General features: G+C 40.5%; 1 protein-coding gene across 2 annotated transcripts; it reads right to left on the reverse strand.

The window, feature by feature from the left end:
• Window positions 1-300: 300 nt before the first annotated feature.
• On the reverse strand, window positions 301-78,193 carry slco4a1 (solute carrier organic anion transporter family, member 4A1). 2 transcript variants are annotated; one of them, XM_070968267.1, is made up of 13 exons: window positions 78,128-78,193; window positions 41,353-42,509; window positions 39,910-39,963; window positions 38,133-38,223; window positions 37,632-37,753; window positions 36,464-36,575; window positions 34,991-35,145; window positions 32,137-32,407; window positions 17,696-17,858; window positions 16,108-16,283; window positions 4,236-4,300; window positions 3,178-3,326; window positions 301-2,798 (listed from the first exon to the last, which is right to left on the reverse strand). In XM_070968267.1, exons 2-13 carry the CDS (start codon window positions 42,197-42,199, stop codon window positions 2,628-2,630), a joined length of 2,376 nt encoding a protein of 791 aa, XP_070824368.1. In that variant the 5' UTR covers window positions 42,200-42,509; window positions 78,128-78,193; the 3' UTR covers window positions 301-2,627. The 2 variants fall into 2 exon arrangements, with proteins under 2 accessions (XP_070824368.1, XP_070824367.1); XM_070968266.1 differs by lacking the exons at window positions 39,910-39,963; window positions 78,128-78,193 and adding an exon at window positions 43,638-43,948 and having other exon boundaries at window positions 41,353-42,227; window positions 42,447-42,509.
• Between the last annotated feature and the right edge of the window lie 65,986 nt (window positions 78,194-144,179).

Genomic DNA, 144,179 nt, shown 5'->3' on the forward strand with positions numbered 1-144,179 from the left:
TTAACGATTTTTTTTTTTTTTTTTAGCATTCAAAAAGCTACAGCTCCCACAATATACCAGTGCAGGCATTCGCATCATCGTAAGTTGGTTTCATTCATATCCATAAAAGGCATTTTTTTCAACATTTTAACTCTAATATCTGCAACAAAATGTTTTGTCCACTCTGTCCTATCGTTATTACAGACATATTTAACAACAGATGGCCGAGGGCTTTTGAGAATGAAAAGAACAATATTATACTGTTCTTTGTCTTATAAAATTAAAGCCTTTATCTAAATATAAGGAGTAAACCACACAACATACTCTTGAGAAAGGCTTTATTCCAAGGTTGGAGTTCTTGTTATTTGTGTTATTACAAATGTCAGTGTGATTTTGAATGAGGTTCTCTTACTTGTGGGACAGGATGTTCGGTTGTCTGCTTTTACTTTACTCTATAGAAGTGATGGTGCAATACAACTAAAAAGCTACGATAGCTTCCTCCATTTTGGACTTTTCTGTGTTCCATCAAAGGTCAGCATTGTAGACACAGTTTATTCAACTTCACCAAAGTTGAACTGGAAACAAAACATTTGTGCAGCTGTACTTCTCCCCTGTGAGGCAATTCTATGAGAAATAACTGATTATGTTCCAAACATTTGCAATTTTCAGTGTTGTTGTGACCAGGCCTTTATTGTGTCAACACATACTTTCAAAACTTGTTTTGGTGGAACAAAAGCACTAAGCTCTTTCTACTGAACTCTGGCATACAGAGCAATCAAACCAATGTATACATATATATGGATCTATATCACGTAGATCCAAAACCCATTGTGTCTTCTCTGTCTTACCACTTTTAAATACAAGCCAATGACTGGTCATAAATCTCTTGTACATGTGTCCAAGGTGCTATCAAAAATACATATGTGCTTTTCTAATTGAAAATATATTTGTGCTGCTGTTGTGACCCATTAATATAAGTGCCTTTAGATACTCTTGCCTTAAAATATGACCTACCATATGAAAATAATTTGGCTTCATTACTACTGGCCTGGAGATCTTGTACAGTAAAAGACCATGGCTTTGTCAGTGGGTAAAACATAAAGCAGTGTACCACTAGCCATCTTCCAGTAATGGGGAAAGAACATAAGTAGTGGATGGATATAAATGTCTTTTTCCACATCATAACAGCTTCATTCACATGGCATGTAATATAAACCGTACAGGTCTCAGCTGTTTCACTGTCTTTTCCAAAGAAAACTACGTAAAATATAAAACAGAAATGCCATCAGACTTCCACAGATACTTGTAGAAATGTTTCCTAGTAAAAACTTGTGTGGCACTGCCCTCTCATACATTCAGATACACACAAATGCAATCACAGGAGGATTTTCTTCCAAGAGAGCAGCACATTAGAAGTTATCATGTACTACAGAAAGTGCTGTGTGTGTGTGTGTGTGTGTGTGTGTGTGTGTGTGTGTGTGTGTTTGTGTGTGTGTGTGTGTGTGTGTGTGTGTGTGTGTCTGTCTGTCTGTCTGTCTGTCTGTCTGTCTGTGTGTAGTGTGCATGTGTGGAGATTTCTTTAAACCTTTAAAAAAAAGTAACAAAGAACAAATCTCATTGACATTAAAAATTTCTTTTTCTACACTGTCCTGACCAAGACAGGCAGCAGAACAGCATGCATGAGACATGAAGGTATCCTGGAGCTGTTTGAGTTAGAGCATCTGTATTCATTTTGTGTGATTGCATGTGAATGTTTGTACGCTTGTGTATGTATGCATATATGTGTATGTTGGTGGGTGATGTCATTATGGCTGAGAGAAGGCTATTGGTATAGAGGAGACACCCCCATCACCATCAAAACATGCATTCAGACAAAAGGTCTTCACAGGTCCAAAATTTTGTGCACGAACCCCAAAAAACCCAGAAATGTACTACCCAGAATCCTAACAGACACTTTTCTTATTTGAAAGTTGGGATGTGTCTGGGAGACAGAGACCCGATCTGCACTGACATCACAGCTGATAATTATTAACAAGCTAATGCTAATTTACAAATTTTTTCAAAACAAAAGTCTGTGTCTTTCCTAAAGTTAGCAGTCTTCTCTCATGTCTGGCTGTGATAATCCATCCTCCTTGCCAGAAAAGTAGTCCAAGTTATCTGTTATCTGTCTTGCTGATTGAAATAGCATGGCCAATCCACTCGTTATTTCATCTTAAAGGTGCTATTGATTCCTTTTCATCAAGCATAAAAAAACATAATTTCTACTGTTTTCACTTTTTAACTATAATAGCCACTGCTCATTTGTTGCCATGGCTGCTAACATTAGCACTTGCTTGTGCAGGTTATCTGGTACCACCTTGTTGCCACAGATGCACTTTGCAGTTTGCTTGCAGTTGCTCTTGCCTACACAAACATGCACGTACGCACGCACGCAATTAGACAGAATTTTAGACAGACTGTGGTAAAGGATAGGACCAGAATCGTACCCAACTGACCATGCAAAACATGGACCCATCCCAGCAGGATGGTCTCGGGTCTTAGGGTTCGAATGGCTCCATGAAGACCTCAAATTCAGACATTCTGCACTCAGCAGCACCAACACATACAAACACACAGTCGGACACTCAGCTATCAGTGGGTCTCTGACATCATAACCTGGCATGCAGGTTGACAATGACGCCATCTTCAGGCAGGTCTTTGACAGGCAGGTCACTAATGTCTCCTACTCCATGGTCAGTGCTTTCACAGCTGCTTTGAGGTGACTCAGGAGGAGGCTGGTAGAGGATGCTGGCTAACAGGAAAAAGATTGTTCCCAAAACCTGAAAAAGAGGAGGTTGGGTGATATTGAGGAGGGAAAGTCAACAATTCGGCTAATGTGCACAAGTGTTTTTATTATTAGTGATTCCTATTATGATATACTGTATACTTTATATATGCTGCCATGTATTTATTATTAGTAATATTTCTATTATTATTACATCTGTTACTATAATTGTTGGTGTTATTGCTGTGCCTGTCTCTCTGTCTTTCTTTCAGTCTAAATCCAAACTTTGAATGGCTGCACACCCAGAGCCTGATTCTGCTCAAGGTTTTAAAAGTAAGTTTTTCCCTATCCCTCACAAGCAGAATTTTTCAAGTACAATAAATTAGATCTTAAGATTGAATGTAAGACTACAGTAAATTGCCTGTTAGCATTACCTTATAAATGATGCCAGCTACCAGTGTGTACTGGCTCATGGCTGAGTTCTGATAGAGGTAGCAGGAGCCCTGCTCACCACACTGATCCTGCCACAGTAAGCAGGAAATGTCAATCACAGAGCCAAATGCTATGGGTCCTGGAATACCACCTGTGGTGAAACAACAACACAGATTGGTCAAAATCATGGCATTTCATAGAAAGCAGAATGGGAGCCAGAGCCTTTAGCTATCAAGCTCCTCTCCTGTGGAACCATCTTTCAGTCTTTGTCTGGGAGGCAGACACCTTCTCTGCATTTAAGAGTAAGCTTAAAACATTACTTTTCTATAAAGCTTGTAGTTAGGGCCGGCTCAGGCTTGCCTTGGACCAGCCCTTAGTTATGCTGCCATAGGATTAGACTGTCTGGGGCATTCCAAAGATACACCGAGCTCCTCTGTTATTTTCTCCCTCTCTCTCTCTCTCTCTCTCTCTCTCTCTCTCTCTCTCAACCTGCATGCTTTTATGACCTACCAAGGCATGTCACTAATTTAGCTCCTTCCCTAGAGTCTTTGTGCTTTGTCGTCTTGCAGGTTTCCATCAATAGTGGTTGAACGTGTATCGTGGATCATAGTTACATCTCTTGACATGGCCCTGCCTAACATCCACTGCAACTGTTGCACCTATTAGTGCTGTCTTATATACATATACTATCTGTTACTAATACGTATATATATCGCATACATACACACATGTCCCTGTCCCAGTCTCTCTCTCACTAACCCAACCAGTCGAGGCAGATTGCCGCCCACCCAGAGCCTGGCTCTGTCTGAGTATTCTGCCTGTTAAAAGGAAGTTTTTCCTCACCACTGTCACCAAGTCAGTATATAGTTTGGTCTGTACCAGCTCTATATGGAAAGTGTTCTGAGACAACTTCTGTTGTGATTTGATGCTATATACTGCTATATATATTAAGTGAGCTTAATTGAATTTGCGTGGAGACATTTAAGTGCATTGGTAGTGATTACGAGGTTAAAAGTGAAAAAGTAAACTTAAATAAAGTAAAAGAATACAATGTACCTACCAAATGTGCGCACCACAATCCACTGGATACCAAGTCCAAAGGACCTCTGGCTGTCTGGCACACACCTACACAACATAGAGCTGGTCAGACATGCAGGCATACTGGATCTCAAACATCATTGTGATATAGGCTAACACTTGCTCCTTTTGCTTCATATGTTTTGTCTATTCCTCTCTGACCAACAACATTGGGATTTGAAACTCAGGGGACTTATGTGGTAAAATCCAAAGGCATGTGGCCTCTAACACTCAGGGGCACAAGCTTGTCCGTTGATTGGACTTTTCTGAATTTCCTTAGCAACGTTTCCATATAAAAGGCTATAACTTGAACATAAGGATGGATTTCCTTGATTACCAATGCAAGGGTCTGACGTTGCCTTCTGGTCAGCTTTGAATGGCCACTAACATTACTATTTCTATGGTTCATTCATCTATTGCATGCTTCCCTGCCAAACTCCAGTTCTGCAATCATTTATTTGCTTAATATCTCATCTTTGTGTGTTTAGCTAACATTTTATTGTTTTTAAATATTTCTACATTCTTTGTAAAAAGTGACAGTAATAAATGTTTAATATATAAAGTCATTGCCCTTGCTTCCTGTGACGTACTTTCAGTCACTTAACATATCCAATTACTTTTTCTTCTTTCTACCTAAAGAGTGTGCACCAGCTCTATGTACAAGTGTCCTGATGCAACTTGTGTTGTGACATGGTGCAAGAAAAATAAAAATTAATTGAATTGAAGTACCTCAGTTCAAGTGAATTCTTTAGCAAAATTTATTTAAGGGTTAGAAAATCTTGAATGAGAAATGGTTCTGAACATACGGTCTACTGTTTACATTTATTTAGCATTTGAAACTAAACAATTTTTTTTGCTGTAAATACTTGTTTATGTACTTAGTTATATTGTATTTTTCTTATATTATTCTAATATTATATACTATATTTCCGGACTATAAGTCACTTTTTTTTTTTCGAAGTTTGGCTGTTCCTGCAACTTATAGTCAGGTGAGACTTATCAAAATATCAAAATATATGTATCTTCCTCTGGAGTTGGAGTTGTTCAGAAGCAACACCGAGGATGAAGAATTCAATGGATTCAGTGATGTGGAATGAGATTGGAAGCTTGGTAAACTTGCTTACTGGTAACGTGCTTGTTGAACTCTCTGGCTTGTTATGTTTATTTAGCCTATTCAGCCTCCCAGGTATGTTCTTTATGCCATTGTGTAGCTGAATAACTGTTAATGGGTTATGTTAACATACTGGACACCTATTCAGCCTGTTGTTCTGTGTGCTATTGTGTAGTTGAATATGTGAATATGAGTTTGTCCCTTCTGTGTGTTGGCTTTGTCTTCAGGGGATATCTTATAGTCAGCTATTACATTATCAATGCGTTATGGGGCAATTCAACATGTATGCCACAGGAGAGTTGTCTGTTTATCAATTCATCCATCCATTATCTATACCGCCTATCCCTTTCGGGGTTGCGGGGGGGCTGGAGCCTATCCCAGCTACAATGGGCGAGAGGCGGGGTACACCCTGAACCGGTCGCCAGCCGACTGCAGGGCCACATGCAAGGACAAACAAACATTCACACACACACTCACACCTACGGACAATTTAGAGTCATCAATTAACCTAATGAGCATGTTTTTGGTCTGTGGGAGGAAGCCGGAGTACCCGGAGAGAACCCACGCATGCACGGGAAGAACATGCAAACTTCACACAGAAAGGCCCTGCCTGACCCGGGGATCGAACCGGCAACCTTCTTGCTGTGAGGCACGCGCACTACCTGCTGCGCCTCCATGTTCCTTTATTCGTCCCTCGAGGGGAAATTCCGAATTTCACAGCAGCATCAATAACAGAATAGAATATTAAAAGAATATTAAAAGACAAAGTGCATGCAGTTTGTCACTATGTCACTATGCCTGGGATTATCATCTCCTGTTGTTGTATATGTTTTCCAGTTTCCCTGCTTTCTTATGAGATCCGGTCAATACGATAATGGATGATCTATCTATTTTAGTATGGAATACTGGCGATTTAAATGTACCACATAAACATGCTAGTGTGTCACTGCTTATTTGTAGGAAAGTCAATGTCGCCCTTTTACAGGAAACACATTTGTTAAGTTATGATTCTAAGCACCTGGCAAATCAATTTTATCGTGTCATTGCGTCTTCATCAGTCAATACGAAAACTAGGGGAATGGCAGTTGTAGCTAGATGTCATCTTCCTATCAAAGTGCTGGACATCACAGAGGACACTGTAGGCAGATTGGTTATTGTGAAAGCAGAGCTATATGGACAGAAAATTGCTCTTGCTTCAGTTTATGCTCCCTATAAATTTGAGAAAGATTTTTAGGACTGTTCAACGCAATATATATGACTGAGTATTCAATAGTAGTTGGGGCTGACATGAACGCTGTGTGGGATGTTGCTCTGGATCATTCCCATCCAGGAGCCTCAAGGGAACTAGAGTTGGCTACTGCTGCTCTGCGATCTTGGGTCCAAAGCCTAGGTCTTGTAGATGTTTGGCAATCAGTGAATCCAGCCCTAAAGGACTATTCATTCTTTTCTCACAGGCACAAAACATTTTCTGGAATAGATTTTCTTTTTTCATCCCCCCACCCTTTTCAAAGGATTGATGCTGCTTCCCATTGTTCTGTCAGACCATAAAGCTGCTTATCCAAACGTGCCACTAGATGGCACTTCAATTCTACATTATTAAAGAATGAGGATTTTAAAGTGCAATTCCTTTCTCAGTTGGGAAAGTTCCTCTCTTTTAATGTGGGTTCAGTAGATGATGCTAGGATATTATGGGATGCAGTGAAGGGTTTTATCAGAAGTAATGCTACACTATTTAGTTCTAGTTTGCGTGAAGTGAGATCTGCCAGATTACAAACTCTCGAAGTGGAATTTTCTAGATTTGATTTTCTTTGGCAAAATAATTACTCCTCAGACACAGAGACCAAACGTGATCTTGTGAAAAAGAAATTAACAACATTTTGAAACAGCAATCGGAATTGTTAATACACAGAACTAGACAACGATACTATTTTCATGGGTCCAGACCCAGTCATTTACTGGCCATGAAAATTAGATCTAATGAACACTTTGCAGACATCCCCTCCATTAGATCAGCTGATGGCCTCATTACAATAGAACCCAAACAGATTAATAAAACTTAGAACTTGCATGTTCTTCCCGAGCATGCGTGGGTTCTCTCCAGGTTCTCTCCCACAGACCAAAAACATGCTCATTAGGTTAATTGGTGACTCTAAATTGCCCCTAGGTATGAGTGTGTATGTGCCCTGCGATCGGCTGGCGACCGGTCCAGGGTGTATCCCGCCTCCCACCCGTTGACAGCCGAGCCGTTGACAGCCCGGCCCCCCCACAACCCCGAAAGGGATAAGCGGCATAGAAAATGCAGTCAAATAAATCCCCTGGGTTAGATGGAATACCTCTAGAGTTTTATCATTTATTTTGAGAGAAATTAGGTCCTTTACTTTTAGGCTATGTTCCCACCAAACGCGATAAAACAAGATCGCGCTGCAAGATTACATACAAAGTCAATGCAAAGACGCGATTTGAAGCGTCATTTTGACTGGCGACGCGATGGACGCGATTGCGCGGCGCGATGGACGCGTTGGCCGCGAAAATCGCTCTCATCGCGTCGCCCCATCGCGTGATCGCTTCATCGCTCGAGTTGAAATAATTGAACTTTTGCGGCGGATTCACGTGAAGACGCGCCGCGACAGCCTATCAGTGTTGAGATCGTCATCGACGTGCTGACGTACGGACGTCCTGGTGTTCCCTCGCAAAGTGAAACTGCCAGAAACAATGGAGGAGCTGCTCATCGTTGCCGTCACCGCTCACCCAGGGCTTTATGACAGTTCAGCGTAGCATAGCCCCAGTTAGCATAGCTTGCTTTACTAGCGTACTTGTCTGGCTCATTCAACAATAGCTGCACTACTTTGTGCAGTACAGGTACAGTGCAGCGATGGTGGTTATTTCAGCCATGAGCCGTTTCTCAATACCAAGTACGCCAAGTTCGGACTTACGAACTTTGCAGTTCGGACAGAGCAAGTTCGACTTGGGAGTACAGTCTCTCCAGGACGGGAGAGCGCAGGACTGTCATTGCATGCAATTGGGACGGCAGCGTGCGTCACCATCTCAGCTCGTCCGATAGCAGGACGACACATCTCCGAAAACTTTGGAGCAAATTTTAAACTACGCGCTATCGTGATGAATCGACCACAGATTTTAAATTTTAACATCCACTTTCTCTCATAGAATAATCTTAAAACCACATTCCGGTCGATGAGAGAATGAAATGGTGGAAGAAATGTTGCTGTTGGACGGGTTCGACGCGTGACGCGATGCCAGGTCAAGGGGTTTTTGTACCAGCGTCAAAACTGGAGCGTCTGGCACGACGCGATTTCATTTGAGGCGCGATTAAATAATTTTCATCGCGTTTGGTGGGAATGCAGGGTTAGACATGATAACAGCATCAATTAAGGAAGGCACTTTTTCAAGAGATGTCATTACAGCTCTTATATCACTGCTCTTGAAAGAAAAAGACCCCACGGACTGCGCTAGTTACAGACCCCTGAGTCTGTTAAATGCAGACCTGAAAATCTATGCTAAGCTAATTGCACGGTGTATTGAAAAGTTTATGCCATTTTTTGGTTCATTGTGATCAGGCTGGATTCATAAAGACCAGACTTGCCTCTGACAACATTAGGAGACTTCTTCACGTTATTGATAGTCCCACTGGCTGTGCTGTCCCTTGATGCTATGACGGCCTTTGAGAGGCTGAAGTGGTCCTTTTTGTGGTCTGTATTGGAAACTATGAGGTTTGGCAAAGGCTTGGTCCAGCACTTTCAGCATCTTGGAACTTCTCTGCATTGTATTACAACTCATAATTTTTAGAAATGTATAAAACCATAAAAAATGATATGGAGAGGTGGGCTATTCTGCCTGCTTCACCACAGGCCCAGATTGCTATTGTTAAGATGAATATTTTACCAAGAATTAATATTATTAGCTCAATGATCCCACTCTTCCCTCCCACAGATTATTGGAAGAAACTACACTTTGACATTCCCCAATTTATCTGGAACAAAAAATGTCCCAGACTTAAATTATCCATTTTACAGAGAAGTAGAGGAGGTGGTGGCCTAGCAGCACCTAATTTTAAATATTACTTTTGGTCATTTGTGCTCTGCCCTGTAGTTACATGGTGTGATACTGACACGCCAGTGTCCTGGTGCAGGTTGGAGGAAAAAATATTACAACCATGGAATTTAGAGGGAAGGCACGTGACCTGCAGACAAGATGGCTGCTTAGCGCGATTGCTCTCGCCAACTGTGCCCCAACTTTAACCTATTATCTATCTTCCACTCACTCATAACTCAGCAACCAGTCATTCTGAACGGTTAAACCACTTTTCTATCATGGCGGAAGGTTTAAGAAGCAAAACAACTCAGGAACCCACGAGAGACGAGGAGAAGTTGGAGTCACTTAAGTTAGCTCTGTTTCAACTGTTTCAGACTCGAAGCAAGCATAGCGGAGCTAGAGGACAGATCCCGCAGAGATAATGTTCGCATCATTAACCTGCCTGAAAAAACTGAGGGAGGCAACACTTTGGGCTTTGTCTCATCCTCGCTCCCTAAATGGTTCCCTGCTCTTGCCGGTGAAAAGTTGGAGGTGATGAGAGCTCACCGCATAGGAGCGGAGCGCAACACCGGGGGACCCTGCACGTTGATCTGCAAGATGCTATGGTACACTGACCGCGACCGCATCCTGAAGGCGGCTAGAGGCTCTCGGATCAAGGTCGACGGCAGAGAAATCCGCTTCGCAGCTGACTACAGTAACCACACCATGAAACGGCGCCGCTCATTTTCCCAAGCGATGGAGTCAGCAAGGAAACTCGGGTTCACTCCTTTCTTGATCTACCCGGCCAGGCTGAAGCTGTCCCGCGGATCAGAAGTGCACCTCTTTGAGACCCAACCGGAGGCTGAGGTTTTTCTCAACACACAGACCCAGTGGATTGAAGGACATGATGTGACCTAATTTTGCTGTATGGGCAACCCGCCTCAATAAGGTTTGCTGTTTACTTTATGAAAATGTCACATTTCTATCTGATTAATATTTTCAACTTGTTATAAACTGGATGGATGATGGTTATTTCATAGTGTAACCTATAACGTTAAAGCAATTGCTTGTTGAATTGTTTGTTACACTGAATATTACAACGGAGCAATGGCTAGTGTAGTAGTGTGATAGCCAGCTTTCTCAGTTCAGGTGCCCAGTTAGTGGGTGTTTGTTTAGTGGCAGTTGCCACCCTGTGGGATATATATTTATTGTGTTTTCATTTCGTTATTTTACTTTTTATGTTTGTAACTGTGTGGCAAAATGGGGTTGGGAAAATATGGGTCTCAGTAGTTCTAAAGTTTGTACAACTACAGGAACGTATCCACTTGCCCAGTCTTGTTGGTAAATATGTCTACATTACACGTTGCTAGCTGGAATATAAATGGCCTAAATGGTCCCATTAAACGTTCAATGTGTCTAGATTGGCTTAAGAGACATAAAATAGATGTGGCCTTTATTCAAGAGTCTCACCTTAAACCTGCTGATAAATACAGATTAGTAAATCGACACTACTATACAGCGGCTGCTGCTGCACTCAACTCCAAGAGCCGGGGTGCCTTGGTGTTGTTGAGACGTAGTCTATCCCTAACAATTATTGAAAGCTATGGAAGTGAAGATGGCAGAATTGCATATATTAAAACAAATATTAATGGCTTGAAAGTTGCACTTCTTTGTATATATGTCCCAAACCAGTTTAGTTCAGATTTCTTTGAAGTTATTAGTAAGACTCTGTGTAACCTGCAGGGATATTCAGTAGTTATCGGTGCTGACATGAATGCCATCCTTGATCCACTGCTGGACAGATCTAATATACCCCCACAGAATACTCACCCCTCTACAGTATCATTCCGAGGGCTGATAAACGATTTCAGTCTTACAGATCTATTCAGAGTCATTAATCCTTCTGCTAGACAATATAGTTTCTACTCAGATAGACATAAAAGCTACTCAAGAATTGATTACTTATTGGTTACTGTGACTTCATTTTCTGAAATTCACTCAGCTGTAATTCACCCTAACTCTCTTTCTGACCATTGTGTTGTCACTTCACTGTTGACACTGGCAGGCACTGTTACGAGAGCCACAAGATGGCGCTTTAACACAATGTTACTTAAAAACAATGATTATCGTAGACACTTCAGAAACACTTTCTGAGAATTCAAAATCAGTAGCAGAGCCTCGGGTTCTATGAGGTGCAATTAAAGGTTTTATAAGAAATACAACAATCTCTTTTGCTTCTCACCTTAATCGAACAAGACTGGGCAAAATTAACACACTTGAGCACGTTCTGCAAAAGCTAGAACTTGAACAACAAGGAGATGGTTTTGCTGAAGATCGGAAGAGGGAAATTGATTCAACCAGAGTGAACCTCAACAAGTTATTGAAAGTAGAGCAGAATTCCAAATTCATAGAGTAAGGAAGAATTACTATTTTCACGGATCCAGACCAAGCCGTCTCCTTGCTCTGAGTTTACAGAAATGTGAAAAGTATGCAAATATTATGGCTATTAGCTCAGTGCAGGGGTTACTCACTTCTCCTAAAGAAATAAATGCAGAGTTCTCTTCATTTTATTCTGATCTCTATAGATCCGAAATAACTTTAGATAAAGATAAATGTAGGTCCTTTCTGGAAGGTCTCCTTCTTCCATCTCTCACTCAGGAAGATAATGATTGTCTTGGTGAATCAATCACTCTGGCTGAATTAAAGAATGCTGTTGCAGGGATGAAAAAAGGTAGATCGCCAGGATGGGATGGGATCCCCTCTGAAGTTTATCTTGCTTTTTGGGAGAAGCTAGGACAATACCTTTTATCCATGATTCATAAAGCTATTGATGTAGGTGCCTTTTTCAATGACATGAATTCCGCATTAATTGCTATACTTCCCAAACCCAACAAAGACACAACTAAATGTAGTAATTACAGGCCATTATCTATTCTAAATGCTGAAATTAAAATCTTTGCGCAGGTTCTGCCTCCCGCTTAGAACCCCACATGACAAAATTAATTCATTGCGATCAGACAGGCTTCATGTAAACACGGCTCGCCTCTGATAATGTTCGGCAGCTACTCCACGTAATTCATAATGCTAAAGACATTGCTTCCCCCTGTGCAGTGCTGAGTCTTGATGTGGAAAAAGCCTTTGATAGGCTAGAGTGGGAATACTTATAGGAGGTTCTGCAACATTTTCAATTGGGCTCTAATTTCATTAAATTAATTAAATTACTATACAGTAACCCGTCTGCAATGATAAACACAAATGGCATAATATCAACCAAAATTACCTTATCACAGTCCTGCAGACAGGGTTGCCCTTTGAGCCCTTTCTTATTTGCTCTGTCATTAGAGCCCCTTGCTCAGAAAATTCGGCTACACCCATCTATTACTCCCATCACTTTCAAAAACACCACGCATTCTATATCATTGTATGCTGATGATATACTCCTGTATTTCGATAGAGCAGCCACGTCAGTACCTCATATTTTGGACATTTTTGAGGATTTTGGATCCCTGTCTGGGTACAAAATCAATTGGACAAAATCAGCACTTTTTCCACTAAACTCGAAATTGGACCCCAGGACATTACCCCAGCATATTCCCATTGTTAATCAATTTAAGTACTTGGGGATAGATATTTTCCCTTCATTGGTTAGTACTGCTAATAAAAACTATCAAGGTATCTATAACAAGACTGAATCAGATCTTACTAGATGGTCTTACCTACCAAAATCATTGCAAGCTCGTATAGCAATAGTCAAGATGGATGTATTACCACGGATACATTTTTTCTCCTCCATGTTACCTTTGCCACCTCCAACGGATTACTGGGACAAAATTCACTCTTTAGTATCCAAATTTATCTGGAGTGGGAAACGACCACGCATTAAGCTGACAACTCTCCAGCGTCACAAATCAGAAGGTGGCCTTTCAGTTCCTAATTTCAAGCATTATTTCTGGTCATTTGCCTTAAGACCATTATCAGTTTGGCTTAATTCTGACTCAGTCACCTGTTGGAAAGCCATAGAAATTAATCTAGCATTCCCACATAGATTGGAAGACCTGATTTACTTAGCTGTCCCCTTGAAATGGGCTAAGTTGCGGCTCGGCCCCAAAATGAGTTTCTTTTTATCAGTATGGCGGCTTGCAGAGAAGCGATCTAATACAACTTGTAAATGGCACCTTAAGAGCCCAATCTTTAAAAACTATTCTCTCCTCACTGGGGGGATTCCATTCTCATGTCCATCCTGGAGCACTAAAGGGGTACATACATTTGCAGATGTTTATAATGAAAATGGGCTCCGCAATTTTAATGATTTAAGACTGTTCTACAATTTACCTGGCTCTTCCTTTTTCCTGTATCTCCAATTGCGGTCATCCATGAAAGCCTATGGAGTACCATGGAATGTTCCATTAACTACCCATCCCTTGCACTCCATCTTGGTCAACAACGGACATAAAAGAGGTGTGGTCTCTCTACTTATATTCACTCTTTCGGAACACCTCCTACAAAGCTCTTCCTATCACACAAGTATGGATTGAGGACCTGAAGCAATACACTGAAGAGGTTTTGCTTGACTGGAAGAGGATATGGTCCTCAACTGTTATTGCCTCCAAAAACCCAGATCACCAACAGATTCACTTTAACTTTATTCATAGGACTTACCTCACACCAAGAAAGGCTTATCTCATGAAATGGTTATCATCCCCAAACTGCACCTTGTGCTCAGATGGACTCATAGGTTCCTACATGCATATGTACTGGGAATGCAGGGATGTGAAATTGTTTTGGGATGAGGTTTGTGCCACTTTGTCTGATGTTCTGGGTTTAACTGTGCCATGCTCGCCCACCTTGCTACTCTTGAATGACACTGCCTCACTGAATTTAACATGCATCAGCAGACGTATTCTCTTAACGGGCATCACTGCTGCCAAAAAGATGTTAGCGTTACGCTGGAAACCTCCACACACAGTCACAAAAAATCAATGGATCAATACATATATTGATATTATCAATATGGAGCTTTCAGTGGCAAGGATGCATGGTGCTCAAGCTGGTACTATTGCAGCATGGCAAGAGATGGCAGATAGAATTAAAGAGTTACTGTAATTGTTACTTCATAACTTAAATTCTAGTGTCCTACATCCTGCACATATTTCTGAACACGGTGACCCATGGGGAGGGGAAGGGTGGGGAGGGAGGGATTGCCACAGTTTTTGTTTCCGTTTTGTTTGGGTTTTTAATTATTCGTGATTTTGGTACTATTTCATGTACTTTTTGGTTGTTGTTTGGCGTTTTTGAAGCAAAACACAATAAAAAATTGATCACAAAAAAAAACATGGAATTTAGAAGATGTCCTCTTTTCTAATGTCTCTGACAAACAAACCATGTTATGTTTTGGTCTCTTAGTTTCATTGTTGATTTGAACATGGCACTTTGTACAAAAAGAATGTAAGATACATTGTAAATGGCACACACTTTCCCTTCTGTTTAACAACAAAGGGTTACTGATTATTGGAGGGAGACTTATTTCTCCATCACACTGGAGCAATAGAGGTTACCTCGACATACATTGACATCACTCTAGGTTCCTTCCAGGATATTAGAATTTCATTCAATCTACCAGGTTCCTCTCTCCTTTGTTACTTACAGATCACATCAGCCATGAAAGCATATGGAGTGCCTTGGCAGCAACCATTGCCATTGTGTGTGTGTGTGTGTGTGTGTGTGTGTGTGTGTGTGTGTGTGTGTGTGTGTGTGTGTGTGTGTATGTTTGTCTGTGTCTTTGTCCTTCTTTATGTACGTGTGTCTAACCTGTCCCTGCCGCCCCCTCCTCCTTTTTTTTTTTCTTCTTTTGTGTTTTGATTGCATCCCTTTGCATACAGGCAGGCGTGCATGGGGCTGCTCTTTCATTTTTCATTTTTATGTTTATTTTATTCCCTATTACATGTTATTGTCGTGTAATTTTTTGTTGGATTGAGGTTTGGCTAGGTTGGGTGGGTAGGGGTCATTGTTTGGTTTAAGTTTTCAAGTTGTGCTGTATTTTACTTTGAATCTGGATGTTTGCTTTTGTGATAAATGGACGAGTTCACACTTTTTTTACCCGTTCACTTTTGTATTTTTGTAATTTGATGTGCAATTGCTCAATAAAAATTTGATCACAAAAAAGTTTTTTTCCTCTTCATGTCACATTTTTTGACTGATGCGACTTTTATATTTAGTTAATTTAGTTTTAGTTAGTTTAGTTGTGATATTTGGTTACACTTAGTTATATTTTTATTTTAACAAATGGCTGTTATTCCTGCTTATATTTTTTTGTTACTTTTTCAAATAATTGTTGTATACACTCTGTTTGTCTGTATGTTTAATTGCTACTGCAACAAAATATTTCCCCAAATTGGGATCAATAAAGAAGCAGTCTAAAGTCTAAAAGTCTAAAGTCTCAGTCTTTATTACAATGACTATGAAATTATATCCAGGAAGAATAATTAAAGGTTTTACACAATATTTCTGATTTATGCTACATTTTCCCAAATCGAATTACTTTTACTTTTGAACTGAAATCCCTGAATATGCAAAATTTCCACAATACACTTGAATATAGTTCCATATTGGACCAATGATTGTATTCAGCAGATAAATTCAACAGCCTTTTAGTGTCTGCACAGACATTACTTTACACCTCACAGTAAAGTGAGGGTCAAAGTGAGTGGAGGGATACCTGAGTGTGGCAGTGAGTGCTGGGATACTACAGAGGAAGGTGAAGGAAATGATGATGAAGAGGAAGAAGAGAAAGGCTGGCATGTGGTGGCAGGAGCTGCCACACTTCCCTGCCAGAGCAAAGCCCTGGTCACCCCAGGACACATTACCCACCACACAGCTACATCCAGAGTACACCTAAAAATACACATATACACAGACACATAATATAATAAATAACATACTTAACCAGTTATGAAATCAACCATTCTTATAATGAAAATATTAAGTCAGTATGCTTGTATGTTTCTCATAACTTCAAAGGTCAATGTGTTGCTGATATCAATTCTCTATATATCTTAAAGAACTGAGCAGCTTAAGTTGATGGGAGAAAATAAAATCCTCATCAATGTATATTTTATATGTATTATAACTGAAAAGTGTGGCATAAGTTTCAATTACATATGTCTGTGTCAGGCCCTAGTCTGTGTTCTGTTCTATCATTTCCTGTTTTATGTTGAAGGGTATTTTCAGTTCCTGTTTTGTGTGTCCTTGTCAGGTGTCTTCACTCCCCTTGTGTGTGATTGTTCATTGTCTTCACCTGTGTCTCATTGTGTCCGCCCCTCGTGTGTATATATACCTGCTCTTCCCAGTGTGTCTTTGTCAGATTGTCTGCGTCCCTCTTTAGTAACTTTCCGGTGTTTTTCCTCGTGTATGACTTCCTTGTGTTTCGACCTGTTTTGTTTTTTGTCTGCCTTTTTGCCCCGCATCTCTGTACCTTTGCCTGATTCACAGTTTCTGGTTTTTGGACTCTCACTTGTGTGTGTGTTTTGACTGCTGATCTGCCTAGCAATTTTTGTACTGTTGCCTGTCCTGACTGCCTCCCATGTACTGACCTTGGACTGTTAATAAACTGCCTTTTTCCACTCGTGAGTCTCTGGTCTGCTCTGTGGGTCCCCAGTTTGTCTGTCTGAACCTGGTGTTGGTCTGTCTCCAGTCACTGCTGATGTTTCTGCTTTTCCTCCTTGTTACCATCTTTCAGTCTTGCTCTGGCGGTGTTGTATGCTTCCTTGTCACCATACTGAGAGGCAGGTATGACGCCTCTGGATAGAGACCTCACCTATCCATTTATTGTTTTCTTTGTGATTGTCAGATCATGATGTATGATGTCACAGTTGGTGTATATTCCTCAAGGTTGATGCGGTTCTCCTGGGGGGAGTCATCTCTGAACATGTGCCAGTCTGTGCACTCAAAACAGTCCTGAAGAGCTGCTGTAGCTTCAGCTGTCCACATTTTAATTTTGACTACACAATGGCTTACTATCATCTTATGCTGGGAAGGTCGTGACACAGAGAAATATGTATCTTTTCTGCTACCAATCTTGACATAATGGTTGAAGAAGCCAGTACACATATTTAAGAAAAACCATATTGCCCCATGCCAGCAAGCTTCAGCTGTCACCTGTATTTACACTTACCGCTTTTTGCTTTTTTCCTTCAATGCTCTTACTCTGATGTACTTGTAAGCACCCAGACTGCCCCAAATCCTAATAAATCAAGGCTAACACTGCTCTAGTCAAAGTAAAATTATCTATCGTGTGTGTACTGTACCTGTTTGCCCGTGGAGTGTTTTGTGTGGTTGATGGAGCTGCAGCCAGCATGGCAGGGGGAGTAATACATCACACCGTCTGCTCCACACACTGGGTTGTACAGCTCTCTGACACAACTACAGTCTGCATTACAGCCCACTGTCAGGTTCTCCCCCAAAGAGAAGCTGCAGATATGAGAAGGAAAGGGAGGGAGAAAAAAAGAGAGAATATAATGGGCACAGAGGGCAAAGAAGGATTATATATCTTTCTGTAAAAATTAAGATACCACTGCAATTTTTTCTGAAATCAGCATCTCTCCATGTATGACACCCATTCCATTGCAGTGTCTGTTGAATTACAAAACAAGCACACCTTATTCTACTTCATGAGGTACACTGCATGAAAAGTCACATTTCCGTCACTGTAAATTGCCGTGGAAGTTCTCCCTCAGCCACTGTGACCATGAGGTGTTAAAATGCAAATGTAAATGCTGCAAAGCTATACAAATGCAAATTGGGATTTTGTGTTTGTGTGTGTGTGTGTGTGTGTGTGTGTGTGTGTGTGTGTGTGTGTGTGTGTGTGTGTGTGTGTGTGTGTGTGTGTTCTGTGCCTACAGAATACAAAGATTTTTTTTTTTTTCATGAGGATTTAAAAGTGTGTTTAAAAAATTTTATAGATTACATACAGGATAAGTGTCCTGACTCTCAAAGGTCTTTAATTTTCCACTTAAATTGCTAAATCAAAATTGTGAAAATTAAAGCATCTACAGTTCTTGGACACTGGTCACATTTTGCCACCACAACACCAGATGAACAATGCTTGTGTGATTAGCTTGCAAAATTCCAGCAGAGTAAGTCCACTGATGATTCTTTAAGTAGGAATAAAAAGGGAATACACCAAAGTAACTTTTCTTTTTTTTATTTTCAATGATGTCAATTTAGAAAATCAAAGTACCGAACAAAATCACAGCATGTTTTTCATTTACGCAACAAAAATGGTCTCGCGAGAAATTCCGAGAGCGCGACCTCGCATATGATTGGACGCCTCCTCTGACGCAAAGACGTCGGCAGAAAATGACCTCGGCGCGTCTGTGAACGCGAATCGAGCTTGGATTACAACAGTTACGTTTCGGGTCCTGCTAAACTTTAACTGTGTTCATACAATGGCCGGACGTCGTCTTCAGTTCATCCCAGAAGGCACTCCTCTGCGACGAGTGGACGGCCTGGCTGCGGTGCGACCATATCCAGAAAGTCCAAACAATTTAGAGAAGAAACTGCTGAGCGTCTTCAGTGGATTGTCTTGGCTGCTAACGCAGCTGATCGCACAGTTGGGGAGGAGAATGACCATGATAAAAGCCAGACTGCTCGCTCTGGAGGAGCAGCCCCGACCGAACTGCAGCTGCAGAGACGAAGAGACGGGTGCGTAAGTTACGTAAGTAACGTTAGCATTTAGTACCACATTGTGCAGTTTTTAGGGCGCCAAACCTTTATTATTCTTATTGCACTACGTTCCGAACGTTTGGTAATCGTTCACGTTACATTTAACATTACAATGTATTTTGTATTTTAAAGGAAAAGGTGCGACGTCTGCACAATAGTGACGGAAACGACAGGCGATATGAACCTGAGCAGGGGTAAGTTAATAAAATACACAGGAAATATTCTGCAGAATATAAGTAAACGTAAACGTTGCATGACGTGTACTTTTTGTGTTTTACAGACTAAACTCACCCCACAACGAAACGGTGACGTCATATTTGATGGCGACTTTAACTGGGAGTCCAGACAGGGATGGTGTGGACAACAGTCTTTTAAACCCTTTCTGTTGTTTCTTGTTGTTGTTTTTACTGAAGCCTGTCTTAATTATTTCAAACCAATATATATTTTCTTCCAGCAGCCTGTAAGACATATTATGAGATGGTGTGGAGGAGCTTCAGGTATGCCCAGGCAGCTCTTTCAGTTCAGGCAGCAACTGTGAAGATTTCAGCTCGCAGCAGACAGAGAAGGAAGCGGGTAAGAGTCCCATGAATGCTGCTTTATTTTCACAACAATGTAAAAATGGGCTGAATTTTATTTATTATCTGCATTGTTTTTGACAAACATGCTCACATACAGATGTAGCGGCCTCGAAATTCCCCTAATCTCATGCTGGGGCCCTGGCGGGTCCGTGACCAGTCCCTGCTCTGCAGTAGGCGGGTTCGTGACTGTAATGAGATCCCCCGCGATGACGTCATCGGCGCCAACTCGTAACGCCCCTAAGCTCCATTTGCGGAAACTACCTGCACTCGCTCGAACAGTCCACCAGGAGGAGCAGTCATTATTACCGTGTCAGCTTTGCTGAGTCGTTCATTAGATCTGCACATAGCCTCCACTGCTGTAAGAAAAACTGCTTGTCTAGTAGAGCACCCTGTGCAGTTTTTTTAAATATAATTATGCTTAATCATCCACATTATTGTAGTGCTCGTTCACAAACTTCTTGGATCTGCTCATCTGCCCATCCTGCCTTTTCCTCCACATCTGTCTCCACCTTTGGAGAGGCTCCCAGTGCATCTCCGCGTGCCGAGTGATTTGTGCCCAGAAAATTAATCATGAATAACAGAAGTTGTGCGTCGCGTTTTTCTAGCATTCTGAACTGCTAAACAGTTAAATGTTTAATACTCTGCCTGATTCGCGGAGCCACTCTGCTTTTCAGTTGGTGGGTTTCCTGTTTGTAGCGCATTTTAGATTTGCGGGTCGCTATTTGATGCGGCGACCAGCAATACGCAGTTTCTGTATGTGTATGTACTGTATATTACTGGACAGAAATCATTTACAGTGCGCTGAAGAGGGAGGGTCGGGAGGATGAAATGCCAATTTCAGCCTGTGATCTGTTAATGTCTGACTGAACAGCCTCACGGAAGTGATATTTTACAGTTCTACATATTTTAATCTAACGAAATTCGTTAAAACAAGTCACTTGGTGCTTTCAAAGTCATGTCATTGAGCTGAAAGGTTCCAGATTTCGTTCGCCTTCACAGGCGGCTGCGGAGCGCAGCAGACGGCTCGCACTGTGCACTGCGATGTTCAACATCATAGGCTTAATATACTGTAGTTAATTATCACTGATCTTTTTCATCACTCTGTCTGTGTGACTGTGTCCTCCTCTCTGTGTCTCTGTCTCTTTATTCAGACTGTTCACACAATGAATATAAACAGTAACTATTGAAAAAAGTTATAGTCGCGGGTAAACATAGCACTCAGAAGCACACCAAGAATGCGTTTTTTTACGTCGCTGCACCTCTTTTTTTTTTTTGGGAAACGGAAATGTTCAACATGACTTCATCATGTTAGACCAGGCAGACAGGTTCTTACTGCAACATCAACTCTCCCTCCGCAGCCAGCTAGCGTCATCCCCCGCACAGACACCTACATTCAATCATGAATAATCCTAATGGGCCAATCAGACCAATGAAAAAAAACAATGTTGTGGGGCATAAAGGGCCAATGGGCCGATGTAGATGGGCCAATCTACTTGTTTTTATTGACCAATCAGTTAACACACACACATGAAAACGGCCAATAAACAGTGAAATCAGTATCATGACTATTTCTCAGATGATGATTTCTGTATCTATCTAATCCGTGGCATGCAATATTTTACCCCGATTTTGGATAAAGTATAAATCCAATTGTTTCATTGTTTCATATTTTGAAGTATTTCCACACAAAGCTGGTGGCAGACAGCCCGTTATGCACGTAAATAAATAAATATAAAGGCGACTAAATTGACATTAGACATTGAAAAGTTTGTGATCCTTCTCTAGGCTGTGATGTTTTGTTGATTCTTCATAATTTCCGGAGTAAAAAATGCATTCTTGATGTGCTTCTGAGTAGAAAGAAGATGCACGTGATTTAAAACGCTTCACACTTAGATATCAGAAGCAAACACAGTTTTGCATCACAGAAGTTTACATTTCAGCTGTCGTGGCCAAATCTCTTGTTACCTTATTAAGCTCTTCCGTACAGTGTGACATCTATTATAATTATTAGAGAGCCGCTCTAATGGCCACTGATAGACAGTCCATCCTATTCTATAAACTGTTGGTGGTTTGTGAACTTCACTGCATTTGTGCATTTGAAGCGATTAATTCCCGGCACATTTCAGAGCTGAGTAAACCTGTAGTTTCTATATATATAGTGGTTATATATAGTAGTTATAGTGGATTCTGGGCACACCCCCAAGAGGAGGGGGGGACTGGTAGCTGGCTGGCAGCCGGCTGGGAGCCGGCTGGGAGCTGGATGGCCTCTGGCTTGGAGGGGAATTTCGAGGCTGCTGCATCTGTATGTTATCATGTGTTATTGTTTCTTAGCAGTACTAATATTATATTAATACCTGTATTTACTGCTGCTGGAAGCAAGAAGGAGTGTCCCACCTCTCCCAACTCTGCAAGATCGGCTGGAGAGCGACCCAAAGTATGTGGCGACACACCGCAAGAGGCTTCGCATCGGGTCCCCTTCAAAGCGACAGGCGCCAACTCAGTATGACCCAGAGGCAGCAAAGAAGCATTTCCAGAGGCCTTAGACATGCACCATGGACCAGCAGCATGGCCCAACCCAGAGGCTCTTATCAGTGAACCCCTCTGCACATTTCCTTGCTTTTTTCCCCAGTAGTCACTGATTTTACTTGGTTGATCCTTGTTAATGTGTGTGTCACGATTTCATTAAAGACTTTTTTTCAAAATGTTTCTGTCAACTGTGTTCTTTGTGTTCTACTGTGTGGTAGTGTAGATGGTGGATCGCCAAATAAATCAATGAATCATCAATCAAATAAAATAAATATGTCATTTATATTTTATATATACATAAATATAACAATATAATAACTATTTTTAATATATTATTTTATTATATATGAATTTAATATGTATTTATTATTATTATTATTATTATTATTATTATTATTTGTGGCGCACAGATGACCAATAGCAGCAGCAATCACATGATCACTCACTCATGTGATTGGAGTTGCTATCCAATCACATGATGGTTTCCTTTTAAAATACCTGTGGAATCATCCAATGGTTGTTTGTGAAGTCAGCAGGCCAGCCTGAGTAGATCAACGTCGATAGCATTCATGTGCTAATTAGAGCTATTCGCACCTTCGCAGAGGCGCGATTAACCACGCCCCCCGCCACGCCCCCCTGCTAGTAGTACTTCAAAAGAAAATAACTACTGATCATGAGGGAGAGGCAAAGGGATACAGTGAGTGTCATTTTGCTTCCATCCTTAAAATTTCTAAGATGGCGGTTCATAAGAACAATGTAAGCAGCAGACATTCGGGACAGCAAAGCTACAGACCGGCAGAGGGAGAAAACGACTGGGATAACTGTCAACTCATTCAACTGTCACTCAGCAACCTTAGGATGACATCAAGTGACCTACAAAAATAATGGCAAATGGCAGCTGGGGTGAAGTGCAATGGCGATAACGGTTTGATACTGTGAAATTTGGTGGAGGATCGGTGATGATCTGGGGGTGCTTTAGCAAGGCTGGAATCGGGCAGATTAATCTTTGTGAAGGACGCATGAATCAAGCTACATACAAGGTTATCCTGAAAGAATTGGCTTGCTTCTGCTCTGCTACAATGTTCCCCAACTCTGAGGATTTTTTTTGTTTTTGTTTTTATTTTTCCCAGCAGGACAATGCTCCACACCACACAGCTAGGTCAATCAAGGTGAGGATGAAGGACCACCAGATCAAGATCCTGTCATGACCAGGTCAATCTCCAGCCCTGATCCCCACTGAAAACCCCTGGAATGTAATCAAGAGGAAGATGGATGGTCACAAGCCATTAAACATAGCTAAGCTGCTTGAATTTTTGTGCCAGAAGTGGCATAAAGTCACCCAACAGCAATGTGAAAGACTGTTGGAGAGCATGCCATTTCTGAACTTTACCTTTACTGAACCTTCCTAAGTTAAAACATTAGTATTGTGTTGTTTAGAAAGGAAAATTAACTTGTTTTCTTTGTGTTATTTCAAGTCTGAAAAGACTGCATCTTTGTTATTTTGACCATTTGTCATTTTCTGCTAAATAAATGCTCTAAATAACAATATTTTTATTTGGGATTTGGGAGAAATGCTGTCAGTAGATTATAGAATAAAACAAAAACGGCCCTTTTACTCAAGCACATACTTATAAATAGTAAAATCAGAGAAACTGATAATTTTGCAGTGATATATATATATATATATATATAGATGCAGCAGCCTCAAATTTCTCCTCCCAGCCAGAGGCCATCCAGCTCCCAGCCGGCTCCCAGCCGGCTACCAGTCCCCACCCTCCCCTTGGGGGTGTGCCCAGAATCCACTATAAACACGCCTCTTCATTCAATTGCAGGGTGTCACCAAGAGATGGCGTGTCCCTCACAGGAACACATCTCAAGGGGAAAGATTTTTACTCCACTACATTCATCTGTTTTAGTAGGCTTATTTGTAGTTAGGCAGTCACAGTTACTCAACTATTTTACGTTGATTATTTAAATCTAAATTAAATATTTCTCGCACAAAGTCTTAAAAAAGTCTTAAATGTGTGTTTCCATCAGCCTGTTTTAATGCATATTTTCGATAAGCAAACAGAAAATTCCTAAGTTTTTCTCTTACAATACACTGTATGAATTTTTTTGTGATTGTTGCGATCAAAAAAAACAAACTCATGTAAAAAAGTTGTATATAATCACTTCCTATATGATAATAAGCATACTTCACATTACAGAAACAGTCGAAAAGATTCAGTTCTCATCTTAAAAAAAAATGTTTTGACTTGAGAATGAGAAGCATCAGCTCAAAGTTGCAAAATTATGTGGTGGAGATTTGGCGCAGTAAGTAGAGCGTTCGCCCCATGTATGAAATTCTCTGCAGCAGCTACGAGTTCGATTCCGGCTTTCAGCCCTTTGCTGCATGTCATCTTCCCTCTTCTGAACCACTTATATGGCTGCTCCTCAGCTGTCCTTTACACTAAAGGCCAAAAAGCCCAAAACATAACTTCGAAAAAAAAAAGTTACAAAATCATTCCTGAGTCATAAAAGTAATGTAGCTTTACAAAACAGCCTGTGACTCCAAGAATAAACAGGCTCCATCTGTTTACAGAGAGTTTGCTTTTGATAATTATCAACAAAAATGATGACCTAATTTTACTTTACATGCGCTGGAACAAAGACAGAGCTGCAGGAGCAGAGCGCGTCATCTGGAGATTCCAGGGCTCGCCAATGTTTTCCGCAACAGGCGCGCGACTCTCGGCAAAAATAGACCAGGAAGCGGCCAGTAGACAGTCATGTTAGTATTGGCTGAATATGCGCTAATTTTTGCAATCGCAAGATTCCCTGGTCGGACTGATAATATACATTTTGATGCATGAGGGAGGTGGGAAAGTTGGCTTATCCATAAATGTAATTAAGTGTAATGGAAACATTTAGTGAAGTCTATAAAGTAGCCAGCGACACAATATTAATATCTGTGGCACAAATTGATTTTTAATTACTGGAGGTACGCGCTCCCCTCAGCCCTCCACCTATTTTACTGGCCATAGCTAGTCTGTGGGACAGTGGGGGCTGGGAGCTTGTTTGGCTGGCGACCATCCATTGAGTTAGAACAAAGGATACACTGTAATGCAAATAATGACTTTTCAGCCAACAACGCGGCTGGCTCGACACTACACATGCCTGACAGAGTGACAGACAGGAGAACGTCATGACGCCCATGGTGATGATGCGCGATGTGTCAGTGAAACTACAGGTTTACTCAGCTCTGAAATGTGCCGGGAGTTAATCGCTTCAAATGCACAAATGCAGTGAAGTTCACAAACCACCAACAGTTTATAGAATAGGATGGACTGTCTATCAGCAGCCATTAGAGCAGCTCTCTAATAATTAAAATAGATGTCACACTGTGCGGAAGAGCTTAATAAGTTAACAAGAGATTTGGCCACGACAGCTGAAATGTAAACTTCTGTGATGCAAAACTGTGTTTGCTTCTGATGTTTAAGTGTGAAGCGTTTTAAATCATGTGCATCTTCTTTGTACTCAGAAGCACATCAAGAATGCATTTTTTACTCCGGAAAATATGAAAAATCAACAAAATATCACAGCCTAAAGAAGGATCACAAACTTTTCAATGTCTAATGTCAATTTACTAGTCGCCTTTATATTTATTTATTTACGTGCATAACGGGCTGTCTGCCACCAGCTTTGTGTGGAAATACTTCAAAATATGAAACAATGAAACAATTGGATTTATACTTTATCCAAAATCGGGGTAAAATATTGCATGCCACGGATTAGATAGATACAGAAATCATCATCTGAGAAATAGTCATGATACTGATTTCACTGTATATTGGCCGTTTTCATGTGTGTGTGTTAACTGATTGGCCAATAAAAACAAGTAGATTGGCCCATCTACATCGGCCCATTGGCCCTTTATGCCCCACAACATTGTTTTTTTTCATTGGTCTGATTGGCCCATTAGGATTATTCATGATTGAATGTAGGTGTCCGGCGGGGGATGAGGCTCGCTGGCTGCGGAGGGAGAGTTGATAATAATAATAATAATAATAATAATAATAATAATAATAATAATAATAATAATACATTTTATTTGAAAGCGCCTTTCAGGACACCCAAGGTGGCTGCACAGAAAAAATACAAACAATGATATAAAATACAAGATAAAAAACAAGATACAATAAATAGGGAGGGGGGGCCGTGTGAAGCAGTTTATAGAGAGTAAGCAAGTCTGAATAGATGAGTTTTGAGTTTGGATTTGAAGATGGACAGGATGGCAGAGTTACGGAGTTCAGGTGGCAGAGAGTTCCAGAGTTGGGGAGCAGAGCGGCTGAAAGCTCTGCTCCCCATGGAGCTAAGACGGGCAGCGGGTACAGTGAGATGGAGGGAGGAGGAAGATCTGAGGGCACATAATGGAGTGACAACGTGCAGAAGGTCGGAGAGGTAAGGAGGGGCGAGGTTATGGATAGCCTTGTAGGTGTATAGAAGGATTTTGTAAGTGATTCTTTGATTTACCGGGAGCCAGTGGAGTTGCTGAAGGACAGGGGTGATGTGGTGTGATGAGGGGGTTTTGGTAATGATCCGGGCAGCAGAGTTCTGAACCAGCTGAAGTTTATGAAGGGACTTTTGAGGTAGGCCAAAGAGGAGAGAATTACAATAGTCAAGGCGGGAGGTGACAAGGCTATGGACAAGGATGGCGGTGGTGTGGGGGGTGAGGGAGGGGCGGAGACGATTGATGGAGCGAAGGTGAAAGTAAGCAGACCGGGTGGTGTTATTAATGTGAGATTGGAAGGAGAGTGTACTGTCGAGGATGACACCCAGACTCTTAACCTGGGGGGAGGGGAAGACTAAGGAGCTGTCGATGGAGAGAGAGAAGGTGTCAACTTTAGATAGGGTGGATTTGGTGCCAATGAGTAGGAATTTGGTTTTATTGCTATTTAATTTTAGAAAGTTAGAGGTGAACCATGATTTTATTTCAGAAAGGCAGGAGGTGAGGGAGGGGGGTGGGAGTGTGGAGTTTGGTTTGCAGGAGAGGTAGAGCTGGGTGTCATCCGCGAAGCAGTGGAAAGAAATGTTAAATTTACGGAAGATATGGCCAAGGGGGAGGAGGTAGATTATGAAGAGGAGGAGCCCCAGGACAGAGCCCTGGAGCACACCTGTGGTGACTGGGGAGGGGTCGGAGGAGAAAGACTTGAGTTGTATGAACTGAGTGCGGTCTGTGAGGTAGGAATGGAGCCATTGAAGGGGGGTGTGGGTGATGCCAATTGAGGAGAGTCTACTGAGGAGGATGGGGTGTGAGATGGTGTCAAAGGCTGCACTCAGGTCAAGAAGCATGAGGCTGGAGAGTGAACCGGTGTCAGCTGCAGTGAGGAGATCGTTGGTAATTTTGATAAGTGCACTTTCTGTGCTGTGACGTGGACAGAAACCAGACTGGAAGGGTTCATACAAACTGTTCAGAGTGAGATGTGCGTGGAGTTGGGAGGAGACTAATTTTTCAAGGATTTTGGAGATGAAAGGTAAGTTGGAGATAGGGCCGAGATTATTGAAGTCGTTGGGATCTGAACCAGGTTTTTTCAGAATTGGCGTGACAGCAGCAGTTTTGAAGGTAGAGGGTACAATACCGGCGGACAGTGAACAGTGGATAATGGCAGAGATGAGGGGAAGCAGAGAGGAGAGGCAGGATTTGACCAGGGTTGTGGGGATAGGGTCCAGCAGGCATGTGGAGGGCTTAGATTTGCGGATGAGGTCGGATATTTCAGAGGCGCTTGGGAGTTGAAAGGAGGTAAAGGGTTGACTGTAGAGGAAGGATTCAGGTGTGGAGAGAGAAGGAGGGTGGGAACAGAGGTGCTGGTGAATGGAGTTGATTTTATCATTGAAGAATAGCATCAAGGAGTTACAGGTGTCAATAGAGTAAAGGTGGGGGGGTAAGGAGTGGGGAGGCTGGAGGATCTTGTTGAGTAGTGAAAAAAGTGATTTGGTGTTTCCTTTGTTGGATGTGATGAGACCAGAGTAATAAGCAGATTTACTGTGTGCAATGGAGTCTTTGTAATGAAGAATGTGGGTTTTGTACATGTTTATGTGTATTGTGAGTCCAGTTTTTTTATAGAGCCGTTCCAGTTGGCGTCCTTTGGTTTTCATTGACCGGAGTTCAGGAGTGTACCAGGGAGCAGATGATGAAAAGGAAACAGACCGAGTTTTCAGTGGGGCAAGAGAGTTGAGGATGTTGTAAAGCGCTGTGAGATCATCAGGGTTGGAGAGAAAATCTGGGATTGAGATACTGTCAATTCTGGAGCAGAGAGTGTCAACATTAATGTCCTTTAGATTCCTGAATGAGATGAGACGTGGAGGTTTGATTGCAGAGAGGGAGAGTGCAGCACTGAATGTGAGGAAGAAATGGTCCATTATGGGAAGTTCATCAGAGGTAAAGTTGGAGGGGGTGAGGCCTGAGCAACAGAGTAAATCCAGTGTGTGTCCTTTGGTATGTGTAGGAAAGTCAATGTATTGATGGAGTCCAAAACTGTCGAGGCATGATAAAAAGTCTCTGGTGAGGGGCAGATTTTTATTGTCAATGTGTATGTTGAAATCTCCCAGCAGTATTATGTTGGGTGTCAAAGTGGAAAGTTGTGTAAGAAGAGTGGCAAGGTCAGTTAAAAAGTCAGTATGGGGCTTAGGGGGTCGGTAAATGGTGGCAACGACAGTGGGAGAGGATCCAGGCAGCATAAACAAAATGCATTCAAACAAACTGAATGGAGAGACTGACACAGGCAGGACTTTCCACTTCTCGTGGTGAATTACCGCGAGACCACCGCCGCAACCGTTGCCACGGGGATGACAGATGTAAACAAATCCAGCAGGAGTGGATTCATTTAGCTGGGAAAAGTCATTTGGCTGTTGCCACGTTTCAGTTAAACAAAGAAAATCGAGCTTACGGTAAGTGAGGAGATCCTGGAAGAGATGACCCTTGCTCGTAAGAGAGCGGATGTTGAGCAGACCGAAGCGAACAGTGGTGTTGTCGTGTTTGACAGTAGCGTTAGCATTAGCCGACCTAGCCAGGCTAGCTAATGCACTGCTATCCGCAACCCTGCCGGAGTTTCTGAGCGGACAACGAGTGGTGGACCAGAAGGATGTGATTGCTGTGGAGGAGTTGTCGTGATTGAAGATCCTACGAGACCCACGATGGATGTATCTCCGGCGGGGGAGGAGAGCGATGTCCGGGTGGTGGTGCAGTACCAGCGGCGGAGGCACGGGCAGATGCCAGCGGATCCAGAGAAGCTCTGCAGCCGTATACCGGAGCAGTTCTGCCATTGGGTGGTGGCAAAACGACAGTAGAGTCCAGATAAGAGCCAACCAGATGAGGGGCTTGCTGGCCCACATCGTGTCTGTGGCGAGGTGTTAACTTCCAGCAGGTAGGCTAGTGCTGGCTAGCGAGCACATAAACACACAGGAGCAGTAGCTGGATCGGTAAATAAACGCTGGTAGACGCTTCAGCTCCCATAAAGTGCTAACACAATAGTACACCCAGGCCACATAGAGGCCATAAAACCATAAAAACACTTAAAAGTAACCGGAGAGTAGCGGCAGCCAGTTGCGCCAGCATTCACTCAACCGGAAGTGAAATGAATCACCAATGTTGATGTTGTAGTAAGAACCTGTCTGCCTGGTCTAACATGATGAAGTCATGTTGAACATTTCCATTTCCCAAAAAAACATTTATTTGAGGTGCAGCGGCACAATATTAATATCAAACACGCGTGCACAACGCCTGACGTAAAAAAATGCATTCTTGGTGTGCTTCTGAGTACTATGTTTTCCCGTGACTATAACTTTTTTTTAATAGTTACTGTTTATATTCATTGCGTGAACAGTCTGAAAAAAGAGACAGAGACACAGAGAGGAGGACAGAGACAGTCACACAGACAGAGTGATGAAAAAGATCAGTGATAATTAACTACAGTATATTAAGCCTATGATGTTGAACATCGCAGTGCGCAGTGCGAGCCGTCTGCTGCGCTCCGCAGCTGCCTGTGAAGGCGAACGAAATCTGGAACCTTTCAGTTCAATGACATGACTTTGAAAGCACCAAGTGACTTGTTTTAACGAATTTCGTTAGATTAAAATATGTAGAACTGTAAAATATCACTTGAGGATCCATGAGGATGTTCAGTCAGACATTAACAGATCACAGGCTGAAATTGGCATTTCATCCTCCCGTCCCTCCCTCTTCAGCACACTGTAAATGATTTCTGTCCAGTAATATACAGTACATACACATACAGAAACTGCGTATTGCTGGTCGCTGCATCAAATAGCGACCCACAAATCTAAAATGCGCTACAAACAGGAAACCCACCAACTGAAAAGCAGAGTGGCTCCGCGATTCAGGCTGAGTATTAAACATTTAACTGTTTAGCAGTTCAAAATGCTAGAAAAACGCGACTCACAGCTTCTGTTATTCATGATTAATTTTCTGGGCACAAATCACTCGGCACGCGGAGATGCGCTGGGAGCCTCTCCAAAGGTGGGGAGAGATGTGGAGGAAAAGGCAGGATGGGCAGATGAGCAGATCCAAGAAGTTTGTGAACGAGCACTACAATAATGTGGATGATTAAGCATAATTATATTTAAAAAAACTGCACAGGGTGCTCTTCAAGACAAGCAGTTTTTCTTACAGCAGTGGAGGCTTTGTGCAGATCTGATGAACAACTCAGCAAAGCTGACACGGTAACCAATTATAATGACTGCTCCTCCTGGTGGACTGATCGAGCGAGTGCAGGTAGTTTCCGCAAATGGAGCTTAGGGGCGTTACGAGTTGGCCCCGCGCCGATGACGTCATCGTGGGGGATCTCATTACAGTCACGAACCCGCCTACTGCAGAGCAGGGACCGGTCATGGACCCGCCAGGGCCCCAGCACGAGATTAGGGGAAATTCAAGGCCGCTACATCTGTATATATATATATATATATATATATATATATATATATATATAGTGCTGTCAGGTGATTAAAAAAATTAATCTAATTAATTACAGGATTTGTAATTAATTAATCTAATTAATCGCATTTTAATCTCATATCTGCTAAAGGTCCCCAAATAAAGAATTTGAATGCTAGGACATTACAATTCACTGACATTCACATTACAGCTGGTGAATTTCTTTTCATCATTGTAGTTCTCGACGGTAGCTGGAAATTAGAGTCAGATGACGCTATCTGAAACGCCTCTTTTAGGCCCTCGTCTTCCACGACTGAAATCGGCCTGCTCATTTGTTTTCCTAACTCAGCAAGTGTGGGTTGGCGGAGTGAGCTCACTGTAGCACTAGCGGCACTAGCAGCAACTACATGTTTACATGTAGCGTTTAAATGATAATTCAGGCTGGAGCTGCTACGGTGATAGGAAAATTCTTTTTTACACAAGGTACAAATCACTGTGTTCTTGTTAATAGTCCCGTCTTTGTTCTTTTTATAAATAAACTTGCCGTTCAAAGGTCCAAGTAGGCTTGCCTCGCTCTCTGGTGTCGCATCCACGTCTGTTGTCACCCTGCTTTTGACTAGTAGCGCAGGTAGGATGCAGCCTACGGGTCACTCAAAGGGCCAAATTTAAAATGCTTGCGCATTGACTTGCAACTCATGATTAATTGCGTTAATTTTTATAGCGCGTTAATTTGCAGCGTAATTAATTAATCTAATTAACGCGTTAAACTGACAGCCCTAATATATATATATATATATATATATATATATATATATATATATATATATATATATATATATTTCATAGATTTTTTTTATATTAAGTCGCTACTATATAAGTCATCATGATGACAATATTCTGAACTATATAGTTAGGCTATTGGTAGGAGTTATAGAAGGAATATTGTTGGCCGACAACTGCCTCCCAATATTAGCTAAAATAAATACCTGCCCACCTGTTTCCAAGATGCAGTTTGCTGGGCACATCATACAGGTGTTTGTACTGGTCCAGTTGGTGTTCCTCCAGTAGACGAGACTGGTATGGTGCTGTTACCCCAGCCATAGGCACATTTGGGCAGTGGATGAGAAAGATGAAGATAGCGAGCAGACTGACCATTGCGCACATCATGCAAAAGCGGATGATGCCTCGACAGCGCAGGTTCAATCTCTTCACGATGTAGCCGCCCAGAAAGGTGCCACCACCTCCTGCTGGTACCACCATGTATCCTGGGAGGGCGAGATAAATAACATAAAAACACATGCAGTCAGAACGCAGTTTCACTCCAAGGCACTTAAATGAGAATGCACCTTAAAAAAAAACAATGACAGGGAGTCTTGAAGTGGCCAGACTTTCAGGAAGTTTTCTGTGACTATTCATGGCCTCCAAAGCATTATTCCTAATCTTAAATAGTCTAATATCTACTTGTAGACACAAGTATCAAAATAAAAAATGACATTTCCTGAGCACACTTATGCTCCCAAGAGGCTGGACTCTTTTCAGTCTGGACATTGCATTAGCTTTGCTACAGCTAGACACTCCAGGCAAAACTTCTACTTTGCACTTAATGCATATCTTGCAAATGTTTGACCAGTTAGAGAAAAATTCAAAAACTAAAACATGAAATCTCTTTCAGTGTCCATCTAACCCTCACCCTAACCCTAACCCTTTTCTGGAATCAAAAAAAAAAAAAATGCTGTTAAATTGGAAAAAAAAAAGAATAAAAGGCACAGGGCTCTATTTTCAACTCCGCCGCAGTTGTATTTTTGAGCAGCGCAGGCAGGCGCACGGCGCACTTGGTATTTTGGTAAACCGAGGCATACAGAGGTGCGCCAGGATGGGCGCTGCGGCGCAGTAGGGGGGAGATGTCGGCATAATGAGCCGGTGCATTGGGATTTTCGACCATTTTGGTGGATTTCTGCAAAGTGGATTTTCTCACGTCACCAACACCTCAGTCAGGTTTCCACAGTGTCTGGCATTTCACTGCAATCAATACTTAGCAACAGCCGCAATTCAATGCAACTATCTGAGTCAGCACATACAGTCAGACCTAAATTTATATATTTTGATCGGTATCTCATCTGAGCGCATCGCAAGCGCGTTCAGCACGCATGATGGTCACTCGACCTGACTGAATGTACACAGGTGAAACAAGGATGTTTGGTGGTCTGTGACTCCAATTGCCTGGTGACAAACGTATATGCCACTTTCCCTGGGTCAGCACATGACTCGTTCATCCTGGCGAATTCTAGCATCCCTACAGTCTTTCAGGAGGACACCCCTCTGGATGGGTGGCTGCTAGGCTATCCACTGAAAACGTGGTTGATGACGCCATATATCACACTGTCAACAACACGGCAGCGTGGTTTTAACGGTGTTTCCAGCAGTGCTCGGTCAGTCATTGAACACTCACTGTGACCAATAATTAGCAACAGTCACGATTCAATGCAACTATCTGGGTCAGCACATACAGTCAGACCTATATTTTGATCAATATCTCATCTGACCACATCGCAAGTGCGTTCAGCACGTGTAATGGTCATTCACCCTGACCGAATGTACACAGGTGAAACAGGGATGCAAACTAATAAATTAACGTCGCTGTGCCAACCAGAAACAGCCGTGGCATCCTACAGATCATATATACTGCATCTATCTCAGCGCACTCGAGAGACAGAGAGACAGACACATGGAAATAACGCAAGTGATGATCGTTGTCCGGTATTACCCACGTCATTTCATTCCAAATACAAGTGTTATCATTGTAATGCTTAACGTTATCTACAAAGATGGAGTACATCATTGCTTTGAGGAGGATGAGGAGGAGGCTGAGGATTTACCATCTAAGGACCTCATATTTAGACATCAGAATCAGAATCAGAAATCCTTTATTTATCCCGAGGGGAAATTGTTTTTGTTGCAGCGCTCCTTACAAGAATAGAATTAGAATAAAATTAGAAAAGAAAGCGAGAGAACTATATATATATATAAAAAGCAAATATAAAAACAAAATATTTATATTGAGAATATATATATATAAACAAAATATACCACAAAATATAGAACAGAATATAAAACAATATATATATATAGAGAAAAAATAGAAAAAAAAAAAAACAGGTGTGCAAAGTAATACAAACGGATGTCATGAGACATGAGTGACATCAGTCTCCTCCTGGGAGAAGTTTGGACAACAGACACTTTCCTGTGCGGTCTCAGTCATCCTCGAAACTTGCCACGCGCCTCGGCAGCGGCGTTCTTAAAGGTGAGGTGAGGAGCTGCTGTGATTGGTGAAAATTTGACTCGGCTGTGTCAAACCCACTCCACGCCTTCTCCCCTCCCTCGTTCCGAGTTGCGCCACTGGGTCGGACTGAGATGAGAAGGGGGAGGAGATGCGCCAGCGGCGCAGTGCACGAAATACCAAAGTCTGCGCTGCCACGCCCCATCGGCACAGCGGACTTGACTTTGCGCCGCGCCTGCACTGAGCCAAAAATAGAGCCCATAGTGCAAATGCAGATGTTAACTTGTTCACTGTGACATATTCCAACTTCTGGAGTAGTGAAATGATATATGATAATAAAATCATGAAGAAATGCTTGTTGCTGGGAAATATAAGGTCAATTGAAATAAAGTGCCTAATTTATAGACATTTAATATATCCAACATCCCCAAAGTTTAGAATTAGAGCAGTGGATTAAAAATAGAAGCTATTGAGATCTGACATAGCTTTGAAATAGATTTAATCAACCATTTGGGTTTGCATCATGTACTGTATGATTTTACTTATTTATTACTTCTTATTAGTCACTCACCAAACCATGTTGCAGCCTCTGATGCGCTGAGACTGAACTGTGACTCCAAGAACTTTGGACCAAAGGTGGACATGCCGGCAATGAGGGTGGCCTCAGTAGCCCCAGCCAAGCACAGGAACAGGAAGGTGGGATTCTTTAGGAGGAGTAGCACAGATCTGGAGAAAGAAAGAGAAGAGAAAATAAGCTTCAAACAGTGTGTGCAACTAGCTGAATAAACTTAAGTTTAGTTTTTAATTAAACCAGGCTGCTCTAATCTCAACAACCTGGAGACGTTCCTAATACAGATAAACACTATGTGAGATCAAAAGTCATGTTACATAATATGCCGTAATTATCGCCTTACTCTGTTTCTGTAATCCCCAGTGCTACAGAGATGACATCACACTGTGGCTGCTGAACTCATAGTAAACAGGGTCACATTTATTTTGTTTATATTTCCTTTATATTTGAATCTGGAGGGATTGTTGTTACCAAGTTATCATAAAAGAGCAATTATTATCTGCCTGAACACAATTCATTCATAGCAGACTGGTTTCCAATTTACAAACAGTTGAGCATGCACACAGCAGGTGCATAGATAGCTTATATATCGACATTTTCTGTGTTAAGAAATTGAGAGACTTGATAGAACCTGGTTACCACTAAAGGGTTACTCAGTGACCATTACTTATTACAGGTGAATTTGTATCACATTTCCAAAACTTTTTCACTTTGAATCTCACATTGACAGACCTCTGTTAGTTCTGGGCTAGCTTACATGAGACTTGGATTTCCACTGAGAAATGGCAACTACAAGCAATGCTAATGCTAAGAGACACTAGACATAATGAGATAAATGAACTATGTTTATCACAGACAAATCAGCAGGGAGCAGGAGTTAAAAGCACTGGAGCCATCTATAATTAATTACTATTAACTATTAACATTAGCATTGTGAGCATATATGAAATTCCTGCTGTTTGCAAACGCAAACACAAGTTAAGAGTAGGATATTAGTAACTTCAGCATGTACAGTATGATACTTCCTGTTGTTTACTATCAAAATATAGCAGACACTTCCAGATGTCTCATGTTACTGCAGAAAACCTGCAGTGTGTACAGGCAAAGCTTTGCTGCTTTAAAACAGTGTCAAATAGTAGTATTTCTTGTCAGCTACAGGGGATCGTGAAAAGGGACTCTACACACATGTTTGTGACTTTCTTTTCTCTGAGATATTAAAAGGGTAAAAATGTAATGCATTCTTCATCTAAAGCCATCAGTCTGCACCTCTGTCAGGTGTCACCAAGAAACTTTAACCACGAAACAAACTGATCACCATTGTTTTCATTTTAGAGTCTGACAGCTCTTTGCGAATTCATTACACAACCATAAACATATAACCACTGGAGCTTGCACCTTATCAAAATCCAGAACTCTGATCAAATCACTAGATGCTGATCTCTAATTATGCACTATTGAAAGTAAGTGCACTACCTCGGCATGTCTTTGACTGATTTGCCAAATTGAGGGTCTGAGGCTCTGGTGTGGCTTCCGTCCTTAAGCTGGTGGGCCTCAGACACCCGCATGGCTACATACTCTTGAGAGCCTATGGAAAGAGACAGAGTAATTGAGACACCAAGGGATATTTTCCATTCCAATAACAATTTCTACCTCTACTTAAGACAAAAATTAGTATGTGAATGCTCTTTGGCTTCTTTACTTTCTTGCTGTTGTAGTGTGTATATGCTGTAATATGACTGTGCAAAAGAAGTGGACATACCCTATGGGTGAGAAAAGTTAAGCCTGTATTGAACCTGCATTCTTTCTAATGACCAGCGACTCCGCTGGTTGAAAAAAGGAATCTGTGAAGTCTATGAGAAAAGACCCTACTTCTCTCGATTCCTTACCTCAGTTAACAGGTTTATTATGAGTTTATGGTCTCAATCTTAGTTTTGTCTTCTTCAAAACAGCATGATGGTCATTTTGCAAATTATGGTCCAATTTAAAGCAAAATAGACAATAAACCAGGGTATGCTTTAGGGTGACTATCTTGTGATTGATAAGTTACAACAATGGCAGTGGGAACCCATTGGCTATCGTTTAATGATGATTTAATGCATGGCCCAGAGGCTGGACTGTCACAGTACCTTACCTGCTGTCATGTCTTCTCTGCTCACCTGTGCTGTCAGTACTTTTCCACACTCAGCAACGCCTACCTGCCCGCTCATCTGATGAAACACCTTACACTCATACTAATCAGTGCAATACTTAAGCTGCTCTCCCACACTCACTCACCATTCTCTGTTGGATGGATCTCTCATTACCGGACCTGCCTGTCTCTGACTCTGAGAGACTTCCATACTGAGGTAGTGCTGCAATTGAGTCATAAAATAACCCTGTATGCGGACGTTCCCCACCGTGGGTTTACCTGCATACAATCAAAGTCCACTAAAAACATGAGCTAGCAAGAGTTGGTATTAGCTGATAAATTAGTCCCACCCTCTTGTCGAAAGAAGGTCATTTCTGGTTCCAAAAAATCAAGATGATGACTGCCAAAATTGAGGCTTCAAAATGGTAATCCACAAACCAGTAGATTTTGCATTGGCTATATCCACTTCTTTCATACCATCTAGAATATGTGCACACTGGACAAGAATGATACCCGGTAGTTGTCGTGGGTAGCCCAGGATGGGGAATGCTATCAGTAGAGCTGCTGCTCCTCCTGCCAAGAAGCCAATCCACCAAGCCCCAACCCACAGAGGATTCTCAGGGGTCATCTCGGTCCTGTAACAACACACACGCACGTACACACATTGAATGAATCACTTGACAGTTACTGATATTAACTTCTAAAGGCTAATCCACTATGTCCTTTAGTATGAAATTTTTTCTCTCCAATCTTCTTTTCTACACTATTCTATTCTGCATTCTACTACATACTTCTACTTAGTCCTGCTCTATTCTAGTATGTTCTATTCCATTACACTCGGGTATGCTCTATTCTATTCTATTCTATTCTATTCTATTCTATTCTATTCTATTCTATTCTATTCTATTCTATTCTAACATACTCTAGTTGTTCTATTCTAGTCTGTTCTATTATACTCTGATCGGTTCTATTCTAGTGTGTTCTAGTTCATTCTGCGATCCAAAGGAGACTCACGTCCGGTGGATTTCGGTATAAATGTTGAGAAAGTATCCTCCCAGCAGGTAGCCTGCTGCTGGACCCACAATGGCTGCTGTGTAGAAGATCCCTGGGGAGAGAGAGGGAGATCACAGACAGAGAGCCAGACACCGGGTGTGTCAGTACAGTGCCTGTCTACTTCCTGTTTCCTACTTAACTCTTCCTGTCCCACAGGTTAAAGCTGTCCCATTGTTCTTTACTGGACTCCATGTCCACAAACTGAATATTTCATGATTAAAAGAAGATTGAAGAGCGAGGCCCTGCATGTGTTTGTGTGTTTTGGTGAAAGCATTTCCTTTAGTGGGTTACATTGTGCTCTGCTGCTCTTTGAAATTGGCAAAGTTGACAAGGCACAAATTAGATATTTTTTGCACTATTGATGTCCAGAGTGAATGTTGAAAGCTGAAAATGAATGGTGATTCTAAGAAGGTCAAAATCACTGGGCTGACATTTGATCTCTATAGATGGAAGCACAACAATGAGAAGTTGGATGTGACAGCTTTACTGACTATATGCCTCTGTGTGGATCAGTACAAAGCACATTTGATTAAGCTCTTAATAACAACAATTATGTGCGCTAATGACATTGTTCATTACATAGTGTCATTAGAGAGAAGTAAGTATTTGATCTAGATGGAAAGCGAAACAGCATTTCAGTGTTTCCCATGTATTGATTGTCACCACCTGCCAGAACATTTCAAATTTGTCAAATCTTATTTCATCGTAGACCTCTCTCACAAACACACAGACAACAAAGCCGTCTGTGAGTAGTTCCTCTCTGTGCATACTCTGAATCAAAACCTGATCATGTGCTGGAGGAAGGACTGTTGCTGTTTTTTTCTCCACAGAGAGTACAGCTTTCCAAATTCCTGAACAGAATCAATTCAGAGTTCATGAACGGTTAATATCATGGACTCAACTGCACAAATCTGTCCAAAACTGAGGCGTTTAAGTTATCTATGTTCTAAACACAACAGTGTTGATCTCTTCAAATAAATTATTAGCAAGCTTGTAAGAAGTCTGGCTTACAAGAATTACTGCAGTCAAATGAGCTGTCTTTGGAAAAAAAAAAGGTCAACTACTGATTTTGATGCACATCTATTCATGCTGTTACGGTACTGGTGAAAAGGACGAAAGACTTGAAGTTGTTTGACACAATTGAAGCAATGGAGCTGTATATATTGTTCAGTTATTTATTTGTAACAAAGTACTGCAGTAGAGCACCTTATGTATAGCATTAGTTCTTAATTATTTGAAGAAAACATGGGTGTGTCTCCTTCCACATGCACATGCACACCCCCACCACAACAACCAACAGAACCCAATAATGTGGGAAACACTGCAGATGCAGACATTCAACTAATTCACAACATTAAAAAAAAATTGAACTCCGAAACAATAAAAGGGGAAATAATGTGATCCGACATGGTAGCAGGTGAGACAACAAGTTCTGTAATGTCTATTTGGGTCAGCTTCTGCAACAGACATGCAATTATTATTGAAAAAAGATGAATGTGAGAATTTTTCTAAGGCCTACTTCTTCCATGTGTGTTCTCATTATTCCACCTGGTTTGGCACATTTTCAATTTATGCATAAAAAACCTGAATAGAAACACTAAAAGTTTGAAAACATCTCAAAATATTGCAAAAACATTTTTACACTTGACAGAAGTGCAAAAGTTGGTTTAACAATAAAAGCAAAATGCAACAAAGTGCAATGGAAACAGACTTTTTGAATAAAACATAATGTACAGACTTAAACATCCAATGAGGCCTCCACTCCACTCAAGAAATGAAGAAGATGAGAAAACTGTAATGGTTATCAAATGATTACATGAAATAAACAAAATGCCATAATGCCATATCTTAGTTTAATTTTTAAGGTTTAATTTTCATCATCTCGTTGGTACTTCTTCTGCACAGGCATAATCACAATCGACCAGTGAATTGGTACCATCTACTGCTTAGCTCGATGAAACATTTGCATAATGCAAATTATTCATATTTTCATCTGTCCATTTTGTCAAAATGCGGTACATGTGAATGGAAACCCAGCTATCAAATATTCAATCATGATTTTTTTTTTCCTGAACAATATTGCAATTAATTTTTTATTTGTTTTTACATAAATTCCAGGCCTATAATTATGGTCTGCATAGTTTTAAGCCAATATGATGGTAGTGTATGACTGATACTAGGTCAATGTATGACTGATACTAGATTAAGCTAACCCTCTGTCAGAGGGTTAGCTTAACCTTTCTTTTTCTAACCTATGTCAGAAAAAGAAAAAAGTTTTATTAAAGTTATAAGTATCAGTAAGCTCATCATCACCTTCTTATACATTTACTATATACAAGTTTAAAGCAAAATCATCATCACCACCACCACCACCACCAACAAAACCATAAGATTAGTTATTGAGAATATGCAATTGTTGCAATGCATCTCTGCACAGCACTGTATATTTTTGTACATATCGTGTGACTAGCAAAATGTGCATATTTCACTACATTTGTAGTAACAGAATTTTTTGAACAGAATTTTTTTTTTCAAGATGTTTTGTTTGTTATATATGCCAGGCATGTATTTATGATAAAATGTGGGTTTTCATGCCAAAATCTTTTATTTTTTTATTTAAAAAAGTATATCTATCTATCTAAATAAATAAATAAATAAATATATATATATATATGACGGGAACTGGTGATGTATGGATTCTACACAGCCCAAAAAACATGTTTTTTAAGTGCACGACAGACTACAACTACCAAGTAGAATATGCAACACAAGCAGGCAGCTCTGGTTACATCTATGCTAATATGTTTTGCATGCATTTAAACTATTCATTTGTTGTTTTTGTTAAAAATGATTTGGTATCCTAAAAAAAAATAATGTGATTACACTTAATGCTTTGAGAACTGTAGCAGAGTTTCAGAAAATGTATTTAAGGAGTTTGGATGGTGACATTCACACTTCATTTATCTGGAAGGACTAATGGTGTATGTATACTGCAAAATACAAATGTAGTTTATTAAGTTTTGTCTGATGATGACAACATTTCTATAATTTTAAAAGGACATTGCTTGATCTTAAAATGATGAATACAATTTCACTTTATCCTGTTAACTACTAAATAACTGTTAACTCTTAATAAAGCTAATACTACTGCTGTACTAAATAAATTGCTGATATGACTCACCAATATATACAGGCGCATAGTTGGACTTCACATTCTCATCCAGGTATGTGACCCCTAACGTGTAGAGAGGCGTAGCACCCACACCATGTAGAAACTGACCCAGCATGAACACAAAGCGATAGTTGGACAATCCTCCACCCTCCTTGTCCCGGCATGGACTGGTACGATTGGCAGAGCACGTTCCTGTTCGCTCGGGCAGACTGACCTGGTAGCAGGGTGTGGTGAAGTGAGGTAAGGCAAACACGAGAGAACCAAGTGCCATAATCAGCACCCCCCATCCAAGCCAGTGAGGTTTGTGTCCCGTCCCGCCGAAGTAGCTGACAAAGGCCAAGCAGACGCAGGCGGCGATGTCGTAGGAGCTGGCAATGAGGCCGGCCTGGTAGCTGCGCAGATCAAAACGCCTTTCAATGGAGGTGATGACTGTGTTAATGAAACCATTGATTATCATCCCCTGGAGGAAAGAGGCCACACAAAGGAAGAAGAGCACCCAACGAGGGGTGTTGAAAACTTGAATAGCTTTGGGCGTCAAAACCCCCCAACCACATAGCTGATCTGAGTCAGTGGAGATCAGTTTTAACCCTATAGGATTCTCTGCATTGGATCTTGTTTCCACCCCATATGGCTGCCCTGGCAGTGTGGAAGCTCCAGTGAAAATGTGTGGCCGAATGGGGTCATCAGTTCCAGGGCTGCCAGAGCTTCTGGGGCCTGAGCTTATTGGGCTGCCTATCTGGGAGTCCGTGGGGCTGGGGGTGTCCAGAGAGAGACCCCCAGTGAGAGGGCACTCTTGTAGGTCCAGGAGCTCCTGCTTGGAGCTGAAGGAGGCGTCAGCATTTAGCAAGACTGGCATCTCCCCTCTGAGGGGCACTGTAAGGGTTCTGTGGCACAGACAGAGGGTAGATGTGGGAAGTCTTTGAACTGGCGCGATAGAGTAATATGTTTGCAACCACAATGAAGAGAAAGGAAATGTGAATCAACTGAAGCTCAAGATGAATTCGTTCTGGTCATGGCTTTGTCAGGCTTGTCTCTGAAATGATCTATTCTTGGCTTGTTGAATACTGAATATTTGTTAAGGTTCTTCAAGTGTTCCTGTTTACCTATCTGTGCAAGACTGTAGAGGCTGGAGAGACTGCTTCATGCTGATGTTGAGTACTTACATCCTATGAAGGGCAAAGGGAGAGAGAGACAGAGAGTATATAAATGAATTTATATAGTTTAATAGTTGCATGAATCAATGACGCATAGAAATCTCAAAGGTCAGGTGACACTGCTGAGAAATGCATTAAATTAAATATTGAGTTTCACATGGCTTTTTCTATTTTCCTTGAGAACGATGTGATCCTCACATTAAAGACATCAGAACTCTCCAATATTAATGTCGCAACAACTGACATTGTGTTATTGGCTGCGGCCGAATATGATTTTTTTTTTTTTTTTTTTGCCACATGTGGATGCCACAGCAGGCAAACACTGACATGGGTATTAAATAAGTCCTGGCTTTTCTAGAAAGAAGTTTTTATCAGGAGTTGCACACAAATAAGTAGGCCTAAAAGACCTCAAATAACATACACTGGTAGTTAACCATAAGTCACATTCTCTGCTCCAGCAAGCAAAAATACAGATCACAGTTTTCATTAACACAGACATAAAAAACTGCAAATCCAGCAATTGTATAGTATGATTTCATTTGAAGAAGTTCAGATTGAGACATAATCTCTATATTTCTACTCCAAAACACACTCATATAATTAACATATTAAAGCCGCTTTAGAAATGCATATTTGATACTAAATCACCCAGAAGTCTAAAATGATGCCAGAAAACAGTAACTCTTCCTCTCATGTCAAATATAACTTGACACCTATTTTCACTTGTGTATTTTAAAATATTAGTTCAATATTCTGCTGCCATCTACTTACAGTAAGTAGATGTTGACACATAAGCTGGATAATACACGATTTCAACTGAATGCCACCCCTACAACTTTAAGTTTTATGGAGATACAAATTTGCTGTCAGGTTGCCCTGGCATTCATTTGTACATCTACAACATTTAAAACCTCCAAAGTAGCTCTTGTACTTCATTGATGCTGCTCAGCATACAACAGTACATTCTAATAATTACATACAGCAAACACATTAATGGCAGCATTGAAGCTTAAGAAATAAATTGGAATTAATTTGCATCCCTATTGATTAAAAAAAGAAATCAATAAAATCCAACACAAACACAAAGCTCTAAATCTATAAAAATAAATCTCACTATAAATATACTATTTAGCCTCTTACCTTTTCCTGCGTCTGATAATCAAGAGGTCTGGTGACATTTGAGAGTGTAGATACATGGAAAAAATAACACAAAGACGATAAAAGGGTAAAATAAAGATGGAGAGTCAGAGAGAAGTATCCATGCTAGGTCCTAAGCCCATCTCTCAAAGCCTCTTATAGCCCAGCGCTGAGGCAGCGCATCAGCACATTCACATGCTCCATCAGACTGCAGGCAGTCTGGAGGGAGGGGAGTGCTCTCAGTCCACATAATCCACCTGAGAGATAAGTGCTCACTAGTACTGCACTGGAGCTTTGTTGCCTCCCACTGTAGGTTAACTATTGTTTTGATCATTTGTGCCTCCATCTTTCCACATTTACACACAAAGTAAAGTTCAAAAGCATATAAAAAAAAAAAAAAAAAAAAAAAAATTCAGCATTTTATTCAAACTAACATTCAAATGTGGGGCCCAAACAAATATTCATTCTGTCCTTTTATACTTTATTGTGTAAAGACATATTGTTACATTTCATGTTGTTTAAACACCACAGTTTTTGACCTTTTTACAATAACTTCTGTACCAGTATAATATTACTGATCATAGCCCAGACATATTCAGAAATACACACATGTCTATACATTCATGTAAACACATGTATAAACAAACACAAACTCAAGAGAAGAAAAAGACAAAAAGAGAAAAGTTTGGCTTTGTTGTTTCATTTTAGAAGTAGGCCTACACTGCTACTACAGATTTTCTATTGTAGTTTGATATGTTTTACTTCAAGCATCTTCACAAAGCATGCTCCATCTAATGCTTCATTAATATTTCTATATTCTATGCTACATTTTATTTTCTCCTTGACATTCTGTTCACCAAGTGAAGAGTTGTTTAACTTTGATACAGACTCCCCTTATCCCCTCTTCAAGTTCAACTCTATTGTGACCGGTGCATGAAAAAAGAATGTAGTCTCAAATAGACCTGATATGCATAAAGGTGAAGGCCTTCTGTAATCCTTTTGAGAAAGAAAAGGAATAGTAAAGGGGATAGTAACTAGATTCAATGGCCAGTGAAACAGAATTTCAAAGATCAACTACGGAGCCCATGATTGATCAAACGATGACGTAGGAACAAGACAAACACAGTATTCTCTTTAAGAAACAATAACGCTTCCCTATTTATTACAAGATGGGAAGGATGAATAAAACATATTAATTCCAAAGAACATCACAACTCTAACCTGAGTAAGTACAGAAAAATAAAAAATAAAATAAAGTTTTGCAGCAGTTCAGCTTTTCAGTCACTTTTTTCAGTCGACACCGTAGAGGTGGAAAATCAGTCCCACTGCATTGTTGTCTGGGTGGTGTGTGTGTACAGTGGTATGAAAAAGTTTGGGCACCCCTGCTCATTTTCAAGATTTTCCTTTATAAATCATTGGTTGTTCGAATCAGCAATTTCCATCCATCCATCCATTATCTATACCGCCTATCCCTTTCGGGGTTGCGGGGGGCTGGAGCCTATCCCAGCTACAATGGGCGAGAGGTAGAGGTAAGATCGGCCCTAAAAAATCCAGCCCGACCCGACCCAGGCCCGCGGGTATTAAAGCCCGACCCGGCCCGAGCCCGATCAATTAACTTGATTTGCAGGCCCGAGCCCGAAACAAACCCGAAATTTTATATCGCAAGTTTTCTTAATGTTAAAATAATCTACATATTTTTATGATCATTATAAATGCACTTACACAATGAAATAACGCTGGAAAAGTTTGTTAAAGATATTTCTGTGTGTGATATTGTGCTCACATGGACGCGCCTCTCTGACAAGGAGAGGAACAGCAGCAGGAGCAGGTCTCTGGGCTTCATTGTAGATCACAAGGAAGGGCATCTGAGATACACGGGGTAAAGCCTCCAGAGCGCAGCAGGTTCACTATAGTCTTCGTTACCAAAGGCGGAAACAAACAGACTTTAAAAATCCTCCGCTGGAGACTGCGCGCACGGATGAATCCATTCATACATGTTTCTGGACCAGCTGCTGTTTGCAGAAGTCAGACCTGCTGAGGTAGGTGGTCCAGGACGGTCATCTCGGTGTAAAGTGCGTATTGTGCGGGAGTTCAGTCTCGGGTCTCGTCCTCTTGAACATCTGGCATTGAGCGCTGCGTAAAGCGCGCGCGTGTCCCGAGCCGTGTATTTGGTTATTACAGACTTCAAATAAATATATATTTATTAAAAAAAAATAGCGAGAGAGAAGCCCGGCCCGACCCCACCCAAAGTTAATAATTGACATTTTGGGCCCGACCCGGCCCGAATTTCGGATCGGGCTCGGGCTCGGGCTCGGGCTCGGGCTCGGGCTCAAGATCTTACCTCTAGCGAGAGGCAGGGTACACCCTGAACCGGTCGCCAGCCGATTGCAGGGCATCAGCAATTTCAGTTAAATATATTATATAGCAGAAAAACACAGTGATATTTGAGAAGTGAAATGAAGTTTATAGGATTTACAGAAAGTGTGCAATTATTACTTAAACAAAAGTAGGCAGGTGCATAAATGTGGGCACCCTTGTTGTTTTATTGATTTGAATACCTTTAGCACTAATTATTGGAACTCAAAATTTGTTTGGTAAGCTCATTGACCCTTGACCTACATACACAGGTGAAGCCAATGATGAGAAAGGGTATGTAACATGGCCAGTTGCAAGTTGTTCTCCGCTTTGCATCTTCTGTGAAAAGTGGCAACATGGGAGCCTCAAAACAACTGTCAAATGACCTGAAAACAAAAATTGTGCAACATCATGGTTTAGGGGAAAGATACAAAAAGCTGGCTCAGAGATTTCAGCTGTCAGTTTCCACTGTGAGGAACATAGTGAGAAAATGGAAGACCACAGGCACAGTTCAAGTTAAGGCCCGGAGTGGCAGGCCGAGAAAAGTCTCAGATAAGCAGAGGCGAAGGATGGTGAGAACAGTCAAACTCAACCCACAGATCAGCTCCAAAGACCTACAACATGATCTTGCTGCAGATGGTGTCACTGTGCATCGTTCAACTATTCAGTTGCATGGGAGAGTAATGCGGCAGAAGCCTTTTCTGCACACACGCCACAAACAGAGTCGTTTGAGGTATGCTAAAGCACATTTGGACAAGCCAGCCTCATTTTGGAATAAGGTGCTGTGGACTGATGAAACTAAAATTGAGTTATTTGGACATAACAAGGGGCGGTATGGATGGCGGAAGACAAACACTTGCTACCCACAGTAAAATTTGGTGGTGGTTCCATCATGCTGTGGGGCTGTGTGGCTAGTGCAGGAACTGGCAACCTTGTTAAAGTTGAAGGTTGCATGGATTCCAGTCAGTGTCAGCTGATTCTTGCGAACAATGTTCAAGAATCAGTGACAAAGTTGAAGTTGCGCCGGGGCTGGATACTTCAACAAGACAACGACCCTAAACATTGCTCAAAGTCCACTAAGGCATTCATGCAGAGGAACAAGTACAACGTTCTGGAATGGCCATCTCAGTCCCCAGACCTGAATATTATTGAAAATCTGTGGTGTGATTTAAAGCGGGCTGTCCATGCTCAGAAACCATCAAACCTGACTGAACTGGAGATGTTTTGTAAGGAAGAATGGTCAAAAATACCTTCAACAAGAATCCAGACCCTCATTGGAAGCTATAGAAAGCGTTTAGAGGCTGTTATTTCTGCAAAAGGAGGATCTACTAAATATTGATGTAATTTTTCTGTTGGGGTGCCCAAATTTATGCTCCCGTCTTCTTTTGTTTAAGTAATTATTGCACACTTTCTGTAAATCCTATAAACCTCATTTCACTTCTCAAATATCACTGTGTTTGTCTGCTATATGACATATTTAACTGAAATTGCGGATTCGAACAACCAACGATTTATAAAGGAAAATCTTGAAAATGATCAGGGGTGCCCAAACTTTTTCATACCACTGTATGTGTAAAGGTGCAATAGGATTCAGGTTCCTTGGCGTCGCATCTCTAAGTATCCTCCGGGGTCGGGGTCTGGCTTGCCATCAAACTTCGACTGGCTCCAACATGCAAGTAGGTCCAACTCCCCATCAAAAAAACCTGACCTACAATAAGTAGGATCAGAACATTCATTTTAATTTTTCTCAACTTTCAGTAATGAATTATAGAACATTAATCATGTTAAATCCACACAAACTCTATATCAATAAAGAATAACTGTTTTACTGAATTACCGTTACAATATAATACTACAATGTTCAGTAGTAAAATCCATCCATCCATTTTCTATACCTGACTATCCGTTTCGGGGTTGCAGGGGGGCTGGAGCCTATCTCAGCTGTCAACGGTGGCGGGGTTAATTTCTTTAAATCAACAGTATCAAAATATTCTGTGCTCTTTACATGGTAATTAGCAGACTAACAACATCAATCATTCAGAAAGAAAATTATGTAATGTGCACAGTTGGTAAAATATGGCTAAATGTGCTTAGAATACACAGATAAAGTGCTAAACACAAACATTATACATTACAACTCAGTGTAACAGGTGAAACAAAAGAGCAACCAAACGTCTCATAGGGACGTTTAAAATGTCGGATCAGTGCTTCAGCATTACTGTAGCTGTGTCCCAATTCAGCGGCTGTATCCTTCGGAGGACCCAGCCTACGCAGTCTCCGGAGGCAACGGCTTGGCCGCATCAACTACTGGTAAATGGGACGGTCTAGCCTTCGGAGAATTTCCCGATTGCGTCACGACGTCATAACTTTGTCCCTCCAAACCCGGGAAAAACACACGGACGGAGACAAAAATTTAACAGACAACAGGCAGACAACCATGGAGCCAGAACTTTTGATTTTGTTTTTTTTTAATATATCTTTTGTTAGAGGAAGAGGAGAGGAGGCTCCCGCAACACCGGCGGCTGGGAGAGCGTCGTGGGGAGGTAACATTAACCTGCTATTTTAACCCATATTAATGTTCATACATAGCTAACATAGTTCAATACGGTTGGTAATTAATATACCCGTTAAGAAACGATACTGTTTAGTGACAAACACTAGCCATATAAACTATGGACTGACATATATGTCATTTAACCATAAGTCTTGATACAGGGTTCTGTATGCTATAATTTTAATGCTATGTTTTCTGTCTATCTGAAAAGTGCTTGAATTGAATGGTTAAATTTGTACAAACCCTGTTAATAACCCTGACTTAATTCAATAACCTATTAAAATGTTATTAAACATCAGAACCATATTGAGAAGCCAAAGTGTAATAGATGGAGAAATGAAGCATTATTAGTCTAAGCTTTAACATTCACTAGAGTTATCGTATCAACTAAAATTCAATTGCTCTTGTTTAATCCTCTTGTTCTTACCCTCCTTTCTCCATCAAGGCAAGGCCGATGTACCGTCGCATTAACCTCGGTGTTCCCATTCTGCAAGTTTTTTTTTCCAAACCATCATGACACCAGGCAAGACTTTAGGCTGAGCAGAGAGTCCCTGGCGGTGCTGCTGGAACTTCTCCACCAGGAAAGGCGACAGAGATGGGATGCCACAATAGAGACCTTGGTCTTCCTCTTCTGGCTGGCGAGTGGGACATCCTACAGGGTGGTGGCAAGGGTGTTTGGGATGCCTTGCTCCACTGTTCAACGCATCGTCCATCGAGTTACTGAGGAGGTGGTGGCCATTCACCACAGGGTCATCTACCTCCCCAAGACTGCAGAAGACCTGGCGTCAGTAACTCAGGGGTTTGCAGGACTGGCAAGACACAGAGCTTTTCGAAAAGTGGCTGGAGCAATCGACGGCCGCCATGTGAGGATCAAGCCTCCAAGCGGCCCTGATGGTCACTGTTATTGGAACAGAAAACTGTTTGCCTCAAAAATCTTGCAGGCCATTTGTGACCATCAGGGCCGCTTCACTGATACGTACGTGGGCTGGCCGGGGTCGGTGCAAGACTCCAGAGTAATCAGGCACAGCCCATTGTACAGGCGTGGCATCTACCCTCCTCCAGGGCACTTCATCTCTTTTAAACATTTTTAGTAACATAGCAGCCATTGATTGCGTCAGCCCTGCAAACCCCAATGATGGACGATGTGGTGGACAGTGAAGACATGCATCCCGCATCCCCCACCCCCCAGATGATGTCCCACTCACAGTCAGAAGACTCCAAGGTCTTCCATGTGGCATCCCATCCAGTCCAGCAGCACCACCAGCGACTCCTGTTCAGCCTCAACTGTATATATGTTCTCTGTAAATCTGCAAATCTCTGTAAATAGTAATTTCTGCTGATCTTTTATAAATACTTGTACATTTTAAGAATGCCCACTTGTAAATAGTTAGAAATATTCATATTGTAACTTTGTAAATATCTGTGAATAGCACAAAAAATAAATTAATTGTGTTGTCACTGAAAAGTAGTTCAAAAGTCTATTTATATTGTAAGTAAGAAATGGAATAGATAATGTAACGAGGTTAGGAAGATTTTAATTTAGAGCACAATATTTTTTATTAACAATTTAAATCAAACAACAGAGTGTAATCGAACAGAAAACAAACATTAAAAAATCAACACCTGTCAATCATCCTCTCTAATAAACCAAAAAGTCTGTCCATCCTCTCTCTGCTCTCTCTCTCTCCTTTCCTCTGCCTCCCTCTGCAATCACATGTCCTCCCTAATCAGTTCCAAAAGCTCATCCCTTTCCCTTCTCCTCTTTCTGCTTCCTGCTGCTGATGTTCCTGGCGGCCTCTCCTCTTCCTCCTCCTCCTCCTCCTCGTTATGCTGCCCACCCACTGCAGCACCTGGCCCTGGTGTGGGGATGGAGGCAATTAGGACAGGTGGGGGAATGGAGGGCCTCTGTCCTAATACCTCATCCATGAGGACAAACCAGGGCCAGGTAACAGCAGTGGCCCGCCCGCTGACTCACTGCCCTGTCCCTGGATCTTTGCATTCCTAAGGAAGTGGAAATCAATCACATCAACGGCAGCAATTTTCTGCAGTGTTTATTTAAAGCCCATACGAGGAACTTTTAACTGGATATGAAAAAGTCTCTTGTTTCTGCTTATGTCTCTGTGTGACCTACAACAGCAAATGAAGCCATCAGTGGGGAGATAAGCTATTTCTAAATACCATAACTCTTTACCTTCTGGAGGCAGTGGAACGGTCGGACTGCCAGATGATGAAACGATGTAAGCACACCAGAGGAGATGGCACATTTGAGGAGACTACAAATTAGCATTGTGTTGCATTGTGTAGCTACACTAGCGAGTAAAAAACGAGAGTGCCTTGGAGATTTTTTTTTTATTATTTCTACGCTTCTTTATCAAAGTGTTTATTAACTTGGGTAAAACAAATGTAGTTTCCTTATCATTATCCAAACCTGCATGTACTTTGTATTTTTTTCTTTAAGTTGACCCATTTCTTTTTTTTGCCTGTTGGGGCTCCACCTTTCCCTCCAGGCCCATTTTTTGCAGGATTGTTCTAAACATGAGAGAAGCATGACAAAAGGTAAACACACGAGATCACATTATCACAGATATGTACAGATTCACATCAGGACAGACATAAAATTCCCAACCCCCACCCAAAAACAACATTCATTTAATGTGATCCAAAGATTATATTTGTACTTTGGTCTTTGCACAGGATTTGGGTTAATTTATGTAACTTTTACATAGAAATGCAGTATGTATAGAGAACAAATGGGCTATTTATTTATGCCTCAACAGTTACCTCCATCCGAGTGTGGCCGTGTTTTTGGCCCCCGTAAACAGGTGGTCGTTTTGACCACAGAATTTAATAAACTCGTCCGTCTGCTCCTTGCTCCCTACAACAAAATGACATGTAAAGCATATTTTCTGTTATGTCAACAGACAAAATTATTGTTTGATATAATAACAACAATAACAATAATAATGCTCCTCAAGTTAATTTTACACCTATATTAGCTGTAGTCAATCCAAACGTTTACAGTATTAACAGCCTAGAAATACAGCTGGGCTCTCAACCCACAGTTAACGTTATTTGCTCATCTGCATTCAGCTTTGGGCACAGAGATGCGCCCGGACAGCTCATGTTGCTTGTAAGAGGAGCGAAATGTAGCCTATTACACAACTTACGAAAACAAATTCACCTGATGTGAATATCTTCACAGTTACAATAAGATATCAGTTGACATCCGAGCTTGTAACATTTGTAAGTGAAGGTTTTTAATAAGGCTAACAGTTAACTGAGCTCCTTATATCAACAGGTTTGCCTTAAGTTACAACACATAGCTGGCTCTACATTCCGGTAGCTACGTGTTAGCTTTATTAACGTTACGTATTTTAACAGCCATTTAGAGGTTTTAAGGCCATTTGAGCTCCTGGCGTTAAGCAAAAACCTGTAACTTACATTTAAATGTGTATTCTGCACCGCTGCTGGTGCCGGTGCCGGTGCTGCTGCTGCTGCTGTTGGTCGCCATTGTTTAAAAAAACAGTCGGTGCGCAAAGCATCTTGGGATATGGGAGGCCGCGAAGGATATTAGCGATGCATCCTCCGGATACAGGGAAAAGGAAGACGCATTTGTCGGCTGCATTTGGAGGAGCCTTCGAATTTGGACGAATTGGGACAGACTTTGCGCAGCGTTATGACGTAATCGGCATTCAAATGCATCCTCCGAAGGATGCAGCCGCTGAATTGGGACACAGCTTGTATCTAGTGTGTCTACCCTTGTGCCAATCAGCACCGGAAGCTAGTGGTCCGACGTTTGCTCCTATGCTAACGGTTAGCTCGTGGCATTAGCATTAGTAATTTATCATTTAGCGCGTCAGAACGGTTGCTCACCGATGCGTTTCTCTTCCCGAGAGGTTCCTCCAGCTGCGCTCACACAGGTCCAGGTTGTCCTGGGAGATTTTGCCTATGGTTCTTTTCCGAGTTTTATCAGAGTTTTGTCCACTTTTGTTGTTTTACCGTCCTAACGTGAGTGTCGCGTTCAATGGGGCTTGCTCACTCTCTTCCTAGCAGCTTCAGAAGAAGTAAACTTGCTCTGATCGGGTCAATAGGTGGGCTTGTTTCCGACTGGGTGACAGACCATCTCCAACCCGTCTCTTTCAAATTAAAACTCTCTATAAATTATGTTATTACCGTTCCTTTTCTTCTTTTAAGTAAACATCTGTTTTTAATCATTAACCAAAATATTGTATTTAATGAACTGATTTTTTCCACCATGAATTTCTGTGTATTTAACTCAAACGTTTCTGTTTTGAATACACCATGAACTATTTTTTAATGCAGATTTTTAACCTGGGTTACACTTCTCTTGGGGGTGATGACAACGCCAGACATCTAATAGTTGCAACTTTGAGTGATTCTCAGTAACTTCCACCCCATGACTATGTTGCTTGATAAATCCTGGGAAAAGTAAATTTGCTTCTTTGACCACCATCTGTTTTTTTTACCAGGCTACTTGTGGGACTTTTTGCAGAGTGTTTCACTGCAGGAAACAAACCACAAAGTTGCACACAAATAGTGATCTGATCTGACCCGCTGGTCTGGTCTGAAGTCCACCAAAACATCCCTGCCACTTATTTCACTTGACATATCCATATGTTGTTCTGCTGAGATTTAATTTCAGGGTATTCCATCTCTTTGTTCTCTTGCAATGCCAACACTTAACATGCTAGTTTACATTTATTCAAACTTGAAACTTTTCTTTAAAAGTAACAACCCTAATTTGCACCAGTTTCTTGATCGCTTAAAAATAAATAAATAAATAAAAAATAAATAAATAAAACTGTTAGTTTCAGGTGCTCCTGAGTGCGTCAGTACTCTGAAGGCTTCTCTAATTAGGCCTCTACAACCATGCAGTGATGACCAGTCAGATTTCGGTTTCAAATGCAAAAAGAGGGCATATAGTAAATAACACTATATGCCCTGTGACACTGTGATTTAATAATCAGCCACTATTAGGTTTGGAGGTAATTACTGACCATCAAGCACTGCATGTCCTCACAGTGAAGCCACAGGGTTCACACCCTCCAACTCTGAATAAAATCCACATGCTTCCTGACATTTGTTTGTGCACAGCCCTCTTTTATCCTCCCCAAGGTCATTATCTGATCTGCAGTAACCTTCTGTTTCTCTCTCCCTCTGTGTCTGTGTGGTGTATGATTGCCTAGGTGGAGAAAGGGGCACTGGAGCCATAGCAGAGTCTCTCATCTTATCCTGTAATCAAGATTCCAACAAAGGGTACATAGCAAGTCTCTCAAATTGCATCCATGTTTCTCTCACTGGCATCTTTTCCTTGCATCTTACTTCCTCCTCCCAAGGATGCATGAGGAGATGCAAGGAATCCATACAAGGAGAGAAGAGAGGAAATCCATTTTTAGACATCACATGATGCAACTGGATCAGGTGTCAGTTGGCTTTAACAGCTGTAGAGACTTTTGATACATTTTTGTCTGCACGTGCATTGTGCTAATACTAATAAAGGCACACACTCATCACAGAGCAGTGGGGTTTTCTCACTGTTGTCTGTTCAGAGGCACAGGAACAATTTCAATTGGCAGAATACATTTATAATATGTATTCATCATTTGCATCTGTAGTTACTGATATTCTGAATTTTAATTCATTATTTAATAACCCAGAATGTGATCATTTACTAGGCTAAATGTTTGAGGAAAAACTGAAACTAATAAATATAATAAAAGTTAATGTAGGAAATAAGAGATCATGAAAAGAAAAATCTTTCTCATCAATGAAGTTGTTTGTTGTCTTTCAGATGTTCATATTTACAATTAATACAGATTTGTAACACAATGGTTAGTCAGAAAATAAATAAACAATAAAACTTGGCAGTGAGTTTAATCTGTTCACTCTGGTATGAAACTACCCTGATGCTGTGATTAGTCTGATCAGCAGTGTAATCCAATCAACATCTGATATCCAAGGGTGCATGTCGGCCAGTGTGTGTGTCCTCACTCACGGCTGCCCAGAGATCTCTCTTTGCTCCTCATTCCTCAGAGCAGAAATAAGAGCTTTGAGATGGCCTTCAAGATGGCGGACCAGAACATCTTCAAGCAAGGAATACAGACAAATCAAATAAGATACTTGGGATGTACCCAAAGGCTCTGCCACATTCTCGCTGCTCCTGCTCACAACTCCTCCTAGTTTACATTTGCTCATTGCTTGTTACCTGTGACTAACCCTATTTCTCCCTGTAATTTGTCTGCTTTGTTACACACCCTCCTGCTCCTTTGTCTTGTCTGCCCTGTGCCCCCTGCCTTAAACTCCTGTTCAACCCAGCAAATGTTCAGATTCCGCTCTGGACCTACTTGGCTCTGCTACCCACTCCTCTGCTATCCACTCGTCCCTCTGCTTGGCTTGGCCCCATCTCACATCCCTTTTACCCAGATATACAGTGCCTCTTTTTTTTTTTTTTTAACCTTACTCTGTGTCTGTGTCTGAGCCTGGGTTCACTACATCAGCCCCTTAACAGGCTCAGGACATGAGGGCTCTGCAGCAGGTGATTAACCCAGGCCATCATCAATACCCATCTGCCAAGCATCATTGATATCAGCAAGGTGCCTGCACAGAGCCCCAAGCATACTTAAAGATAAATCCTACTGCCAATACAGAAGTATCCAATGACGTAATGTAGCTTTAGAAACAGACAACCATAACTCTTATGACTGCTAATTTTTGTAACTGAAAATGTATGATCACATGCACATAATGAAATGTTCTCTCACCGCCACTGTTCACTAGTAACTACAATTTTAGAATTGAAAGTTAAATGTAGCTGCAAAATGGTTGGTAGCAAGCTGTCCCGGCTCATTATCCTGCATGAACAGCACTGATGATAGGATAGGATAGGATAGGATAGGATAGGATAGGATAGGATAGGATAGGATAGGATAATTATAAGGAGATGATAAGATGACTAGAGGTGGGAGTGTCTTGGAAGATGAACAAGGCCACTCTGTTAACAATGAAGTAAACCCCTTCTGTCCCGCTGTTTGTTTTTCTGTCCCTGACTCGTTATGAATCAAACGAAGCCATAAATGGATCATTTTTCACCGGGATATTTTCTTACTTCATTTCTATTTAATTCCCTATCTTGCCTTTTCATTTCTGTTTTCAAAGTAAGATCAGACAAGGAGTTGTAAAATGAATAAGCAATGGGCTCTGCCCTACCTACCGGGTCCTTTATCTTCACAGCAGAAACCTATTTACTTTGGACTAGGGAGTCTTTCTTCCTCTGTTATAAACAAAGGCATTTGAAGTATCAAGGGGAAGCCCCTCATGTGGTTATCAAACAACAGACTTAAATAAAGTCTCGAACTGTCAATCTTCACTCACTCGCTTACACTGCTATGAGATGTCACCACAATGAAGTGCAATCTCTTTTTAAAGGAGACAATATTTAATTTAGAATAATATTCCTTTGATAACATTTGGGCAAATTGTGAGACTGGATTGAAACTGTGTTTCAATTAGTCAACTGTGAGAACAAGTAACCCTGAACTGAGCACTGATGTAATTCCAGGAACTAGCTCTTTGAACCTAAAAGTAGAAAAGCATGCATCCCTGAAATTCAACTCCAGCAGCTTTGTACATTTGGCCTCATTGACCCTGTGCATGTCATGAAGTACAGATAACATACAATTTGACCATTGCTTGTAGGAGAAAAGATAACCACAGTGTTGATAGTAGCAATACTTCCCTTCAACTTCATTCATCCCAGTCTGGGCTTACAACAGTGGCTTTCTGACTAATTTTGTTCAGTTTTATTTGTTCATAAATCTGATGATTGCAGAGTTTGAACACTTTTAATTTAGTTATTTGGGTGTGGGGCCACCAAGGAGATGCCCTTAGCGAGAATGAAAATATGGCATCTTTCTAACAACATGGAGCTAAGATATTGCATTTGTTCGAAGTTAAGCTAAGTTTGGGTGCCAAATGTAAATTCATTAAGTACTGTGAATTAGTGCTGTCAGGCGATAAAAAAAATTAATCTAATTAATTACAGGATTTGTAATTAATTAATCGAATTAATCGCATTTTAATCTCGTATCTGCTAAAGGTCCCCAAATAAAGAATTTGAATTCTAGGACATTACAATTCACTGACATTCACATTACAGCTGGTGAATTCTTTTCATCACTGTAGTTCTCGGCGGTAGCTGGAAATTAGAGTCAGATGAAGCTATCTGAAACGCCTCTTTTAGGCCCTCGTCTTCCACGATTGAAATCGGCCTGCAATCAGCAGCAACCCACTTTGCAATTGAGTTTGTCAGTTTTTCTGTCGTGGCTTTGCTCATTTGTTTTCTTAACTCAGCAAGTGTGGGTTGGCGGAGTGAGCTCACTGTAGCACTAGCGGCACTAGCAGCAACTACATGTTTAGCGTTTAAATGATAATTCAGACTGGAGCTGCTACGGTGATAGGAAAATTCTTTCTTACACAAGGTACAAATCACTGCGTTCTTGTTAATAGTCCCGTCTTTGTTCTTTTTATAAATAAACTTGCCGTTCAAAGGTCCAAGTAGACTTGCCTCGCTCTCCGGTGTCGCATCCATGTCTGTTGTCACCCTGCTTTTGACTAGTGGCGCAGGTAGGATGCAGCCTACGGGTCACTCAAAGGGCCAAATTTAAAATGCTTGCGCATTGACTTGCCACTCATGATTAATTGCGTTAATTTTTATAGCGCGTTAATTTGCAGCGTAATTAATTAATCTAATTAACGCGTTAAACTGACAGCCCTACTGTGAATATAAGGTGAATTCAAGGGGTCATATCCATTTAACCGCCAAAACGTTTTCAGATTTGACAGCTTTAGAAAAAACCCTGTTTTTGCTTTGAGTATTTTCAGAATGTTATTTGTTTAAATTCTAATAAAATAAAATAAAAAAATAAAAAAAAACTTACAAAACACTTTAGTGCAGTTATGCTCTGTAGGTATACCTCTCACATTTTTAAGTTTGAGGTGTGGATGAATTGTTTTCAAGGCCATATTATGCCTTGAAAACAATTTACTGAACTGAATCTGAGTCAAGTTTCCATCCTCATTTAATGCAAATTTAAATTACTTCACTATTGCACAACTCCTGCAACATGATGGCAACATTTCTTTCTCTTTATGTTAGGTATGCTAGAGAGCCCATGAGGTTGAACTACCTTGGTTCCATGTTGCCACAGATTTGCAAAGACAATCCGAAGCACATTACACAGAGCAACTGCTCTGGGTCCCATCCCAGCGATGCACGAACCCCAGTCTCCCTGGTAAAAGCTGGAGGTTTGTTTGATCCATCCATTCATTCAAGTTCCTCCATCTGTGCACTTTCAGTCCATTTTGTTGTTCAGATGAACACCCAGGTACTTATAAGATGTGACCACCTTAATGTCCCTTCCCTGGATGTTCACTGGTGATGGGAAAGAGTGTGGGCGTCGACGGAAGTCCACAACCAGCTCCTTGGTTTTATCCACACTGATCAGCAGGTGGTTCTGCTGACACCAGTCCACAAAATCCTGAATGAGTCCTCTGTATGACCTATCGTCCCCATCTGTGATGAGGCCGACAATGGCAGAGTCATCAGAGAACTTCTGCAGGTGGCAGGTGGGTGACAGGTGGGAAAAGTCCGCTGTATAAAGCAGCCCCCACACTGCAGAGGACAGTCCCTAACACAGTCCCGTGTCTGATGGAGGAGGAAAATGAGGGCATTGTCCACTCCGATGCCAGGCTGGTAAGCGAACTGCAGCGGGTCCATGGACGAGCTCACCAGGGGGCGCAGGTGGGCAAGGACCAGCCGCTCCAAGGCCTTCATGAGGTGCGATGTTAGTGCCACCGGCCTGTAGCAGCTGGGGTCCTTAGGATGTAGGGTCTTTGGCACAGGTACCACGCAGGACGTCTTCCAGAGTCGCGGCACCCTTCCCAGCCTCAGACTCAGGTTGAACAGATGTCCAATGATCCCGCTCAGCTGATCAGAGCAGGATCTGAGGAGTCTGGGACTGAGGCCATCTGGTCCTGCAGCCTTCCTGGTCGTTAACCTCCTCAGCTGATTTCTCACCTGGAGAAGTGTGAGAGACAAGTTGGAGCAGGGGGGCTGAGTGTCTTGTGAAGTGGCTGAGGGGCTGGGAGGAACAATGGGGGGTGGCATTGGTGGCGGTGAGCTGAATACTGTGGTGGTGGGGGGGTCAGAGGGGTACTTGGGCAGAGTGCTGGCAGAACAAAGGAGGGCTGCTGCAGGGCTGGTACAGCTGGGGGAAGGGCAGATGCTTCCTCAAACCTGCAGAAGTAGCTGTTCAGCTCATCTGCCCACTCTGAATCCCCAGCTGCCTGGGAGTTTGGCTTCTGGTGGCCTGAAATGGTTTTCAGGCCTCTCCAGACTCCTCCTGTATTTGTCCATCCCGTCCCTGATTTTCCTTCTGAGCTCCCTCTGAACAGTTTTCCGCTCCTCTTTGTTTCCTGCCTTGAAGGCCCTCTTCTTCTCCCTTAAAAGAGCCTTAATGTCAGGATTAATCCAGGGTTTGTTGTTGGAGTAACAGTGTACAGTCCTGGTGGGTACAGTGTTCTCCACACAAAAGTTTATGTAGTCCGTGATGCTGTCTGTCAAGCTGTCAGTGTCCTCCTCATGAGAGTCACTGAATATATCCCACACGGTTGTCTCGAAGCAGTCCTTCAGAGCCTCTTCAGCCTCGTCAGACCACCTCTTCACTGTGCGGGACACAGCTGGTTGCCTGTTGACAAGGGGCTTGTAGACAGGCAGGAGATGAACCAGGTTGTGATCAGCTCTTCCCAGAGGAGGGAGGGGTGATGATACGTATGCCTCCTTGGTGTTGGCATAGAATCTTTCTGTACCCACTGTACATGCAGTGTCTTATTCATGTACAGATATTAGTGCTCATTTTCAGGTTGTGGTAAGTGATAAATTGATGAAGTGCACATTAGGAACTGACCAAACTCTGTGTATCCAAAAACCCTTAACTTAGACTAAACTATGTAACATCAGTGGGGCTATTCTTGTAAATTAGTCATGGAAAGTTAACCACTTTCTATGACTTTTTCATAAAATATTGCAACAACTTTTCCTCAGAATTGTTTTCATGCAAATTTAAAACTGTTGTGTGAAGTATTGCAACACACACACACACACACACACACACACACACACACACACACACACACACACACACACGTGTATATGTATTTTATATATGTGTGTATATATATGTATTTATGTATTTGCACGTGAAAGATTTGCCCTCATGGGCGCGTGATCTTTAAGGAGGATGTATGAAAGAAAGCCACAACGGACATGTCAACCAAACGCCCCTTTGAGGTAAATGTCCCAGATAACACATGTGAACGATATTGTAATTCATTTTCATACCTGGAGTGGACAGCCTTGAAGCTAACATTAGCGTCCCTCTGATAAATTGCTACCATCCCATAAGTTATTATTAACGGATAGCTATGGTTTTGTGACTAAGTGACTGATGGCAGCCGGGTCATTTTTTTTACAGCTAAAGTATTAATTGTTAACGCGTGCTTTCGGGCAAAGCCTTTTCTAACATGGCCAGAGGTTAGTCCTAATTGTGTTCTCTGCTGATGTATATTCTTAAAAGTTGTTATTCGTGATTTGAATGTGGTCCAACTGCGTATCGGATACTGCTTTATCCTCTTGTATCGGACTTTCGACGCGAAGGTAATTGTTTTCTCTGCTGTCTGTAGTTTCATTGTTTTGTGTTGGAAATGTCCTGTTCAAATGTTCAGAAGCAGCTGTAAGGTCATCGTAATAATGTTGTGTGTATGGAGCGGCGTTTTTAGTCATTTTCATGCATAAATCTATTACTTTGAAAAGAAATGCGTCTAGACTTGTAGAGGCGCATGGTTGTGGTGTAGCATGTTATGCTAACGTGTATTGTTAGCACTGGTTGCTAGTATAGTGCATTTACACACTTTATCCATGTCACACAGGAGCTGAAAGCAGCCAGGCAAGAGAGACTGAGACATATGTTTCTGTGTTTCTCAAATACAAGTATGTGGGTTTCTGCATTTTTTTTTTTTTTTTTTTTTTTGGAGGGGGGGGGGGGTGAAAATTTCTTTTGTTAATTTAACAATGTAAGTGGTATTTAATTTTATTTTATTAGATTTCTTATGTGATTGTATATATTTTTACTTCCTCTTGTATCGGACTTTCGGCATGAAGCTGAAAGCTTGACTACAATATAGGGATGTAACAATTACTCGTGGACCGGTTAAAAATTAGAATATGTCACGAGTTAAATTGGTGGGGGGGGGGGGGGGGATCTCTGTGATGAAACAGCTGATAGGCAAATTAGTTTTGACCATTTATCTGCGTGTGCGTTGCGTGTGCGTGCGCCTCACATGTCTGTTGAGTCAAAAGGGCAGCAGCTGCGTTTGCACAGGCTGCGTGTCTCCTGCTGTCAGCTGTATCGCTTTACACTGAGTTTTCCGTTGATAATGACCGTCAAAATAAAAGCCTTGTTTTAAAAAATGAAGGGATTCTTTGCACAGAGACGCTAGAGCTAGTGTTTTTAATTTGAAAACGCTTCCGGTGTGGTCCCAAAAGTGAAACTTAATCTACTGTACCTACCTCAGAAATGGAAAATTGCCTTAATTTGTGCCTTACAGTCAGTTACTGTGTCTACCTCCTCAGGAATAGAAATTGTTTAATTTGATACAGTATTGAAAAAGAGGCAAGAAAATGCAGTACAATGGATTTTTTTGTTGATTTTCCGTAACAGAAATTAGAAAAAATTAAAAAATCAGTCATCTTTCTGGAAAATAATTTTGTTAAAAGAAATCATGAAAAATCATAATCATGGACTAAAAATCATGAATCAAACTGAATCATGACCTGAGTGAATCGTTACATCCCTACTATGATATGAACTGTTCAGATAAATGACATATTGGAAGTAAAGAATTTTTGGTACATGTTAATTTGTGAGCTTTTATTAGCTTTGCACAAAGCCAGGCTGACTTTTTTCTCCTGTTTCCCCATATGTGTCTGAGAACTGCATGTATTGATGTCATGCCTGTAAATAAGGAGACTTCAACATGGAGAAGGTAAGACCATATTTGCTGCTCTGTTAAACTTTTCGTTTTCACTTGAGCAAATGTTACTTTTAAGAATATAATGTTGATGGGAGTAATGTGCTGAGTGTAATCTGAAAAGAGAATATTTATCACTCTTTATATCTGCTCTTTTGTGTCTCTCTTAGTTAGGAAGTAAAGTGGCACATTGTTGGCTTTGATAGAAAACAGATACTCCTCGATGCTTCACCTTGCACAGCCAAAGTAAGTGTACACACACACACACACACACAATAGAAAACAAATTATAGTCCCTCTCCAGTAACATTGGTTTGTTTTAGAGCAGGGCGATTATAACAAAAGTCAAAATCTCAATTAATTTAACTTTTAATCTTGATTATGATTAATGAATGTTTATCTCCACCCTTGATGAACAGTTATGTATTTTCAGTTTGTTTTGTATTTTACACTGCCATCACACCTGGATATTTTGTGATATTTTCACACAGTGTCTTTTGGGAGTGAAAACAATGATGTTGGTGTGACACTGGTGTGACACTGTGGTTAAAGTCTAGTTGTGTTTAAGCACAAAACCCACTTGATTGAAGTTATAAAATATCATGGTTTGGGTTAACATGATCACTGTAGACAAGTTTTCAAATTCCTTAAATATATGCAACTTTTAGGCTGAATCCCATTTCACCCCTTGGCCCTACCCCTCCGTTTTGCGCGTTCACGTGGAGGGGTAGGGGTGTCCCAATTCCCATTATGACGGAGGGGTAGGGGGAAGTGGTAGGGCTATGTACCCCTCCAAACGGAGATTTTTCCGAGACACACTCCAAACGGAGGGGTACGACAGATTTCTCAGAATGCCTTGCAAGACCGGTATTTTCTCCATGAACGAAGTTTTAAAATGTACGAAAACCACTTTATTGTCTATTTTAACGTTGTTTCAATGTGTAGTGGTCATTTTCCTCGTAAAAAAAACCCCCGAAAAAAATCGATAGTAGTCAAGGCTTCAGTTACGTGGTTACCGTTGCCAGGCTGAATGCCACTAGCGGTGCTCTGTGGGCAGCCCTGAGGATAATCTGCAGTGATAACGTTATCAATAATAACTTTGGCAACCTCGCTGCTGGTATTCAGTTACATTGATAGCGTTGTGGGATACAACATGCAGGAATGTCATACACAAATCGAATGTGACGGTAGCATTAGCTTGTCACATCTGCCTACATAAGAGGCAGCGACGACTACTGATGACGTATGCGATTGTCGAAGGGGTGTCCCAATTCGGAGGGGTTGACTTTCGGCCCTACCCCTTGGCACTCCGTTTCAAGGGGCAAGGGACAAGGGGTAGGGCTAAGGGGTAGAGGCAGAAAAGAGAAATGGGATTCACCCTTACTGTCATGGCAACAGCGAACACCATGATTGATATGAGCAAGATCAAGTCCATTAGAGTTTGATTATTTTTCGATTAATTGCTCAGCCCTAGTTTGTTGTAACATTCTTTGTTACATTCTGTTTGAATATGGGTTGCTTGGTGCGTGGTATTAGTGTAATATTCCTCCATGTGCCCCTTTTTAACGCATTCCCTCGAGGTCTCTGCATGGCCCTGGTTAGCTTGTAAAATACAATGGGTTCAGAAAATGTTCATTTTTAATATCATCAATCTAGACTCCATATCCCTTAATGACAAAGTGAAAACAGAATTTTAGAAATGTTTGCAAGTTTATTAAAAATGTTAAATATCACATTGTACTTTTTAGACCCTTTACTATAACACTTGAAATGAAGCTCAGGTTGCTTCCATTTCTCTCAGTCATCTTTGAGTTGTTTCTACACCTTGATTGGAGCCCAGCTGTGGTAAATTCAATTGATTGGACATAATTTGGAAAGGCAGACACCTGTCTATATAAGGTCTCAGAGCTGACAATGCATATCAGAGCAAAAACCCAGCCATGAGGTGGAAGGAAATGCCTGCAGGGCTCAGAGACAGGATTGTGTCAAGGCACAGCTCTGGCGAAGGCTACAAACAAATCTGCTACATTGAAGGTTCCCAAGAGCACAGTGGTCCCATAATTCTTAAATCAAAGAAGTTTGGAACAACTAGGGCTCCTCCTGGAGCTGGCCCCCCAGCACAACTGAGCAATTAGGGGTGAGGAGCCTTGGTAAGAGAGGTGACCAAGAACCTGATGGTCACTCTGGCTGTGCTCCAGAGATCCTGTGTGGAGATGGGAGAAACTTCCAGAAGGTCAGCCATCACAGTAACAGTCCACCGATATGGGCTTTATGGCAGAGTGGCCAGATAGAAGCCTCTCCTCAGTGATACACAGGAAAGATGGCTTAGAGTTTTTCTCACAGTCAGAGTCCTTGCCAGATCGGCTTGTTATGCATAATCAAGTTCAAGTTAACCTTATTGGTACCCATAGGTAGATTTGTTCCGCAGCAAAACAGGAGAAGGCATCCCACACACCATACCTGTGACATTTGACATCTGGAACAATCCTTATTACTCAACGTGTAAATTTGACGTGAAAATTTTTGGAAATTTCTCTCTCCATATATCAGTTCGTCCTCAGTCCAATCCTTGCCTTTGGTTTGTTTTGTTCTTTTGAACTTTGTTCCTTCCCAGCTTATCTGAGTTCTGTTGTATGGTTGTGCTTTATAAATTTAATTGCAAACTACAACTGCTTAGTAAGTTAAAGATGTGTTGCTGATTACAGCTTGAAGTGGTGATGAGGTCTTAAAATATTTTTAGAAGGTCTTTTGAAAAGGCACTGAAATTAACTTCAGGATTCCTGTAAATACTTTGGTAATGTATGATAAGAAAAAAACAACTCAAATTAGAAATGCTAATTTCAGTTCTCATGTTTGTCTGTAAAACACCAATAGGTTCACATGGAATGTCTAAACAAATGTCTGTTTTTTCCCTAGATGGACAATCAGAGATATTTAAGGAGGCCCCAGCAGCCAAGCAAGTGAACAGACAGTTTGAAATGATCTGACAACAATTTCTCACACACAGTATGTATTGCCCAAATTAAATGTGTCTTAAAATGATTTTTACATTTGTTTCTTTTGCAAGAAATAGTTACAAAGTTTAATGGCCATGACCTAAGTCCAAATATTACTGTGCATCTTAATAAGCTGCTCCTGTGCTTGGCAGTTGTGGAACAGAGTCCAGCTCTTACTACACATTCATTGCATTGAGAAAAAGGCCTCAAAATTACTCTTATTGCAAATAACATGCAATAAGTAGATTCTGCTATTATATTTTACAAAAACCTATGTAATTATGTCAAATTTTAATCGCCATCCCATGGGGATAGGTTACTTTTTCACTGCAGTGAAAAAAGAATTCATACCATACATATGCAATGTTGACTTACCTTATGACTTTACACGGCTTTACATGATCAGGATTTTTGGGCCGATAGCTGATCAGTGAGTTTAAATAAACTGATAACGGATCATGATCTGATCACGTGAGGTAGCAATATGTCTATATCAAAGTATGCCAGCAAACATTGAAAGGCAGGTCGGCCAGCACCATAAATTCCATAAGCTTCCTTGTACCACCCCTTGCCTTCTCACTGTCACGCCTACACGGACGGGCACTGTCTAAAGATGTTTGCTTTAGCATCCGTTTCGGTTAGGGTTGTCCCGATCCGATCACGTGATCGGAAATCGGGGCCGATCATGTGACTGCAGACTCGATCTGATATCGGACGTTATGTCCCGATCAGGTATCGGATAAATAATATATATATATACATATGTATATTTATTGTTATTTTTAATCACATTTACAATATATGGGCTAGTGATTAAAATAAATGAGAATAAAATAGTATTTATTAAATACCAACGTTTACAGGGCGGGTCTGTGTCTGTGACAGACGCCATTGAACAGCGCATGCGCGGAACACGACACAATACAGCAGTTGTTTTGAAGCTGAGGTGTGTGATATGCTGCTTATGTCTGCTGTGTGGAAATATTTCAAAGTAAACAACAATTGCGCTGGCTCAAATGCTAGTTGGTAACCGTGGCAACAGAAACTCAGAACATACGTTAACATACGTTGTTTCACAGTTTATTAATCACAACGGCAAGGCAGTAGAGGACACACACAAGCAGTAAGAGGTGCACTTGCCCTCTGAAATGATACTTTGTATCATGTAACATAACGTTAAGCAATCATCTCACTTCCCTCCACTGATTAGGCCTAATATAACAGCTGCGGCCAGAGCCGGTTACCATGGCAATGCGTCACAACGAGAGATGTTAAATAGTCCACTCAGGCGCTTCTTGTGAAAAACTTACGATTTTAAAGGAAGAAAACAAACATTAACTTAATAATTGATTTAACATTTATTTCTTTCGTAAGTGACCATGGTATAAGCGGGATGCCCTTCGAGGTGTCCATTATCAGAAATGAAAGCGAAGTCCATTCATTCGCGTCGGACGCTTCGCGTCGGACGGTTCACGGTTATTTTATTTCTGTGTTCTGTTCTGACTTGAGACTGTAATTCAAGCTACTTCATAGAAGTACAACACACTGCACTGCATTGTGCATAAGTGTTACATGTTAATATAAGAGCCATTGGTTAAAAAAAAAAAAATAAAAAGGACATCCTGGATCTTATTTTCTGCTCTTAGTTTGTTTCATAATGTTTTATAGAAGTATCGGATCGGGACTCAGTATCTGCAGATACTCAAAATCAAATGACTTGGATTCGGACTCGGGGCAAAAAAAGGTGATCGGGACATCCCTAGTTTCTGTGTTTTGTTTTTTTTTTCTTTTTCCGTGCTCCATTACTGGAACTCGGCATGCTCCTCCTTGTGTTTCTTATCCAGGTGCCTGATTAAATTTGTCGCGTTGAAACCTTTTACAGATGCTCCCCCACGAGGTACTGTAGCATTTCATAGATTGCAGATGGCTTGTGTTTTATCTGTCTCACTCACTTTGAAGAAGTTCCACACCACTGACATGTTTGTTTGTATCTGAAAGCATGGATGTTGCGTCCGACAGCTAATGATTCAAGATTCAAAAAACTTTATTGTCTGTCACATAGTGACAGGAGTCAAAACCAAAAGCCACAAAGATGGATAATAAAGTTTTTTCAATTTTAAATCATTAGCTCTCAGATACAAACAAACATGTCTGTGCCATGAAACTTCTTTGGAGTAAATGAGACAGATAAAACATAAGCCATCTGTAATCTGTGCAACAGGAGCATCTGCAAAAAGTTTCAACACAACAATGTCATTGATCGGATCGGTGAATTACGAATTACGGCCGATCACAGAAATTGCCAAAACATCTCAATCACCCCCCTGGTGGCTGGCTGTGGTATAGGACTTAAAGTCCACCCTCTCGATGTTGTCAAGTGGAACATGGGGCAAACTCAAAAAGACTCCCGAGTACGTGTTTATTATTTTAATTAAATTGTTTTGTAGGTAGGTAGGTAGTTCTTATGCTGATGTTACCTATAGATGAAGGGTGTTTCCAGTTTTGCCCTGTATATGGAGGTCTAGTCAATGTAACTTACTTGTTGAGCACAGGAGCAGCTGCTGAAAGCTGATCAGATTGTGACTGAAAACATGTCATTTGGGCCCAGGGTTAAAAATACTAAAGTGAAGTTTTTACAGATATTATCCTTAAATGTACATATTGATGTATTTTGATGTACAGTGTTTAATTTTCCATTGTTCAATTGTTTAAAATAACTAATACTGTAAATGTGCAGAAATTCCTATTTGATTAAAGGTGCATATTTTGTTTATACATTGTGTCATTGTTTTTGTACTTGGGGATACCACAATAATGCAGCAAATCAGTGTAGATGGACAAAACAGTTTCATGAAACGACTACTAAATACTCTTAATTTACAGGGATTTGCCTTAAATATAGCTATTTTTGATGTATTTTTAATATATTCTGCTTTTTTTCTACTGTCCAATAAACATATTTAAATCTTGTAATTCTTTAAAATGACAAATTAATACTGTGAATGGGCAGACATTCATCGTTCGTTTAATGCATTTTTAGCATTTTTATACATTATTTCTTAGTGATTGTACATGAAAGAACAATAAATAAACAGGAAATTACTCTAGGTAGACGAGACCACTCCATTAAAAAAATACTAAATACCCTTAATTTAAAGAGAGAGCCATTAAATGTAGCTATTTTCGATGTATTTGTAATGTATTTAGCTTGTTTTTCCACTGTCCAATGGTTGTTTTTTAATTTACAAATTCTATAAAATGACAGATTAATACTGTTAATTTGCAGACAGTTATTCTAAATTTTATGAACCTAGTTCTTTTTTATACATTCTAACTTTGTTATTGTACATGGGGAAAAAATAGTATTTTAACATAAAGTTACTGTAGATAGACTTGGCTATTTCCTAAAATAAATAATGTATACTGTGAAATTACAGAGATTAATCTGAAAGGTATCTGATTTTAATGTTTTTTACTGTCATATGTATGTTGTTTTACAGTATAATGGGCATTTATCACTGTAATACACTGCATTTTAATTTAATTTGACTGTAAAAATCAACTTTTTTTTACAGTTATTATATGTAGTTCTGTGATATGGTTATTTACTGTAATTTTACGGTATCTGTTTGGAAACTTTGCTGCCAGTGCTCTTACCGTTTTTTTACAGTTTTTATAATACTGTAAAATTACATAGATTAACCTGAAGGTTATCTGTTTTTTATCTGTTAATCTGAAAGGTATCTGATTTTAATGTTTTTTACTGTCATATGTATGTTGTTTTACAGTATAATGGGCATTTATCACTGTAATACACTGCATTTTAATTAAATTTGACTGTAAAAATCAACTTTTTTTTTACAGTTATTGTACGTACTTCTGTGATATTGTTATTTACTGTAATTTTACGGTATCTGTTTGGAAACTTTGCTGCCAGTGCTTTTACCCTTTTTTTACAGTTTTTTTTTTTTTACAGTGCAGGGTTTGGGTCGTCGGGGCCCCCGCCCACGACTACCACCCATATCGCATAGCACCAGAACCCTTCTGATCCTTCCTGCGAGTGGTGGGCCTACGAGAAGGCGGGCCCACGTCACTCCTTCAGGCTGCGCCCAGCCAGGTCCCATGGGCAAAGACCCAGCCACCAGGCGCTCACCTGCGAGCCCCAACCCCAGGCCTGGCTCCAGGGTGGGGCCCCGGTGATGCCAATCCGGGCATGTGATTGTCTAATTCATTGAAATCGCCATTAAATCCTTGCAACTATGTTTGACATGGGGGAAGAATTATTGATGCTTTTTTAATAATGGCCAAAAGCTGACATGCTACATTTCACATGCTTTCTGATGGATGAAGTAAAATAACACAAATACATAAACATGTGTGCCCAAAACACAGTGTTGCATGTATCTGACTCAGGACATGGACACACACAGACAAACTTACAGTACATCAACCTCCTGCCCTACATCTCACAGACATGCCAGCAGATGCGACCTTGCTGCCTCCTGTTGGTAGCGAAACCAACTGGAAGACGTGTCTGGCATCATAGCCTAAAAGGTAACTTGTTCAAGAGGAGACATCCATGTGCATTTGAGATGAGACCAAGCTGTAAACGAAGCTTGGTGCTCCCCATCTGTCTGCACAGCAAAGAATGATGGAGGGTAAAAGGGCTCTGGAGGAAAATGATTGTATGAAAATTTCTATCGTGAAAAACAAAGAATGTTAGGTGTCACTAGCGAGGACCCATTTGATGTGAAAAGCAAAAAACATTTAAAAAAAAAAGAAAAGATGAAAGAATGAAGTTGGACTGAAGTATATGTAGAAATCCTGATCTCAAATATACACGGTTCATAAGGCTCCGTAGGCTAGATCTGAAGGGAGGATGTGGGGGAGTCACTAATAATATACTTTCCAGGAACTCCACTTCTCTCAAACCACTATTTTACATGACGGAAATGACAGCAGTGTTACTGTGTCTTTCCTATGTGTTTTCAAACATTTTGTAGGCTATTTATTCAATAGAGCTGTTCGTTACAAGAACAGAATTCATAATTACACCATGTCTTAATGGAGACTAAATACTATGAGTATGTCTATCAATTTCACTTTCTATTATCATGAAGAATGCCATGTCTTTTTATCAATCAGTCACATCTTTTAAAATTATGTGTCATACTGTCAGGTCCTGGTCTGTGTCACTTCTTGTTTTATTTTGTAAGGGTTTTCAGTTCCTGTTTTGTGGTGTCTTGTTAGGTGTTCTGATTTCCCCATGTGTGTGACTGTTCATTGTCTACACGTGTGTCTAATTGGTCCACCCCTCGTGTGTATATGGGCCATTCTACCGAATTGGTGTAAACTGCTGGCCCCAGACAAAAAAACTAATTTAAAAAACATTTAAGTATGCAAATTTTCAATCTTTACTAAGATCCTGCAATTATCTATTGAAACCCAAAATGATATTTAAGATATCAGTATGCTTAATATATGTAAAATCATCATTTATAGGGTACTTTACATTGGGAGGTGGCTGTCCCCAACCCCAACTCCTAAATTTCAATTCATGAAAATGATAGCAAAAGGATTTTTGTAAAAATGTTCTACTGTTGTTTTTACAAGTGTCTTTTTGATTTATTTGAAAGTTAAGTGTAAAAAAGTAAATTGATTTTATCTATTTTTTGTAAATCATGAAAATGTATGTAAAAAATCTTGTCCCTCATTTTCTTGTCAATACCGAAACATTGTAGGTTTTAGTCCATAGGCTAAGACTGATTTAAGCCACACCTCTAATTTTTTTTATCAGGAAGTATTCCTTTGTCCCACTCATGTTTTGGCTGCATGGTGAGTAGCTAGCTCTGATCATTTTGAAGAAAAGGTGTTCAAAAGTCTGAAAATCAGTGTGTAACTTTAAGAGACGTCACTACCGAACACTTATTTTCTGCATTTAAACAAACTTTTTTTGGTTTTATGGCAGAAAAAATAGTTTTTATGTGTGTGCAATAGTTCAGAAAAGTGCTAGCTAACCATGTGCTGATTAGCCTCTTTAAACTAGACTCAAAGTTAGCTAAAATTGTCACTACCGAAACATGTGGTGATGTTTCGGTAGTGACAAAATGGAAACTCCTCCCTCTGTTGGTGGATACTCCCCTTTACTTGCCCTTTACCTACTGTGTATGAACATCAGTATGTTTTTGAGTGCACACACAGTAGTCATCAAGGAATGTGAAGAGATATTTGCTGAAATTGACAGAAAGTGTATTGGATTACAAATGAAGACTGCACCTTTAAGTCAGCACGTTCCATTAGTTCCATTGGTCAGGCTCAGATTGCCACTGCTTTCTAATTACTTACTTCTTAAAATGTGTCAGTAATGTTAATTTCTATGGTTAACTTATACAGGGAGAAAGCCAGTATGCCAGCAAAAACAGGAGCAGAGAGACTGAGGGAGTACAGAAAAAGGTTGAGGGATGACCCTGTGAAGTACGAAGAGTACTTAGAAAAGGAAAGGGAAAGAAATAACAAACGAAGAGAAGAGGGAAAGTTGAAGAGTGTCACTGAATTATCTGCAAGGGAGCAAAGACAGCAAAGAAAGGAATGGAGGAGAAGACAGAAAAAACACAGGATGATGAAAAGACAGAAAGAAGTAGCTGTTTCCAGGGACACGCCACCCAGCACTTCCAGTGAGAGTGAGGGGAAAAAAGGGACCAAAAGAAAAACAATCAGCAAATACAGAAAATTAAAGAAATTGGAAGAGAAGATAGCAGAGATGCAGAGGAAGAAAGAAAGATATAAAAAGCGATGTCAAAGATTAAGGCAGAAGATAACCTCAGAAAAGTCAAATTCTCCAAGATCCAAAACACAGATTGATGCATAGAAGTACAAATTTCCTAAACATGTGACAAAGACCCTACTTTTTCACAACACACGCACGCATCAAATTAAAGAAAAATACAAGTCTGCGAGCTACAAAGACAAACATTCATTCAGAAGATCTCTCACAACCGGGCTACTGAGGAAGTACAAACTTGTCTCTACAATGAGAAAATGTGTTGGCATCTCCTACAAAGTGTTCAACAAGACTGAAAACCACCCATGTCTTAACTTCACCTATCAGAAAAATCACAAGCAAAAAAACATAGACATAGTCAAAACATTTCTGAGTCGAAATGACAATAGTCGAATATCAGCAGGAAAGAAGGAAACAATCACAAGATTTAAAACAAAGAAACAAAAGAGGTTTCTGTCTGACACAATGCTGAATTTGTATCAGAAACTGATGCTGGAGATGCCTCATCTGAAACTATCCTATTCACTTTTCTGTAGGATAAAGCCATTTTGGATTGTTGCTCCAAACATCAGTAACAGGGAGACGTGTCGTCACTACCGAAAATGTGCCGTCACTACCGAAACATGGGATGTTTTGTCAAAAATTATATATATATACATATATATATATACATATATATATATATATATTGTATATTGAATTATCAACTAAGATATTGTGATGGTGTTTGGTTCAATCTGTATTAAAACTAATGAATCCTTAAGTTTGTAATCATTATGAACAACTTTATGCCCTTTTCAAAGAAAAGTTGGATTCAAAATCCAATGATTCTGATAAATCACGCTTAAAAAAAATGTTAAAGTTATATAATTTTTAGTTTACCTGAGAATTTTGAAAAATAAAATTTAAAAAAAATATATTTACAAGGTAGATGTAAGCAAAATTTTAATAGATCAATATAAGTCTTTTTTTCATGTGATATTTCATTGTGTTTCGGTAGTGACAAATTTTGGGAGAGGAAAAATAATCCAAAACTGTATGAAAATACAAAATGAGAATTAACTGTACAACTACTAGAAATGTGTACCTTGGATATTATACAACTAACATTCATGAAAAGTTTTGGGGAAAAGACACATTTATTTCAAGATGTTTCTAACTCTGACTTTGCACCAATTCTGTAGAATGGCCCATATATACCTGCCCTTCCCAGTGTGTCTTTGTCAGACTGTCTGCGTCCTTGTGTCAGTAGCTTTCCAGTGTTCTTCCTCATGTTTGACTTCTTTGTGTTTCGACCTGTTTTGTCTCTTATTGCCTTTTTGCCTAGCGTCTTGGTACTTTTGCCTTCCTCACGGTTTTCTGGTTTTTTATACTCTAGCTTGTGTTTTTGACTCCGGATCTGCCTAGTGATTTTGTACTGTTGCTTTTCCTGACTGCCTTCCGTGTAGTGACCTCGAACTGTCAATAAACCATCTCTTATCATCTGTCAGTCTCTGATCTGCTCTGTGGGCCCCCAGTTTGTCTGTCTGATCCCTGACACATACTTAGCGATGGGGTCAACCACATCTCCATACAGAGTTATAATTCAACCAAAACTTTTGCCTTCTGTTCCTGAAGTAAGAAAATCCCTTTGTAATTTGTAATTATGCAAATAGCTATAAATTCAGTTGGACAACTTTGCAATGCCCATTGAGTTGATGCCATTGAGTTACTCTGTGTGTTGCTCCCTTCACTGATTCAGTGGCTATAATAAAATTTCTTGCATTATTGTTTTTTTCTAAGGGGAGGGTCCAAATTAAACAAACAAGTAGTAATAATAATAATATTTGGCAGGATCTTGCATTTTTTCTAAGATTAAATGTAAGATTAAACCCCCTCCCTGCCCTGGTAATTTTATACACTACCTAATTGATATGTCAAATTATGTCAGTAACACAATGTGGCTGAGAAAACAGTTTTGAAATTGTACGTCAACAGGCACGGGTAGCTGACAATGCAAAGACTAATGCCGACAATAAAGATAGTGTATTAACACATGAAAGGTACCTTTGACATTTTATAGCTTACAAATTGCATAACTCAATTGCCACTTGAGTGCACAACATTCCATGTGGAGCATTGAGTCCTTTATCCTGCTCTGGCCCCATCTGTGTCTGTGAACTGGGTCAGACAGTCTCTTCAAATTAAACTGCATTATTTCTGCACTGTGCTTATCACCACAGCAACAGAACTGTGCTGTCTTAAAAATAAATATTTTTAATATGAGATACACCCTGTGATTTTTACATTGTGCATTAAACAAAACTCTGATATCAGTAATAATACACAGTTGTTGACAGATTAAATAACTGACAGAGGCATCAGTCAACACCTTGTTGAAACCGTGTTCAGATGTCAGAAACAGCAAAGTGAAAACTAAGTTCAACCTTTGATGAGGTAAGTGAGAGGTTTCTTATGGTTCAACAGGAAATGCTGAGTCATTGCTCTGACAGCCCTGGCAGAAACACACTCTCCTTTTAGTGTAGTGCAGTCTACAGATGCAAACAATGACTTTTGTGACACAAGCCTGCATACTCACACACAAAACATCAGGGTAACAGCTTTATCTCTGACTTTTTTGACTTAACTGGAGGAAATCCATGACAATTTGATTTATCTGGACTTTTCTTACCTGCCAAGTAGCAGCAGCCATACCAGGAGATGTTTGAGAACACACCATATGTTTAATCTGATTGATGAGTGCACAGATAAGTGCAGCTGATTTTCTGTGTGCACATCTTCATGTATATTACAAATTTGCCATGCACTTATGTTGAATAATTTAAAGCTACGGCTCCTGCGCCATGTGCATAAACGCACAAATCAGTCTCTCAATTTAAAGATGGACTGATTGTTTCAGCTGCTGTGGGATGCTGCAGGTGTTTAATAAGCTCAAAGGAAAGAATCTGACACTCAGCCAGCTGTGGACAACAAGCAGAACAACAGGGATGAGTGTAAGGCACTATACGCACATGCAGTTATCTCTCACTGTATTTTGTTAATATCCCACCCATTATGTTCTCACTCAATTTTAGCAACAACCTCTATTTTACTAAAACCAAATATCTGTATCAATGTCTTACAAAAAGCTTCGGCATAACATTTTCATGACCTTAAAATAACAGTTGTATATGTTCTCCTTGTAAACCAGTGACTGCTACTTCAGCCACCTTTCAATCAAGCTTCCCAAGTTTGCTGATCACAGCACAGTCCTAGGCCTCATCAAGGACAATGAAAAGTTGGCCTAAAGGAACACAGTGTCACAGTTGGCAGCATAGTGTCCAGATAATAACTTGGAGCTCAACTTCAGCCAGAGGGTGGAGATGGTCATGCACTTGCAAACAATCCACCTTCACATTCCCCATTACTCAAGCTCACAGCCTCTTCAGAAAGCTTCACTCCACCAGCACCAGGACCACCAGACAACTGAACAGTTTTTTTCCCTAAGGCCATCACTCTCCTCAACAACCCATCATACCCATCATAGCCAATGGCAACCCCCCCCCCCCCCCCACACACACACACACACTACTGTACGTCCAAGCACAGCTCCAACACCATCATTAAATTTGCTGCCAATATCACCATCATTGGCTGCATCACAGGTGGTGATGAGTCAGCCTAGAGAGAGCAGATGAGAGCACTGACGTCATGGTGCAGTGACAACAACCTCCTGCTCAACGAACCAAGGAAATGATCGTGGACTACAGGAGGCTTCAGGAAGGAAAACACGCCCCAATCCACATTGAGGGAGCAGCAGTGGAGAGTGTCAGCAGCTTCAGTTTCCTGGGGATCAACATCAGCGAGGACCTCAGCTGGACTCGCCACACGGACCTGATTGTAAGGTCTGCAAGACAGCGCCTCTTCTTCCTGCAGCGTCTGAAGAGGTTTGGCATGAACACTAGGATACTGTCAAACTTCTACAGATGCACCATCAAGAGTATGCTGGCTGGAAACATCATGGCCTAGTACGGCAGCTGCACCACCCTGGTGCGCAAAGCACTGCAGAGGGTAGTAAAATCAGCCCAGCGCATCACCCGAGCAGAGCTGCCAGCCGTCCAGGACATCTACAGCTAGTGCTGCAGCAGGAAGGCCAAGAGGATCCTCTCTGACCCCAGCCACCCCAGCCACAGACTGTTCATGCTCATGCTTCAGGCAGTTCAAGAGCATCTGGACTAAAACCAGCAGGTTCAAGGACAGTTCATACCCAAAAGCCATCAGACTGATAAACAGCTGAACTGCCATACACACACACACACACACACACACACACACACACACACACACACACACACACACACACACTTGCACCTCTAGTGTTTTTATTCTATTCTAGTGTTTTTATTCTATTTTTATTCTATTCTAATTTTATAAAGCTGATTTTTTATTGCACCGTGAAGTTGAGTTTGCACCAAGCACAAAAAATTTCATTACTGGTGACGATGTTACATTGTTACAAGTATATGACAATAAAAGAATCTTGAAATGTCGAACACACTCACACTTCATCTTTTAATTGTTAAAGTTCTTGTGCTGTATTGTCAAGTCAAATTCTGTGTGCATTGTACATGTGGAGAATAAAATGCTTCTGATTCTGATTTGGGTTGTCGTTAATGGTTGGTGGTATTGTTATCACAGTGTGTGAGTGTCTGTTTTCATTTCCCAGTGGGGACTTTAAACTGACTGCATACCCACCCATGATGTGCTCCTGTCACCATGGTGACAAATAGTGATACAAATATGTGTGTGTGTGTGTGTGTGTGTGTGTGTGTGTGTGTGTGTGTGTGTGTGTGTGTGTGTGTGTGTGTGTGTGTGTGCGTGTGTGTGTGTGTGTGTGAAAGAGAGAGAGGGAGAGAGAGAGAGAAAGAACAAGTGTGTTTGTGTGCACATATGTGTGCCTATATGGTTCAATTAATGGGAAATGAATAAAGGACAAAAGAGTGATGCTCACTGAATGTCTCACAAAATTGGTAGAACGGCCAGCATATTGTTAGATCACTTTACAATGAAATAGAAACAGTGATGCCACATGTATATGATGATGAAGAATCATTTAGAAAATGAAGGAGTTCAAAAGCAAATATATTTTATTGATTGTCATGATAGCCATGTCATGTTTTGTCATTTGAATGCATTATATGTGACGCAGAAGCTGCAGGAAATATTTCATCTGCCTTAGTCCTTCACAATGTGTTTTGTGTTCTGTTAGATGAGATTCACAGTGCAGGGTAATGTATGTGCATTTTGACACTAAACAAATCTGTTCACATTCATCTGCTGAAGAGGGAGAGTTTCTCTGTTGTCACCTCACATCTCAATTTAACACCTGGACAAACCACCAGGAATTTGTGACATCACAACTAGTTTAGAGCAAATCATGTTCCAGTATGCAATTTACACAAGTGCACACATAGAATAGGCTTTTGAGACTTTTGTGTCCAGCAGTTAAATATTCGAAATGAAAAATATTGTTGCATTCATAGCTTGTGGATTTTTCAAAAATTATTAAGGAGTAGATGTAATTTTAAGAAAAGTTTAATATTGAATTATTATTATAATTATTAGCCTATTAACAAACCTGTCACACCCAAATTAGAATTTCTATGTCTTAAAACATGTCTAGACGATATCTTTGACAATTATAACTTTAGGCTAAATGTAAAATATCATGTGGGCTTCCTGTCTGCCATAGCTTTACCACAGTATATCTGTGGGCATTAATAAATCCAACAGATGTAATAATTTCTGAAAGTTCAGAAAAAGTTCAAACGCTTGTTTCTTCTTTAGGCTTGCTCTAAATGCTAATGTTGTTGCTTAGTTGTAACTCGCAGGTTTGCAGTGTGGGAATCCCCGCTGAGCGTTCTGTGCTCGCTGTGATCACGTTCAGAGTCCCCTGAGAGCTGCCGTGGGTACCTGACTACAGCACAGTCACTGTGGACTTGACAGGAAACAAAGCATGCAACGCGACAGACGACACCCATTATCCCACACGTCGATCCTCTGCTCTGCTGGCTATGCAGTGGTGGATATTTACCACTGAATTGAACTGACAATGAATTGAAAACATATCACATGATTAGTGATTCTTTCGACTCCAGAAGAAATCAAAGGCACGTGGCAGGGAGAGTATGATTAGGAATGATACCTATGATTTTCGTCAATTAGGCTATGGGCAGGCCTACATCCTATTGGCCTGGAAATTTTACAAAAGAATGAGTGAACTGACCCTCTGATGGATATCCTCTCATAATTGTGACATGAGCCTACTTTAGATTCGTTTCGTGTGGCTACTCGATGGCTTAAGGTCTTCTACATAAATTACAGTAACACGATTTCCTTCAGGGCTGTATTGTATGGCAGAATATGCCCATGAATGAGAGAAAGCTCCATGTGAAGGATTAATGCAACCAGATGCTGTCGATAAACAAAGGTTTTATTCATTTTAGCCCATCAGGACATCTGCAGTTATGAAGAGAAGCAGTGTCTCTGTGACCAAATGTTCACTACGGATCGCTAAAGATGTTACAGATTACAAAGTAAATGTATTTCGGGCAACCATGTGGCTGCATGGATGTCCAGCATCCATGCTGATGATGCTGAGAAGCCGCACGCACGACGATGTACATCCTTCAAAATCAACAAATGAAATACATAGGCTTACCTTAAATTACATGGTTTGTCGCACATAATGTTCTATCATTCGCGCTTTGTCTCGTGGGGAAAACGCTACAAATAATTGTAACGCTACTGGTTAGCGCCCAGCATCTGCAGTGCGAGACTGCGGTAAAGTTCGAAATATATTCACAAATTCGAACTTCTGGGATCAATTCCTCCCAAGCGAATATTTCTTAAACAGCACACGATACCTCTTTCCAACCGTGGTAACACAGACAACGAGCTACAACCTACTTTTTTTTATCAAAAGGAGTCGTCCTTCATGCAGTAGGAATTACATTGGTCTCTACGAACAGCCGGCAGCGAGACTAGAGCGCAGGGACCGTACACAAATGTCTACCGATTAGAAACAACAGAAGATTATTCAATAACTTCCCTTCTGTGAAGTGTAGTACCACCAAACTCACCTCACACATTAATTGCATCCTGCTGGTGATACTACAGCATTTGCTTTGAAGAAACATGTTTTTACATAATTTGGGGGCAATTCTAATGGGAATAATATTAAATAACTTGACTTTAATAGTGATAGTTCCCTTACACATCAGCGGCCTCCTGCTGATTAAACTACAGTATTGAGGTTGGGAAAATGTGTTTTTACATAATGTTTGGGAATTTTTGTTGGTAATAACATTCAATAGTTTCACTTCTGTGAAGTGTAGTACCCCCAAAATCCCCACACACATCAATGACCTTCTGGTGGTTATACTACAACACTTAGTTTGGGAAAAGGTGCTTTTACATAATATTGGGAAATTTTTATTGGGAAAAATATTCAATAACTTCATGTTTATAGCATGTAGTGCCACCAAAATTCTCTCACACATCAATGACCTCCTGCTGGTTATACTACAACACTTAGTTTGGGGAAAGGTGTTTTTACATAATTTGGGGAATGTTGGGGGGAATAACATTCAATAACTTTATGTTAATAATGTGTAGTGCCCTCAAAATTCCCTCACACATCAATGACCAATTTTTATTGGGAGTAATATTCAATAACTCTGCTTCTGTCATGTAGTCCCGCCAAAATCAATCCATTTCCAATCCAATCCATTTTATTTATAAAGCACAATTTTAAATAAACACAAAGGTTTCCAAAGTGCAGCACGGTGGCGCAAGCAGGTAGTGCGCGTGCCTCACAGCAAGAAGGTTGCCGGTTCGATCCCCGGGCGTGGCCTTTCTGTGTTTGCATGTTCTTCCCGTTTATGCATGGGTTCTCTCCGGGTACTCCGGCTTCCTCCCACAGACTAAAAACATGCTCATTAGGTTGATTGGTGACTCTAATTTGCCCTTAGGTGTGAGTGTGAGCGTGAATGGTTGTTTGTCATGTGTGTTGCCCTGCAATTGGCTGGCGACCGGTTCAGGGTGTACCCCGCCTCTTGCCTGTCGAAGCTGGGATAGGCTCCAGCCCCCCGCAACCCCGAAAGGGATAAGCGGTACAGAAAATGGATGGATGGTTTCCAAAGTGCTGTACATGGGGCAAGACCATTTAGAGACTTAATAGCAAATAAAAGAATTTTAAAATGAATTCTAAAATGGACGGGTAGCCAGTGGAGTGAAGCTAAAATTGGTGAAATGTGCTCAAACTTCCTTGTGCCAGTTAAAAGACATGCAGCTGCGTTCTGTGCCAGTTGAAGATGTGCGATGGAGGACCCACTAACCCCCATATAAAGTGCATTACAGTAATCCAGCCGCGTGGTCACAAAGGCGTGGATTACTGTTTCAAAGTGCTGTCTCTGGAGAAAAGGTTTTATTTTTGCCCTCACCAGACAGCCGCCACACTTACCCCGGTGGCGGTGGTGTTTTGGGCGAGGGAGTGGTGCTGACGTGCGGCACAGGTATGCCGGGATGTACAACAGGAGAGGAGGCAGAGTTTGATGTCCATCATTCTCAGATCTAGCAACATTTGGCAATCATACACCAGCAGAGAGTTGATATTATGTGCAACAATTGTTACAAACAGAAAAAGCACGAACAAAGTGTCTGGAGTGGCTGACGGAATGCCTCACACACTGGCGCCATCTTTCCACCCAAGGAATCACCTCACACATCAAACAAATGAAGAACCCAATCAGATGAAGGCCCTTAATAGGGTGACTACTCAGTAGCCAATACGAAGCAACTTTCAATTACCCTCTTCAATAGGAGGTCACTATTCGCATGAAGTTATTGATTATTATTCCCAATAAAAATTCCCCAAAATTATGTAAAAACATCTTATCCCAAATTAAGTGCTGTAGTATAACCAGCAGGATGCAATTAATGTGTGAGGTGAGTTTGGTGGCACTACACTTCACAGAAGTGAAGTTATTGAATAATCTTTTATTGTTTCTAATCGATATAGACATTTGCAGACGGTCCCTGCGCTCTAGTCTCGCTGCCCGCGGCTCGTCGAGACCAATGTAATTCATACTGCACGACTGGAAAGAGATATCGTTTGCTGTCTAACAAATTTTCGCTTGGGAGTTATTTATCCCGGAAGTTCGAATCTGTGAATATATTTCTAACTTTAGAGCGGGTTGGAACTGCCCTTAGGTGTGGAGGATGATTGGTGCCACCACAGAGACGAAGATAAGGAAACATAAGACAGATGAAGATAAAGATGAAGATAGAGGGATAAATATTATAACAAAACAACAACAACAACAACAACAACAACAACCATATAATAATAATAAGAAGAAGAAATGAGAGCAAATCACACCCTTTTTAGCATCTTTCCGCTGCTCTGCAGGGTATGGAGGGGGGCAAAGCCCCTGGCATCAATGGGCTGACAGTTCATTTCTACAAAGCCTTCTGGGAGGAATTGGGCGAAGACATGCTGGCAGTGATGAATGCAAGCTTTGAAGAAATGTCTTTGCCCTTAAGTTGCAGGAGAGCTGTGATAGCCCTGTTGCCAAAGAAAGGAGATCTACAGGACATAAAGAACTGGGGGCCAGTTTCTCTCCTCTGCATAGGCTACAAGATACTGTCCAAAGCTCTGGCTATCATACTCAGAGAGTTGTTAGACCAGACCATTCATCATGTTATACGCTCTGTCCATTGAACCTCTGTTCCACAGGATACGGTCTGGTGTCAGTGGTCTGTCCAGCTTATAACAAAGCCCACATTCTGTCAGCATATGCAGACGCTGTTTTAGTTCTGGTCACTAACCAAAAAAAATGTAGATGATCTTGGAAAATGTGTTCTGGATTTTGGTATTTTAACAAAAGCAAAGGTAAACTGGAAAAAGAGTGAAGCCTTGGCAGTGGGGAGGTGGTCTCGTGGTCTCCCAACGAAAGGTTGCATTAAGGTGGCACGGTGGAACAAGTGGTAAAACTGTCACCTCACAGCCAGAAGGTCCTGGTTCGAATCCCGCTGTGGGCGCTGGTGGTGTGTCCTCCACCATGTCTTCAGTGCCTGCTGCTCGAGGAAAGGGGCCTTTCTGTGTGGAGTTTACATGTTCTCCCCATGCTCACCTGGGGTTTCCTCTTTAAAAACCCCCACTAAAAACATGCAAGAAGATCACCACCAATGGTGACAAACAGAAACTGGGTCCCCAGGCACCGGTTGGATGGCAGCATGTGTGCATGTGCATGAAAAAAAAAATCGTGTGACAAATAAAGGGGATTGTCCCTCTGATTCTTCTTCTTCTTCTTCTTCTTCTTCTTCTATTAAATATTTGGGGAATTCATTTGGGCGACAAAATGACAGTGAACAGGAACTGGGAAGGTGCAATAGAAAAGGTACAAGGAAAACTAAATAAATGGTGGTTATTGCCTAAAATGTCCTTTAAAGGCAGGGTCTTAGTTGTCTTGTTGGTTTCTTTGTAGATAAAAGAGCTTGGTCTGTACCAGCTCTATATGGAAAGTGTCCTGAGACAACTTCTGTTGTGATTTGGCGCTATACAAATAAAATTGAATTGAAATTTAATTGAATTGAATAATCTGGTGGCCTCTACACTGTGGCATCGCTTGGTATGTATGGAGCCACCTAGTGGCTTTATTAAAAAATTACAGGCAAATTTAGTAGATTTTTTTGGGGGGGGGGGGGACTACACTGGATACCTCAGGCTGCACTTTTCTTGCCTAAGGAGGAAGGGGGGAAAGGCTTAATACACATTGAAAGCACGATAGCAACTTTTCGTATTCAGTTTATTCAGAAATATCTCACAACTGGAGGCGAAGCTCTTGTTTGGAAGGATGTTGTGAGTGCTATTCTGAGGAGAGTCAATGGTCTTGCGCTCTTACCCCGAATTAGTTGACTTTACTAGAAAATTGCATGGAAACCTGTTGCCTTAAACCATCTAAGTTTTTACACAAGATAAAACTAAACAAGTCAAGTTGTATTGACATAGAACCTTAATTGGATGCAGAAGTCATAATTCAGTTTACATTAATAGTCCTTACTCAAAATCATTAGTTCACATAAATTGTTTATTTTCTGGAGTCCAAGTTGAATAAACTAACTATTTAAAGTTAAATATACATAAACATATATAACAAATAACAAATATAACACTTATCGCCACTTAAAATCATTTGTTGATATACATTAATTAATGTATTTTCTTGTAATTTAATTATACTATTTTGATTTCAAGATTATTGTATTAAATACATTGTTTCAACCAAATTGTATGGGAGGGAAGAAATTAGAGAATACGTTTAAATGTTCCAGTGTATTTTATTGCTAACGTTGCAAGAGAACACTGTTTGATTGCAGCAATCAAAAACCTTGTCAACCAAAAGACAAGTAAACACAGGCATTAAAACTGCTAGGTAACAATTCCAACTGGTTTTGATAAGGAATATTAAAACACAGCATGTAACAATATCCGCTATATCCTGGTGAATGAATGGACACATACAGACATGCATTAAAACTGGATAAAAGTCCCTAAAACTTCAACTTGATTGAAGAGCAGATCAACTGTGTTTACTTACAAATCAACTGAACACTAATATGCAGTCCTAAGCATACACTTCTATATCTTGTAATGTAGAACACAAGTGGCTGGACATTCCCGTCCCCCATTAGACTTCAACAAAAATCAAAACATAATACAAAATGACAAGCACCTGTTCATTTCCTTTGTATCATGGCTGACAAAGGGGAATGAAACCACATAAGGCTTTGTGTTGTATTTTATCAAACTTGCAAACGTTTGGAGGGACTATCAGTGTCAAACAGGGGACAATTGTGTGACGGTAACTGGAAGCAGGACTCAAATGCAGAGAAGCAGATGTAACAGTTTATTGAAAAGTAGCAACAGAAAAGGAAAAACAACTCAGGAGGCCAAATACTGGAACGAAGAATGAAGTCTCTGCTGGAGGACACTCAACAGCTTCTAATAAGAAAAAACACAAAACGCTGTTAAGGGAAAGCACACAGGCAAAAAGGAAAAAACAGGCGCTGGAGGAAAACTCAACAGACACCAAAAAACAAAAATCTCCACTCAGAGAAAACTCACAGGCAGGACTCGAAACAGGTGCTGGAGAAAACTCAACAGTCACAGGTAGGCAACAAAAAGCTCCGCTGGGGGAAAAAGGGCACACAGGCAAACAAAAGGCAGACTAGCACTGGAGGATAACTCAACAGACACTCAAGAACAAAAATCTCCTTAAATGGTGAGGCTCACAGGCAGGAAAAGTAAACTCACAAAATAACGACAGCATGCACAAAGGCAAGGCGGCTGGGGGACACACGAGGCAGGGACCAGGAGATCTGCACGGAGGTGAGAAACACTATCATGGGCTAAGGGATCATCTGGCACCAGAGTGCGGGAGAGGTGTGCTTAAGAAAGGGAGTCCTAATGAGGAGATTAGTGACAGTTGTGTCAGGTAACTGCTCAACCCCAATGAAGATCAGCCCCGCCCCTGACGCGTTCCAGCCCTGGAAAAAACACATAGTGACAGCGTCAGAGCAGAGCACCAAAACCATAGCTACAACAGACAATAACAATGTTGCAGTTAGCAATTAACGCTGCTAAAACAATAATCTTCCCTGTCTCAGTGTAGACTGGTGGGATGTTGACTGGACTCTATATGAATGAATGTAAGGTTGTGCCTTGCAATTTGGGTCAATTATTGCAAGGCACAACCTTTCTTTTCATTGTTATGTAGATGATCTACAAATCTATCTGCCCATGAAGCCTAACAGTCACATTGCAAAGAATTCTTTGTTTGCTTGTGTTGCTGATATTAAGCACTGGCTAGCCCAAAACTTTCTTCACTAGTGTGATGATAAGACAGAATGCATTGTGTTTGGGGATACTATGACGGCTGGCTTTGGCACCTTGTCTTCAAAACTCAGTCCAACCGTCAGAAATCTGGGAGTGGTTTTCGACAGTCATCTGAAGTTCGACAAACAAATTGACAATGTTGTCAGGACTAGTTTCTTCCAGCTACGTCTACTGGCCAAAGTTAAAATGTTTTTAAGCCGTCATGACCTAGAGAAAGCCATCCATGCGCTAATCAGTTCAAGATTAGACTATTGCAATGCACTTTATGTCGGCGTCTCCCAATCTTCTCTCAGTCGCCTTCAACTTGTGCAAAACGCTGCGGCCCGTCTTTTAACCAACGCAAACAGATGAGAGCATATCACTCCTGTTCTTAACTCCCTTCATTGGCTTCCTATCCAATACAGAATTGACTTTAAACTTTTAATGTTTGTTTTTAAAGCTCTTAATGGCCTCGCACCACCTTATTTATCTGAGCTTTTAACTGTTTGTGAGCCAGGTAGAGCCTTGAGGTCATCCAACCTACTCCTGGAAGTGCCCAGGTCAAAATACAAACACTGGGGTGACCGAGCCTTCTCCATTGCTGCTCCCAGGCTCTGGAATGAGCTCCCCGCTGAAATACGTCTGGCTTCTGATCTGGGCCTCTTCAAATCTAGATTAAAAACCTATTTATTTAGGATGGCTTTCACAACCCAGTAGCATGATGACATTAACTTTGTTTTATTGTATGTTATTTTATTCTGTTTGGTTTTATTGTTTTATTGTCTCTCATTGTTTTTACTCATTTTATTGTAAAGCACTTTGGTTCACCGAAAGGTTGTTGTAAAGGGCTGTATGAATAAAGCACATTTACATTTACATTTACATTTACATTTACTGTAGGAAATATATTAACTGAAATGCACATTAGGTCACCTTAACTCAAATTCACATTACATTCTGTCTCATCTTTGTTCACATTTTTGTTTTTCTTTTTCTTTTCTTTTTTTTTGGGGGGGGGGGGGGGGCCGGAAATCTGCCTACACCTTTCTCATGACTTCATCTCCTTTGGACGCAAATCTATTTCATTACATAGTCTTTTATCCAAGTGTAGCAGGACGAATGGAGTGCCCTGCTCTGTCCTTTCTGCCCTCTCTCACTCTTGCTCGCTATTTTTCTCTCTCTCACAGCTGGCACCTTAATTAGTAGGCGGCGCTGTGAGAGCAGTATACATATATACGCACTGGCACACACCTGTTACGTATGGGTAGCACGGTGGCACAAGTGGTTATTGGTGACTCTGGCAACTCTCTTGAAAAAGAAATGTTTGGCCTCAATCGTCATGCACTGATGGGACCGAGGTGATCCGTACTCATGGATGAGATGAGGGTAATGTAGCTACTAGGAAATGCAGCTTAGGTGTGAAAGCACCAGGAAACAGCTTACTGAAATCTGTCAAAAACAAACTAGTCCATGTAAAGGGCTGATCCAATGAGTGCTAATGGTTAATGCAAGAATAATGTCTCCTATTTCTCTGAGCAGAAGGTAGAGCTGCCAAAACTTGTTGCTCTCTTCAATCCTGTTTCCAATTAGGAAAGGAAGAGTCCTGAATAATGTCCATTGCTCTACAGCCTTTCCAGAAATAGTTCCATCAACTGCAACCTTCTCAGATATCAAAACGTGTTTGGAAGGGCAATCATTGTGGCCAAAAGAAAATCTCTTTATAATGTCATTAACCTCTTGGATGCTAACATTTTTTTTTCCTCGTGCAAGGCCTTCAAAACAGACTTCAAAACCAGAGGCACAATTCCTTCAAGGAAATCATGCATAACATCAGAAGAAGAGATCGACTGATATGGATTTTTCAGGGCCGATACCGATACCGATTATTAATAATCAAGCAAAACCAATAGCTGATATTTAGAACTGATATTCGTTTGCAGTAGAAATGAAAATTTTGGTGTCAAAATTTAGAGTAACACACCTGGGATTAGAATGACTACAGTATACTGTTTGTTTTGTGTACACTGTAACTAAGCCTTTCCCTTTCCCTTAATGATTAAGAGCAAACCAATAAAGAGGGTAGCAGGAACCTTGGCTCACTACATTTATTTGATAGCTTTAGAAGTTGCTTTTCAGATTTAATTTTTACATAAAACAGCATAATGAGTAAATAAAGATTAAACTTTCAGGGGTTCCCAGAGTTTTTCTCTTATAGTTCCTTATTTATTATTATATTTATTCATATATAAGTAGAGAAATAGAGGCATATTCTGAATCTCAGAACAGTAGGCTAGATGTAAACTCTTGTGCTTAGAACTGTATGTTGTATTACATAAATAAGAATAAGGCACTTAGCAACTGTAAATGCAAACAATAAAGGCTTCATTACACATGTGAGTTGTAGACGCAATGGTAAATTTATTGATTAAAAATAGTGACAGGTAAAAGTGCTATTTTACTTCTCAAACTTTGTTAGGCTGTGATGGACTTTCTGTCAGTGTAATGCTCGGACGAATTAAGTTAGCTGCTGAAGTTAAGACTGGCCCCAAACTGGCAACCGTGCTGAATTTAACTTGATGGCTTCTTGTATCTCACTAGACGCACATGATTGAAATTAACGTTATACTCTCCAGTACTTATCCTTCTGTGTGTATTATCAGTCAGTTAACATTAGCTAGCGGTTATTCTTATTCTATCAACATATTAACTTAACATGTGTGTTAGGATCCTGTTTTATTTTGGTAGTCTTTTCCTGTTTTATTTTGGTAGCCTTCCCTTGTGTGTCTTGTTTAAATTACTTCCTGTATGTTTCCCACCTGTGTGATTGTATCCACCTGTGTCTGTTTAGTTCCCCTCAATTTAAGTCTCTGTGTTTCTTTTGTCTTGTGTGTGGTTTTCTTGTTCCCCGTTACTGCATTGCATTTTAATTGCATCCATATTTCTTTTTCTGACTTAATGTCACCAAACTGGCACATCACCATGCAGTGATGGCATGGCACCATAAAGCCAAACAAACAGAAGTGTGCAGCAGTGTTTTCAATGTGAATGTTTTCTGTAGTGTTTACACTTGTTTGCACTTTATTCAAAATGTGACTTCTTACACCAGTGAGTATGCAGCATGGATTGTTGAACACACTGTATGCAAATTTGTGAAATAAAAATTTGTACTAAACATTATGGTGTATTTTTGCAGCCATTTTCTCCTAAAACATTTTTAGTGTTTTGTAATATTAACTCCATAAGTGTTAAATAAAACATACTTGTTGAATCTTAACAATTAAAAGAGTTCACATTAGAATTAACTCAAGGTGATAGTTCTATTTTACTTTATATGGGATATAGTTTAAACTCCATAAGAGTTCAGTTTTGACTCCTGAAAAGGGTTAAAAGATCAACTCCTAGAAAGGAGTTATGTTAACTCTGTCCTAGAGTGAATTGGTCTCACATGTACATTCAAATTGAGAACTCACTGAGAGTTTATTCCAAAGGCCAGAATCTGCTGTGTAGTGAGAGCGTGAGTGCTGAGGGAGAGGCGATTGTAAACAAACAAGGACACGTTAGTGTGCAGTACTGTTAAACTTATAGGCTATAATCACCTCCGATCTTGTTCGTTGATAAATGAGGAGCCGTCCCTCGGGCTGAGACACGTTAGGAGATTTATTATTCCCACAAAGTAATGGTAACCGAAAGGGACTATATTATTATTGTGCATCTGGCCCCAGCTATCAAGCGGTTGCGGCAGTTATAATGTAGTGGTGGGTCATCATGAAATATGCCTTGTTGAAGTTGTGAACAGTTTCATCTGCAGAGCCAAACAACGGAATTCAGCAGGTTTTCCTCCCTTATACTTGCTGTTTCTGTATGTCATTATGTCTTTTTTTTTTTTTTTTGGTGCATGACACTATTTATCTTGAAAAGTTGTATGCTTGATGTGATTAGACAAGTAGGTTGGGCGGTTTGTGCGCGGACGACACCATCTATTAGTCAGAACCATCACATCGTCAGACGTAGCGTTTACGCAGCACGGCTAAAAAACGAAGCGTGCTATCTACAATATTATTTGTCTTTTATTCCTGCTAACACTGAGTAATTTAAATAGACCACAGATACAAGCAACACATTTTTCCACTGATGGCAGGCTTAAAAAAATACTTTGGCATAGTTATTACACAATAACTACAATGATAATTTTGCTTCGTTTTCTACAATAATAAACATCAAACAATCAATTCATATAATTAATGAAACACTCATTCAGGATTCTAGATTATTTTTCCCATGCACATAAAACAACAGTTAAAAACTATTTCAATCCATATTAAATCTCTTGTGAAATTCGCAAATAGTTAGAGACCCACTGAGTCTGCGATCAGTGTACACTGCCTCATCACCTCAACCATCACATCATTTGCAGCCTCAGGATCCACATTTCCAATTTACCATCCATGTAGCTGATTCCACACCATTCCTCAATGTCAGGTGACAGGACGCTGCCAAGCACACAAAGTACTGCAGTACCATGTGAATGATTAACCTGCAATTTTGATGAGGACATTAGCCAGTGAATTATAATGCTGGCTAGGGCGGACTGTACTCTGGACATAATGATCTTTCAATAAGTTGAGCCTTTATTAGTTATCATGAATATGACAGAAGGAGAATGCTCAGGGTCTGAGATTTTGAGGATCATGAATATATGACAGGAGAATGCTCGTAGTCTGAGATTTTGAGATCCACCTTGTGGCCTTGCAGCTGTTCGGGCAGCTGCTACTCTGTGTGACCTAACAACATAACCTCGCTGTCCTGAAGTAACCTTAAAGCATGTATTCTTTATATTTATGTTTTTACTATAACCACTGATGGATTGAAAGTTCTCATAATAACTTTATGTGCACTTAATGACCAAAGTATTGTTTTTATGCTTTCTGTTATAGACTCTGTGCCTGCAATAAAGTTGTAAACTTTTTTTATTTTAGTATGGAAAAGCCTAAAAGATAATGATGAAATTTGGAAAGAATAGAGAGAAAATAAAAGAATACATCCTTGGGATGTACCTTTGATGCAACAATGCAAATCTGGGAAAGATAGGGGATTTAAGGTGAGAGCGGCTGCCCTGAGATGACCTAATGGTGTAAAATGAGAAAAATCTTACAAAAAAAGAAAAGATGCCCTCAGGGCATGGTAAACACCTAGCTGAAGTGTATAAAAGTCAGGGTACTGACCATTGTAAGTCGGAGTTTGTCAGGATTACACTCTTTCTGAGCGTGTTCCCCTTTATTGTCGGCAATAAAGTACTTTGCTCCTCGGACTTCTGACTCCTGCAGAGTTTTATTGGACACCTTTTTATTTTTATTGGACACCTTTTTTCTGCTTGATTCTTCTGCCAGTAGCAAGCAGTTTAATTTATGATGTCACAACATTTCATACTGCATCTGAAAGAGGGTGGGGGTGCCTCTGCTGCCAAGAGGCCAAATGGTTTGATCACATCTCCTACTTTAACCACATTACAGGAGCTATAACTAATGGGTATCCTGTTTTTTATTCCAGGTTAATGATGACATAATGAGGTCCCCACTGTACAGAGGAGCATCTGTTACTCCTGGACAAACCATCCTACTTTTGATGGCTTTTGCTGGAGCAGAGGGATTGACACAAGATGGTCTGCAAACACTTCTCCAAATTGTGATATTTATTCTGCCACAAACTTTCCTCTTGCCATCCACCAAATATCTGCTCAAAAAACTTTTCAAAACAGGGAAATATGATTTTCATGTATATTGGCCCAACTGCTTTTGTGCTTTGGAAAACAATGCATGCAAGACTTGCCATCAGGTATTTGACAAAAATGAACTAATGAAAAATGGTAACTTTGTCTTTACCTTATCCCTTGTCGGCCAACTGAAACATGTCCTAGAGACTGTAAATCTTGGAGAGTTCTTTCAATACATACAGTACTGCATTACTTTCAAGACTACATCTGGTGTCATTATATCATACTTTAGTCCAGCTTCACAAACTCATTCAATCAAAATAAAATACTTTTAAATGCCTACCTTTGTAGTGTATGTATTGCCATTATACAGATTCTATATGTTTTTATCATTTATCAATATTGCTGAACCTTTGTGTTTGTCAGTACTCAAATTACTGCACTTGTTTAAAATGTTATGGTGAGACCTTGAAAATGTGCAGTATTTCTCACATATGTGACCTACCATGAGAAAACCAGCAACAAGTCGGCCGGTGCAAGTTGTGTAAACAAAGAAAGAAAAATTATTATTTTTTAAACAATTAGTGATTTTCTCTTTTTTTGCAGAATATGTAAGTTGAAATCATGAAGAAGCCACTCCATGTTTCAAGTAACAGTATTGGGGGCCTTAAAACCATAAACTTTGTATTTCAATTTGGGTTGTTTAATTTGGGGGTTTGGCGATGGTATGGTAGGGTATGGTAACATGATTTTCACATGTCCACATTTCCATATGTTGCAACATGGTAAAATGTTTGCTACATGCACTCCACATTACCACATATTAACAACATGTGGAAACACATTTTCCAAATGTGTTCTATATGGTACCACATGTCACCATGTGCGTCTGTGGGAAAAACACATTTAAAGTATTAGTCAGCATCTCATCAAGTTCACGTCTGCATTTTGACCCCCCCCCCCCCCACACACACACGTTTCACACGTGTCCACATGTGGTATCACATGTGATAACATGGTACCCATGTGTTACCACATGTGATAACTAAATTTGTGTGGTTTTTCTGTAAGGGAAAGTTGTTGTTTTTTTTTTTAATGTCCCGCTGTGTTCTGCTCAGTGGTCTGAACCGTTGTGGGAATTTGGAAAATGTAGTTAATGGTTTAATTGATCCTGATGTCTTTGCTTGCTATTGCACTACGTTTCCCATAACCCATCGCTGCAAGTGTCTCTGTAGCAGGAGTGGCTTCAGTTAGTGAGTCTAGCACCTGGTGGCTCCTGCATGAACAGACAAAGCTGCAGCTGGAGAGTAAACTAGCACTGCACCAGTGTCTCTGTACCAGAGGTAAATATGTATAGTGAAGGCCTAAAAGTGATCGATTCATATTTTAAGCTACTATTAATGGCAAAAAAGACAGCAAAACTCCATTGCAGTGGCTGACTTTTTGCTTCCCCAAGCATGATGTACACAGTTATCTGCCTCTGCACCCTTGCTTGACAGTCAGAAGATTAATGATAATGTTACTTTATCGGGGTGGGCTTTCGCTGTTAAAGATAGGCTATAAAGTTCTTTCTCTAGTTTTAAAGCATATGGATCTCATGTTTTTTTCTGGGGGGGGGGGGGTCAGAGAATACTATAATTAGAAAGGAATTGATTGATATTGAACGGTAGTCAAAAATTATTACCCAACCCTAGAGGATTTAAAAAGATATATATATATTAGACATTATCTGTATTTGTTTCCATTTCTCTTTTGCAGTGAATGGTGCTGCAAGTGTGGCAGATGATGTGAATGTGGCGTTGTAAGACCTACCCCTCAGTTTTACCAAGTAGGTCTCAAGTATTAAAGCATTATCGAGTGAAATATAGATATTATGTGAATAGTAATCGTTTTCCATGTGTATATGTGAGTTGCCCGTGCACTTTTAGAACCTGGAATGCGCTTTTAATTCATTTGAATAGATTTCATGTAACTAAAACCCAACATTATCGATCAGAGAGCTGTAAATTTAGTTGCCATTTATGGCCTTGTGAGGATCTTGTCTCTGAAAGGGATTACTGGTCTCACATTAATACACACCTGAACAAAAGGTGGTTGTAGGAGGTTGCTTTCTTTCTGTAGAATCCACAGACAATATTTCTGATGAGGACACTGGTGAGACACACACTGATGCAAAAGCAGATTCCAGTGTTGAAGCTCCAAAGGACCATCCAAATGTAATTCAGCACATGTTTGCAGCCGCTTTGTTAAAACTAGAACATTTTACCTATGTGCCAAGCACATCAGTAAATGAATTTTTGCTAGAGCTTCACCACTTAATTAGTTCTCTTTGGAGATCCAATACTGATAGTGTTCTTGTTGATATTTTTCAGAAGCACAATCTTCATGTTGACAGAGCTATCATAGAAGAAATAACCACTTCTCTCGGCACAGGTAATCCTATAACTAAAGCCATTGAGAAAGGTGGTCCTTTGATTTCTGCATATGTAACAGGGTTATTATAGCTTATTGAAGTTCGCCAAAATTCATTAATATGTTCACTCACTGTTCCTTTAATTTTCTATTAAATTATTTTGTTATTTTATTTGTTAAGGAAATAGATATAGTAGATACACATATCCTATATTTGTATATATGCAAGGCTCTTATTTGTTTGAAAACAGCGCCCTCATGTGGCGGTGGTGGTAATTATAGAGATCCGAGATCGTCAGCTCGCCCCTTTGTTTACTGATGATCTCAACGATGGTACGTTCTAAAAATAGCTCCGTGATTTGTTTCAAATACTAAGCTATAAAAGTAACTTCAGGATTGTCATTTTGTGTTTAAATCGTTCTGTTGAGTGAAGTTTGTTTGCTAAGTGTTAGCAGCTAGCCGTCTAATGCCTCATGCACTGTGTTTACGGATGAACTGTGTAGCTAATTTAAGTACGGTGTCTGCTTCATTGTATTAACTGTATTCTTATCGCAGTGTGTAGGGGCTGGAGCTGTACTGTATGTTTGCCACCGCCACCAACCACATTTCTGTGTTTGTTTGACAGCTGTGTGTGTGGAGAAGTAAATGCTATGAACCTGACCAAAAAGTCGCGGCGTGATTCCTTCAGTCCATCAACGTAGATCGAAAAAGCGGGGTTACACATATCAACATAAGCAGTATTACAAGGCAAACTTCAATATTGTTGAACCAATGGAATATATTTTGGATGGTAAATTGAACAAAACCTTTCAGTATGCCCCCATTCTTGAATCCCTACGAGGAAACAGACACGGCAAAAGAAATTGTGTCTTTCAGGGATGGTCTGCGTTGTAAGCAAAACAGATTGTCGTCAGGTCAAGAGTTAAGTGTATCTATTGGTTTGTATGTTGATGACTTTGAGGTCTGTAACCCTCTAGGCACCTCCCGTAAAATCCACAAACTTTGTGCTGTGTATTGGGTGCCGAGTGACCTACCACCAGGGTCTCATTCCCCTTTGTCCTCCATTTACTTGGCTCTTTTTTGCAAAACAGTTGATGTTAAGTCTTATGGCTATGACAAGGTTTTAGAGCTACTAATACGCAATCTCAGGTCTTTGAAAGTTGATGGAATTTTCATCCCACAACTGGTCACATTGCTGAAAGGTACAGTGCAGACCATTGCTGCAGACAATTTAGGAACTCATGGAATAGCAGGCTTTGTTGAGAATTTTGCAGGCCCCTGTTTTTGTCACTTTTGTACTGCATGAGCTTCAGACATCATATCAACTGAGGTTAGATAAGGATCTTTCAGCCTCAGAACCATAGAGTTACATGAAGCTCATGTCAGATAGTGGCAGTACCTATTTTGGAGTTAAACAAGCTTGTCCACTTACTAAAACACTTTCTCATTTTCACGTCATCAGTGGCTATCCTCCTGACATTGCCCATGATCTCGTTGAAGGCATTGTGCCTGTTGAAAAAGCACATTGTCTCACATTACTGATATCAAAGAAGTATATCACCTTGGATGACATTAACAATTCCATTCTACATTTTCCATACAAGTGGACAGACAAAACAGTAAACCTCATATTTTGCCACAAAATCTCTCAAGCAGGGACACCATAGGTGGTAATGCCCATGAAAACTGGAGCTTGTTAAGATTGCTCCCATTTCTAATTGGGCACAAGATTCCTGAGAATGATCCAGCATGGCAGGTCTTGTCAGACTTAAAACAGATTGTTGAGCTTGTGGTTGCTCCAGTCCACAACAACGAGTCTATTACATATCTTCAGAGCAAAATTTCTGACCACAGACAAAGGTATCAAGAGGTATTCCCTAACAAAAGACTGCTGCCCAAACACTACTACATAGAACATTATCAAATCAAATCAAATCAAACTTTATTTATATAGCACTTTTCATACATAATAAAATGTAACACAAAGTGCTTCACAGGATTTAAAAACAATAGAAATCAAAATAAAGCAACAATAAAAACCCATCCCTCCCACCCTCCGTATGTACAAGCACCCACCCTCAACTACATGCATACACACACGCACACATGCGCACATACACGCACATACATACACACACACACACACACACACACACACACACACACACACACATTCTTACTGCAGACGATGGCAGGGGTAACGAGACATGGCACGGCACTAATGAAAGGTCACCTTTCGGGTCGTCCACACCGAGAGACATCAGGGACTGTGAGCACAGGGGGCACCCGCACCCGGGCCCACCCGAGCCCGACAGACCGGTGGGCCCCACACCAAGGTAGGGAGTCCCCCAACCAGCCGGGCCAAGAGGGCCCGAGGACAGCCCCCCCTGCAACAGATCAGACACATCTCTCAGTGTGGAGGACCCGCCGAGGAAACACTGGAATTAAAAAATAAATAAATAAATAAGTTGAAAAAATAAATAAATAAATAAACATTTAAAAGAAGAAAAGTTCATAAGACAATAAGTAGAGTAGATAAGATAGAGTAAAATAATACAATATATAAAACATGAACATTGAGTGAAATGAGATGAGTAAAGGAATAAAAGGAATAAATAGTAAATAAACTATAAATGAAAGCTATAGATAAACTAGTAATAAACTGAGTAAATGAAATAAATAGTAAATAGTCATGTCGTAAGAACATACAACTAAAATATGATAAGATAAGAAGCCTGATTAAAGGAATGAGAAAAATCAGACATATCAATTAAAAGCCTGGTTAAAGAAATGAGTCTTGAGCCTCTTTTTAAAAACATCAACGGTCTCTGCGGCCCTGAGGTTCTCCGGCAGGCTGTTCCACAGTCGGGGGCCATAATGACTAAAAGCCGCCTCCCCATGTGTTTTAGTTCTTACTTTTGGTATGGTTAAGAGGCCGGAGCCGGAGGACCTCAGGGTCCGCGAGGGTTGATATGGTAAAAGAAGGTCAGATAAATAAGAAGGCCCGAGACCGTTAAGACATTTGAAAACTAATAAAAGAACCTTAAAATCTATCCTGAAACGCACGGGGAGCCAATGCAGCGATTTTAAAACTGGTGTAATGTGCTCCCGCCCTCTGGCCCTCATCAGCACGCGAGCGGCCGAGTTCTGTAGTAGTTGAAAATTTGAAGTACTCTTTTTGGGAAGACCAGAGAGCAGGGCATTACAATAATCTAAGCGACAAGAGATAAAAGCATGCATCAGCACCTCCGTGCTGGCCTGAGAGAGAAACGGGCGGACTCTGGCTATATTCTTAAGATGGTAAAAACCTATCTTTGTTATGTTTTTGATGTGTGGAATAAAAGTAAGCTCAGAGTCAAAAATCACGCCCAGATTTTTTACAGAATGTGTCGGTTTAAGATCTTTAAGTTTTGGTAAAAGTTTCTCTCTCTGGCCTTCAGGACCAATGACTAAGACCTCTGTTTTGTCCTGATTGAGCTGAAGGAAATTTTCTGCCATCCATGACTCGATGTCTAAAATACAGTTAAAAAGGGCATCAATAGGCCCTGTGTCATCAGGAGACACGGCAATGTACAGTTGCGTATCATCAGCATAACTATGGAAGCTGATGCCATGCCTCCTGATGACGTCCCCGAGGGGTAGCATGTACAGATTAAAAAGTGTTGGACCTAAAATTGACCCCTGGGGAACCCCACACTTGATCTCATGGGTACCTGAGGAACATGCATCCCAACTTACAAAGAAGTGTCGGTCAGTGAGGTATGAGACGAACCAGTTAAAAGCAGTACCGGAGAGGCCGACCAGGTGCCTCAGTCTGTTCAATAAGATGTGATGGTCTACTGTATCGAAGGCGGCAGTTAGATCCAGTAGTACCAAGACTGTGAGCTTGTGTTTATCTAAGTTGCACCTGATATCATTTAAAATCTTTAATAGGGCTGTCTCGGTACTGTGGTTCATCCTAAAACCAGACTGATACCTTTCTAAGATGTTCTTTTTGTTTAAAAAATCATTTACTTGGTTAAAAACCAGTTTTTCAAAAATTTTACTTAAAAAAGGTAAGTTGGATACAGGTCGATAGTTATTAAGAATATTGGGATCTAAATTGCTCTTCTTCAGAAGGGGCTTCACCACCGCCGTTTTAAAGGAGGCGGGGAAGACACCCGTCTGAAGAGAACAATTCACCATGTATAACAGCTGTTCCTCAACGGACCCATAGAGCGTTGTAAAAAACGGTGTGGGAATTGGGTCTAAAAGGCAGGTTGTGGGGTTTACCTGGGAGAAAACTCGACCAAGTGTCCTTGCATCAACCAGGGCAAAACTCTCCAGTGTTTCCTCAGGTAAAACCTGTGATCCAGACATATTGGTAGTTAAAACCTGTTGCGATAAAAGACTGGATCTGATGTTATCAATTTTGCGCCTGAAGTGGTCTGCAAAGTCTTCACACAAGGTATCTGTTATTGTCTTATGAGATCTGTTAAAAATACTGTTTATTAAAAGATCAATTGTGGAGAAGAGAAATTTGGGATTATTTTTATGGTCAGAGATTAGTTTTTTGAAGTGAGAAATTCTTGCCTGTTTAATGGTGTTATTGTAAGTTTTGAGGTGATGACGAAAAATTTCATGGTGGACTGTCAACTTTGATTTTCTCCATTTCCTCTCAGCACTCCTGCAGTTTCTTTTCAGATGCCTAATATCTTCATTTATCCACGGAGGTGTAGATTTTTTCTTAATTGTTTTTGTTAAGAGTGGAGCCACTGAGTCCAGCGTTGACTTCAGATTACTGTTAAAATTGTCAACGATAAAATCACAGGGTGCTGGTAAAATCTCTGCAGGAGTGCTCTGTAAAATCTGGATAAAATTTGCAGCCACTTCAGGAGTTAGGTAGCGTTTCCTCACTGTTCTCACTGGTGCCTCCCGCTGAATAAAACTGGCGATGTTAAAAAACACACATGAGTGATCGGACACAGCCAGATCCACAACAGAGGACACCCCCACAGACAGGCCATAAGTTATGATCAGGTCCAGGGTGTGCCCCCTGTTGTGGGTCGGCTGTGTAACGTGCTGTTTAAAATCCATACAGTTTAAGAGGTTTAAGAATTCTCTGGATACTGGGTCCCAGTTGTTGTCAATGTGTAGATTAAAATCACCAGCTATTAAAATCCTGTTGTAGGTGGTATGAATGATTGATAAGAACTCAGAGAATTCACTGATAAAAGAGGATGAATACTGGGGTGGTCTATAGACCGTTATGCAAAGAATAGGAGGACGGCTAAAAACAAAGGCATGGTGCTCAAATGATGTAAAACTGTTAAAAGGAACTGCATTTGCAGACATTGAAGTTCTAGTGATAGATGCAGTGCCGCCTCCCTTTTTGCCACCCCTAGTTGAGAATAAAAAGTTAAAACTTGGTGGGGAAGCCTCAGTGAGAACAACAGGTGCATCAGTGCCGAGCCATGTCTCTGTAAGGAGAATACCATCTAGGTTTTTGTCTAAAATTAAGTCATTTATGATAAAAGATTTGTTTAAAAGAGAGCGCACATTCAGCACAGCCAATTTGATAGCTGTGCTGAATGTGCACTCATCATGGTGTTTTAAAGGAATGTTAAAAACAGTGCTGGGTCTAAAAGCAGTCCTGGGCTTTGAATGTCTGTGTGAAGTGATTGATGTAATAATGTGAATGTCCTGAGGTTTCGGTGGAGAAGAGGGGGTTACTGCCGGGAAGGTGTGCATGGTGTGAGTGAAACATGTAGTGGGTGAGGGTGAGTGTGGAGCAGATTGCTTGTGTGCATGAGTCATACCAGTTAGTCAGGAGGTGGCTGAAGTGCAGGACCGGACAGTGAGGTCAATGTTGACTGATAAAAGCCGTGAGCCCTCCTGGTTGGGGTGTAGGTTGTCCCGTTTAAAGAGGCAAGGCCTGTTTAAAAACGCTATAAAATTGTCCACATACGGGATGTCTCTCGTCAGGCAGTAACCCTTCAGCCACAGGTGCAGCTGGCGAAGCCGGCTGGTGATGACGTCACCATAACGTGGTGGGGGAAACGGGCCGGAGATAATTAGTCGCTTCCCAGTGTCCAGCAGGCGGTCGATCATCGACATGAAATCCTTTTTTAGGACCTCCGACTGTTGGTTTCTAAGGTCGTTGATGCCTGCTTCCAAGACCACTGTGGAGGCTGGGCTGTGTTCCGCACACAGTTGGAGAGCGGCGGATGCAACCTCCGTGACGCGGGCTCCAGGGTGGCAGAAGGTCCGGCCGCCGAGCACCGCCACGTGCCTGACCATGGAGGTCCCCACCACCAGCACCGAGGGGAAGGTGCGCTGCCCCACTGGCTCCCTGGGGGTGCGGCGGTGGCGAGGTGGAACCTGCTGGCGTCGCGACGCGGGTGCTCCGGGCCGAGCCGGAGGGGAGCGGCCATGTTGGACTGGCGGATCCCGGGCCTTGGGCTGGTGAGAGCCACGGCCAGTTGGGTGGACAGGTCCTGGAGGCGAGCTGGGCCAGACACCGACGGGAGGGAAATCCTGCAGGCTTAGGATGTCGAACCTGTTGTCCAGTGGCAGATCCGGAGGCGGTGGAGGAGGAGATGGCCGAGCTCCAGCGCCCCGGTGCACCACCGACCAGGGCTCCCTCGGCCTGAGTGGGGTTGAGCTCAACGGGCCCTTCACCCCGTCCTCCCCGGTGAAGCAGTGCGACTCATCGGGGCGAGGGCAAGAAGTGGAAGGTGCCGATGTTTTAAGCTTGGCTCCCTGTCGGTGCCAGCGGGACTCGGCCTGTGCTGGTGCCGGAGTACCGGTGGTGATCGAGCCCGTCCACGGCAGGGTGGTGTTGTTTGTGGCCGCCATGTTCCGGTCACCAGCGCCGGATCGCCTCAGGTAGGCGATATGTTTCGCCTGCGTCGTGGCGACAGTGGAGAAATCCAGGAGGATTTTATCTTTCTCTTTGAGATCGGCCCGCAGACCGGAGATGCTCTCCCTCAGTTTTGAGAGGGTGGGGAGGCAGGACTCGCACACCGCCATCATACCTGAGGCCACTATAGGCTCAGGCAGGTCGAAAAACAGTACCACCACAGGGAGGTGAGTTTCTGTCTTTAGAGTGTGGTGCCGGTAACGTTGGCACAGCGCTGTTATTGCTTTATGTTTGACTTATTTCATTCAAACTACTTTTTTTTTTTTTTTTTTTTTTTTACGTGAAAAACTTCCCACTGGTGTCCTTCACAGAGCTGCTGCCTACGTCGCGAACTGATGACGTCCGTTTTGACGTCCGGATGCCCTTTTAGCCACCATATCTGCCATTTCATTACCCTCCACCCCAACATGGGCAGGCACCCACAGAAAACCCACAGAGTCCGAGCATACCCTTACAGAAAAACCACACGAATTTCCCATGTGTTTCACATGTGTCCACTTGTGTCCACATATGATAACATGTGGTACCACATGTGGACACATGTGTCCACTTGTGTCCACATGTGGTAACGTGTTTCATGGTAACATGATAACATGGTATCATGTTAAGGGGATAAGGTAAAGACAAAGTTACCATTTTTCATTAGTTCATTTTTGTCAAATACCTGATGGCAAGTCTTGCATGCATTGTTTTCCAAAGCACAAAAGCAGTTGGGCCAATATACATGAAAATCATATTTCCCTGTTTTGAAAAGTTTTTTGAGCAGATATTTGGTGGACGGCAAGAGGAAAGTTTGTGGCAGAATAAGTATCACAATTTGGAGAAGCGTTTGCAGACCATCTTGTGTCAATCCCTCTGCTCCAGCAAAAGCCATCAAAAGTAGGATGGTTTGTCCAGGAGTAACAGATGCTCCTTATGTCATCATTAACCTGGAATAAAAAACAGGATAACCATTAGTTATAGCTCCTGTAATGTGGTTAAAGTAGGAGATGTGATCGAACCATTTGGCCTCTTGGCAGCAGAGGCACCCCCACCCTCTTTCAGAGGCAGTATGAAATGTTGTGACATCATAAATTAAACTGCTTGCTATTGGCAGAAGAATCAAGAATCTGGATTCCAGCTGTAAAGTGTCAGGGGGCTGCCGTAAAATATTGACTAAATATTGACCATTGGCTCTATGATGGCACGATATTCAGAACCACTGGTTGTTATGAGTGTTATGAGTTATTAGCACATTATCAAAATATTTGGAATCCTGCTCAGCCATTCCCAGTGCCCATTCCAAGCTAACTATGGTACAAGGACAAAATGTTTGATGGCTCTACTGTGCAAACAGGAAGTGATTGAACTTCAACAAGGATTTGATTCATATCTCTAATCAGAATGGTATCAAAAATGATCCTACCATGTGTTCAGAATCAGAAGTTGAACCGTTATCACCACCATCATCACCATCACCATCACCACCATCATCGTCATCCGTGTTGCTGTTGAGGAGGTGCTACAGAGAGGAGAGACACCAATAGATATTATTAGTTAAGAGAAGTGCTGGATTTAAATTGTTGTGTTAAATCAGTTTCTGTCAAAGGGAAAGGATTTAGAAGTTGATATACAGTATTTATGCAAAATCATCATATTGATAATGATGATGATGATGAATAAATACTGTAAATCAATTTCTAGCCTCGTTAGCACAACTACTACTCATGTTTTCTGTCCTTGGTTCTGAGAGGTCCCCCAGAACATCACGTTTGATTACTCCGCTTGGAAGTGAAAACTTAAAATGCAAACTCACCTCGAAGTCAGAGTCCAAACTTACGCCCGTGCCATTGCTGTCTCTGTCCCTGTGGTCATCAAGGGACTGCTGGGAGGATACAATAGGTAGCATTATTTCAAAGTGGGGCTAAGTCTTAATCATTATGAGAATACACATGAAATAAAGAATGAGTGAACCTACTTTTTCAGGTTCATTTTTCATCCTCCCCTGTTCCTCATCGCTGTCATCTACAGCGTGTCCACTGGGTTGCTTAAAAAAAAAGAAAAATATACATTTTATAATAGATAACTAACTACTTGGCTTCATAAGCATCCCTCATGACTCATGTTACATAACATGACTAGGCTGACCTCTCAGAGCAATGGCAGAAGACATGAGGTATGCTTATGAGGCCAAAGTGATTTCTGAGCTGTTAAGCTGTTTAAAATGCAAATTCAGCTCGAAGTCAGAGTCCAAACTTGCGCCTGTCCCATCGCTGTCAGTGTTGTCATCAAAGGACTGCTGTATAAGAGGAGAAACAATTCTGTTAAATCACCACATGGCCATCTTGCTAGACGCTATAGATGACGTGCATGGAGACTTTGCAAGCCCGCCGAAAAATCTGATTGGCTCTGCTTTTACTGTCAGTTGCTGAGGCAAAGCTAAGTAGACCAGAGGTATAAACTACGTTAGCAAAGGGACAAGAAAGCTATGTATGTGCTAATAAAGTGGATAGAAGAAAACAAAGTAAGTGTGGGATTGGAGAGAAATGTGAAAGACAAAAAAATGTTAAGTGACCCAAAGAGGATTGGTCTGGTGGAACATGGGGTGGTTGGAGTAAAGCCACCTAAAGGCGGCTGGAAAGCTTTTCTGGCCCAGATACTCAGTGTAAAAGGTAAGTGAATGAATTATGAATAATTTAATGTTAGTATATATATATATATATATATATATATATATATATATATATGTGTGTGTGTGTGTGTGTGTGTGTGTGTGTGTGTGTGTGTGTATATACTCACACACACATATAAACATATATATGACTAAGTGGTTGAGTGTTTTATACATAACACCTCGAATTTCAACGCACCTCCTTTTTTTTTTTTTTTTTTTAGGCTGAACTCTTCTGATATACAAAAAGGTGATTCCTTACCTTCCACATGTTGTAGAAATCCAAACTGGAATAGTTGTGAAGTCAGTTTCCTAACCTGGAGAAGTTCCTCTCGAACAAAAAATACATTAACAGGGCTTGTCCAGGACGCCGAACGAGCATGTTTAGGGCGATTAAAAATGTATGCGAAATGGAAAAAAACGCTCCTCGCACAGGTGATCGCTCAGATTGCAGGCGATGCTATCACAACGTTATATCAATATTCGCCGTTCCGTAAGAAAACTGTATCGTTTTGTTTCATGGCTTTCAGGCATGCAAAAAAACTACTACTCCCTGCATGCAAAGCAAAGCTCAAGGCACCAATCACAGCTCAGCTGTTGGGTGAGCTGTCTCCTTGAGCTGTCAGTTGAGTGATGCTGTGAGTTGATGTGAGAGAATTTAGAGAAATGAGGTCGATTAGCTAGTTAGCAATAGTAACGTTTAGTAACGTTAGTGTTACTAGTAACAATACTCGGGACACGTTGGTGGATGATGTTGACATTGAAGCTGTCCAGGACGTACATGTAACGTCAACGGCAGTTGTCGTCCCACAGGCTGGCTAACATGAGCATAACGTGAGCAGAAATTAGCAATAGTAACGTGAGTGTTACTACTAATGTTACTCGGGACATGTTGGTGGACGATGTTGACGTGGAACGTGACCTTTTGCACCCTTCCCTCACACTTGTTTTTCAGAATTTTCAGGAGGACCCATACAGGACTCCAAAACAACCAAAGGTAACAGTTCATCTTATTAAAAGTACAACTAAAGGTTTTTATGTGTGTAGTTGTTTATTTTATTCATTTATTTTTTAAGACAGTAGAAACAGTGTGTAAAATAGGCTGCAGCACCCAACTGATTGTTGTCAGAGATCTCAGTCGTGCTGTGGCTGGGCAGCAAACTAGGCAGCAAATAAAGGCAGAATCAGCAATTAAGGGAAAACCAAAAAATGTTTACTTACTGATTTTCTGCCTATTATCATCAATACTTATTAAATTAATTGGTGGTGCCATAAGTGGTCCCAGCCCAACACAAAACATGTTGTACATCCTCTGAAGTCTGCAGATTCCAAAAATATTAGTATATTTACTCAATGATCTTCCTGTCATCAGTAATGTTTGACAAAGTTCAGGTTTCCATTCAGTTTTAATGAACAAGGGTGCAATTTTTCAGACCTGATTTTGGTGTTGCACTTGTTTGTTTAATGACATAGAGAAAGCAATTCACTTGAAAACATTTCAGCAGGATTACAACACACCTTCTCCACTTGTACCAACCAGAGCAACAGATAACAGAGAATCACAGATTTTGGGCTTACAGTACATCATGAGATACTACCAAAGTTCTCCATCCATTTAAGCCTCTTCTCTCTTTACCTTCTCTTTCTCACCTGATAGAAGGACTACAAAAATGACCTAAAGGAGCTTGAGGAGAGGACAAATGACAAGGATAAGAAGATCAGGTGGTTGCGAAGGTTGAACCTTCAAATGCAAGAGGGTAAGTATCGAGGGGAGCCCTTGCAGTAACCTTGAACCTATTTCCATGACAATATTATAATAATAATACTACAACTATATTAAGTGACCAATTAGTGATTTTGAATAGGTAAGTGTTCCCTCTTTGATTTGATTGTAGGGCTAGCAGATACAATCACAAAAACTGTGAAAGATGCTATACAGGCAGCTCAGCCTGCCCTCAGCCACCTGGTGCCTTCTAGCAGCCACCCAGCCCCTCTTCACAACCAAATAGGAGAGACAAAGGTATCACTTACATTGTCAGGAGAAGTGATTTCACTTGTGGACCATGCAGTGTTTCTCATACATTCATTATATTTGGCCTGCCCAAATCATCTTGTAAGCAATGAATTGATCATCTATACTTAAATTCTGCTGTCTTTTCATTTCTTCTAATTAATGTTTGGTGATGGCACGCTAGTTGCCAGCTCCCCTCCCCCCAGAACTGAACACCAAAGAGCCAGAGGTGACTTTAGTGTCGAAGAAGAACAGTACGGCGGTTGTCTGGACCTGTTTTGACAGTCACGTATTGTGTAGAACGACCCTTTCTACTGTAGCTTTAAAAAGTATCACAAGGCCATGTGTGACGATTGTATCACTAAAAACCCCTCTTGACAGAAATGTTAGAGAGCAGAACTCCTTTTGAATGAGATTCAAAATGACCCTGGTGACAGCAGAGTTCATAGTGAAACGTACGATGCCCTTCAATCCACATATTTACATATTACATTTTTACAACAAGGCTTTGCGTTATTTAAATATGCTGTTTTAACTTTTAACTTTGCTGTTGTAAACATTACTATTGCTGCTCTAGAAGCAACATTTAGTTATATTTAAAATATAAATAAATTCTAACCCTGTTTTGAATAGACTGAGCACATACTTATTCATCACCACGCAGTAATACTACATAGACTATTTGTGCCAAAATGATGATTTCAAATAATTCCTATATTTTTAAGACTGCTTATTAGAAACTCAGTAATAGCTAGCTGCTAATTTAGGCCTTACACCTACACATTGCACATGTGGGATGCATAACATAAGCTTGCCACACAACCTGAACCCCAGTAAAAAAAATTCAGTCAAATCTTTTTTTCTCACCAGCACACATGCCAATGCCACACCTTTGAGAACTGGACTTTTTTGCATTCTAGGAGTACATGGATGTATTCTAATATTTCTTCATCTTTGCAGAACGAGTCTGTAATGGATTTAGAGCCTTGACAAAGGCAAAGTGAAGCTAGTAATTGGTAAGCATGTCTGAATATTGTTTGGGTTTGGCAAAATGCTATTGTATCAGCTTGTTAACACACAAAAATGCTCTTTTTCAATTATTTTCATTAGCATCCTCATTGACACCTATCTTACACAACATGAATTGGTGAACCCTGAGTAAATTTAGTAGCATTTCATTTCTGACAGACCATGTCAAAAAAGTTCACAGAGCCAACGGACACACTGAAATCAAAGCCTGCGTGGCACAAAAATGAAAAGACACCAGGAGACGAGCTGAGAGGGAAACAGGGTAACCTATTTATACTGTATATGATACTGTTGATGATACTTTGATTTGTAGAATCCAGTTTTGGATGGCTTCTAAGTGGCCTGCTGTGGGTCTGCACAGGATCTGTGCTTGTTTATATATTTGACTACTCTTCATAGACCAGTCATCACTTGAAAATAACAGAACCAATCCTGTAATCCAGATAGAAAAGAAATTAACCTTTACTTTGATAGAATAGACTGGTGTTTGTACTGCCCTAATCTGATTTTGTCTTTCATTCCCAAAACAGGGAGCCTGCTGGAGGATACCCAGAGGACTGAGACAACACAAACACACAATACACACACACCCTTTAGGAAGTGATTATAGTACAGTGTCGCAAGAATTCCGCGGAAAACAACAGGTCCATAGAAGATCAAAAGATCCCGATATTCTGATGCTTTAAAAAACATTCTGTGAGATGCCACTGATCGAGGATATCGAGTTGAAGATGGAGGAGAGGTATCCTGAAATCGATTGTCAATTTCTTTGACATTTTTGGCCATGCTGAAGGGCTGACGAGAAAACTCTGAAGAAAACCACAAAACCATCAAAAGGCGCATTACTCCAAGAAGGACTGAGTGCATGTAATCTATGGCAGTGCCTTTGATAAGGTTATAACCTTTAAGTTTGCTAAGCCAACAGGGACCCTTCACCCCTTTAACAGTGGTTTTGGTCTCATTTGCGATTTTCATATCAAGGGCAAATTTTTCATTTGTGCGTAATGGCCCTTTCGGATCTCTGTGTTGGTAAGGAAATGCATGGACATGTCCCCTTTCCCCTGTTTTCACAGTCTCTCCTGGCTGCTCACATTTATGACATCCAAATGTCCCATTGTACTGCACTGAATTAAGAACTAATGCTTTAGCAGGTAAATCACATGTTCCAGCAATAGTGAGCACTTTGCACACAAATGGTTCAGATGTCAACTCTGCAGGTTGCACAAGAATCCCAGTGTCTGCAAGTTTACTCAGTGTGTCACTTAGTGGTCTAAGAAATGTTACCATTGATGGTTTTGAATCCCCATACCAGAGTCCAGCAAATATCATATTCTCTCTTTTTGTGCGTTCCATAAAGCTTAATTCATTTATTATACAATAAAAAGGCCACACTGAAAACTTCGACGATTTGAAAATAGGTACCCCATCTGTGTTCCAAGTAAGTGAAATGTTTTTAGCTTCACTAAGAGGACCATCCCTATCTACAAGATTTTTGTAAACTTCTGCATCATATACATCTTCAATGTTGTTAGGATCTGTTTTCTTCCTGTTAAATCTAAAGTTAAGTTTCTCCTGAAAACCTGGCTTGAGAAACAATGACCTTATTTGAGCCTCAATTGGAACCTCTATGAAGGATGAGGATCTTTCCTCTGACACACTGGTCCCACAAGACTGACATTCTAATTGTTCACTTTCTAATGACCCAAAACAAGTACTGCAGTATTTATGCAACACAACAGGGGATGATGCAGAGTGGGAGAAAAAAAGTCTTTAAACTTCTGAACACTGTTTAAGCAGTCTGTATTCAGGCCACCAGGACAAAGCAACTTGAACATTTTAAGTAAATCACTGAGAGCCTTATCAGTTACTTTATGACAGTTTACATAAGCCATGATGATCAAAAGGCACTCTGCCACAGTTATTGATGCATTGTCATATAGTGGTTTGTCTGTTGTGTCATTGAAATTTGAATCTTCTGCTTACCCCTCACTCAAATCCTCTTCAAATCCCTCACTGAATGTATGTCCATCATCATACCTCCAATATCCCACATCAGGGAGAGCTCCCTCAAATGATTGAGATGGATCATACTCAGCATTGTCTTGAAGTTCAGCTGTTAGGTCATCAGGAAGATCTCTGAAGGCTGATCTGCAACTTGGTTCTTCGTTGTCTTCGATTGAGTCAGCTGGAATAGTCTCTTGTGCCATGCTTCCTTGTTCTGGTCATAAAATAGAATGAAAATCATTAAGGACCAAAAACAGCTTGTCACATTGAAAAACCTTTATTGTCTCAGCCTGTATGTCACCCTTTTACAAATGATTTTGTCACATTTTAGCAAGATCTGCTCAGTGACAAGATATTGGGCACATCATTTAACAGAGAGACAGACAGAGGGTGTGTGTACCTGGCAGGTGGTGAGAGGCTTGATTTTCCAGAGTGAGTGTGGTACATCCTGCACTGACACCCAGAGGTTGGAGGTGTTCCCCTTGAAGTGCAGCATTTTGGGCTCCTCCGAGAGGCAACTCTTCTGGCTGTGTTGTCCTGCTGCTTACTCCAGAAGAGAACATACATCAATAGTTAACACATTTTTCTCGAAAAAAAATTGAAAATATTAAAACAGTCACATTTTGCTCCAAATACTTTTTTCATTAATTAGCAAAAAAATAGATTTCTTATGACAAAGTTTCTTGCAAGAAACTCAAGATAAAAAAGAAAAAGAGAAAACATGCAAAACAAGAGGCAGGTTGACATATACCAATTATACAAATACAGCTAATGAGGCGCATATTCTTTTTCCCCACATCTTGATCACATTGTAGAAGTTTGTTTGCATCTCTTACTGTGTTTGTGGTCACACGTAACCCACAGTGTTGAATGTAACAGAATACACACATAATAAGAGGTTTAAGGAACCTCGGGTGAATGAGTAGAACTGGAACTTTTTGTAAAAGTAAAACTCTATATTGTGATGGAGCATCAAGTGTTGTTTCAGTAGTAGGGTTTCACTCTAATCAGTTCTTCAGTAAAAAAAAATACATTTTCTAGCAATTCTCAGTCTTTAATGTTCCTGTTCCAATTTTCCATGTTCATTTCCTTGTACCATTTTGATTTTCAAGTGGGATAGATTAAGTTTCTCTAATCAAGAACAATTTAACTTAATTTTTCTTTATCCTGCATTACTTCTCTGTCCTAACTGGATATATATATATATATATATACACACACACACACACACACACACACACACACACACACACACACACGTATACATACGTGTGTGTGTGTGTGTATGTGTGTGTGTGTGTATATATATATATATATATCCCAGCTTGAAAATTAATTTTCTGTTTACTAAATAGCAGAGGGCAAAAGAGAAACCAAGGTCATTTAACAACAATAACAATGACTGGTCTAAGAAATATAGAGCCATTTTATTGAACTAGGCTACTGCACTGTTAAGTGCCACCATGCCAAAATCTTAAGTCAAACTACTGAATAATTATTTTCATTATTGATGATCAGTTTGATCACTTAAACGTAAATGTTATGCAATTTTATTTGTATAATATACTAACTCATAAAAATGCCAAGATGTATAATTCACCAAAATAATGTAATAATTAACTATGTAGCAGCACTGAATATATATTATCAAGAATAAATACAGCTAGGCTTAGGTGATACATTTAATTTATCACCAGTGAATGAATGCCAGTATTAATGTGGTTACAAAGACGTGTTTTGTGCCAAACAACTGTTCAAGTATTCTCTTTGGCATGTCTTCTCTGTATGTTATGGTTTTTTTAAGAGTCTAAAGTCTATGAGATTCGCAACTATCAATATTTATAGCCAATGGTGATTAATTTTATACACAGTAGGCGTTCTGCCTCAGTCCACATACATGTATGATCCAGGTGTAGATATCACATGAAGTGGTCGCGCCATTACGTCGCTGTTTCGTAACGTGGTGTCGGTATTGTAGTTGAAACAATCCTACCTCGTGAATAAATACAGTCCGTTGATTCACAGAACAAGAAGAATTTACGCTATTACTTACTTTTAGTCGTTATTCTTTACAGAGACGCCAGGCAGTTTCAATTCAATTCAATTAAATTTCAATTCAATTTTATTTGTATAGCGCCAAATCACAACAGAAGTTGTCTCAGGACACTTTCCATATAGAGCTGGTACAGACCAAGCTCTTTTATCTACAAAGAAACCAACAATTCCCCCATGAGCAAGCACTTGGCAACAGTGGCGAGTGACAGTGACAGTTTCTCCCAAACGTTGTCATCCAGCTCTACCTGCCAAATAAGCATACCTGAAATGAATGATGGCTCGTTTCCCAGGAAGACAGAGATATCCCCCAGAGCAGAGGGGGCGCTGTTGCACCTATTGCTAGATTCCAGCCGCCGAAAAACAAAAAAAGGAGAAGAAGGTGATTGTTTCACCAGCGGGAAGACTCTCGAAGAAAAAAGAAGAGGGCGATGTCCTTTGGCCTGCTGCTGCGTCATGCCGATAGTTAAAGAGGTAAGAATCGCAAACTATGTTAGTTTGTGAACTACATAACGTTGTTAAGATCTGAATGAAGCAATTTATTTGACCGTCGTCCATCACATGTTTATGGACGGCAGAGTGGTCCATTAATGGCGTCTTACGATCAACTTATTTAGTGTCTTTGAGTAAATCTTCAAAATGAGCTTCCACAATGTATAATAATTCTGACTTTGAAAATATTTGACAATTCTGCTGTAGGTTTAATAACTCTAGCCAGTTTTTTTATTCCAACCTGTGAAAAATTATAGACATAACTAGACAAATTCCCCTCGGCAGGAAATTTGGAGAGTGATACAGTGCGCAAACGCCGGGCCCTACGCCTATCAGTGACAATGCTAAGCTGACATTAGCATATCAAAAAACACATTGAAAAGGTCTCAAACACCCTTAGAATGCATTTAACAATCATTTTAGCCTAGGTTAACATGTTAGCATTAGCATGCTAACATTAGCATGTCAAATAACACATTAAAAACCTCTGAACCATTATTAGAAAGCAATGAACATTCATTTTAATTTATGTTAGAATGTTAGCATTAGGGGGCTGCACGGTGGAGCAGCAGGTAGTGCGCGTGCCTCACAGCAAGAAGGTTGCCGGTTCGATCCCCGGGTCAGGCGGGGCCATTCTGTGTGAAGTTTGCATGTTCTTCCCGTGCATGCGTGGGTTCTCTCCGGGTACTCCGGCTTCCTCCCACAGACCAAAAACATGCTCATTAGGTTAATTGATGACTCTAAATTGTCCATAGGTGTGAGTGTGAGTGTGAATGTTTGTTTGTCATTACATGTGGCCCTGCAATCGGCTGGCAACCGGTTCAGGGTGTACCCTGCCTCTCGCCCATTGTAGCTGGGATAGGCTCCAGCCCCCCGCAACCCCGAAAGGGATAGGCGGTATAGATAATGGATGGATGTTAGCATTAGCATGCTAACATTAGCATTTTAGCACACCAAACCGACATCAACACGTATACCTCCAAGCACCAACAAGTTCATAGGACCTCATGTTAGCATTAGCATGTTAGCATTGTGGCTAATGCTAACAGGCCAACATCACTCATTACACCACTAACATATACAACTCAACAGTAGGTAGCTTGGCTGTGGCTGGTTAGCATGTCACTATAGAGCTTAATGGAGAACTGGGCCCATATTCCTAAAGATTTTTAGTGCAAAGAGTTGCTCCTAGAGGCCAAATTCTAAGAAAATTCTTAGAATCTTGGTGTTTTCTTAGAATTTCTCCTAAAAATTAAGAGTAGATCCTAATAAAGATAAAAGCTATTGCAAAAGAATCCTAGCTCCTAAGAGTGCTCCTAAGGTAAGATCTGTTAGGAGCAGGGAAGATGACTTTTAAGCAGCTTAGGAGTTCCCTAAGCAGAGGACAGAATGGCAGAGGGAAGAGGCAGGAGAGATATTCTCCAAACACTGGAAGACGGTGAATTATTAAAACGCTACAGATTGGATCGCGCTGGCATTGTTTTTGTGGTCGATCTCATTAGAGATGCAGTGACTTCTCCTACCCAACGCCACAATGCCATATCACCTGAAATGAAGGTAATCACAACCTTGAGGTATTTGGCAACAGGGAAAATGCAACAATGCAGCAGTGATGACTTGGGTCTGCCACAACCCTCCATCAGCAGGGTCATCAATCAAACATTGACAGCATTGTCACAACCTCATATTGTGACACAATTTGTTAAATTTCCGCTGGATGCCCGCACTTTGCAAGCCCACAAAAGGGCATTTATGGACAGTGCAGGATTCCCTGGTGTTGTGGGTGTAATTGATGGGACACATGTCCGAATAATTGCACCATCAGAAGATGAAGCCATCTTTGTGAACAGGAAAAGATTTCACAGCATCAATGTTCAGCTTGTTTTCAGTGCTGACTACAAAATTTTAGACATTGTTGCTAAGTGGCCAGGCTCAACACATGATGCCAGAATGCTCTCTGAGAGTGGTCTCAGACAGCTTTTCGAGGGACATTATGTGCCAGCCAATTGCCACTTGTTAGAGGACAGTGGCTACCCATGCAAACCATGGCTCCTAACACCTTACCTCCAGCCACACCACAACTAAACTAAACTAAACTACAACAGGTAACCCAAACAATATAGAATTATGCATGGACATAAATTGTAAATTGCATGTCGGATTATCCTACATATTTCCATCAAATAATGTACATAATTTATAGTGTTTGATTACGTCTGTAGGGCCCATAAAGCTGGGCATACACTGTGCGATTATCGGCTCAATTTGAGCCGATTTGCCACTTGTGTGACTATTTTTTGGATCGGGCCGAATTTTGGCTCAACCGTGTGTCGTGCCTCGTACAGTGTACGTGGGGTAATGAGGAGAGATTAACACCTCACGACGAGCTCCCGATCACAAATCTTGTGTTCGCAAGAAAATCAAACTTGTTTGAAATCCTGGTCGCTCCTCGTGAAGATATCGCACAGTAGAAGCAGTGTCACGACCCACTTTGCCGTAACCTCTCACACAGAGCATGTGCGATCTCTGAAGTGACGTCAGGTCAAAACAAGTAGACGAAGAAACATGGCGGCGCAACGAATCACCTGGACCCAGGCAATGGAGGCACAGCTGGTTGAACTCTGGCAGGCTCACCCGAGCCTCTTCGATGTGGCCTCACAGAGTTACCATGACCGCAACAACCGGGAAAAAAGTTGGGGAGAAATTGCCGCTCAATTGCAGCTGCCTGGTAAGTTAATGTTTTTGTCCAGACTAGCAATTTAGCAAAGTTTTGTGTGCGTGTGTGTGTGGCTGCGGTTGAGCGAGTGTGGAATGAATGAAGAGAGGCAGCGGTGACAGAAAGCCGGTCAATCAGATTGTGTGATTAGCAAGCAATAATTAGTAGTAGCAAATGTACATCATTAAGTGTTAATATTACATGTTCAGTGAATGAGGTGAAAACCCGTGTGGCATCTCTGCGGACGCGGTATGGGAAACTGCTGAAACCCAAGCCCAGCGGCAGTGGGCATAAACCTCTGACTCCCAAACAGACGTGGATCCTACAACACTTGGATTTTTTGAGGGCTCATGTCATACACAGACGCACTGAGTCCACTCTGACAGTAAGTTCATAACCAGGTTTAAATGCACACACTCTCCATATGAAGGTATATTTGTATGGAAATGATATGAATTATGTCAAAGTTCAAGTCAATTCTCAGCATAAAATGAAGGACACAACATTACATTTGCTCCATAGAGCAGCCCGAAGTTCAATGTAACTTACTCCTGATGATAATACAGTATGTGAAATTAGTATCCGACCTAAACAACTGTTGTTTGACATGCCTGATGTAATCAGTTGTCAAACTCATTCCACAAAGGGCCATGTGGCTGCAGGTTTTTCCTCCAACCAATCAAGAGCACACAGTCTGACCAATCAGCTGTCTGAAGACTGAGATCAGCTAATGAAATGAGTCAAGTCTGGTGTGCTGCTGCTTGGTTGGAAAGAAAACCTTCAGCCACACAGCCCTTTGTGGAATGAGTTTGACACGCCTGGATTACATCTTCACGTCTGTGTAATAACTTTCCTTCTGTCTGCTTTCTGTGGTGTTTTGTACAGCTTGGCACACAGTCAGAGGACACAGGCGCAGCTGAGGAGGAGGAAGAGGATCAGTTCACTGTGGAAATTGAAGTAGATACTCCTTCGAACACCACCAGTCCAGTTTCAGTAGGACAGGAAGAGGAAAGCTCCTCAACCAGTTCACAGGTCATGGGGTCCACAGGTCAGCCTGCCAAACGACCTAGACTGACCAAACCTACACCAAAATCAACAGAGCACAGCATTGAGATGGCCAAACTTTCCCTGCTTCAGCAGGTCCAGCAAACCCTAGCAGGATCAAATACAGATTCTGAGGAGCTGTTTGGCCAACAAGTAGCCTCAGAGTTGAGAAACATTAAGGACAAAGCTCTACAGTTGAGGGTCAGGAGAAACATAATGAACATTATTTATGACACACAGGAGGTAGAGCTTTCTGGCCATGCTCAATTTGTTAGGCCACCTTTGTATCCCATGTGCCCTTATCATGTCCAGCCACCCTCCCAAGACAACCAGGCCCCATCAACCCAGCCAGTGTCTTACCTGAACATGCTCAACTCTGAATAGCTGGGAAGCTTCAAACCAAAATGTCCTTGCTTTTTCTTTAGATTACTGTTCCTGCTGTTAACACAAAAGCAATGCACAATGCACTAAGTTAATGTTCTTGATGTCACACTATGACAATGATAATGTGACTTTGCCGTCTACCTCGATGTTGCTGTGTGGTGCAGAATTGTTTGTACATTTTGTTACCAATGTTGTTTTATTTTTTTAATGGAGCAATTCATTTTTGTAATTTCACACAGAGGTAGATTTATTGTTGTTTGTACTTACAAAAAGGATATTTTTTATTTATTTACATATTTATTTTCTATACATAAAGAGAAACACAAAAATTGTGATCTACCACAAGTGAAAAGAGACCACTGTGGTACTAAACAGTGTTTCTAAAAAGAGATTACATTTTCAATAAAGATATAACATTTTTGCAAATATTGTGATGTTTCATTTCAAAAACAAAAACACTGAATTGTAAGGGGAAAAAAAGAAGTCAGGTGTGAATCAATCCATGGCCCTATTGTTTAAGGTCAGAGAGTGTAGTCATTAGGAAAGAAAATGGTACAACAGATTGATTCACACTGGATTTCATAGACCATCAGAGACTTTGGTCTCTGATCTACCTACACCATGTCTGCCTGCCATGAAACACTCCCTGCAGGTGAGACGAAGTACTGGCAAAGAGCCTCCCGTTGCTTCTTCGCTTCCACTGAGGGGTTCCTTGCTCGGCTCATTGAAAAAGACTGAAGTACTCCCTCCATTCTCCATGCTCCTTCAACCAGCTGATGGTTTGCGTCCTCAGAATCCACATAGCCGGGTGGTACGTAGGTGTCAGGTCTCTGGTGCCGGAGAAAGTTGTGCAGACAAAGACACGCAAAAACTATGCTGACAACCTTGTCTGGATCCAGGCAAAGAGTTGTTCTGAACACTCTGAAGCGATTGGCCAGAATTCCGAAAGCGTTCTCCACAACACGCCGTGCTCTGGAGAGACGGTAGTTGTAGATTCTCTGATTGGTGTTGAGGTTTCGAAAGGGATATGGTTTCATGAGATCGGGTCGGAGGGGATAAGCATCATCACCAATGAGCATGTACGGCATCATAACATCCGTGCTTGGCAGAGTATCATCAGGGGGGAAGTTCAGTGTGCCTGTGTCCATGGCATCTCTCAGGTCAGAATGGGCGAACACTCCAGCATCAGACACCCTCCCCTGTGTACCTGCGCTTGCATACACAAGTTTGTAATTGGCGTCAACTACAGCCATAAGTAGGATGGAAAACCTTGACTTATAGTTGTAGAACATGCTTCCACTCTTGGCTGGGGGCTGAATGAAGATATTTTCCTCTCTTAATCACACATAACATCACTTAACTTATTTGATTACACTTTACACAAAGACTGAATAAATACTAAGACTAAGAGAACTGCTTTTGTTAAAACAATATATATTAACAGGACATTTGAAAATGTGCAACCTTTCAATAGTATGAACATGGGTATATGATGTTCAGTAAAATTAGTGTATTTACAGTCAAATTTACCTTCAAGTAATCTTCACGCAGTACAGAGGTAAAGGCTGTGCATGTTTCCATCACAATCTTGCTTAATGCGGTGCTTCCAATCCTATACTGGAAACTTAGTGAGTTGAAGGTTTCACCTGTCAAAGTGCAGAAAGCATAAGGTGTCAGGTGGATTTAAATGGTTATTATATGGAAAGGTGGACATGGATGGATCTTGATAGATTGACAGATTTTATTTGATCGATGGATGGAGGAAAACAAAATTAAGCAGTATGTAGTAGTAGTATATAGGTGAATAGATATTGGGCCAGTGTAGCTGTTCTAGAAAGGTGAAAGATTGCATGATGTAACCTGGATGTATGTAATTCAGTGGTTGAATTGATTTAAAATGTGAGATAGATGAACTTGCCTCATGTCCACCTTTATATAGTTTAATAAAGAGCGTTACAGAAGCGTAATGTTATATGTGCTTTCACTTGCCTGTTGCCAAATATCGTAGGTTTAACAGAGACTGGGGCTGATGGCCTTTCTCAGATGTGTGTCCTTCTTGAGGATATGAGGAGTTACCTTCTCCAGGAGATAACTGAACTCCTCCACAGACATTCGGAGAAGGTCCCGAAAACCCCTCATATCATCTACCTATGTACACATAACATCCCATATTAATACAGCATCATTATAGGCATCATTATATATGATGTTTTTGCCTATTTAAGAGTCTAAGACGGATTTGTGGTGGAAGCCTTTGTGCTGTAGAATTAACAAAGAATTGATATTTAACCAATTTTGTATAAAGCACCTAGAAGTCTCATTTGAGTAGTATTTGATTTTGATAGACATTGAAGTCACTCAGAATGCTACTCAAATAAAGCTCAAGTTAACTTGGCTAGTAGCCTACTGTCCTTAACTATGACCAGTAATTTATAATTAAACGTAGCCTAATGAAACTAGAATTAACACTCCCAAAACATACTGTGAACTAGAATTAGCCTACCTCTGGATTTAACTGTGACTGGCATGAACGTTAGTGTAAAAAAGACAGAAAAAGCAGGAGTGTCAAAAGTTATGTGTACGTAGTATTGGGGTCTCAAACCTTTTTTTCCTCTGAGAGCTACTTTTACAAAATGGCAAAGGCCGAGAGCTACTCATGTTTTGTAACACTAATTCTTTACGTTTGTAAAGTGCAATAGCTGTTGCTGCTTACCTCCAGTTCACGCTGGAGAATTGACAGGCCGTATTGCCCACGTCTGCCCAGCCAATTCCTTGCCCATACACGCTGTTTTCGCTTTTTTTTTTTTGAGTTTCTCCACACAGAATGGCACAAATTGCCAAGGCAGCACGTTTGTTTTTCGTTGGCATCTTTGTTGACGTCTCCCACTTCCAGGTTCCTCTTCTTCTTCTACTTCTTTTTGACGTTGCCGTTCCGCATACAAGAGTCCGACGTGTAGTTTAAGGACGTATAGTGTGAGCAGTCAAGTCGCATCAGAGCATCGGGCCGTATAGTGTGAGAACAAGATTCGTGGGCTGTGAACTTTTGAACTCAGCCATCTAGTCATTCAGTTTGAGATGGAGCAGAATCACACGAGTTAAAATATCGCACAGTGTATGCCCGGCTAAAGAGAACAAGGGCAGTTGTGGAGCGTGGCATTGGCCAAATGAAGAGACGCTTTCATGTCCGCCATGGAGAGGTGCGGCTGACCCCTGATAAAGTCTGCAAAGTCATTGTGGCCTGTGCAATACTGTACAACATTTGCAAGGCTCAACAGATTGCAGAACCTCTTGAGGGTGATGGTGATGAGGAGAGCGATGATGATGGTGGTGAAGAAAACATTGACTTTCCACAGGGGAACTTGGTTCAAAGTGGACTACCCTACAGAGCCCACTTTACAAATTTACATTTCAGGCAAGTTACAGTATATGTAATTAGAAAATGTGTGAATGCATTTAATCAATGTACCACATAGTTTTACCAAACATCACTTACAATAGTTACACACATGACACATTACTCAAAGACACAATATCTAATTGTCACTCAATTTATTTTTTAGGAACTGAATTTTCAGTCTATAGTACTCCTCCTGTAGGCAGAGAACTCTTTTCTGCTGCGTTAACACATCCATCGTCAACTCTAATCTTCTGTCCTGCAGGGATGGTGTTGGAGCAGCAGGTGCAGCAGGCAGGGATGGTGTTTGAACGGCAGCAGCTGGCAGGCTGGACTCTGTCTGATGGTCGTACACCTGTGATGTTGAGGGGCCCGGTTCCTCTGATTGCTCCATGCTACAGAAAGGGGAACACATTTAGTTTAATTATTGTTTTGTTTTAATTGATTTAGTAGACGGAACATGCACAAGCAATACGCTAAATGGTTTATGTAATGAATAAACACTGTGCTTAATATTTTGTTTTCCTGCCTCTTGATATATGAAAACTCATTTGTTCTACCATTGTTGCATTTCAATGGCCTGCAACATTGAGGAGTCAATGCCTTCCCTCAGCCCCGTGATGCCAACTTCTGACTGCCCCAGTATATCAAATACTGTTTCAGCAACCTGGGACAGCTGCTTAGAAGGTGGTCCACCCCCTAAAAGGAAATCCAGTAAATCAATATATACACAATAATTAGGCATTTAAATTAACTTTGCCAGCAGGTGTAAGGAAGTGGTATATCACTCACCTGTGCGTGAAGCTTCACGTTTTTGTGCCGCAATCTCCTCTTTTGCTTTTGACTGCAATACATACCACCGCTTCTCGCAATCCTGCTCTCATGTCCTACCACGGCGTCTTACTAACTTAGCTCCTTCCCCGGAGTCTCTGTGCTTTGTCGTCTTGCAGGTTCCCATGGACAGTGGCTGAATCTGGATTGTGGATTTCAGCTGCATCTCCTGCCTTGGCCCTGCCTGACATCCACTGCAACTGCTACTGCTGTTATTACATCCACTGTCACTGTTACTGTGACTGCATGTCTGTCTCTCTGTCTCTGTCTCTCTCTCTCTCTCTCTCTCTGACTGCATTTCTCTGTCTGTCTGTCTGTCTGTCTGTCTGTCTGTCTGTCTGTCTGTCTCCCTCTCCCTCTCTTGCTCTTCCTCTCTCACCCAACCGGTCGAGGCAGATGGCCGCCCACCCAGAGTCTGGTTCTGCTCGAGGTTTCTGCCTGTTAAAAGGAAGTTTTTCCTCGCCACTGTCGCCAAGTGCTTGCTCATGGGGGAATTGTTGGTTTCTTTGTAGATAAAAGAGCTTGGTCTGTACCAGCTCTATATGGAAAGTGTCCTGAGACAACTTCTGTTGTGATTTGGTGCTATACAAATAAAATTGAATTGAATTGAATTGAATTGAACCACACCTCCTCACTAAGATAGGAGTTTCTGTCCATTCCTTGCTCAGAGTTCTCTGAGAATGTTCTGGAATCACTCCTAAGCTAAAACTCCTTGCTGGGAATTTTTAGGCTAAGTTAGGAGCTCTCTGAGAGGATTCTCAGAATCTTTAGGAATACGGGCCCTGATCATTCGACTGAGTTGCACAGCTGCAGCTAAAGCTACGTGTGTGTGTGTGTGTGTGTGTGGGAGAGGCACATAGGCTCAGGGGTTGCCACGGCAACTTGAGATCAGGCCACCTGCGGGTCTGGGAGAGTCTGAGAAACGTCTGAATTTGGCCTCTGCGCACAAATGCCTCTCACGCGAAGACCGAAACTCCTATTGCCGAAATTTCTTCACCATGAGTGCTACAATGCTACAACTCACAATTTCTCCCAAAATGCTCACGGTCATTGAATGGCGACTGCTCAAAAACTATACGACCTATCAAAACGAGAATTACTACATCAATATGTCTACGTTTTAAAATTGGAATGGCGTCTCTAGGTCAATGTATGCCGGAGCAGTAGCCCTTTGAAAAAGGGGGAGATTTTGTCGCATTTTTCGGCTCGTCCCATTCATTTCTTATGGGAATTTTTCGTGCGTTTTTCGCATCTTACGACTTATTCTGTCGAGTATTCTGCCGCACGTTTTGATATATAATTCACCTGGGTGCTCTCAAAACTGTAGGACTAGTAGCGAACCGAAATTTGTACGGAAGAAGAAGAAGAAGAAGAAGAAGAAGAAGAAGAAGAAGAAGAAGAAGAAGCGCACAGAAGAACAATAGTGTTCAGTGCTCAGCACTGTATCACTAATAATGAATACACACCACATGGACTGGCGCGGCCTATTGGAGCTGATGTAGCAATCGGCCGCCATCTTGGGTGGGTCTCCCATGCGGCCCCAGTGCGTTCATTTCTACTGAAGACGGTGTGTTTACCCAACTTTAATTGTCATAACTCCCCAATTTTTTCCCTGATTTTCACACGGTGCAGTTTGTTATAAATGACAGAAGTGAACTTATGATACAGGACGCTGTCACACTTTAAAAATACCTGCTTTCATGCTGAAATACTTTGTATTATGCTCCTTTTTTATTGTGAAATGAGACAGTAGAGTGAGATCGACAGACAAACAACGTATGAACAAACAAAATTTTAATAAACATGATGTTTTTTTATCTTAATCGAGAGGGTCTTATGTTAAGATTGACTAGTTGTATCTGATTATTGATAAATAGATAAATGTGTTTTAGGTGAAGGGTTAGAATCAATGTTGTAAAATGAGGAACAATCATGACCAGATGTTACTGTGTAGTCTACATCTGGGGAAAAAAAAACAAATGTGGAAGTTTTCAGGACATTTGTGAGCTTGTAATCAACTGTTTTCAACAAGTGCCTGCAACTATTAAGGCTTTTATGTAGGTCACAGGTACAAAATATTTTCAAAATAATTCTACAATGCATGTCAAACTGGGGAAATGAAAACAGTTGAGAAGTGCTGAAATACAGTTCACTTGTGAAATCTCTGATTGAAATAATGATCAAATTTATTGATTGTTTATGTGATTGTTAAATTTAAGGGTGTGGCGATTTTTGAGAAACAATAATTTGATTTTACTTCTGATTAAAAATTTACTTCACAATTTGATTCAGTTTAAACTCTACTTGGTTGACTGGAGTCCCCCTCTATAGTAGCTCTATAGACAACATCTCTGATGAGCAGATCAGCAAGTTCACAACACATTGAATGCTTGCAAATCTGTTCTTTTCTGCAAAAGTTTGCCTAAGAATAGAGATGCTAAGGTTCACAGTGTTCAAATTATTTTAATATTGGTGGGTTTACAGCTTAAAAAACTAAATATCAATAAGGAACATTATTTGATTGGGTTTTTGCTCATTTTGTTTGAACTCTTGCCCTAAAACAGTTGAATTGGGTTAAAATAGTGTCTATTTTCATTATACTTTATGATCCAAAATTATTTTTATTTTCAGGATGGACAAAGACAAAATGCCAGCAACAAAGAGGGTACGGTTTCCCACCCAGAAAATGAAGGACCTGCAGAGCAAATGATAAATCTGGTAAGTGTTGAGGTATTAATGGGAACTCATATAGTTGCTGTTATGTATGCAAATAGAGATGAAGGGTATCAATCATAACATTCTAAAAACATCTAAAAATGCCTGTCTAAATTGCTGTGCCCTTATAGAAATTTTTAGACATTTTCTCTCTTTCTGTCCCTCAGGGCGTTTTGCATTTGTCAGATGGGAGGATGGTTATACTGGCAAAATCTTTACAGCATCTGACATTTTAGCAAGAGATGAGTCTCCTGTGCAGCTGCAAAATCTTAAAACAGGAGATCCTGTTTTGGCAAAGTGGTCAGATGGTAAATTTTACAAGGCCACTGTTGAATATATTTCAGGGGAAAATAAGGCTAAGCTACCTACAGGCCACCCATCTCCACCGGAGTCCTTTTTAAGTATGTTAAAAGGCGATGAGACATCAGATTCAACATCAGGGTCTGACACCATCATAATAGATAGGAGCCCACAGTCTGAACATGGTGAGAAAATCTACAAGCTTAGGTGTCACAACATGTGAGCTTGTAGAGCAGCTATTTCCACTACTAAAATTTAAATTTTAAAATGATTATTAAAATTGCATATTGGTCATGGTGCATATATTTTCATTACTGGTACCAGCCATGATAATCATAAACATAGTAGACAGCCCCAAATTGTCATGGTATCAGCTACCCTTCTTTTATGACATTGTTGTTTTATTTCTGTTAGTTTTCGTGGTTATTTGTTTATCTATTCTGGGCAATTTGAGTCTACAATAATATAATTTATGGTTTAATGTCATTGTATGATAGGTCTAACAAAATTCAATTCAATTCAATTCAATTCAATTTTATTTGTATAGCGCCAAATCACAACAGAAGTTGTCTCAGGACACTTTCCATATAGAGCTGGTACAGACCAAGCTCTTTTATCTACAAAGAAACCAACAATTCCCCCATGAGCAAGCACTTGGCGACAGTGGCGAGGAAAAACTTCCTTTTAACAGGCAGAAACCTCGAGCAGAACCAGACTCTGGGTGGGCGGCCATCTGCCTCGACCGGTTGGGTGAGAGAGGAAGAGCGAGAGAGTGAGACAGACAGACAGACAGACAGACAGACAGACAGACAGACAGACAGACAGAAAAGCAGTCAGAGAGAGAGAGAGAGAGAGAGAGAGAGACAGAGACAGAGAGACAGACATGCAGTCACAGTAACAGTGACAGTGGATGTAATAACAGCAGTAGCAGTTGCAGTGGATGTCAGGCAGGGCCAAGGCAGGAGACGCAGCTGAAATCCACAATCCAGATTCAGCCACTGTCCATGGGAACCTGCAAGACGACAAAGCACAGAGACTCCGGGGAAGGAGCTAAGTTAGTAAGACGCCGTGGTAGGACATGAGAGCGTGCGGATGGAGAGGGACAGAAGGACGGAGGAGCTCGGTGTATCTTTGGATGTCCCCCAACAGTCTAATCCTATAGCAGCATAACTAGGGGCTGGTCCAGGACAAGCCTGAGCCAGCCCTAACTATAAGCTTTATCAAAAAGGAAAGTTTTAAGCCTACTCTTAAATGTAGAGACAGTGTCTGCCTCCCGGACAAAGACTGGAAGATGGTTCCACAGGAGAGGAGCTTGATAGCTAAATGCTCTGACTCCTGTTCTGCTTTTTGAGACTTTAGGAACCATAAGTAGACCTGCATTCTGGGAACGCAGTGTTCGAGTAGGGCAATAAGGTACTATGAGCTCTTTAAGATAAGAAGGTGCCTGGCCACTTATGGCTTTGTAAGTAAGGAGGAGAATTTTAAACTCTATTCTAAACTTTACAGGGAGCCAGTGCAAAGTGGCGAGTATTGGAGAAATATGATCTCGCTTCCTGGTTTTTGTCAGAACACGTGCTGCAGCGTTCTGGAGCAACTGGAGAATATTCAGCAGCGAATTTGGGCAGCCTGATAGTAAAGAATTGCAATAATCCAGCCTGGAAGTTACGAATGCATGGACTAGTTTTTCTGCATCATTTTGAGACAAAATATGCCTGATTTTTGCGATATTACGTAGGTGAAAAAAGGCAGTCCTTGAAATTTGTTTTACATGGGAGTGAAAGGACATGTCTTGGTCAAAGATAACTCCCAGATTCTTTACAGTGGTGCTGGAGGCCAGCGCAATGCCATCCATAACTGCTATGTCATCAGAAAGTGACCTTCTAAGATGTTTAGGGCCTACTACTATAACTTCAGTTTTGTCCGAGTTTAGCATCAGAAAATTGCAGGTCATCCAGGTCTTTATGTCATGAAGACATGCTTGTAGTCTAGTTAACTGACTGGTTTCTTCCGGTTTCATTGATAAATATAGCTGGGTATCATCTGCATAGCAATGAAAATTTATTGAGTGCTTCCTGATAATCTTACCTAAAGGAAGCATATATAAGGTGAATAGAATTGGTCCAAGCACAGAACCCTGCGGAACTCCATAGCTGACTTTAGTGAGCACAGAGGAGTCGTCATTAACGCGTACAAACTGAGAGCGATCTGACAAGTAGGATTTAAACCAGCTTAGCGCAGTTCCCTTAATGCCAATGAAATGTTCCAGTGTCTGCAATAGGATGCCATGGTCAATGGTGTCAAATGCAGCACTAAGATCCAGTAAGACTAGTACAGAGACAAATCCTTTATCAGATGCAATTAGAAGGTCATTTGTAACTTTAACCAGTGCTGTCTCTGTGCTATGATGCACTCTAAATCCTGACTGGAAATCCTCGAATAAACTATTATTGTTTAGAAAGTTGCACAGCTGATTGGCAACTGCTTTCTCAAGAGTTTTTGAGAGAAAGGGAAGGTTGGATATCGGTCTATAGTTGGCTAAAACCCCTGGATCAAGAGTAGGCTTTTTCAGTAGCGGTTTTATCACAGCTACTTTAAAGGACTGTGGTACGTAGCCTGTTGATAAAGAGAGATTGATCATGTCTAAAACTGAAGAGTCAATTAGAGGTAATACTTCTTTAAACAGCTTAGTCGGGATAGGATCTAAAATACAGGTAGATGATTTTGATGATGAAATTATTGAAATTAGTTGGTGAAGGTCAACAGGAGTAAAACAGTCTAAAACTGCGACAGACTGAAAAGACAAAAGGGGCACCATTGATCCATCAGCCTGCAATGGCAATGCAAACAGCCTATCTGCTTCTGGCCCCTGCACCTCTGGTCCATCTCCCTATGGTACCCATACACCCAGCCCACCAGCTTATGGCCTCAACACCTCTGGTCCTTCTCCCTATGGCACCCATACACCCAACCCAACAGGGTATGGCCTCAACACCTCTGGTCCATCTTCCTATGGCACCCATACACCCAGCCCACCAGGGTATGGCCTCAACACCTCTGGTCCATCTTCCTACGGCACCCATACACCCAGCCCATCTTCTTATGGCCTCAACACCTCTGGTCCATCTCCCTATGGCACCCATACACCCAGCCCACCAGGGTATGGCCTCAACACCTCTGGTCCATCTCCCCATGGCACCCATACACCCAGCCCATCTGCTTATGGCCTCAACACCTCTGATCCATCTCCCTATGGCACCCATACACCCAGCCCACCAGGGTATGGCCTCAACACCTCTGGTCCATCTCCCTATGGCACCCATACACCCAGCCCTCTCAAGAATAGGCAAGTAATTTGTGTTCATTTATTTCTTCCACCAAGGAGGTTATGTTTTTGCCTGTTTTTTGTCTTTTAGTGAACAAAATAACTTAAAAAGTAACGAACAGATTTTGATGAAATGTTGGTAATGAGACAAGGAAGACATGATTAAATTTTGATTACCATCTGGACACAAGATTATTTAAGTATTCCTTAGCATTCCAAGGTAGGGCTATCAGCTGCTTGGTGGTGGTCTCTCGTGAAAACACTGGTGAATGGTCAGCTACCTAGTCTTGAAGCATCATTAAAAGCTTCTGTATGAATATATGTGTGTGTGTGTATGTATGTGTTTATATATGTATAAGTAAATTCATGCTTATGTGTATTGACACTCCTAATAAAAATTTGAAGACTAGTTGAAAAATTTCAAGAATTTACATTTTTCCTTTGTTGGATCTTAAAAAGGTTTGAAGCTCTACTTTGAACCTTCTTAAGATCAAACAGTGCAAAAATGTAAATTCATGCAATGTTTCAACTTGGTCTTTCAATTTTGATTAGGAGTGTTAATACACATACACATGAATAAACATAATTTGTTCAGGAAAGTACGTGTTTGTGTATGTATGTGTGCGTATATATGTATGTGTGTGTGTCTACACACACACACACATATATATATATACACACACACACACACACACACACACACATATATATACACACACACACACACACACACACACACACACACATACAGTTTTTATCTCCCCTGAAGGCCTATGCATGTTGTATGGGCATGTTCTTTATATGTAAAAAAAAAAAAAAAAAAAAACTTGCCTGCCAATTAATTTTTAAAAACATTTTAAAGGGAAGCCAGGTATTTTCTTACTTTTTTATTTTTTTGTACTATTTATCCCTTTCAGATCCAACCCAGGTCAGAGAGCTTCAGACTCTGTGTGACCTCATTGGAGAAAAACATCGTGACAACCCATCATCACCATCAGGCCAGCAGGAGCTCTTTCCTGGGGCTGGCGTGTTCATCTCATCGTTTCACCTTGCTGCCATGAATCAAGCGTCAAAACCACATTGCATGCGTCTGTTTCATGCACTTTTTGATCATTTCTTCACTGTTGAGGAGTGTCAAAATGCAGTCCCCTTTGGTCGCCCTGGCAACAACCCCCTAGGACAGGAAGGAAAGCGGATCCTTGACCAAAAAAAAGTTGACGGAATCCTAAGTAAGTTTCCTCAATTAGGGTCCAGTGTTTTCCATTAATTAACAAGATTTTGACAGTTTTCCACAATCTCGTTTGGGCCTGCCATAGTCTCTCAAAATAAAAAGACATCATTGTGTTTTTCATAACAGCATTACTATCTCTCATCTCTGTCAGCTCCTCCTGTTGTAGTCATGTCGTGTGCACTCTCTCGAGTGATTTCTTAATGCACCCATGTTTTTACATGCATATGTGAATGTGCACACATACAGTTCATTGTATGGTGTTTGGATGGTTTCCTAAAATCCTGTGAGGGACACAGGGCACCAAGTGTTTAATGCTGTGAGGATAGTGATTATACTCAATCAGGAAACAGACTTTTTTTTTTTACAGTTCAGTTATTGATTGGCCCAAAAACTATCTAGCTGATTTGTAATTCTTTGAACTAAAATGGGCACCTCACTATGTTATGTCCCTTTAACCTGCAGTGCAATTGTGTATGGTCAAGGTGTTATGTCTTTTTGTAATTTACTTATGCCAGGTTTTATTGCTCTTGTCTTTCAGCTTATGTCCTGAGATGTGCTACTCTACCTGGTTGGGAAAAGATTGAGGAAGCCAAGCTCAAGAAAGCCTTTGTCAACAAATGTAAGGCCAGAGCAGGTTCTAAGGAGTAGGCCACTGCTATAGCCTACGGTATGTTGACTGCTTTCTGTCTCACCCTTTCTTTATTTTTCATTTTCATGGACCAGAGATGTTAAGACTGTACCTGCCAAGTTGACTCTGAGGTTTGGTTGTATGTGAGTTACTAGTAGAAGGCACTGAGGTCCTTTTCACATAGTTTGCTTGATCCACAATCAAGTGTGGTAGTTGCATGTACCTCAGAAGAGGTGGTCAGAATGTTCATTGTTTACAATTATGAAGTTTACATTTTCTGTATGTTGATTGGATTGCTTTATTGAATGCACCACAGTTCACGTTTGAAAGTATTTTGGGGGGATACTCCAGTTCCATTGACAGAGCTTGCACACCATTCTGTACAGACCCCTGAGTGTAAAAAAACATTGTTCAAATTTTATAAATTTATTTCTGTTTAACTTAAAAGAATAGTTCACCAAAAAAGAAAATTTAGTGTACCCCTGAGAAGAAGTCAAGTGTTTTCCTTTTTTTTAAATAGTCTGTTAGAGACAAAACCTAATAAAAGTATCCCCGTAAACATAATTCTTCATTTCTCTGCTTTGAGGATTTTGGAGTTTTTTAAGGGGGGATACTTTTATTTGGTTCTGTCTGTGATTAGGCTGTGATAATAAAAAATTTACACCTGACTTCTTAACAGCAAAGGGGTGAGTGGGGGTGATGGCTGATTTTTTATTTTTTGTATTTAATTTATTCGTGTTTTGTTTCTTTTTTATGTTTTGCTTTTTATGCATTTTGTTCATTTCATTCAATGAAGTGTAATGCTGCTACCCAAATACTAATTATGTACAGATACATAATTATACCGTATACCATTTTCAATTATTGCTCAAATGGTTTTCTCAACTCAACCTCCTCAGTCTCAGTGATGTCTTTTCTCTTTTTAGCTTATCTCTTGCTCCTAAGGGACCCTTAGGAGAAGTATTTCAGAAACAAATGATCACAGAATGATACAAATATGAGAAGCTCAAAATGATCTCGAGAGATGAGATTGAACAACAGATGAGCAACACAATTTTTGCTATGGGTGACTACATGAACTTAACTTCCATGGAAGAAATACAAGACAGAGCTACAGTCAGGGTTATATGCGCATTTGTCCAACCACAAGATGCTGATGTAGATCAAGGTGTGGACAGGTTCTTGTTTCCACCAACCAGTTTTCCTGCTGACACCGTGTCTCCTGGTGATAGCACAGAGATTCTCTCATCTGCAGAGTCCACTTCTTCACGGTCTTCATGGCCAGATACATTCCAGGTCCCCCATTTCATATATGATGCAGAGTTGAGGCTTGAGAAGGCCCACGCAGCTTTCAAGGAAAATGGAACACTGCTGATCCCTGATCCAAAGTTGAAGTCTGATATACTAGAGGGGCTGATTCAGGAGATAGTTAAGCACAAACTCTATCTCAAAGACAGGGATCATGCTCAAGTTGCAGAGGCACTTACCATGATGCATCCATGTTTGAATGAAAAAGGGTCAGACACTGGCTATGGGGGATAGAAGCGCAGCATCAGAGACAAGTTGGTCTACTACTGCACACATCTCCGGAAAATAGGATGTCCTGAAGCATGTGTCAGTGCTTTGAAGAATAAACCAGATGGGAAACGTTGGCAGGCCTATGTCCTTAAGAAACCAAAGAGGGGTGAAGTGGCTTACTGCCCCTCCTTTCCACTTGGAGAATGTGACCAGTCCCTGGAGAAGATGAGAATTAAACTCGTAATAACAGAGAGACAGTTAGGGCTAAAATGGAGAAAACATTTGCATTAAGAAGACAAGAAGTAGTTTGTGATTCTCCCATGATCAGTGACACACAGGAGAGATGGCCTGCTCTCTTTGATGTAATGGAGGTAAGTTGAACAAAAAACACTAAGAAATGAAGAATATGTTGAAAAATTACAAGAATAAAGTTGGGGGGAAAACACTACAGGGAAAAAAAAAAAGACTTGAATCATGAATCACAACCATGCCTTTACAGTTAAGGTTTCTGTCACAGCTTGACCTACACTCCGCAAGTCTGCTGAGGGTGTTTGCGAAGCGTTCGCGGCAGCAGGACTTAAAACTTAAAGACATAATTACCATGACAACGGTAAGAACTTTTTAAAACTATAAATTGCATATGCATTGCATTACATCAGTAAAAGATATCAAGTATCAAATTACAATGGTCAATTTTCACAAACTTTGACTACTACTTATCACTCAAATAATTTAGTGATTTATTTATTTTTTAAACAACATCCCCTAGTGCAGGATGAGGTCATAGTTAAAGATGCACTGACATCCTAAATGTAAATGGGGCTAATTTCATTTGCACTTAAGGGACAGTTCACCCCAAAATTCAAATAAAATAGTAATTCCTCTTACCTGTAGTGCTATTCATCCATCTGGAAGGTTTTGGTTGAGTTGCTGAATTTTGGATATATGGGCTGTAGAGATGTCTGCCTTCTCTCAAATACAATAGGACTGAATGGTATTTTTCTTGAGGTGTTCACAGCTCCAAAAAGTACATTTGAAAAACTCAACAGGAATATCCCTTTCCAAAAATCATGACCCAGCTACTAAAGATAGTCCGCACATATTGTTGTGATCACTTCTGTGTAGTTCAGTTGAAAACAAAAGGTCCTACATGAAACCACTCCCAACAAGGAGTGTGGATTATCTTGAGTAAACAATCAATCAATCAATCAATCAATCAATCAATCAATCAATCAATCAATCAATCAATCAATCAATCAATCAATCAACTTTTATTTGTAAAGCGCTTAATCACATCTACAGACATTTCGAAGCGCCTTCACAAGAAGGTTAAGGTTGTTAAGATTTCATGGCAGACATTCTGACGTGTCAAAGCAGGAAAACTTGCAGAGACACTTAATGGAATGGTACTCTCACTTTAATTACTTGATGGTCATTTTCCATAGGTGAACAGAAGAGCCTCTGCATTTTATTTGGTTTTCTGATTCTTGTGCAGATGCCAGTCTCATGAGTTGACTGTTAAAGAATGCTTTCAGATTTTTTGGTCTTTAAACGCTTTCATCTCTGCTACTGACAATTTGAGTTAAATGTGGCTATGTTCTTTGTACTAATCCTTGAAGGATGACATTGATGCTAGCAGGGGGTAAATCATAAAAGGACTCTGCACCTACCTGCACGAGGATCCTGATGATCTGGTGCAGGAGTACATGGTGAGTGTGTGGAAAAGTAGGCAGTACCTCTGCCACATTAAAAAAAAGTTTGTTAAAACACATTTTTTTGAAAAATAAGCAGCCTTATAAGGGCTTCCTTCTTTTTTTTCCATTTCTTAGCTCTGAGGTAATGGTAAGCTGTGTGGCATAAAAATGAAGTTGAGTGTTGTTTTGTTTTTGTTAAATAAAGAATTTATCCTTAAATAAATTATTTCCCTTTCACCAGGACATGGCTGAGGTCAACACATGAAGCGCCATACGGGAAACAACAGTGGGGATTTATGTCATCAGAGAGACTCCCAGCAATGACTATTCTAGTGTTGTAATAAGTAATCATTGAGTAATCATTGAGGGTGTGGCGGTGCTTCATGATTGTTACAGGATCTCGTGGCAGGAAATAAGGCCAGGACCCAGGAAGCAGAGACAGGTTTCAAAGTTTATAGAAAAAACGCAAACTCTAACAAAAATCTCCACACAGTGGGAAAAAGACAACTCCGGCTGAAAGCTCACTATAACAAACAAAAGGCAAGACCAAATGGGCCGCTAGAAAAAACACAAAATCACCCGTTCTGGGAATCTAAGTGTAAACAAAAAATCACCTTTACAGGGAATAAACAACACGAGAAAACAATGAGGATGAAAAAACTCGAGAAAACCACAGGGGCTGGAGCACGGAGGCAGACAAGGCAGAGCTACGCCGTGATACACGTGCACAGACCAAGAAATCTTCCGGCACTCAGCAGGTGGAAGAGCTCGCTGAAGTAGTCAGCGGCTGATGAGCCGATGCTCAAACATGAAAATAGCGCATGTCAACAGTACTGCATCTGCTGATTTCACCACTTAACGCAAACCACACAAGTCTGGAATTATATGAAAGCAGAGAGTCTGATGATCATGAAGATGTCTCCCTCCTCACTGTGCGATGAAAACTTGGCGAGCTGGCAGCCAAAGAGTAGCAGAAAAAAACTTTACTTTTAAAAAAAAGTTTTGGATTTGGGTGCTGCCCCTCGATTCTCTTGACTCTGACTGGTCATTTGAGGTGTCGATCATCAGAATAGACCAATGGGTCCCTGAGCTATCAGTTAGTTTCACCGCTCTGACTAATTTAAACATGAATAGCAGAGTGGACTCTGATGAGCAGCCCGAGGTGTTATTTCACTGTTTTATTTGCATTTCATCCTTTTATCAGAGCTAATAACAATAGCAAGCAGAAAAAAGGCTGAAAAAGTGTTTTCAATGGAGGAGTTTCTCCATATTCTTGGATGAGATAACAATACTCTTTTTTGTCAGCAAATAATATAGAACGCATCCATCCATCCATCTAATCTAAAATTATTTTAAATAGCATTTTCTGTTATCATTTTGATAAAACCACAATTGTAAGGATTAAATTTGCATATTTATTTCAACCATCACAAATGAGACAAAAGGCTTGTACATCTGGCAAGACTCGTATGAAACAAAAATAAAGTAAAGTGCCTTATGGACAACTGAAAATTAAATAAAATAAAGTGCCTCATTAAAATACTTCTGTCTCCCACTGAAAGTTGTCAACAGGTAGAAGCTGCTCAGCACGAGACGAGTCAGCAGTGCTCACGTTAACCCTCGGACAACTGAAAATTTAAATAAAATAAAGTGCCTCATTTCTGTCTCTCTCGCCACTCGGAGTTACAACACAACAGTGCTCACATTAGTACAGCTCTAACTTGTAAACAATAAAGTAAAGTGCCTCATGGACAACTGAAAATTTAAATAAAATAAAATGGATCATTTCTGTCTCTCTCTCCACTTGGAGTTACTACAACACAACAGTGCTCACATTAGTACAGAACGGTTAACTTTCTTTTCTCAGCGTACAAAATACAATTGACAGTCTAAATAACACCTGCCTGTGTCATTGTTTTGTTTTGGTATTGTTAAAGGAAATCAAAAGTAAAGCAGTAGTCTCTAGTAACTAACTGTCACACATCAGTAAATTTAGGCCTTGTTTAGCTTGAGAAAAGCGCTTCTTTCCAATGTTGTTCTTGCTCTGTTGCGGCGGCCAGTTGAGAGGTCACCAGCTACACTGAAGACACGCTCTGCAAAGGTTTGTGAGGCTGGCATCGCGAGAAGGTCCAAGGCCAAAGGTTTAAGAAACTTATACACAGAGTCACTCTGAGAAGCCCAAAACGCCATCCCAGATTCCTTTTCCTCACCCTCCTCATCGTCATCTGCGTGGGGAGTCTTTGTACTTCAGAATCTCCTGCTTGATAGAGGTCCTCTGTTTTGCTGGATGACTGGGACCAAAAAATCTAAATTTAGGCCGTTTTGGCAAAGGGGCTGTCTCTGCAGTCTCTGCCTGACTGTTTTCCGCTTCGTCGCCATCATCACTGACCTCCTCCTCACGGATTCTTGGTGTCACTGTCACACTGCTTGTGATGTAGTCCTCTGCTTTTTTCAGAAGATCCAGAATTCCCTCATCCTCATTTTCAATAAGGACTTCTGCTGATATATTGGGTTCAACAAAACAGGCAGCTGCAGCAAGAGGGGAGAACCTGTCATCTGTGACATCAAGGAAAGGGCTGAAGCGTAACTCCAAACTTGCACTCATCTTCTGTGCCAGTGTAACTGCAGCATTGTAGCTCTGGGCATGAGTTCGCGAGAACTCAGACAGGTGACCTCTCAAGTCCAACAATGCAGGCACAACAAGGCATAGAGAATTGGTGTCGCTTTCCAGGACCTTTGTGTGTTCTGCCAATGGAAGGAGCAAGTCATTGAGGAGAGCCAGCTTCTGCCACTCACTGGTTTGCAGGCTGTCCCAGGTCATGCTCTCAGCTACAGATGCAACATGCTCCTTCACTTCTAGAGCACGAGACATCATCATGTAAGTGCTAGACCATCTGGTTGGACAGTCTTTGATGAGGGTGAGTCCACACCTTTCGAGTAACCTCCCTGTGGCAACAGATGATTTATGTCTTACCAGGCTCCTGAGTTTGTCCAGCACTCTCTTGATTGCAGGTTCCTTCTGGATCATGTTGACGACAAGCTGAAGGGTATGGACCACGCAGGGGGTCCTCTCAAATGTTCCATACCTGGAAATAAAGTAGAACAGAACACAGAGTTTCAATAACCACTGGCACTGCATAACTGCATACTTATCACCCCACACAATATTACAATTTCTGATTGCAGATGACATAGAATATAGAACACTATCTACTGCTACAGCAGTATTATACTATGACCAGAAACACAATATGGGCATAGATTTTTATATTTACTATTTAGCACATTTTATAGCAGGCTTTGATAACTTGAAAATAAGTGTAGTAAAAAAAATAAAGTGATAACTAATCACAGCATACATCATGCTCACATACTGACCCTTCAAGGCTTGCATGAACATCAGGGTCTTCTACCTCTTCAGGACCATCGCTGTTATGGGGACTGTCCTCCTCAGAGCTGGAGTCCTCCTCTGTGGTGCCCTGACCGCCCTCATCATCAGTGTGACGGACAGCAGCAACCATCTTGCTTCCATTATCTGTGATGACAGTGCGGATTTTCTCTTTTGGGATCCCCCATTCTGCTGTAGATTCCTCTACAAGAGTGGCAATAGCATTAGCAGTGTGTGGGTGAGCCATTTGCTTTAGGTTCAGGAGTATGTGTTCAGCCTTATTCTCTTCTGAGTTAAAGTAACAAGCACTAATTGCAAGAAAGGATGCTGTGAGGGCCTTTTTGGTCCAAATATCTAAGCCAATGGTTATTTTGCGAGCCAAGGACAGCCGTTGCTTGAATTTGACCTTTTCAGCCATGTAGACTTTGTCTATTATGTTAATTTATGTTAATTTTTTTTTTTTTTTTTTTTTTTTTTTTTTTTTGGCACAGTGAGTCTTTTATCTATCTTCTCAATCATCTTCACAAAATCTTCATGTTCCACTGTCCGTGAAGGGAGGCCTGCCCAGGCTATCCAGAGTGCTATGGCTTCTTCTTTGGAGTGCTGTTCCTGAAAGTCAGCTTTGTACTTTGTGTGTGCAAATAAGGAAGCTTTTATAGCTGGCCTGTCATTGTTTTCTGCTGGTTGGTCAGTTGGTTTTTCAATCTGGAACAGGAGTAAATACATGTCAGGACAGATGCAAAGGATAGCACAAGAAATCCAAATGTCTAAGTAAAGCATATATTTTTTACGAACAGAGTATCTGTAAAACTAAACCTTTACAATTACTTTATGCAGAAATATAATTGCAGACACTTTTTAGCCATTTTAGGTGTGTTTGTGTTTAGGCATTGAAATTAAAATGATGCCAATTTAAAGCAAATCAAATGCCCTTTTGTTGGTAAAATGAAGACCAACAGAGCAGCATTTTTATGTCACCAAAAATAAATACAATGGCTTGCAAAAAATGCAAACTCAGGGAGAATGAAAAAGGGTGGTAGATACCAGGCCTCACCAGGGCATTTATGAACCACTCTTTATAGTGATGGTGATAATATTAATAGTAGTGTTATTTAGGAAATTGTGAACATGTCACAGTCTCACAAATGACTTGTTTGCATCCATGTATATCTGCCCAAGTGGTTAGTGCATACAAGGTTGTTTACACGTTACCATAGTTCGATTGCAGCTCCAAGATTAACTCATACTTGTGTCTGTGTAAAGCCTGATTTATACTCGGTTGTACGACGGTATTGCGTGCAGTAAATAGCAGATATACAAGCTCACCACCAGGCGTCACGAACGTACAGCCGAGTACAAATCACCGAAGTGAAATTGGTTTCACATTCGACATTCGCTCGTTTTTTTCTGTTTGAGCGTTAATAGCGTTTTGGAAACTGCACCGATTTCATCCAGGTTGGTATCATTTTTTAGATATAAGTAAGCCAGACATTTCACAGGTGTCATCAACCCTCCAAGCTCAGTGAGTGCGGCGAAAACTCTAAGGAATAGCGCTGAATGTCCTTCTGAATACCTCGCTGCTGCCGTGGAGCTTAGGGACCGTCAGCAAATTACTCCCGTCAAGCCAGCTTTTTTCTGGGATTTGATCCCAGAGACTCCATTCCACTTTTCCTCAGCTTGCAAGGTCAGTATTCATCTTTCACAAGCATTATCTCCAAGAAAATCATGTAAAAAAATATATTAAGAACTCAAGTATGTACTGTACCTCATTTATTACTGTTTACTGGTTTTATTTTGAAATAGCTCAAAGGGATTAGATCCCAGAGACTCCATTCCACTTCTCCTGTGTTCCTTAGGTCAATGTGTAACTTTCACATGCATTATCTCCCAGAAATTAATGTGAAAACACTTGTTTAAAACACTACTGTACCTTATTTATTACCAATTATTGGTTTTATTTTGAAATAGCTCTATGGGATTTGATCCCAGAGACTCCATTCCACTTCACCTGTGTTTCTTAGGTCACTGTTCATCTTTCACAAGCATCATCATCTCCAAGAAAATTAGTTTAAAAAGTTATTAGACGTACAGGTATCTACTGTATCTCATTTATCGCTAATTCCTGGTTTTATTTTGAAATAGCTCCATAGGATTTGATCCCAGAGACTCCATTCCACTTCTCATGTGTTCCTTGGGTCAGTATTCATCTTTCACAAGCATCATCTCCCAGAAATTAATGTGCAAACACTTGTTGAAAACATTACTGTAGCTCATTTATGACAATTCCTGGTTTTATTTTGAAATAGCTCCATGGGATTTAATCCCACAGACTCCATTCCACTTCACCTGTGTTTCTTAGGTCAGTATTCATCTTTCACAAGCATCATCATCTCCAAGATAATCATGTGAAAAAAACATCTTAAAAACACAATTAGCAACTGTACCTTGTTTTTTACTTATCCTTGCTTTTATTTTGAGTTACCTTTTTGGGATTTTAACACACATATTCAGTTACACATCTCATTTTTTCTTAAGGTCAGTTTGTGTGTTTCACAACAAGTATTTATTTTCTATATTTTAATTTTAAAGTTAGTTAGCTTTTTTAAGTTATTAAAAATGTATTTCCAGAAACATGTGTTTCTAATCTTTGAGCATGTTTTTGCTTTATTATAAAAACCTTTTTTCAAAAAAAAAAAAAAAAAAGAAATCTGGTAACATTACCATGATGATGAGAATTTGCAAGTTTTCTTCCCTACATCAACTTCATGGTTTGCGCGGTATGCAAATTAAGTCAAACAGAGGCAGACGCGGACAACGGATTCATGTTGTCGTCTTTTTTTGTGACACATTACCAACTAACATTCCAGACTGAGACAGTATTGCTACTGTCAACTTTCGAGTGCAATGGTGACTTGGATTAATTGACCAGGTGCTCCATATATTCCATATATTTTATTTTATTTCAAAATAAAACCAATAATTGGTAATAAATGAGGTACAGTAGACACTTGTGTTTTCAACAAGTGTTTTCACATTCATTTCTGGGAGATAATGCTTGTGAAAGATGAACAGTGACCTAAGAAACACAGGAGAAGTGGAATGGAGTCTCTGTGATCAAATCCTATGGAGCTATTTCAAAATAAAACCAATAATTGGTAATAAATGATTTACAGTAGTGTTTTAAACAAGTGTTTTCACATTAATTTCTGGGAGATAATGCTTGTGAAAGATCAATACTGACCTAAGGAACACATGAGAAGTGGAATGGAGTCTCTGGGATCAATTCCCATAGAGCTATTTAAATATAAAACCAGGATTAAGTAATAAATGAGTTACAGTAGATACTTTTGTTGTTAATAATTTTCTTCACATGATTTTCTTAGAGATTATTGTTATGAAAGATGAATACTGACCTAAGAAACTTAGGAGAAGTGGAATGGAGTCTCTGGGATCAAATCCCATTGTGCTATTTGAAATAAAAACCATAATAAATGAGGTACAGTACTTGTGTTTTTAATAATTCAAATTCAAAGTCAAATATTTTCACATGATTTAGCAGGGGGTATTGTGAAACATAATAAATGACCTTACAAACAGATGAGAAATGATATTATTTGAAATGAATACATGTCAGTTGATTTATTTATCTTTCTTGAAGCCTTTATTTTGAAAACCGGAAGTCCACCAATGCTGCCGTACTTTGGGGGGCTGAATTTATCATGCTTCTTTGTGTAATATGTTGGGGCTGCTACCTTGACCGTAGTAATTTCCTGACGGTCCCTAAGCTCCACGGCAGCAGCGAGGTACTCAGGAGGACATTCAGCGCTGTTCCTTAGAGTTTTCGCCGCACTCACTGAGCTTGGAGGGTCGATGACACCTGTGAAATGTCTGGCATACTTATATCTAAAAAATGATACCAACCTGGATGAAATCGCTGCCGTTTTCATGACGCTATTAAAGTTGAAAGAGAAAAAAACGAGCGAATGTCGAAAATGAAACTAACTTCACCGCGCCCTGCTTTTCTCCCTCTAAAAGCGTCAATTTTGACGGACTAATGCAGCGACAGTCACTATTTAAGATTCAGCTGTAGTGATGTATCAAACTATGTCAGAATGACAATTCCACTCTAGAAACATTCAATTGTGCTTCTTTTTTTTTTGAAGGACAACATAGTTTATTTTGATTCCGTATGCATTTACTGTGAACAAAGCAACAAGTGTTCATATTGCTCTTTATGTACGTCTCTCGCTCTCAAAGCGTCAATTTTGACGGTCTAATTGAGCGAATGTCACTATTTAAGATTCAGCTATGGTGTTTTATCAAACTACTGTAAATAATGACTTTCGCTGCATTAGACCGTCAAAATTGACGCGTCAGAGCAAGAAAAACACATAAGACAATATGAACACATGTTCCTTTTTTCACAGTAAATGCATACGGAATCAAAATAAACTATGTTGTCCTTCAACACTATGCACAATTGAATGTTTCTAAAGTGGAATTGTCATTCTGACATAGTTTGATACATCACTACAGCTGAATCTTAAATAGTGACTTTCGTTACATTAGACCGTCAAAATTGACGCTACAGAGCGAGAAAAACACATAATAAGACAATATGAACACATGTTCCTTTTTTCACAGTAAATTCATACGGAATCAAAATAAACTATGTTGTCCTTCAACACTATGCACAATTGAATGTTTCTGAAGTGGAATTGTCATTCTGACATAGTTTGATACATCACTACAGCTGAATCTTAAATAGTGACTTTCGCTGCATTAGACCGTCAAAATTGACGCTTCAGAGCGAGAAAAACAGAATAAGACAATATGAACACATGTTCCTTTTTTCACAGTAAATGCATACGGAATCAAAATAAACTATGTTGTCCTTCAACACTATGCACAATTGAATGTTTCTAAAGTGGAATTGTTATTCTAACATAGTTTGACACATCACTACAGCTGAATCTTAAATAATGACATTCGTTACATTAGACCGTCAAAATTGACGCTTTCATGGGGAGAAATGCACATAAAGCGCAATATGAACACGTTCCTTTTTTCACAGTTAATGCATACGGAATCAAAATAAACTATGTTGTCCTTCAACACTATGCACAATTTAATGTTTCTGAAGTGGAATTGTCATTCTGACATAGTTTGATACATCACTACAGCTGAATCTAAAATAGTGACTTTCGCTGCATTAGAACGTCAAAATTGACGCTTCAGAGCGAGAAAAACACATAATAAGACATTATGAACACATGTTCATTTTTCACAGTAAATGCATACGGAATCAAAATAAACAATGTTGTCCGTCAACAATATGCACAATTGAATGTTTCTAAAGTGGAATTGTTATTCTAACATAGTTTGACACATCACTACAGCTGAATCTTAAATAATGACGTTCGTTACATTAGACCGTCAAAATTGACGCTTTCAGGGGGAGAAAAACACATAATAAGATAATATGAACACATGTTCATTTTTCACAGTAAATGCATACGGAATCAAAATAAATTATGTTGTCCTTCAACACTATGCACAATTGAATGTTTCTAAAGTGGAATTGTCATTCTAACATAGTATGGGAATTCACCACAGCTGAATCTTAAATAGTGACTTTCGCTGCATTAGAACGTCAAAATTGACGCTTCAGAGCGAGAAAAATACATAATAAGATAATATGAACACATGTTCCTTTTTTCACAGTAAATGCATACGGAATCAAAATAAACTATGTTGTCCTTCAACACTATGCACAATTGAATGTTTCTAAAGTGGAATTGTCATTCTGCCATAGTTTGATACATCACTACAGCTGAATCTTAAATAGTGACTTTCGCTGCATTAGACCGTCAAAATTGACGCTACAGATCGAGAAAAACACATAATAAGATAATATGAACACATGTTCCTTTTTTCACAGTAAATGCATACGGAATCAAAATAAACTATGTTGTCCTTCAACGCTATGCACAATTGAATGTTTCTAAAGTGGAATTGTTATTTTAACATAGTTTGATACATCACTACAGCTGAATCTTACATAGTGACTTTCGCTGCATTAGAACGTCAAAATTGACGCTTTCAGGGGGAGAAATGCACATAAAGAGCAATATGAACACATGTTCATTTTTCACAGTAAATGCATACGGAATCAAAATAAATTATGTTGTCCTTCAACACTATGCACAATTGAATGTTTCTAAAGTGGAATTGTCATTCTAACATAGTATGGGAATTCACCACAGCTGAATCTTAAATAGTGACTTTCGCTGCATTAGAACGTCAAAATTGACGCTTCAGAGCGAGAAAAACACATAATAAGATAATATGAACACATGTTCCTTTTTTCACAGTAAATGCATACGGAATCAAAATAAACTATGTTGTCCTTCAACACTATGCACAATTGAATGTTTCTAAAGTGGAATTGTCATTCTGCCATAGTTTGATACATCACTACAGCTGAATCTAAAATAGTGACTTTCGCTGCATTAGAACGTCAAAATTGACGCTTCAGAGCGAGAAAACCACATAATAAGATAATATGAACACATGTTCATTTTTCACAGTAAATGCATACGGAATCAAAATAAATTATGTTGTCCTTCAACACTATGCACAATTGAATGTTTCTAAAGTGGAATTGTCATTCTGCCATAGTTTGATACATCACTACAGCTGAATCTAAAATAGGGCTGGCTCAGGCTGGTCCTGGACCAGCCCCTAGTTATGCTGCTATAGGATTAGACTGTTGGGGGACATCCAAAGATACACCGAGCTCCTCCGTCCTTCTGTCCCTCTCCATCCGCACGCTCTCATGTCCTACCACGGCGTCTTACTAACTTAGCTCCTTCCCCGGAGTCTCTGTGCTTTGTCGTCTTGCAGGTTCCCATGGACAGTGGCTGAATCTGGATTGTGGATTTCAGCTGCGTCTCCTGCCTTGGCCCTGCCTGACATCCACTGCAACTGCTACTGCTGTTATTACATCCACTGTCACTGTTACTGTGACTGCATGTCTGTCTCTCTGTCTCTGTCTCTCTCTCTCTCTCTCTCTCTCTCTCTGACTGCTTTTCTTTCTGTCTGTCTGTCTGTCTGTCTGTCTGTCTGTCTGTCTGTCTGTCTCACTCTCTCTCTCTTGCTCTTCCTCTCTCACCCAACCGGTCGAGGCAGATGGCCGCCCACCCAGAGTCTGGTTCTGCTCGAGGTTTCTGCCTGTTAAAAGGAAGTTTTTCCTCGCCACTGTCGCCAAGTGCTTGCTCATGGGGGAATTGTTGGTTTCTTTGTAGATAAAAGAGCTTGGTCTGTACCAGCTCTATATGGAAAGTGTCCTGAGACAACTTCTGTTGTGATTTGGCGCTATACAAATAAAATTGAATTGAATTGAATTGAATTGACTTTCGCTGCATTAGAACGTCAAAATTGACGCTTCAGAGCGAGAAAAACACATAATAAGATAATATGAACAAATGTTCATTTTTCACAGTAAATGCATACGGAATCAAAATAAACAATGTTGTCCGTCAACAATATGCACAATTGAATGTTTCTAAAGTGGAATTGTTATTCTAACATAGTTTGACACATCACTACAGCTGAATCTTAAATAATGACGTTCGTTACATTAGACCGTCAAAATTGACGCTTTCAGGGGGAGAAAAACACATAATAAGATAATATGAACACATGTTCATTTTTCACAGTAAATGCATACGGAATCAAAATAAATTATGTTGTCCTTCAACACTATGCACAATTGAATGTTTCTAAAGTGGAATTGTCATTCTGCCATAGTTTGATACATCACCACAGCTGAATCTTAAATAGTGACTTTCGCTGCATTAGAACGTCAAAATTGACGCTTCAGAGCGAGAAAAACACATAATAAGATAATATGAACACATGTTCATTTTTCACAGTAAATGCATACGGAATCAAAATAAATTATGTTGTCCTTCAACACTATGCACAATTGAATGTTTCTAAAGTGGAATTGTCATTCTAACATAGTATGGGAATTCACCACAGCTGAATCTTAAATAGTGACTTTCGCTGCATTAGAACGTCAAAATTGACGCTTCAGAGCGAGAAAAACACATAATAAGATAATATGAACACATGTTCCTTTTTTCACAGTAAATGCATACGGAATCAAAATAAACTATGTTGTCCTTCAACACTATGCACAATTGAATGTTTCTAAAGTGGAATTGTCATTCTAACATAGTATGGGAATTCACCACAGCTGAATCTTAAATAGTGACTTTCGCTGCATTAGAACGTCAAAATTGACGCTTCAGAGCGAGAAAAACACATAATAAGATAATATGAACACATGTTCCTTTTTTCACAGTAAATGCATACGGAATCAAAATAAACTATGTTGTCCTTCAACACTATGCACAATTGAATGTTTCTAAAGTCGAATTGTCATTCTGCCATAGTTTGATACATCACTACAGCTGAATCTAAAATAGTGACTTTCGCTGCATTAGAACGTCAAAATTGACGCTTTCAGGGGGAGAAATGCACATAAAGAGCAATATGAACACATGTTCCTTTTTTCACAGTAAATGCATACGGAATCAAAATAAACTATGTTGTCCTTCAACACTATGCACAATTGAATGTTTCTAAAGTGGAATTGTCATTCTAACATAGTATGGGAATTCACCACAGCTGAATCTTAAATAGTGACTTTCGCTGCATTAGAACGTCAAAATTGACGCTTCAGAGCGAGAAAAACACATAATAAGATAATATGAACACATGTTCATTTTTCACAGTAAATGCATACGGAATCAAAATAAATTATGTTGTCCTTCAACACTATGCACAATTGAATGTTTCTAAAGTGGAATTGTCATTCTGCCATAGTTTGATACATCACTACAGGTGAATCTTAAATAGTGACTTTCGCTGCATTAGACCGTCAAAATTGACGCTACAGATCGAGAAAAACACATAATAAGATAATATGAACACATGTTCCTTTTTTCACAGTAAATGCATACGGAATCAAAATAAACTATGTTGTCCTTCAACACTATGCACAATTGAATGTTTCTAAAGTGGAATTGTCATTCTAACATAGTATGGGAATTCACCACAGCTGAATCTTAAATAGTGACTTTCGCTGCATTAGAACGTCAAAATTGACGCTTCAGAGCGAGAAAAACACATAATAAGATAATATGAACACATGTTCCTTTTTTCACAGTAAATGCATACGGAATCAAAATAAATTATGTTGTCCTTCAACACTATGCACAATTGAATGTTTCTAAAGTGGAATTGTCATTCTGCCATAGTTTGATACATCACTACAGCTGAATCTTAAATAATGACATTCGTTACATTAGACCGTCAAAGTTGACGCTTACAGGGGCAGAAATGCACATAAACAGTAATATGAACACATGTTGCTTTTTTCACAGTAAATGCATACGGAATCAAAATAAATTATGTTGTCCTTCAACACTATGCACAATTGAATGTTTCTAAAGTGGAATTGTCATTCTGACATAGTTTGATACATCACTACAGCTGAATCTTAAATAGTGACTTTCGCTGCATTAGACCGTCAAAATTGACGCTACAGATCGAGAAAAACACATAATAAGATAATATGAACACATGTTCCTTTTTTCACAGTAAATGCATACGGAATCAAAATAAACTATGTTGTCCTTCAACACTATGCACAATTGAATGTTTCTAAAGTGGAATTGTCATTCTGCCATAGTTTGATACATCACTACAGCTGAATCTTAAATAATGACATTCGTTACATTAGACCGTCAAAATTGACGCTTTCAGGGGGAGAAATGCACATAAAGAGCAATATGAACACATGTTCCTTTTTTTCACAGTAAATGCATACGGAATCAAAATAAACTATGTTGTCCTTCAACACTATGCACAATTGAATGTTTCTAAAGTGGAATTGTCATTCTGCCATAGTTTGATACATCACTACAGCTGAATCTAAAATAGTGACTTTCGCTGCATTAGAACGTCAAAATTGACGCTTCAGAGCGAGAAAAACACATAATAAGACATTATGAACACATGTTCATTTTTCACAGTAAATGCATACGGAATCAAAATAAACAATGTTGTCCGTCAACAATATGCACAATTGAATGTTTCTAAAGTGGAATTGTTATTCTAACATAGTTTGACACATCACTACAGCTGAATCTTAAATAATGACGTTCGTTACATTAGACCGTCAAAATTGACGCTTTCAGGGGGAGAAAAACACATAAGATAATATGAACACATGTTCATTTTTCACAGTAAATGCATACGGAATCAAAATAAATTATGTTGTCCTTCAACACTATGCACAATTGAATGTTTCTAAAGTGGAATTGTCATTCTAACATAGTATGGGAATTCACCACAGCTGAATCTTAAATAGTGACTTTCGCTGCATTAGACCGTCAAAATTGACGCTACAGAGCGAGAAAAGCACATAAACAAGTAATATGAACACATGTTCCTTTTTTCACAGTAAATGCATACGGAATCAAAATAAACTATGTTGTCCTTCAACACTATGCACAATTGAATGTTTCTAAAGTGGAATTGTCATTCTGCCATAGTTTGATACATCACTACAGCTGAATCTAAAATAGTGACTTTCGCTGCATTAGAACGTCAAAATTGACGCTTCAGAGCGAGAAAAACACATAATAAGACATTATGAACACATGTTCATTTTTCACAGTAAATGCATACGGAATCAAAATAAACAATGTTGTCCGTCAACAATATGCACAATTGAATGTTTCTAAAGTGGAATTGTTATTCTAACATAGTTTGACACATCACTACAGCTGAATCTTAAATAATGACGTTCGTTACATTAGACCGTCAAAATTGACGCTTTCAGGGGGAGAAAAACACATAAGATAATATGAACACATGTTCATTTTTCACAGTAAATGCATACGGAATCAAAATAAATTATGTTGTCCTTCAACACTATGCACAATTGAATGTTTCTAAAGTGGAATTGTCATTCTAACATAGTATGGGAATTCACCACAGCTGAATCTTAAATAGTGACTTTCGCTGCATTAGACCGTCAAAATTGACGCTACAGAGCGAGAAAAGCACATAAACAAGTAATATGAACACATGTTCCTTTTTTCACAGTAAATGCATACGGAATCAAAATAAACTATGTTGTCCTTCAACACTATGCACAATTGAATGTTTCTAAAGTGGAATTGTCACTCTGCCATAGTTTGATACATCACTACAGCTGAATCTTAAATAGTGACTTTCGCTGCATTAGAACGTCAAAATTGACGCTTCAGAGCGAGAAAAACACATAATAAGATAATATGAACACATGTTCATTTTTCACAGTAAATGC

The sequence above is a fragment of the Chaetodon trifascialis genome, chromosome 8, assembly GCF_039877785.1.
Source record: "Chaetodon trifascialis isolate fChaTrf1 chromosome 8, fChaTrf1.hap1, whole genome shotgun sequence".
Taxonomy (NCBI): domain Eukaryota; kingdom Metazoa; phylum Chordata; class Actinopteri; order Chaetodontiformes; family Chaetodontidae; genus Chaetodon; species Chaetodon trifascialis.

What these genes read in the sequence shown, in the direction of transcription:
- slco4a1 (XM_070968266.1), bottom strand. Translation starts at nt 42,487, where the DNA reads ATGAAGCAGTCTCTCCAGCCTCTACAGTCTTGCACAGATAG. An exon ending in CTACCCACGACAACTACCGG is followed by an intron (nt 36,576 to 37,631) that starts GTATCATTCTTG and finishes CTCTTTCCATAG; the next exon opens with GCTCTCAAGAGTATGTAGCC. An exon ending in AAACTGCATCTTGGAAACAG is followed by an intron (nt 17,859 to 32,136) that starts GTGGGCAGGTAT and finishes TCATATCTGCAG; the next exon opens with CTTCTCTTTGGGGGAGAACC.